This window comes from Terrapene carolina, unplaced genomic scaffold (assembly GCF_002925995.2).
Source record: "Terrapene carolina triunguis isolate 2854851 unplaced genomic scaffold, T_m_triunguis-2.0 Scaffold57, whole genome shotgun sequence".
In the NCBI taxonomy this organism is placed as follows: Eukaryota; Metazoa; Chordata; order Testudines; family Emydidae; genus Terrapene; species Terrapene triunguis.
In genome coordinates this window covers 1173931-1302314 of record NW_020664408.1, presented here as the reverse complement: position 1 = coordinate 1302314, position 128384 = coordinate 1173931, and the positions used below count along the sequence as shown (strand labels likewise).

Sequence of the window (128384 nt, the reverse complement as noted above, 5' to 3'; positions counted from 1 at the left end):
GAGCCGGCCCTGTGCATAGCACATAACTAATAATTTGTACATAGGGCCCTACCAAATGCACGGTCCATTTTGGTCAATTTCACCATCATAGGATTTTCAAAATTGTAAATTTCATGATTTCAGCTATTTAAATCTGAAATTTCACAGTGTTCTAGTTTTAGGAGTCCTGACCCAAAAAGGAGGTGATGGGGAGGGGAGTCGCAAGGTTATTGTAGGCGAGGTTGCGGTATTGCTGCCTTTACTTCTGCACTGCTGCTGGGGGCAGTGCTGCCTTCAGAGCTGCACAGCTGGAGAGAGGGTGGTGATGGCCAGGAGCCCAACTCTGAAGGCTGCGCTGCTGCCTGCAGAGCTGGGTCCTCAGTCAGCAGCCACCACTCTCTGGCCATCCAGCTCTAAAGGCAGCAGCACAGAAGTAAGGGTGACAATACCACACCTACTTCTGCACTGCTGCTGATAGGCCACTGCCTTCAGAGTTGGGCGACTGGCCAATAGCTGCTGCTCTCCAGCCACCCAGCTCTAAAGGCAGTGCAGAAGTAAGGGTGGCAATACTGTGACTCCCCTAAAATAACCTTGTTACCCTCCCCACCCCCCCCCATGGTCCCCTTTTGGGTCAGGATTCCCAATTTGAGAAACGTTGGGCTCTCCCTTGAAATCTGTATAGTATAGGGCAGTGGTTTCCAACCTTTTTACGCCCAAGATCACTTTTTGAATTTAAGGGCAACCCAGGATCTACCCTGCCCCTTCCCCAAGGCCCCGCCCCTTCCCCAAAGTCCTGCCCTGCTCACTCCATTCCCCCCTCTCTCTATTGCTTGCTCTCCCCCACCCTCACTCATTTTCACCAGGCTGGGGGAAAGGGTTGGGGTTCGGGACGGGGGACGGGATCTGGGCTGGGACTGGAGGTTCACAGTGTAGGAGGGGACTTTGGGCTGAGCCTGGGGCAGGGGATTGGGGTGCAGGAGGGGCTCAGGGTTGGGTGCTGCCTCCCACTGGGCAGCACTTAGCTTGGTCAGCAGCGCAGCAAAGTTAAGGCAGGCTCCCTGCCTGCCGGGGCCCCATGCTGTTCCCGGAAGGGATCAACACACCCCTGCAGCCTCTGGGAGGGGCGGGGGGCATGTGGCTATACAGTTCCCCCTTCCCAGCCAATGGGAGCTGCGGGGGTGATGCTTGCAAGCAAGAGCAGCACACGGAAACCTCTCCCCGGGGCCACAGGGGCGTGCTGGCCGCTTCCGGGAGCAGCGTGGGGCCGCAGAAGGCAGCCCCCGCTTCGCTGCCGTGGCCAGAGATCACGATCAACTGGGAGAGTCCCAAGGATCGACAAGTCGATCATGATCGACGGGTTGGTGACCACAGGTATAGAGTAAAAGCACACAAAAGACCAGATTTCACTGGGGGAGACCAGATTTCACGGTCCATGACACGGTTTTCATGGCCATTAATTTGGTAGGGCCCTAGTCATGCTACATAGTTTATTCTAAAGTAGTAGGTAAGTGGTAGAGGACTTATTGATCATCCTTAACATGGTATATGACAATAATACTGTACATGTAACCAAGGTGCTTGCATTGCAGCATTTATTGGTGTAAATAAGGGAGGATACATAGTTTCTTGTTTTGGGAATAGTCTCTGTGCCTGTAGACTTACCTAAGCTAGGCAAGGTGACTCCACTGGATGGGCAAGAGTCATTCAGAAATTGAATGTGGCAGGCACTAGGCATGCATCATTAGCTGTTTGAAATTACTTGGGTGACTTCCATTCCAGGCAAATAGCCTTGTAGGACACCATGAAGAGTCACCCTGCGTGGAGAATCATAGAATTGTAGGCCTGGAAGGGACCTCAGGAAAGTCATCAAGTCCAGCCCCCTGTGCTCTGGCAAGACCAAGTATTTGTCCAACTTGTTTTTAAACGCTTCCTATGATGGAAGCCTATTCCAGAGTTTAACTACCCTTATAATTAGAAAGTTTTCCCTAATAGCTAACCTAAATCTCCTTTGCTGCAGATTAAGCTCCTTGCTTTTTGTCCTACCTTCGGTGGACAGGGAGAACAATTGATCACCATCCTCTTTATAACAGCCTTTAACATATTGGAAGACTTATGAGGTTGCAGCTCAGTTTTCTTTTCTCAAAACTAAACATGCCCAATTTTTTTAACCTGTCCTAAAAAGGTTTAGAAAACCTCGCCTTTGATCATTTTTGTCAATCTCCTCTGAATTCTTTTCAAGTTGTCCAATCCTTCCTAAATTGTGGTGCCCAGAATTAGACACAGTACTCCAGCTGGGGCCTCACCAGTGCTAAGTAGAGTGGGACAGTTACCTCTTGTCTTGTATAATATACCCCAGAATCATATTAGCCATTTTTTATTTATTTATTTTGCAGCTGCATCACATTAACTCCTCATATTCAGTTTGTGGTCCATTATAACCCCCAGATCCTTTTCAGCAGTATTACTACTTAGACGGTTACTCCAAATTTTGTAGTTGTGCATTTGATTTTTTCCTTCCTATGTGAAGTACTTTTCACTTGTCTTTATTGAATTTCATCTTGTTAAATTCAGACCAATTTTCCGATTTGTCAAGGTCATTTTGAATTTTAAACTCGTCCTCCAAAGTGCTCGCAATCCCTCCCAGTTTGGTGTCATCTGCATATTTTATAATCATCCTTCATACTCCATTATCCAAGTCATTAATGAAAATATTGATTAGTACTGGACCAAGGACTGACTCCTGTGGGACCACACTAGATAAACCCTCCCAATTTGACAGCAAACCACTGATAACTACTTTTTGAGTACAGTCTTTCAACCAGTTGTGCACCCAACTTATAGTAATTTCATGTAGACCACATATTTAATGTTTCTGAGCAAATGGCCAGCCTGCTTTAAAAAACAAACAAACAAAAAAACCAAACAAAAAACCCCAGAAAGCTAACATCTAAATATTTTATTAATGTTTTAGTTTTTAAACATCTAAAAATTCTTTACACCAATGTTAAGCTAGTTTTACATCATAATGGGAGGCTATTATTTTAAACAGCCTTCTACGGGGGGAGGGAAGGGCCTGCCATGCTGTTAGTGTGACAAATAGTGTCAGTCATCAGCTAAATCAGGGGTCTCAAACTCAAATGACCACGAGGGCCACATGAGGACTAGTGCATTGGCCCAAGGGCCGCATCACTGACACCCCCCCTCACTGCCCCTGGTCCTACCCCCACTCCACCCCTTCCATGAGGCTCCTCCCCTCCCCTGCCCTGTCTCTTCTCCATCTCCTCCTCCAAGTGGTTTTAATAAAATATATACACTCAGTAAATCCCCCCCCCCACACACACACACTGCACTGGGCTGCACCACCACTCCACCCCTGCTCTGCCTCTTCCAGGGGTGGCAAGTTTGTAGAAATTTTGGTGGTGCCCAGAACCTGCCCCCTCAAAACTCCGCCCCCACCTGCCTAAGGCTCTGGGAGGGGGTCTGGGGTGCAGACTCTGGGAGGGAGTTTGGATGCTGGGTGCAGGCTCCGGGCAGGGGGTGGGGGTGCAGGCTCTGGGATGAAGTTTGGGGATAGGAGGGGGTGCAGGGGTGAGGGCTGTGGGGCTGGGGATGAGGGGTTTGGGGCATTGGAGAGGCTCAGGGCATTGGAGAGACTCAGGACTAGGGCAGAAGGGCAGGGGAAGGGCAGCCTGCCCTGGCCCTAGTGGAGGGGAGCACTAGGACCCTGCGGCAGCAGGTGATGCTGGAAGCTGGCAGAGCCAAGCGGAGTCAGCATGAGCTGCAGGCTCCAGGCGGTGAGGGGGCAGCAAGTGAGGCCGGGGGACACTCGGGGGAGGTGCGTGGGGGCGGCAGGCGGGGCCAGGGGAGAGACCCGGCCCCAAACATTAGGGAGCAGCGCGTGGGAAGCTTAGCTGCCACATAAAATAACTCGGGGCGGGGGGGGGAGTTTGGTTGCGATAGGCAGTAACTGTGGGGGGCACGAGGAGCTTAGCGGGCTGCAGGGAAGAGCTCTGCGGGCCGCATGCGGCCCGTGGGCTGCGTGTTTGAGACCCCTGAGCTAAATAGACCGATGCTGCTAGCTGTAGAACTGATGTGAGCCCAATTAGAGGCTTTATGTTCAAATGTTTTCCAAGATAGACGGCATTTGACAGAGATAGGTCAAAGTGGGTGGGAAGATGGATAGTTTATAAGAGATCGAGAGTGAGTACGAGGACTTCAGGTCTGAGACAAGGTACTATAGTTGAAGTGATTGTCAGCATGGCTATTAAAGTTTCTCGTGTTGATGCCCAAAGACAGTGATCTTTCATGTGGAGAAAATACAACTGGCCAAATGCAAATTGTATTTTGCAGTAGTGCCAGTGAAAAATTACAGCTTTGTCTAGGTTGGGGAGTTCAGATCCTAAACTACTACTCTTCTCTGCCTCATCCCACTTTGTTTCTACTGACTGGGCAGCCTCCATGGTAACTTATCTGCTTATTCAGCTGTGCTGAGATGTTGAGTCCATTGCTGCTGCACAAGAAAGTGAACTGTAATTGGGGGGAAATGACTACCAGCAGGCGAAGCACAGTAAAGGCTGAAAACTTTAAACAAACAACACAGTTTTCTATATGCTATAGTGGTGTTAAAAGATAAGAAGGAAGAGCAGAGGCAAGCGCTTTCTCTCCCTCCCTTAGGGCTCACATTTACTCCATTCAGAGTAGCAGCCATGTTAGTCTGTATCCGCAAAAAGAACAGGAGTACTTGTGGCACCTTAGAGACTAACAAATTTATTAGAGCATAAGCTTTCATGGGCTACAGCCACTTCTCCTGTTCTATTTACTCCATTGTGAGCAGGATTGAATTTTGCCATTGATTTCTACAGGTCACATGATACTTCTATTCATCTTGAGTAGTATCTTGCTGACTTCAGTAGGGTGAGAAAAGGTGTATATAAGATCTGGCCTGATGTTTCTGATTAGGTTCATTATTAGGTCTGCATATATGCTTCAGATATTTTTATAACTAATTTTTTGTCTTCATTTGCATCTTTTAAAAATATCGTATTTTACTGAAATCCTATAAAATACAGTAGCATTCAGATCTTGAGAATTGATTGTGGCCATTGTAACAGGGCCAGCCACCTCATGACCACCCCTTAGTGGCCAGAGAACACTCTGGAGTGTCCTGCTACCAATTTCTCCCTTCTTCAGGGCCCCTTCAACTCCGCCTACCAGTAATTAAAACATTCCCCTCCCGGGGTCCCATTTATAGAGTCCTTGCATACTGACTGTCCTTTCTGAAGTTCATTCATGCTCTCCCTTCAGGTAGGGAGTCCCCAGCCCTTTTTCCTAGAGCAATTCTAAGTCTGTTAGGCTTAACCTGGATAGAACTCAGCCTTTGGCTTCCAGGCCCCCAAACCCATCTCCCAATCAGGGTCTGTAGTAGGAGCTGGGGGCCCAGTACTCCCAGACTTTACCTGGCTGAAGCTCAGCCTCTCAGCGCTCTGGTTCTGGTTTCCAGGCCCAAACCCTTCTGTCAGTTAGGGTCTGTCACAGTTCAATTGCCCTCAAGGTCTTCCCTGCAGGAGCCTTTCCCACAATCTCTCTACCATTTTCCCAAGTTTCTCCCCTCGTCATTGTAGCCTCCTGCTGCTGTCTATAGGGCAATCACCCTGATCTCTCCCCAGTGTCTCTCATTCTGAGCAGGATTGGCTACCCCGGCAGTCCAACCCTTATGGGTGAGCTACCCTGTTACAACCACTTCTTCATGGGAAAATTCCCTCAAGAAACGTGGGGAGAGTAGGCACATAGTAGGGACCAAATCACAAATGGTCTACAGAAAATTGAGATACAAGTGGGGGTGGGGAGGAGATTTTAAAAAGTATAATGAAGGAGTGGCACAAGGGGAAGGGAAGGAAAACAAAAGGAAGGATAGAAAATGGCATAATAGTAATACAAGTCATCTGTCTACCTAGTAACTTTGAAGTGTTTGGGTAAGATAGGACTCAATGTAACACTTGGGTGCCAGTGACTGTAGCTCTGAGTCTAGACCTATTGGAAGGAATCCTCCTGCTGTTCTTCAGTTATTTCTTTGCCATCCAACTGCCTTTTTCATACTTACTAAAGATGAACATTTCTAACTTGACAAACCCAAAAGCTTATTTGATGCTGAATACATGTGTGGTACCTTGCAACAGAATCTCAAATACTCTTTTTTTTTTTTTTTTTTTTTTTTTTTTCCCCCCCCCTACCTGAAAGACTACATGACACACAGTTTAACAAATGCTGTACTGTTGGTTAGCTTGTATAAAAGGCTTGATTCTTTTTGCTTCCTGTGACATGGTGGTGGTTCTGATGTCAAATTGCATGACTTATTGGTGCTTTTTTTTTAAACTCAGGCTTTTGGAGCCAATTCTGAGTTACATCAATTTGTAATAACAGGCAAAGCTGAGTGTCACCATTTTCCCCATGTAACTGATGAAGGGTATGTTGCTCCACCTACACACAAACTCAGTGGCCCAAAAAAGGAAGAAATACTGGAAATTTACAATTCAACAATGCCAACATTAATGATAGTGTCCCAGAAGTGCTGTAGCTAGAAATTCTGACAGCCCTTATAAATTTTAGTACAAGATGACTCTGGAGCTTTATAACTGCATCTCATGGGGCACTATAGCCAATGTTTTAATAGTATTCTTTGCATGCTTTGCCTGTAATTTTTTTCTGTCATGCTTAAAAACATAAAATATCTTTTATATAAGATGGATATAGCAATCAAGGGAGTTGGATATTGCATTATGCAACATCCTGGAAAGGCATTATTTCTAGATTTCTTTAAGATTCTGACTGTGTATAGGAAAAAAGGGTGAGTTACTTGATATGGATCTGATCTGCAAAAGAATGTTTTTTGTAATGTAAGTACTAACAGAATGAATAAGAATGATATTAAATTAAGACCTGGAAAATATTTCCCTGTTAATGTCCCAACTGGAGCTGGTTAGAAAATGGAATGCCCATTCTGTGGGAAATACTGACATTTCAAAATTTGTTTCCTTCTTTAATTGGAACAAAAAGCCATTTCCCCCCCACATAGAACAGAAATGCAGAAAATTTTTTATTCAGAAACCTTGAAACACTTTTGATAATATTACAATAGATAAAATATCAGCTGTATACAGTGTGAAAATTATTAGAATGTAGAAGTGAAAACAAAAGTGAAATGAGTCAAAATGATTAGTTTCAACACTTTTCCACAGAAAAGATTTAATTGAAATCGATACATTCCTGCAAAACATTTTTCAATTGTGACCAAAAAAATGCATTTTCTGATGGAAAACTTCAGTCCGATATTTTGACCAGGTCTAGTCCCAAATGTCAACAGAACATTTTGGGTCTGATTGTTCTCTTACACCAATGTAGAAGAGTGGTGCAACTCAACCACCCGCACTGGAATTACTCTTGATTCCCGCTCGTCTTACAGGAGAATCAGACCAATAGACTCCAGTATTTGATGTTACATATATTTGGACTTGAGGAATTTATAAAAAATGACACTGACTACAAGAGATTTTTTTAGACTTGCGTAGCTTGTAAACTAAATACAGTAAAACCTCAGTTACAAATTGACTGGCCAACCACACACCTTATTTGGAACTGGAAGTACACGCAATCAGGCAGCAACAGAGACCCCCTGCACCGCGCACCCCCTCTTCCCCCCCTCCCCCAAAAAGCATGTACAGGGGTAAATGTAAACTACTAAAAAAATAAAGGGAAAGTTTTAAAAAAATTGACAAGATAAGGAAACTGTTTCTATGTGTGTTTCATTTAAAATAACATGGTTAAAAGCAGCAGTTTTCTTCTGCAAAGTAAAGTTTCAAAGCTGTATTAAGTCAGTGTTTAGTTGTAAACTTTTGAAAGAACGGCCATAATGTTTTGTTCAGGGTTACCAACATTTCAGAGTTACAAACAACCTCCATTCCTCAGGTGTTCGTAACTGAGGTTCTACTGTAAACACAGCATTGAACACATTAACAATATATTTTTTCCATTGTGTTCTCCAGTACAGCCAGAATAGATGGAATCAGTGGAGTTATGGATTTATAGGTAAAAACAAACATTTATTTGCCACCAGTGCAACTGATCCGTGTTTTGCAGCTTGACTGGCACCTGATCACATAACTTTCTCCCTCTGTCCCCTTTCTCTTTTGGCAGCGTCCTGGTTGACTCCTATCTCTGGCACTCTAGTTTATGTACAGGAAAGGATTAGGTACTAGTTGTTCAAAGGCTAATTATGCTATGAGTTGCATCAAATTTCTACAGTGACTCTTTGTAATTTTTTTTTGTATTTATTTACCAAGTTGTTGTTTTTTGAACATGTAGTTGTGACCCTGTGAATGTTTTTTTTTTTTTTAAAGGCAAACATTAAACATCTTGAAAAACAACATTTATAGTTACAGCAGACTAAACAGCTAGCTATAAATGGGTATTTGTTTTCCTTATAGTAAGACAGTGTATGCTGTCTGTTTTCCGGTAATTCAGCTGCATACGACTGGAGCTACCATGCGAGTCAGTCAGGAAGTTTTTGAAAAGGCTAAAGATCAGCTGAAGCTTTTGAAGGAGGACCCTGGTAATGAAGTAAAGTTGAAGCTCTACGCATTGTTTAAACAGGTAGGTCAGACAATTTTTGTTTAAATTGTGGCTATAGTCTGAAAAGTGACCTGTAAAAGAATTCTTCTTAAAAGGCAATATAGGGTTGTACATTTTGTGTCTGAGCAACTTCATTGCATTTCAGAAATGCTTTTTAATTGTTTTTTAATAAATGACAGCTCTGCCAACTCCACCTGAGCTCTGAGAGTCAAGCTGAGTTCTTCTCACCTCATGAATAATCACCAGTAACTGGTTTGAGAGTCATATTATGCCATCAGTGACACCTGTACTATTCCATTACCTTCAGTGTAGTGTGAGGTATGCCTGATTTGGACTGGGAGTATGTGTGGAATTGTCAATGCACAAGAAGAAATAGAACTCAATTCACTCCCTTTTAGCAGTGTGTACAGGTCCTATATTCCTACAGAATTTATTTCTGAGGTAAAAAATTAATCCACCACTTAGTTTGTGTAAAATGATTATAGTTTCAACCAATGTGCCCTCTAATTTTTCCCATGCATGTGTGGAATGAATTTTGTTATGTGCACCGATATGGAGGTGATGTGCAGTGGGGGTGGGGCTGACGGGTTCGGAGTGTGGGAGTGGGCTCAGGGCTGGGGTATGGGGAGTGAGGACTCCAGCTGGGGGGTGCGGGCTCAAGGGTGGGGCCGGGGATGAGGGGTTCAGGGTACGGGAGGGGGTTCAGGGCTGGGGCAGAGGGTTGGGTTGCAGGTGAGTGAGGGCTCCAGCTGGGGGTGCAGGCTCTGGGCTGAGGCCAGGGATGAGGGGCTTGGGGTACAGGCTGCTCCGGGGTCGCAATGGGGAGAGAAGACTCCCCCCAGTCCTCTCTCATCGCAGCGGCACCTGGAATAGGTGGGAGAAGCGCCTCTCCCTGGCTGCAGCAGCTCCGGGACTGAAGCCGTGGGAGAGCGTCTCTCCCCGGCCACAGCAGATCCGGGGCTGGAGCTGCAGGAGAGGCTACTTTGCCCCTCCCCACCGCAGCCCTGAGTGCCTGCCCGGTACTTGATAGGCTGCTGCACAGTCTAGCAGCTTAGAGGGAACTTGGGTTTCAACCCATTGTATTATTTATTACTAAGGCTTAAAGTGGACAACGTGACAGAGGGCATTATGCAAGCCCTCTATAGTGGGGTGGGTCTTACTACCCTAAAGGAATCTCTTTGTAATGGTATGAAGCAGTGGTTTTCAACCTCATTTTCCCCTTCATTTGTGGACCCCTAAAAAAAATTCAAATAGAGATGCGGATCCTGTGGTCCATGGACCCCTCCCATAGAAGTCTTAGACTGAAAACTGGCTGAACAGAATTCAACTATAAATGGCATTTGATGCTGTGTGAGAAAGGGTGTTAAACTGGGCTTCTATGGTAACAACAACACTTCCAGGTTTTGATCTGCAGATGGAGGTATTCACATCCTTTTGATCAGAAAAATGGAATGCCTTTTCTGGGATCTGAAACTTTGTCTAAGGGGTCCGTGAAAGGTGACTGAAAATAGAACCACAGGTTGAAAACCACTGGTATGAAGTGTATGTGGGGAGAGATTAATCTGGGGGGGGGGGTTAGTCTGGGCCATATCTTGTTGTATTGAAGGAACTAATTGTTCTTTTAATAAAATTCAAAATTCAAGAACACACACTTTTTAAAGATAGACCCTTACATGTTCTTGTCAGTAACAGCTGACATTGGTAAGCTGGGGTCTAAATATTTCTCTCCCTGTATATGTAATGTGCCTTTCTTAAAGAAAGATTGATCTCATGCAATGATATTTTTGTAAACTGAATACACAAATACACCTTTTAAAAACATGGTTTTTTAATTTAATTAAAATGGTTGGAGTGTCTGTACAATATTGAGATTGGGTTCCTGAGAAGTTGCGTGCTTATCTTAAATACTTAAAAGACTTAATATAGACATAGTGATTTTACAGTACTCCTTTCTTTGGAGCATACTCGTTTGTTTTCAGAGCTTCTGTGCCATGATCATGTAATGATTGATAGTGGTTGTGTTCTTTGCCCCCAGCCTACTGGTTGAGAAATTTGAACTTACTGGAAAGCTTACATGAGTTTATTCCATCTTTTATACAGGCTACCGAGGGTCCCTGCAGTTCTCCGAAGCCTGGCATGCTTGACTTTGTCAAGAAGGCCAAATGGGATGCATGGAGTTCACTTGGCAGTTTGTCTAAGGTGAATATAGCACTGCTTTCAATTCATCACTTCATTTACCAACCAGCTATTTGATACTGATTAGTGAAGGGTTAGTGTGTTGTTGTGTGTTAGCTGAAAGTCTGTTTCAGACATCAGCATATTCTGCACTGTCTTACAAACTTCTAAAATATTTTGGTTTTATATTTTTGCTTTGTAAACTTGGTGTAAAGTGTTACCAACAGTTGATGGAAATGTTTGTCTACAAAAGTTTTAGGTGTAATTACTTATTCAAGGAAGGTTTGTTTGCTTGCTTGCTTTTAAAAGTGCCATTCTGATTGTGTCGTGTTTTTAAAGAAATGCTAAAATGTAAAAAATGAATTGGGCTTTATAGCACTTTTCATTGCCATACAGATTAATACCCTGAATGTGTGTATGTGGGGGAGAACAAGGGTGTCTGCCTCCCTGTGTCTCTCTTAGTTGTTGAATAGATATAAAAAAGAGAGAGAGAGCACGTGCGCTTCTGGTATTCCAGGAAGAGATAAAAAGCCTTAGTTCTATAGAATAGTCTATCAGCTGATCAAGGACGGAAAATGACTTGTTCCAAATGCTAGTCTTACCCAGGCCTCCTGGCTAACGTATATGTGGATGAATTGGGTGTTGTCATAAGGAAGTTAAAGGCGAGGATCCTTAGACTAATGTCTAATTTGGTTTTAGCTGATAAACAACACTACCCCAGCAACAAATTTGTGCCTACTTTGTGGACTTTACAAGTGGAATTGAGCTAGTTTCTATCTCTTTCTTTAAAAGAGGAAGAAATCTTCCATTGTGAATGCTCATTTCATGGATGTTGGTAACTTGTCACATGAAATAGGGAACTTATCAGCTAAAAGACTGTGAAAAGTGACTTGGAAGTGGGAGGAGAAAAGGGAAGAGAGAAGTTTGTTTGTTTTATTTGTTTTGTTTGTTTGTGCTAGCTGACCAGTCTTATGCCCTGATCATTGTTATTGGTAAATCTTTCTGTTTGGAAGGTTACCACTTGTAATTAAATGTTTATTCTCAAGACACCTGTTAGAGTGAGAGAAGAGCAAGTCTGGGTCGTTCTTGCACCCTAGAATGAACAGACTTTTATCTCTCCATAAAAGAACTCAGATTACCAAGTGTAAAGATTTGAGATATCAGATTTTACATATGGATGTTAAAAAAAATTTGTTGGGCAATCTTATCAAAATAAAAGACTGATGCATATAGAAAAGCAGTTCTCTGATGAAACTATAAGAGCTACAAAATGTGTGTGTGTGGGTGTTTGTAGATGGTTGTTTTAAAATGGGCTCTCTACACCCTGTAGAATGAGCTGAACAACTCATATTACTAGAGAATAATCCATTCTTGAAGTTCAAATATAGAGAAATGGAGATTCTCTAGCAGTTATGCTAATGTTCAAAGGCAGCATTTCATTCAGGATAATAATTTGTGAGACACCCAAGAATTTACAGTATTCTTATTCATCTTTACACTGTTTTTTATGTTTCAGCTAAATATTTAGTTTTCTTTCATGTCTGTAGCTTACTGTTTAAAATGTCTTAGCCTCCTTTTCTGGCATTTTATTTTCCATCAGTACTTGCATTCTGAAATAAAATTTTTGTTTTGCTGAAGGACTGTCCCAATGTGTGTCTCAGTATAGAATACCTTGAGAGCCCTCTTCTCCCAAATCTGGAAAACCAAGTGACAATCCTTGCCTTTAGCATATTCTACCATAAGGATTTTCAAAACAGATATTTTCCCCCTCAAACTGGCAATGCTCAACACCATCAAAACCTCTGCCATTGCTCTCATAAGACACAAAACATACAAAGTGTTCATTCAGTAAACGTCCTTATTTGCAGCTTGGTCACCTTGATGAACATAACTTCCATTTAAACAGATTTTTCTAGTTTGATTTACACTGAGAAGGAAATCCTATTTTCAGTTCATCATTGCACTAAGCAGAGGAGACTGAGCTGGACTCCAGCATTGTTTAATAATATTTTTGCGTTTTCCTCACCACAGGACAATGCCAGACAGAAATATGTTGACCTTGTGTCAAGTTTGGTCTCTTCTGAGTCTTCTAGCCAGGTGAAAGATACTACTCCTGACAGCAAACATGGATATGAAACCCTACAGGTTACCACCACAGACAACATCACTAAGATAATGCTAAACCGCCCTGAGAAGAAAAATGCTATCACCACACAGGTAAAGACATTGACATTAGGGTTAAATATTCTCTTACATCAGGTTAAAAGCCTGGTTTTGCTGACATGTTGTTGTGAAGTTTTATAACAACTTTTTGGAGTGTCTTTCAAATATTGTGGGCCCAATCCTATGAGATGCTGACTTCCTCTACTCCCATTGAAGCCAATGGGAGTCGAAATCTTCAGCACCGAGCAGATGAGACCCACAGTTCGCTATAGTGATGCACGTGGACAAACGCTGAGCAGCTACATTTTTGTGAAGTAACTTCGAAGAATATACTTTGCTAATGCCCAATCATAGCCTAAAGCAGCAGCTGCTCTTCTTCTTGGTATTTGTCTCCTCAGCATAATGCCTTAGTGGTGTGTTTTCAAAAGCAGAGCGCTGACTTTTATTTTCCCTCCAGTTCTGGCATGTCCTCCATTTCCCTGCTCTTTCAAACAATTTATGTAATTCTTCTGCTGCTATTCATTGTCTCATTTGTTTTCCATTTCAATCTGTTCTTTAGCTTTGAGTTGATGTACAAAAACTAACCACCTTGCTAGCATGAACAGCTTTTTAAGGTTTTGATTTTTTCAAAAGCTCTTAGTGTTGACCTAAATCCTACCCTAAACTGAGACTGTAAACTGCAGAAAGACTCTACTGTGGTTAATTTTAAAGACTGTGAAATGGGTTTTCTTTTGTGACATCACGTTTTTTTTTTTCTTATGTTCTTTTTTTAATCCTTCTTTTACATAGATGTATAGAGAAATTATTCAAGCACTTGAAGAAGCTGCCAAAGATGACTCAGTCATAACTGTAATAACAGGTATCACGTTTCACGGGCTTCTCAACAAAATTTATTTTTCTTTTTTTGAAGAGATGAATTTTACCTTATGCCTAAATATAATGTTGACAGATCACTGGTGTGCTGCCGCCACCAGCAGCACAGAAGTAAGGGTGGCAATGGGGTGCTAGTAAGTCTGCTGTGAAAAGTGATATTTGTATATTTTACTGAAAGAGCGAAAGGCTGAAGTTTCTTCACACCTCCTCCCCCCCTCCTCCTCCCCCCAAGAACTCCCAGTTTGTGCACCATTGAACTAGATAACCATTAGCAGACTAAGGCAGAACTGTGTGTAAACAAGGAAACTAAAATAAGAACACTTCCTTCCTCTTTTTTCCTAGGGCTGTTGATTAATCGCAGCTAATTCACGCGATTAACTCAAAAAAATTAATTAATCGTGATTAATCACAGTTGTAGTCACACTGTTAAACAATAGAATGCCAACTGAAATTTATTAAATATTTTTGGATGTTTTTGAATGTTTTCCTACATTTTCAAATATATTGATTTCAATTACAACACAGTATACAAAGTAGACAGTGCTCACTTTATATTATTTTTTATTACAAATATTTGCACTGTAAAAATGGCAAACAAAAGAAATAATATTTTTGAATTCACCTCATACAAGTACTATAGTGCAATCTCTTTATGGTGAAAGTGCAACTCACAAATATAGTTTGTTTTTGTTACGTAACTGCATTAAAAAACAAAACAGTGTAAAACTTTAGAGCCTATAAGTCCACTCAGTCCTATTCTTGTTCAGCCAGTCGCTAGTTTGTTTACATTTATGGGAGATAATGCTGCCCATTCCTATTTACAACATCACCTGAAAATGATGAACAGGCATGAGAACAGGCATTCGCATGGCACTTTTGTAGCTGGCATTGCAAGGTATTTACGTGTCAGATATGCTAAACATTTGTATGCCCCTGCATGCTTCGGCCACCATTCCAGAGGACATGCTTCCATGCTGATGACGCTCCTTAAAAAAATAATGTTTTAATTAAATTTGTGACTGAACTCCTTGGGGGAGAATTGTATGTCCCCTGCTCTGTTTTACCGGCTTTCTGCCATATATTTCATGTTATAGCAATCTCGGATGAGGACCCAGCACATGTTCATTTTAAGAACACTTTCACTGCAGATTTGACAAAATGCAAAGAAGGTACCAATGTGAGATTTCTAAAGATAGCTACAGCACTTGACCCAAGGTTTAAGAATGTGAAGTACCGTCCAAAATCTGAGAGGGACGAGGTGGGGAATATGCTTTCAGAAGTCTTAAAAGAGCAACACTCCGATGCGGAAACTACAGAACCCAAACCACCAAAAAAGAAAATCTACCTTCTGCTCAGGGCCAGCGCAACCCATTAGGTGACCTACCTTCTGCTGGTGGCATCTGACTCAGATGATGAAACATGCATCAGTCCGCACTGTTTTGGATGGTTATTGGGCAAAACCTGTTATCAGCATGGATGTGTGTCCTCTGGAATGGTGGTTGAAGCATGAAGGGATATATGAATCTTTAGTGCATCTGGCACATAAATATCTTGTGACGCCGGCTACAACAGTGCCATGCGAACGCCCGTTCTTACTTTCAGGTGATATTGTAAGCAAGAAGCGGGCAGCATTATCTCCTGCAAACCGGTTTGAGCAATTGGCTGAACAAGAAGTAGGACTGAGTGTACTTACAGGCTCCAAAGTTTTGCATTGTTTAATTTTTGAATGCAGTTATTTTTTGTACATAATTCTACATTTGTAAGTTCAACTTTCATGATAAAGAGATTGCACTACAGTACTTTTAATAGTATTTTTTAATTCACCAAATACTTTTGTTTTTTACAGTGGAAATATTTGTAATAAAAAATAAATATTAAGTGAGCACTGTACACTTTGTATTCTGTGTTGTAATTGAAATCAGTATATTTAAAAATGTAGAAAATATCCAAAACTATTTAAATAAATGGTATTCTATTATTGTTTAACAGTGTGATTAATTGCATGATGAATTTTTTTCCAAAGTGTCTCAGCAGAATCCTTTCAAGATAATGTTATAAGATTTGCACTTCCTTCTGCCTCTAAATATCCTTCTGAGATGCTAAGTTGTGAAAGATACTGGAAAATATCAATTTTGATATATTTGTACAATTTGCATACCGCATCTCCAGCATGGGGGTGTTGCTCTTGGGGTTTGGGTTTTTTTTTTTTTTGTTTTGTTTTTTTTAAATTCTCTGTGGTAGTCACAGTTTGGTTATGTATCAACAGATTAGAAATAACTGTTCTTGATAAGCTAAGAGAAAAACGACACTTGTATGTTTTCTAGTGATCAGTTAAAAAATCTTAAGTTCTCTTATATAGTCTGTGAGCCCTGAGTGTGTCATGTCCATCTTTAAAATTTGCTTTTTCAACACACATTCAAGATACTGGGTTTTGTACCAATACTAGTAACTTTGCTCGTACTACCCTTAAAGCAGGAAGAAAGGTAGTTCTTGTTGGCATTTATAGGCCACCCATCACTGTGGAATCTGGGTGGTATTCTCGGAGAACCATAACAACTGGTGGGGGCTCAATCCTGCAAATACTTACGTACATACCTTTATGCCACTGATTAATTAAAAGGACTACTTGGGCACAGAGTTATGAATGTGTTTAAATGTTTACAGGATTGGAGCCTTCAGCCACCATGATAGAATATAGTATGTTCTAGAAACAGGAAAGAATCATCCAGTCAATGTGTTGTAACTTTTAACCACACCCTTCCTGTGTGAAAATTGTGTCCTCAATAGCCTTGTATTGTAAGATGCTAGTCTTTGTAGTCTTCACTGTAGATTACTGTCTTGTTTTGTTTGTTTGTTTGTTTTAAAGGGACACAACATGAAACTTAGGGTTTTGTTTTTTAGTTAAGTAATTTAGATTCCCCTGTCACTTATGAGGGGAGAGGAAAAATCTGTAATATTTTCCTATTTGTTTTTAAATGTATTTTCTCTCCTTTGTTGCTGTGTGAAAGACCCATACAGACAGGGGAAGCTGACTTACTATGCAGTGGAAACAGTGAAACTGGCTATTCACAAAGCGTGATCAGATGCAGAAAGTAAACTGAATATTTTTACCCCTAACTTTCATTTTCACTGCTCCTAGGCATTACTGGTAACAATAATAGGTTAAAAATATCAGAACTAATATTTTTAGGTTGAAGATATCCTTTAACAAGGAATTGTTTATGCTTTGAAGCGACTTCTTAATTACTTAACCTAAATGTCTAAAGTTAAGTTTTCTCTTCTAAACATGAGAAGAAAGCTTCAGTTTCTTTATTTTGCCTATTCAGAATTTTTTGTCTTTATATTGTCTGCAGGAAATGGGGATTATTACTGTAGTGGAAATGACCTGAATAACTTTACCAATATCCCATCCGGTGGAATAGAGAAGATGGCAAAAGATGGTGCAGTATTACTCGAGTAAGAATTTTTTTTATATTGTATGTGCATACACTACTGTAAAGGGTAGGATATTATTTACTTGATTTAACTCAGGCTTACAGGCTCCACCCAAGAGTAGGGCTGTGTAGTACATACACATAGTAAGAGAGATCTGTCTCAAAGAGTTTACAATGTACATAGACAAGAGTGGGAGAAAGGAAGTATTAACCACATTTTACAGATTAGGAAATGAGGCAGGTCTACATTAGAAACCTTTGCCAGTATAGTAATGTCAGTTAGGGATGACTGTGGGATTTTTATTTTTTTAAAATGACATTTCTGTACTGGCAAAAGCCCTAGTGTAGATGCAGTTTTACAATATAGCTTATTTTGTTGAGGAGACCGGTAGAAGCTATATCAGCAAGAGCACTCTTTTGCTGATATAAGCTACATCTCTATGAGGAGGGTTTGCTCATGTAGCTATACCAGCAAACTTTTTCTAGTGTAGACTAGGCCTGGAACTGAACACATCTCTTGAGTCCCAGTCTTGTGCCTTCACTACAAGATCATACTTTTTCCCTATACGTTGAACAGTAAAAAATTACAGTTTACAGTCTTAAGGTAGATTGGGAGATAATACAGTGCAGTAAGATGCAGGACAAATATAGGGCAGGTATGTGGGATGACACTGTGGCTGGAATATATCTTGGAACAGGCAGAAACTGATATATATTTTAAGCAAAAAGAGGATTAGGAGATCTTTTACCTTCACCATTGCTTCTGTGTGCTTATAAATTTGAGACGGAAACAGGGCCGGCTCCAGGGTTTTTGCTGCCCCAAGCGGCGGGGGGGGGGGGAGCCGCGATCGGCGGCAGCTCCACCACGCCGCTTTCTTCTTCAGCGGCAATTCGGCGGCAGGTCCTTCCCTCCGAGAGGGACCGAGGGACCCGCCGCTGGATTGCGGCCGAAAAGCCCGACGTGCCGCCCCTTCCCCTTGGCCTCCCCAAGCACCTGCTTGCTGAGCTGGTGCCTGGAGCTGGCCCTGGATGGAAACTTGGGAAATACTCTTGCTTTGGATTCCTGACTGAAGCATCAGATACTACAGTAATGCACACTAGAAAACCTTAAAGTAGGTAGGTACCTGCTGCTTTCTATCCAATATTTAAAGATAAACCGCAAGTGAAGGGCTGCAGGACTGTGTCCTCACTTAGGCAAGTGGCCTGTGGACCTCAGTTTTCCCCCCAAGAGATAACAAGACCCAGATCTATTTTGTAAACTTCTTTTACCTCAGTATGTGGTAAATGCCCCCCATTAATCATGCTAAGTAGGGGATTCAGCACAATACCTAAAATTTCACCTGTTTTTTTTTCTTTCAAGTTCTGTCAGGCCTTCTCCCTCTTACTCTTGTGGTGCCCTTGTATTCATTATGCTGCTGATATCCCAAAACGAACATGTGTTGTACCCTTCAGGATATAAAATAATTGTGTAGAATACAATAGAACACCCTTACATGACCCTGTATCGACAAGTGGAAGTGAGGCTCCTGGAGCATGCTGGGTCATCATGGCAGAATAGAAGCTAAACAGCTGAAGAAGGGATGAATATCTCAAGAATGGAAATGGGGTGTATGGGGAGAAATGTGAGTTATTAAACAATGATGTGCTTCCTGTCTGTCTTAGCTTGTCTATTACCTGTTTTTTGTCTATTACCTGTTTCTGAAGGGAATGGATGGCATTTTCATAATTTGATTTGCAGTTCACCTTTTAATAAACTAGCACTGAACATGTCCTGTGAATCCTAGCTGGAGAGGCAGTGTAGGTATTTAACATAGATTTTGTGTTCTTTTTTAATGGACATTGGGAAAGATGGAAACCATACATTTCATAGTACAGCATTACACAAACATAGACTATGTAACTAGTCTTAAGTTTTGCAAAAGACTGGTCTTCCCCATCAAAAGTTAATGTGTCATCCTGACAAATTCTGCTCCTTCCCCTCTCCAGGAACTTTGTCAAGCATTTTATTGATTTCCCTAAGCCATTGATTGCAGTGGTGAATGGTCCAGCTGTTGGAATCTCTGTAACTCTTCTTGGACTCTTTGACATTGTGTATGCTACCGACAGGGTACGTAAATTGCATGGCTGATTTCAATCAGTGTTTGTAAATCCCTGTCTACATTAGACATTTGTGGGAATGAAATTTACCAAGGTAAGCTTTGCATCAGTGCAGCCCATCTACAGTAGGGGTTTGCGCTAGTGTAACTAAACTGATGTTCTTACACCCATGATATTTCTCTCCTGTAGATATGGCCTGTAATTTGAACACAGCCACCAAGAACAATGAGACTTGATATGAGCTCTATTGAAGAAAAAAGTCATTACATGTTGGCACAGTAAAGGGTAGATGATGTGAAATTATGCTTTTAATGAGTTTGTTAACAATTAGACTATTTTTAACCCACTATAACCAATGCCATTAGAGAATCGGAATACAATAAACTAACTTTACCAAATGTATAATTTAAAACCTCATGACAGCTTTTCTTTAGTCAGAGCAGAGATGGCTGAGATTACCAAATTTACTATACAAAGAGCTATGCTAAAGCTTGACATAAAATCCAAATACATACGCAATATAGATTGTTACTTCACAAAATAGGAAGCATCTGTCATTCATTTGTTGTAAATTATTCTTTACCGCTTCTACAGAATTAATATTCTCTCTGGTCTTGAGGCCCATTTTCTCATTCCTCAAACAAGAGATATTATTTCTGTGCTATACCCTTAAACATCTTTTGTGGAACGGAGAATTTTATGGTTTTGTCTTGTTTATTTGGGTTACTGTTCTCTGTGCCAAGGAAGCTGTGGCAGCAAACCCTGAATTGCCAGATTCCTTTGCTGAACTTCCCCAACAAAAATCTGGTAAACATTAAATAGAACAAATGATGTATTGTTACCATCTCACATTTGATATTGTACAAAAACTGAGTCCTATAATGGTGCTCGAAGTTGTGTCCAGGTTTGGTGTGAGTAGAAGATAAATTTTAAACTGAATGTGATACCCCATGCTAATAAAATGAGAGAGATGTTCTCTCAAATTTACATGGCTGGCATATTTATTGCCATTATCTAATGGTACAGAAGGTCCATACTCAGATAGAAAAGAAGTTTTGGAAGAGAAATGAATCCACATCGTATTTGAGGCAAACCTAAGATATAAAAACTCTACGTTTTGTTTTGTTTTTGTTTTGTTTTAAGACAACCTATTACCTCCTGAGCTAAAAAAGTAATTCTTAATGGGTACCAGTCTCAGATTGTTTCTTCAGCATTTATATCAATCAAACTTTTTCTGCCAATCTGTTGGATAGTAGTTCATCATTCTAAGATTCGATATATTACATGCACAAATTAGTATACAGTACGTCTTTTTTAAATGAAACCTTATTTAATTGTCTCACCGTATAACTGTTTGTAATAGAGTAGAGGTGCCCAGCCTTTTATTACAATGAGGGCGGTATTGGAAACTTGGCAGAAACTTGAGATTCATACTCAATTTGCATGTACATTTATGTTTTTAAAATAGGAGATACTCAGTGAAATCCAGCAGTTCAATTTTTTTTACCCTGTAAATGAGTTTTAACTTGGAGCTAGTTTAGGGTACTGTGTGACATCACATTGTGCACTTTTGCCATAACTTCTTTATTAAAATGTTCAAGGTTTCAGCTCTGAAGCAAGTGTGTAATAGAATTTAAGTGGGGAGAAAAGTCTTACAATGTTTAAAAAAAAAAAAAAAAGCCATGATCCTTTACAGACAACTTATCTGTATTGCTATAAATTAAGAACTGTTGTGTTCAGAAGTGATATTTTTGCATGTCTTTATGCTATTTACACTATTGAACTTCTGGGGGAAATGTATGTAAATATTCTGTATGGAAAAGTGTTGCACATACGTATTAGTTAGGGGTGGTTTTTTCCAAAAGGCTTTCAGTAGTCAAATTTAGGGTCCAGTCCTGCAAGCACTCTGTGCATAAAATTCACTGCCAGAATTGGGCCCTTTGTAACTCTTGGTTCCTGCCTTGGGTCTCCTGTAAATGAGCTTGTTATACCATTATTGATTCCTTATTAGGTGGTGTCACTTTAGTTCTCCCCTTGCAGAGGTCTGTCTGTGTCTCTCTGAACAAGCTGTGTCTCTGCAGTTCCAGGCAGTCCCCTGTTCTATGTCCAAGACTGTGCCTCTTTCCCAGTGGCTGATGGGGAACCCGGGCCTGCCCTCTACTGCAGGCGGGGGTGCTGGCACAATTTGTATAGTGGGGGTGCTGAGAGCCACTGAACCAAACTATAAACCCTGTATGTAATGGAAACCACTTCAAGCCAGGGGTTGCAGTAGCACCCCTAGTTCCAGCACCTATGACTCCAGGTGCCAGCCCAGGGACCCTGTGCTCTGCACTATGATCTACTTGCTCCCAGCCCTGGTTACTACTTCCCTAGGCTCTGTCCTACTCCCTCATTTTATCCTCTGGTACCTCTGAGTTTGCCCCCATCTAAGCTTCCTCTTCTCCCTATGACTGCTTCCCCCTTTGGCTTCTTGCTGGACTCTGTAATCTGACAAACCTCCCTTCTGTCAGAAAGTGATTGATTACATGCAGTTTCCCCTTGTCCCCTCTCCCCCTTCTGTTCTCAGCTTCTTAGCTTTATAAGCGCCCCCACCTGTTCCTGCCCAGGTGAGCTTCATCCTTAATTAAACTTTATTGATCCCTAGTTTCCCTTTAGGTGCAGCCTATGTGTTTAGTTGGCCCATCTAACCTACCTTTAACCCCTTCAGGATTGGTGTGGGTGAACACCCATGTTACTAAATTGTGTTTTAAAGCCTGTAAAAGTAATGGATCAAATTAATCTCTGGTGCAACTCCATTGTAGTCAAGACTTTAACATAAAAACTAGACTCTAGTATTTTTCTTCTATTTAAAATGACAAATTTAATGTTTGATTCCTCACTTTAAAGTTGGATTTACTCTTTAATAGGCCACGTTTCACACCCCATTTAGTGAACTCGGCCAGAGTCCAGAAGGATGTTCTTCTTACATGTTCCCAAAGATAATGGGCTTATCCAAGGTAAGAGAACACAAGTCTGTACTTTAACTCAGTGCTTTCTGCCTAGGTTAACTGAACTCCAGTTTTCCTCAGTAGTGCCATCCAGCTACATGAGTGAGAAGGGTGACTGTGGGAGAGTCGTTTAAATGGAGCCCACTCCCATTGTGGTTTGCACTCTGCTTAATAAAACTTTCATTTTTTTAAACATGAGGAAAGTAGTCAAATAGTAGCATCATGGGCACTGAAATAAAGAGAACTGAATATCAAAACTAAAGAAAAAAAATCCACAGCCAAAGGTATGCAACCTTTCTCTCTCTTCCCTTTCCCCCCAAATCATGTGTCTCAGCTTTCACTGAGGGCTTGCATCTTTCCTCCAGCAGTGCCAGGGCAGTTGTAAAGTTGTCAGGAAGGATATTGCACTAAAAAGCACCCCTCAGCTGAGCAGCTCTGTCAGGCAGGGAGCAGTAGTTGTAGGTACTCCTGCTGAACCTTTGGGAAAACTATATATTCAGTCTTTCCTCAGTTTTGTTAGGAAGCTTTTTCACAAATTCCAGAACCTTTCTCTACTACCTGTTAATGGCTGAGTTATTTGTTAGTCTCCTATCCACAGACTCATGCATTTCTCTCTTCTGAGCCTGCAGTAGGAATAAAAAAAATCCAATAAAAAGGCTTAAATGCACACAATCAAAATAGAGCAGCTCTTATCTTCCTATTATAGTTGCATAATTCCCAATAGCTGTTATTTAGGTATGCCACAGTGATAGTTCTGGCAGTTTTAAATAGCTATATCAGGTATATATTGCGCCTTTATGTTAACAACATTTCTCAATATAAATTATGACGATTTTGTACAGTACATAGGGAAATGGGTGCTTTATAGTCACTAGGAAGACAAGGATTATCTCTTTAGCAATTTACAGAGTGCCAGTCCCTGTTCTGGAGAATTTAGAATAGCTGAGTAAGTAACAATTAGTTTTGACATTAGCTAACCTGGGGTGATCTTAGAGGGGACGGCCCTTCCTGTGCCAGATTCTCTGACAGCTGTACAGCTACCCACAATGCTCTAGGATGCAATCCCTCAGTGCATACCTGTGGCCAAACCCTTTTCAGAGAACAGAAATTAACGGGCAACATTTAAGTTTCCTTTTCTACTATGAAAAGGAGCATTGTAAAATGGAGGTTTATGTTTCTCTATTTTTCTTTCTAGTTTCTTAATTCTTGTGTTTTATTAGATTGACAGCCTTTTGTTTTCTTTCATGTAGGCAAACGAGATGCTTCTTTTTAACAAGAAGTTGACTGCAGGGGAAGCATATGCCCAGGGACTTGTGACTGAGGTTTTCCCTGACTGGACTTTTGAAAAGGAAGTTTGGATAAGACTTAAAGCTTATGCAAATCTCCCCAAAAACGTTAGTATTTTAAAATTGTGTATATACAGCCTGTAACAAGAGAGAGTTCCCGCTCTCTTATGAGCAGACATTATAACAGGGTACTATATAGAGTCCAAACTTACCATTTTGGGGTTTGGCTTTATTGGTAATTGAAAAAATAACAAACCTCAACCTAAGTGGTGTTCTCAAGCTTGGTTGTTCCTATGGTTTTCCCTCCAGGAATAAATGTCACAGTTGCCTCAGTCCCAGAGGCTATCCTGGTTGAAGTTGGCAAGATGCACTTGCATTTATGGCTCATCACTTTTCATTCAAGTACCTTTAAGAAATGAGCTGTTAAATGAGCTTGAAAATTATGTGCATTTGCCTTGGATGCTAACTCCTGCAGGGTTTACAGAGATACTGGTTTCAACAGCTTTTTTTATTTATTTAATAGTTACAAGTTTGCTACAACTGGTGTCATGCGGGATATTCATTTTACTGACTTACCTAGGAGTGGTACCTTCAGCACCTTCAAAAGTGGATTACTACACAAACCAACAAACTACCTACAGAAAAAAAATCCTGAATCTCTGCACACACATTTCTCTCCCGAAAAGAAAATAACCTACATCCATAGTCCATCTCTTTTCTGACTGCTTGGAAATGTGTAGAAAAACATAATGAGCTGGTCTCATAATAGACACACTCATACCAGCAGTTTATAAAAACTCAATTTATATTTGGAGCTGCAGGTAGTCTAACAAATTCCCAATTCACACTTGTCTGTCCACACACATTCTGGGCATTGACTGGATGGATGTATTGTTCCTCCTGAAACCACACCCTACTAAGTAGTCTTAGCAGCAGTTAAAGCAGAGGCCCCTGTGTAAAATGCCAAATTAAATTAAAAATCTAACTGGACTACAGTTCAGTTTAGATACTGCATATTGAGTGCTTCTCACATGCTACTTTTCAGAATGCTGAGCTGAGGGAATGTGTAGAATAACATAACTTGTACTATGTATGCATCCCAAATTGTGAGCTTTTGTTTTGTTTTGTTTTTTCTTCTCCCAGTCCTTGGCTCTGTCAAAGCAGTTAATACGAGGTGTGGAAAAGGAGAAGCTGCATGCAGTTAACTGTCAAGAGTGTGAACTCCTCAGGGAAAGGTGGTTATCTGACGAATGCATGAATGCTATTATGAGCTTCTTTGGGAAGAAATCAAAACTGTAATTTTTATTGTTGGTGAAGATCAAACTCCTGGAGCTCATCTGTTTATCCTCATTGAAAGGATTTTAATAAGTGAATACTCATTTGGGGGGGTAAATCCTAGTTGTGCCTTTTTATTGATGTTGATTATTACTGTATTAATTATTATATAGAAACAATTTAATAAAAATGTTGTTAACTTGTAAGTTTTATCTTTCTGTGGCCTGACATTCTGTATTCAGACATGAATTTGTGATGCCAAACACATTGGATCCTTCTGCCTGGGTCATTGGCTGGGAAAGCGTTCATTGCTTTACATGCTGAAATGATGTCTTTGAATATAACTACAGCTGTTTGTCTTCCAGAAGGTGTCACGGATTCAATAGCACCGAATCTTGATAGTTCTTGGATAACTGAGTGATAGTCATATGATGCTAATATGTTTCTTTTTATCCATCTAATACAAAAAATGAAATATTGTATAAGTATAAAATAAATATTAATTGCAGCTCATTATTGCTTTGGTAGAGTGACATGAAGGGAAAAGGTCCTATTACTTTAAATAATTCCCTGAGGTTTTGTTGATGTTACCTTATTTCTTGGCCTTCCAAGTGAATACTGTTGTTTAAAAGATGTTCACCTGGCAGGCATTATAGAGATCTTCTCGTTTTATATTTATTTCCAATGTTAGAAATAACCTCTTGCCTAAGGCTGGAGCACTAAAAAGCTTGAAACTGCAGGAGATTTTTTAAAATGCTGTAAAGCTCAAATCTGGTATTTTCAAAAGAGAATAGGAAAAAGTGGTTGCATATCTGCATATTATCAGGGCAGCACATCCTGCATTGCAAGCTGCTGCTCTGGCAGATCTCAGCATGTGACCTACAGGCAATGTTTCCATGCCTATTTGTGACCAGTATGGCCACTGTTGAATCCACACTTTAGATGAAACCATTATACAGTCAACCACATGCCTCATTCTGACTGTCCAGGCTAGCACAAGCTCCCTAGCCATTTGCTTATCAGTAGCTGTTAGTAATGCTATGTGAGAATAACTTTGTCAACTGCAGGCACAAACCGGCTCATTCAACTTGATTGTGTTCAGGAAAGATATAATTATAAAAATGTCTGATGGCATTTTGAGGAGTCTTAATTCCTTCTATTCAAGACTTGTATCTTAAAAGGACACATTTCATAGAGGGTGAAATGCACTTAATTTAGGCCCAATATGTAGTTGTTTTTTAAAGGGAATTACGAATCCTAACTACAACAGAAAATGATGTCATGGATTTAAAAATGTGGCCAGGATTTTGTCCATTAACTTCTTTTAAGTTAACTGACTGAAGTGGGAACAGGATTTTACCCAGTGTATTTTGAACAAATCCTGTTTCCTGAGGGGTTTGAAACCATATACAACAGCATTGAGCTGTCTCGTGAGATTCAAAGAAACTGCTGTGTAGTTTTAGCACATAAGATGAACAAAGTGCAAAAAGTAAATGGCATTAAAGGTGGAAAGTAATTTGTTTTAATAATCAAAGGTTTCAGCAACAAAGGTAGATTGAAAAAAATTCTTCTTGTGTCTGTTCTAGAAAACATCAACAAGCCTTAAATTATATGATTGTGACATGCCAACAAAATGTAGCCTGACATACCTGCTCTAAATTCTTGTGCATCTCTGCCTCGATACTTGGTAAAAGCACATGAGACAGGCGCACTGGCCTTCACTTAATTTCCAGCCTCTTGTTTATCATAACCGTAACACTATAAATATACCGAGCCAAATTCATCCCTGATGTATCTCCACTGAAGGCAATGGAGTTACAACGGGATGAATTTGGTCCATTTTAGTGGTACTGAAATACGTGGAAAGGAACAGGGAGAAGGGAGTGAACTAGAGAGGTCCTGCTAATTTATCATAAATTTCACTTTAAAAAAACAAAAACAAAAAACATTGCAGACAAGGGAATTCAACAGACAAGAAAGTTGCCTTCATGCATAACTATAATTAACAGTATTTAAAAATAATAAAGTTGATGTACTTAGTCTCTTTGACAAGCAACTGCAGATTTTCTTATTATGTCAAAATCTTGACCACATGTATGAAGTCATAATGACTAATGGGTGTTATGTTAATAAGTTATTGTGATATAAAAGACTCAATTTAACAGAACTGAAGCAAAAGAGTGCCCTTTCTCTTTTTGTCTGATCCTCCTTCCCCAGCTGAGCAAGCCAGAGCCAAATTCTTCACCACCCTAGCAATAGTTTCTGTAGGGAAAGCAAAATTGATTGGTAGAGCAAGAGTGCGTTAGAGCTGCTAACCTTTTTGCAAATAAGCGTAACTGATAGCTAATTGCATATTATATCCACTGGAGCGCTCTGCTATTATAAAACCGGTCACTTGGCGGGTCTTCATATTCTCTAACAGGAAACCATCTGTAGCATTATATGCCCCAGAAAATCTGTTGGCTGCAGGAGTCCTGGCTCATCACAATTCCATTGACTTGTTCAAGGATCATACGATTTAAAAGGATCTTGTGAAGACTGGTAGGTCAAACACTTGAACTGCTTTGGAGCGCAGGGATGTAATTGCAGATATCTGCATGTGACCACCCCAGCTTTTTTGTAATATGAAGTGGTCAGTTTTCTGATATGCTTAGGGCTCCCCCACCCCCGCTTTTTGCAAATTTCACTGTTGCCTCTATACTAGAATGAGACAGAATGGCACAGTTGGGGAAAACTTTGTACATTTGTGCCAGCAATCGTGTTGGGGAAACAGGGCACAGACTGGCTAGTGTAAAGTCAAAACTAATGCAAGGGATTATGTTTTTATTAAGTCATCCAAGCCAAAGGCAGCAGGAAGCTGTAACTGAACTACTGATGCACCTTTTTAGAGGGTAGATAATTGTTCTTCTCAGCCTGTTTATTGTTATAAAAAAAACACAAGCCAATTGTGTTTAAAATAGTCCTGTACCTATAGCACCATGTGCTGATTGTTACCTGATAGCTAGGCGAAGAGGTGCATCAATCACATGAATTGGGAGCCTTTCAGCTTACTGGATTCTGAGCTTGGGGCTTTGCAGCAAGGTTGCTGGAAAACACCTTTTCTAATGATGAGCAAGCTGGTTGCAGCAGCTTCCAGCACAGCATGTCTGTTGAGACCACCATGGCATCTAAACCTCTCAAATGAGAGGAATCAGGAAGTCTGCAGGAAAGGATGTAGAAATTTTCATGTACCAAATGCTGAGTAATAACATGAAGGGACACCATGTTTCTAAAACTAAACTGACTCTCTTTATTCAGAGATACTGCAGCTAGCGTTCTAGCCCACATGCATAAGAAGTGTGTTCATGGTGCCTCCACCACATTTTCCTTCTGCAACCTGTGCTCTTCCCTCCAAGTTCCATGCTGGTTGCTATTAGGGCTGTCAAGCAATTAAAAAAATTAATCGTGATTAATCGCACTGTTAATAATGGAATACCATTTATTTAAATATTTTGGATGTTTTCTACATTTTCAAATATATTCAATTACAACACAGAATACAAAGTGTACAGTGCTCACTTTATATTTATTTTGATTACAAATATTTGCATTGTAAAAAAGAAAAAATACTATTTTTCAAGTCACCTAATACAAGTACTGTAGTGCGATCTCTATCATGAAAGTTGTCTTACAAATGTAGAATTATGTACAAAAAAACCCATTCAAAAATAAAACAATGTAAAATTTTAGAGCCTGCAAGTCCACTCAGTCCTACTTTTTGTTCAGCCAATCACTCAGACACAAGTTTATTTACATTTGCAGGAGATAATGCTACCCGCTTCTTCTTTACAATGTCACCTGAAAGTGAGAACAGGCGTTTGCATAGCACTGTTGTAGCCAGCGTCGCAAGATATTTATGTGCCAGATGCACTAAAGATCACATGTTCCTTCATGCTTCAACCACCATTGATTGAGGACGTGTGTCCATGCTAATAAGGGGTTTTGCTCAATAACCATCCAAAGCAGTGCGGACTGATGCACGTTTCATCATCTGAGTCAGATGCCACCAGCAGAAGCAGGAGCGCCGCCAGCTTTTCTGCCGCCCTAGGCGGCGGAAGGTCCCGCCCCGAAATGCCACCCCCCACAGAAGCGGCAGAAGGTCCTGCCGCCGAAATACTGCCGTGGTCGCCGCCCCCCAAATTGTAGCGCCCTAGGCGACCGCCTAGGTCGCCTAATGGGTTGCGCCAGCCCTGAACAGAAGGTAGATTTTTCTTTTTTGGTGGCTTGGGTTCTGTAGTTTCCGCATCGGAGTGTTGCTCTTTTAAGACTTCTGAAAGCATATTCCACACCTCGTCCCTCTCAGATTTTGGATGGTACTTCACATTCTTAAACCTTGGGTCAAGTGCTGTAGCTATCTTTAGAAATCTCACATTGGTACCTTCTTTGCATTTTGTCAAATCTGCAGTGAAAGTGTTCTTAAAATGAACATATGCTGGGTCCTCATCCGAGATTGCTATAACATGAAATATATGGCAGAAAGCCGGTAAAACAGAGCAGGGGACATACAATTCTCCCCCAAGGAGTTCAGTCACAAATTTAATTAACATTTTTTTTAAGAAGCATCATCAGCATGGAAGCATGTCCTCTGGAATGATGGCCGAAGCGTGCAGGGGCATACAAATGTTTAGCATATCTGGCACATAAATACTTTGCAATGCCAGCTACAAAAGTGCTATGCTAATGCCTGTTCTCACTTTCTGGTGACACTGTAAATAAGAAGAGGGCAACATTATCTCCTGTAAATGTAAACAAACTTGTTTGTCTTAGTAATTGGATGAACAAGAAGTAGGACTGAGTGGACTTGTAGGCTCTGAAGTTTTACATTGTTTTGGTTTTGAGTGCAGTTATGTAACAAAAAAAAATTTACAATTGTAAGTTGCACTTTCATGACGAATTGCACTACAGTACTTGTCTGAGGTGAATTGAAAAATACTATTTCTTTACAAATATTTGCACTGTACAAATGATAAACTAATCAAAAATAATATACACGTTGATTTCAATTACAACACAGGATACAATATATATGAAAATGTAAAAAAAAATCCAAATTTAATAAATTTCAATTGGTATTCTATTGTTTAACAGTGCGATTAAAACTGCGATTAATCACGATTAATTTTTTTTAATAGCGATTAATTTGTTTTAGTTAATCACGTGAGTTAACTGTGATTAATCAACAGCCTTAGTTGCTACATCTTTCCTTCTTAACAATTTTTGTTGTTGTCTCTTTCGTGCAAGCCAGCGTTTGCTGGGGCCAGAGGATACTAGTACGTAAGCCTCAGTCCTTCAAGTGTGCTGGTCTTCGACTCTATCTCCCACTCTTGTCTGTGTTATGACTTTTGCAGGGAACTTGCTTCCACCCTATTGATGCCTTCATTCAGTTCACTGGCATACTATAGTGCTGTGTATTGCTCATATATCTTGTTTCTTCTGACCCTCCTTCCTCAGGCCAGCTGATGTCTGAGGCTCTTTGTACATCCCACTAGTCCTGGCCTTTGGCCCCTGCTGTCTGCCACTATTTAGCAGTTGTCTTCAGTTTCATCTCCGCTATTGTTCTGAGTCTGTAGCTACCTCCTATGACCTGTATCCCACTGCAGCTTGGACTGTTGCCTGTGGCCTTTGCTTTGTGTGACTATTTGATGGTTAGACCCAGAGCTGCTGACGTGTGCATAGTGGCTCAAGTCTCTGGCTCTTTTGTAGTGGAGGGCTGCCTGCTTAGCTTGGCATTCTCATAAGTGCTGTTGTGTGCTGCCTGTTGTTACTCTGCTGTGCTGCAGCAAACTATCCTTCATGGGAAGCAGGGTCTTAGTTCTCCAACCCATAAGTCTCTGTTATTGGGCTACTAGCTAGTTCCTGGGAGGGTTTATTTCAATGGTCCAACATTCCCAGGTATGGATCCCTTTCTATCTGTTTTGCCTCTGCCATCAGTCTCTTGGCTGTTTTTAAAGCCAACTCTGCCTTTCTGTTGCTTTGTGGGTACTCGGGGGGCGGGGGGGAAGCTATCTTGTGCTCAGATTCTCATTTGGTGCTGAATCATTTGAATTCTGCTCCAGTAGCCCATTGTCTGAGAACAGTGTGTCAGATATGCCACATCTTGTAAAATGTACCTTCAATTTCTGGATCATAGTTCTTGCCGGAGTCCTCTAGATAGTCCACCTCTCAGAAATTGGAGTTAAAATCTCCTATGACCATGTCGTTCCTGTCATTAAAAGGAAACCAATCTATTCCGACCTTTTCCTAGGGTTGGGTTGGGATTTAATGAGGCTGTAGCATCTCCGTCTATTGATCACTACACTCTTTGCACACCTCGCACTGCTCCATGTATGCTCTCAATTCATACTTGGTCAATGTGTATACACATTTCCTGACGTGTCTCAGGCATGTCTATACCCCAGGTGTGAAGTGTGTATCCATCCGAAGATGTCAGCTCTTAAAACTGTTAGGATTACTGCTTGGTTCCCTTTGAACAAAATCCTGTCTTGCTCATCCCTCACCTGAGAGTCAGGAGTAACCTCTGGCCAACCCTGAAGTCTGAACAGTTTTGTTGCCTGTAAAACCTCATCCTGTTCAGTACTTTGCTGGATTGCCTGGGAGCTCCCATCAGAGATTTGACAGTATTGTACGTTGTAGCATGATGGCAGACTATCTTCTGTTCCACCGAGCTGAGAAATGACTTGCAGGTGGAAATGAAATCTCTTTTGGAGCAGGAACTACAAAGTGTCTCAATAGATTGGGAAGTCCACTTGCAGAGCTCCTCGTCTGGAATGGCAAGATGGCTTGATGAAGTGACCAGCAACCTGACTGCCATGGACCAGAAGGTTTGGACTTCATTATAGCTTAATAACAATGTAATAAATGCCAAGAATGGGGTCTTACAAGGTTAGGGTTACAAAATCAGTCTGGAAATTCCCTTTACAGATGTGGCTCAGGTGAGGCAAATGATATGTAGGCAATTGGTTTGCCGTGAACAAGTTGTCCTGCTTCCAGGATCAGAAACAGTAATAACAGCTATATGCTGTGGTAACTTTACATCAAGAGAAAGATGAGGAGTGGTTGTGACCTGCTTTGAGATCCAGATTCTCAGGGAAATCTTAGCGGCTAAAGCTCTTGTGAATCAGGAATACATTTCTGTTTGTTTGCTGAATGTTTCTGAAAAACAGTAAAAACAGGAACCATGGTTGCAAAATGTGAACCAGTGGATCTGGAAATGCTGGTATAGAAGGAAAGCTACAAAGGGGAAGGGATGCAGTTTTTGTTGGTCTTGTTTCAGCATTCTGCCGGAACATTTCAATGAGGAGCAGCAGAACAGTCTAAGGGACTTTCTGTTAGGAACCAGGAGTCCTCCTAGTCCAACAAAGAGAAAAGTAGTACTGTTCTGGGCCAGCGTAAGATTGATACTGAGGGGAAATGACCCGTTACGCAGCCACTTCATCATTTCCCAATAGCAAAGAGAAAAGAGTGGTTACATTTCCTCAATGGCCTATATCAGGAAAGCATAGCTGAGCCTTCAACCAGTCCTTGGGCCATACCCAAAGTTCTGGTTAAGACAAAGATGATAGCACCAGATTGTGTGTGGACAACAGAAAATTAATTTAAGTCACTTTAAAGGACACTTATCCATTACCATGAATAGGTGATACTCTGGATGCTCTAGTGGGTTCTATATAGTTTTCCACACTAGGTCTTAAAAGTGGTATAGGCAAGTGGAAGTGGATCCAAAAAATGGGGGAAAACTGCTTTCCCTGTGGCAATTGATGACTTTTAGCTTGTGCAATGCATCACCCTTTTGAGAAGTGAATGGACAGAGTATTCTATGGCATGCCATTCTCCATCAGTTTGCCATACCTAGATGATATCCTGCTGCTAAAATCTTTGAACAGGAACGGATATATTTGCAAGTGATCTGTGAGAAGATTAAAGCTGCCAATCTAAAATTGAATCAAAAGAAATGCAAGTTGTTCCAAAAAGAGGTAATTTACCTTGGGTGTACAGGTAGTTTGGGGTGTGCGAGATTTCCATAGAAACCAAAGAAAATTGAGATTATGCAGAACTGGCTAACTCCTCAGACAATCGCACATCTGCAGTTTTGTAGGGCCCTTCTCCTAATACAGAAGGTTCATTTGTGGATTTGCTTATATTGCAAAATCACTACATAGAGTGGATGAGAAAGGGAAAACATTTCAGTGGTCAGCAGAATGTACTTTTCAGGGTGATAAGGGTGTTCGTGACAGCTCCTGTCTTGGCCTATCCATATTTCAAAACCCTTTTCATATTGGATGCAGATAGCAGTGCTTACTGATTGGGGTTAATATTGACCCAAGAAAACAAAGGACTTGAGAGGGTGGTGGCTTATCTTTCTCCAGAGAGAAATTATTTCCCCACCTGAAATAAACTCTTGGCAGCGGTTAAATCTATAGAACATTTTCACCATTTGTACTGAAGGAAATCTGTGGTCTGGTCAGGGCAGACCTCGCATCTCTGCAATGATGCTTTAGATTTAGGATCCTGAGGGGCAACTTGCCAGGTGGCTGGAAAAACTGCAGTGTTAAGATTTCACAGTCATGCCCTTTAGTCATGCTAATGCCTTGTCCAGTGGTCCTTGTTGGGAGGCTAATTGAAAACACTGCCCTTACTCAAGAGAGCAAGGAATTAGTTGCTCAAGGAAATGAGTGTGCTTGGAAAGACATGGCTGTCTCCTCTCTTCCATAACTCGCAGAAGTGCAAAAGTTCCTGGTTCACACACTGGACAGTGGATATGGGTGTCCAAGAGTAGACTTCAGAACAAATAAAAGCTTCCTAGAAAGAGGATCCTGATATCAGAATAGTGTGTGATTGGAAAATCATTTGGAAAACACAGCCAACTTGAAAGGTAACATGCCCCTCAAAATACTACAGTAAAAGCTTTCTGGTCAGAGTTGCAAAGCTTGGAGTTCAAAAATAAAATATTGTATAGGTGCAAAAGGAAGATAAAACTGCCACAATGAGGCCAAATTTTGCTCGTCTAAAACTGGAGTAACTCCACTGACTTATTTCTGTTTTACATTAGTATAAGTGAGAGCAAAATTTGGCCCATAACACCTCCTAAAATAGCTTTCCTAGCTATATCCCCACATATAATCACACTGTTAAAGTGGTATCTCTGTCTACAGTATCCTGAAAGGATAAGACTGATGAGTTTTACCTTACAATTACTGCTGACATCGGGGTGTCCTTTATGTTCAATCTGAATTGCCTGTATTTCTCAGCAAGCCTGTTGGAAATATTTCTTTTCCAGAGTGGTACGTGGTCTGGCTCTGGTGAAAGATAAAGCTCACGGTGTAGCCCCTTACCAGTTAAAAGATTTTCAAAGCTGAAGCTGTGGAAACCTGAACTCAAGCAAGAGAGAAATTAAAAATATAGAACCTTCAGTTCTCTTGGCCAAGATTTTTTGTCACCAACAGTGATTTTAGCTGCCTCAGTGTTTGGGGGACTAACTTGTGACACCTTAAAGAGAGCCCAGTTTTCAGAAAGCACTGTGCACCAGCTCCTTGGAAAGCAGGACCGCTTAAAGTGTCACAAATTGGGCACCAAAAATCACTAGTCATTTTTGAAAATCTTGGCCCTCAAACATATTTAAAATAATCTATTGCAGCACAGAATCTGCTTCTTTATATGGAGTGGCTGTGTTGGCAGAGACTCTTAAATCTATCCAGGACTGATGCCTGTCATGAAAAGTGCCATCTTACAATTTTTAATAACCAGAAGTAGTTGGAAACTTTTTCTTCTATTTTATGTTGAAGACAGCACCTCTAGTAGCTGAGAGCCCCTCTATACCAGACTAATGTATTGTACTGTACTGACAACAGGGGAAGCTTTACACTGAGTGAGCAACACCACTTTCAGCAGCATCTAGGTTAGTATTAACCTGGCTTGACCCTGTTTAGTTTGTAAGAACTAAGGAGATCACAGACCTAAGTGCCAAGTATCAGGGGGTAGCCGTGTTAGTCTGTATCTACAAAAACAACAAGGAGTCTGGTGGCACCTTAAAGACTAACAGATTTATTTGGGCATAAGCTTTCGTGGGTAAAAACCTCACTTCTTCGGCTGCATCTGAAGAAGTGAGGTTTTTACCCACGAAAGCTTATGCCCAAATAAATCTGTTAGTCTTTAAGGTGCCACCAGACTCCTTGTTGTTTTTACAGACCTAAGTGGTATGGCTGCAAGCAAATGAAATGAAATCCGAATATAAGTTTGGGATTTTTTGGCTTGTAGCAATGATACTTTAAGCAGCAGTATTAAACGTCACTTGTCCTGTTTGAAGTCTGCTTTCTGGACCTGTCCTAATAAGTATTTCCCTCAGCAACCATCTTTGCATTATTAATAACTAACTCAATTTGGCTTGCTAGAGTAAGAGCTTTCCTTAATATGTCCGACTAGGTTCAAGTAACAGTCTTCCATGAATTCATGTAAGGTTTTCCCACTAATTTGGTTTCTAAGCATGTCATCAATCTTATCACTAAATTCACATGGTTAGATGCTTGTTCCCTAATGCAGAGACTAAGGCACAGCTGTAGAGATGAAAGACCAAAAAAGTGGAGCAGAAATAAAACTACGCATGAAGATGAATATCAATAGTCCACAGCACAAGGAGTGAGAATGAAGAGAGAGACATTTATCTGTTGCATTTAGAAGAATTTAGACAGGGGATTTACAGGAATAGTGGAAGTTTGAGTTTGCTGGAGCTCCATGACTGAGGTAACAAAATAATGACTATGGGTGAAATACTATAATTCCTGATTGGTCTTTGCTCAGGCAAAGATACCATTAAAGTCAACCACTGTCATCAGATCATGCAATGGGCCAGCACTGTTACCAACTCCTGTGATTTTTATTGTGAGTCCTGTGATATATGGATTTTTTTTTTAAAGCCCTAGTTCCTGAAGTCATGCCATTACATGAGAATCACAGCTATCATTCTTTTTTTTTTTTAATAGTAGTATGTTCCTAGCCCTCATGGTTGTGGAGAGAAGTTGGAAAATGTGACCCCTAAATCAGAATGCAAATACAAAGACCCCAAAATGTATTATTTTTAAAAATCATATGATTTTTTTGTGTGGGTGCTGACTCATTGTTGAATCGAGCCTGGCAGTACAGCAAAAGGGGGAAATTATTTGAGAATCATTCACTTATCAATGTGTAGTAATACAATATTTCTGCTCTAACCACACTATTTAATCATGTCCATAGGATAATAGTTAAAGCTTTAAAAGGTTTTTTTTAGTAAACATATACTTTAATAAAGGGAAATTTGTTTTATATTATCTGTGATGGAGGGAATAGAATACAGAAGAGCTTTGCAATACTCTGCTAAACAGCTGCTGCATTCTGCTCTAGAGTTGGCTGCATTTTAGTAGTGGGTGATGTGATCCTTCTATATAGACCTGATCCCATACGCTGATCTAAACAGGTAGGGATCTCTCTATTTGTTTAGAGCCCCACTTACTTCAGTAAGGTTCCATGCAGGCATAAGCATTAGCCAGCACCGAGCAGCTTGCAGAATCAGGTCCACAATTTGTGATTCTGGATCCCTTTGGATGAACTGTGTAGAGCACTTTAAGGACCTGATTTTTGGAGGTATTGCACATCCACAACTCCCATTAAAGCTAAACATTGCTGTGAGTGCTCAGCATGTTTGAAAGTCATGCCATAAATTTATATTATTTTTTGTAGAAGGTGTGGCTCTGTAATAATAGCATCAACCATGGTTACCTGAATGTCTACGATATTTTGATCTAACTTTATGGTTAGCACCATTAATATTTAATTTCTTTCAGGAGCTGAATATTGTTGGGGTCTTCACCACCCCCAAGACATTTTTCTACTGAACATTCAAAGATCGTAAACCACAATCATTTTACTATAGTATCATATATATTAATTTATCTTAGGGTAAATGTAAAGTTGATAAATATATTAAGGTAGTGGTTTTCAAACTGGGGTACATATATCCTTAGGGGTACGCAAACTCTGTAATGGTGGACACCGCATTTTATTTAGTAAGAGTTGGCAATCTAATCATAGGTATATTCTGACCCTATCTCAGATGGGGGTACGTGGTAGACTACATTATTTGGAAAGGGGTATGCAGCCTAAAAAGTTTGAAAACCACAGTATTAACTGGTGCTTCTTTTTAATGGATGTGTTGTCATGTTTTTACACGTTCCAGGGTAAGAAAAATGAAATATATATTGAACAGCAATGTAAAAAACAAATGATATTTAGAACACCTTTAGTCAGTGAACTTCTTGTTCCTTGTTTAGAATAGGAATAGGATCCTTTTGAGATATACTCAGATCAGCCCATGTTGAATTGAGAAATTGTTACAGTATTTTAGGAGAAGGGGCAACTTGTATTCTGCAGCCAGGAAGAGACTAAAATTAGAAATTAGCAAATTTGGTGTTAAGGTCACTTGACCTGGAAAAAGCTATAGGATTGCATCTCTGCTTTTCCCTAGATAGTAGTGAAAGCAGCCAACTCATTCTGCCATTGGATATTATGGACTGACATAAATGTTGCCTTTGTGGGAGCTGAGTATGGAGTACTTGTTTTATGTAGGTGTTTTTTTCTTTTTTTAAATGGTTAGGCCGCAATTCTGCCTTCTGTATATCTTAGTGACACTTTCAGTAAATTATTCCTTTAGTTAGGGATAAGGAGGTTAGTAAATGTCTGGTTAGTTAAACTACTTTATTGGGTGTGTCTGATATTCTAATTAGGATCTGTTCTGATCCCATGGTTCTTTGGTACTGACCAGAGATGGGCCTAAGCCACACAACCTGAATCTGGATAGGATTCAGATTTCAACCCAGAGGTAATGGGATGTTTAAATTTGGTGTTCCTGTTGAGACCCATCTCTACTACTGATTTAGGAACTCAAGCAATTCTCCTGATCTCCATGTTTGAGGAAGAGGAGAACAAGTTGAGCTCTCCATTCCCTACAAAGAACATTCATATAATCATTCAAATAAGAAACTCTGAAGACTTCAGAAAAATGAGTTCCATCTGTACATGTATTTTACAGGTACCTTGAATACAGCCTTACTTTCTCCTTCCTTGGGAAGAGACAAAATTCCTTATACTTGGACTTTTGTGCTACTTTAAAAATCAAAACACTATTTCCCTATTTGATATTGATTCTGAAGCCCAAGGATAATGTTTTAGTGACTGCATCTAGAACTGCCCGTTCAGATCAGAGCGTTTTCATCTTTGATAGTGAAAGGGCAGAATCAATAAGATCTGGGCTCTTTATCAGCCGCCTCAATCAGTGGTGTGAGGTAACTTGTGTTCTGCCATTAACATAGACTTTTTTCCTTTGTAAGGTGTAGTTGAGAAGGATGTCCATTCTCCCCATTCCAACCCACCTGCCTCCTGAAACTCATTTGAAATTTCTGGCAGTAATCTCTCAGGATTTAAAATCTCTTTTAGCAAGTCAGAGGTATTTTGTTAGTTGCACCCTCCAAAGTCCTTGATTCACAGGTCCTTTCCTTTCACACATTCTCACAAGTGTTTTGTGGATTGGAGTGTCAAGTTTAATGTTGCTGCTTAGAAAAGTACAATTGGATTTGTCCAGATGGACACTCACAGGTCTCCTTTTATAGGCAGGATTAATTTTATTAAAATATAATCCTTCCATTCTTACATTAGTCCCTTCCGGCATTCTCTTTTAATCTTTTGCAAAGTAGCATTAAAACAATCACTGACATTGATTAAGAATTACATTAAAATGCAGACACACCTTTTTAGGCTACAGCTGCTGAGAAAAAATGAACCTGGGATTTCCTTTTCTTAGATTCAATCTCCAAGCCAATCAGATATGATAAGATGTGGCTACACTAGTCATTTGAACATTATCATTAAAGGGGAATATAGTCATCTCTTAATGCCCAAAGAATTGCTTCTATTCTGTAAGGAAGTCTCTGCCCCCCAACCTTAAAACTAGTTGTTTGTTGTTCCGTAGTCTTGCTTTGGAGGAAGATCTACAGAAATTTCTGATTTGCCAATTCATATAGGGTGAAATTCACCCCCATGAAACAGAAGAGCAATGCACCACTTAAATCCCACTCAAACTACAGCTCAAGTAGTGCCTAAGCTTTGGGCAGGCTCTTGGCAGAGGAGTGAGTTTCACCCACATTCCTTTTAGCTTGTCGAGATACTTCTTTCTTTTTCTACTTTTTAGGAAGTATTTGATACATACCTATTTGGGATTTCTTTCTGACCAAGATTTCGGTGACAATGTTACTCTGTCTCTATCTCTTTTATAATTTTTTACATTATGAGTTGCAAGAAAATTAGAAATCTTTGTTCATCTTATATTAGGTTTAAGTGTCTAGACATCTCTATTACACTATTCATCTCAAAATAGAGATTCTCAAGTTTCCAAAATAGTCAGGCAGTTAAAAGAAATGCCCATTCACTGCAAAAAAAATCTTTTGAGTTGGTCCTGACGTCTTGGAGAATATTTCAGAATAAATAGTTTCCCATTACACCATCATGTGAAAGTCCACATGTAGGTGGAAGATGTGTGAAAGTTAAATATGCCCATGTCCTATTGCAGAAGGAAGACCAAAAGATTTTGGCTGCTTTGTTTGTTACAACTGTCTTGTCATTGCTATTTGTTTGCTTGTAAGTTGAGGATATTAAATAAACAGGCTGAGCTCAGTGCTGAAGAACATGAGAATGTCTCTTTTCTTTCTTCTGAAGGTGGAAGACACACCTCTTTCAGGGGCTTGGCTGGATTCGGATATCAGCATCTGTCACTTTTCATAGGCTCAGCACCTTCATGGGATGGTTTTGGTAGCATCCTCAGCTCACTTAATATGCAACCTGCTAATGCATATGTAGCAGGATTGTAATTAAACATTATAGTTATACTGCTTTTGTCCTTGTGGCAAGAAATTCTCATTTTTTCAAGTTGGAGTTTTAACTTTTTATTCAATTCATTTACTGAGTTATCCCCTTGGTTCCATCCAGACTTAATAACAATTTAACGTCTGTTTCAAATGGGTCCAAATGCTCCTATTTTCTAAAAAAGTCTTTCAGCTTTAAGTGCTTTTAAACTTAAATGATTCTTAGAATCTTTGAACTTAAATCGTCATCGAAGGTATTGTCTTTTCTTCTTAACAATCTTTTGAGAGGTTCTTCTTGTCTTCCTGAGTTTAGTAAGGAGGTTGCTTAAGCATTGCCAGATTGCGAATTCCTCAATTAATATAAACATGCTAATACTCAAATGGCTTCTTATAGTAGTAACCAGTTATAGGAAAGTTCATTTGATTACATATTGGTACATAAATCATCTCACTATTCATGTCACAAGGATATCAGGAAATTGTTACATTAAATGCTTACATTCAGATCCTAGCCAATTGCAAAAGAACATAACAAAAAGAAGCTTACAACATCGTAAGCATTTAAGGAATAAATGAAGGATTCTTACTGGTGCCTGGAGTTCTTAGAAATGGCTCAGCATATTCACACTTACGGGTACTGCACTGCCTTGTGGTGCCTTATGGTAGAACCTTCTCCCAGCAGTGTCTGTTAGCATGCTTTTGCACCCCCAGCCTTTCCCCTCAGCATCTCGGAAGGTCCTGAGAGCAAGGCTATATAAGGGGTGCAGCACCCGCTATCACCTCAATTCCTTCCACTGCAATGGCAGAGAACAAAAAGTGACTATGACTCTGACAAAGAGGGGGAGGTGGGTGGGAAGTGTGAATATGCAGCGCCATCTCAAAGAACTCCAGTTACAAGTGAGTAACCTTCATTTCTTCTTTGAATGGCTCTGCATATTCCCACTTATGGGATAGACTGATAAGCAGTGCTGAAAATAACATGGAGCTAGGCACAGAGTTGTAAATGAATAGAGACTGCAGCACCGCTCTAACAAATTCAACATCTGCATTAGCAGCCAAGTCCAAAGCATAATGCCTAGTGAAAGTTGTGAACAGAACTCCAGGTAGCAGCTCTGCAAATCCCCAGAGCAGAGACTTGTTTAATACAAACAAAAATGGTTGCCACAGCTCTATTGGAATATGGATGTATTGTCCCAGGTATAGGAGTCTCTGCCAACAAATAACATTCAACAATAAATAGCTTAATTCATCTAGAAATGGTCTGGGAAAAAACTGTATATCCCATGTGATTTTTAGAACAACAAAAACAATCTGGATGATTTATGAAAACTTTTAGTTCTGTCTAAATAAGAAGCAAGGACCAGCCTTACATCCAAAGTATGTAAAGTCAATTCAACCTTATTAGAATGTGGCTTGGGTGAAAAAACAGCGAATTAATGAACAGATTGACATGAAAATCTGAAACTACCTTTGGCAAAAACCTGGGATCAGGCTAAAGAACCACTATCACATGGAAAATAGTGAATGATGGATCAGCCATAAGAGCATTTAGCTCACTCACCCTTCTGGCAGATGTTATAACAACAATAAAAGCCATTTTAATAGATAAACAATGTAAAGAACACTCAGCAAAAGGTTCAACGGGTGGTTTCATCAGCCTGGCTACAACCAAATTGAGATCCCAAGGAAGGAAAGTATGTCTCAAAGGAGGATGCACAGATAAGCCCTTCATACATTTCTTAATGGCATTATGTACAAACAATGATCTACTATCAAATAAAGTATCTACTATCAAACAAAGGCAGAAATGGCTGCCAAGTGAACCCTTAACGATGAATTAATCCTTCATCTTTAAAAACATAAAATATTCTAGTACACAATGTATGGATGCTGAAGCAGAAGAACCACCCTTTCCAGTCATCCAAGTCACAAATCTGGTCCATTTTGACTTGTAACCATGTCGGGTTGACTGCTTCCTAACATTAAGCAGCACATTGCAAACAGCCAACATGTAACTCACAAGCCAAATGCAGCTACAGCCACCTTCATCTTTAACATGGAGGGTGGCCTGTGGAGATGACGGTTCCCAGCATATGGTGTTACACCTTGATCCAAGTGGTATCACATGATAGGACTAGTCATTACCAAAGGCCGTGCTTCATCGGTAAAGAGGAGGGCACCTGTAATCTCCACTCCATTTCATACATTTTAGGTGCTGTTATTCCTGTGCTATTGGCAACTGACATCTCTCCCTCAGAAGCAAGGCAAAGTTTTTGGCGCCTGCCTGCCCCATAACTATAGATTATATACAAATGTATATACATACATTCTCCTTCCTCCTCACTAGCGCACTGATAAAGCAGCTCCTTCAGCGGATCCTGCAGTTTGCAGTGAAGTCTGGATAGTTTTGTAAACATTTTGTAGATATCCTCCTCCTTGTTACAGGAGTTAACTTTCTGACACCTTCCTAGTGGGGGCAGTTTCAGGAAAGCTCGCTCCCCAGACATCCTTCTTGAAGCGAGATGGCCCTTTATTTCATGGGACAAGGTAAGTAAACACTCTTGCAAGGTAGGCTGAACTCTCCTCTCTCCTTTATAGACAGGCTGAACAAAGTGCCCAGCTGGTGGGAATCAGGCTCTCACATCCTTGGCCTTGCTGCTTTGGATCACAGAAGTCACAATAGTTCTGTGACATCACAAAAAGACAGTGGAAGGAGGAGAATGTATGCTCCAACACACTAGATAGTGGGCTCAGGAGCTGAGTGGTTACATTCTATTGCTTCATGTTCTAGGACTAATACTGGGTCCGTAACATCAAGTGGACTCTGACAGTTGACATTGCTATCTCCTCCTTCTAGACTATGAGCTCCAAGATCTTTTAATTTCCTGTGTTATAAGATGAATAGTTATAGGTAGTAGTAATTTGGATTATTAGTAGGATTTGATTATTAGACAGTTTGGTTTTGTGATGACCGGGAAACCCGCATGGTTAATTGCCTACTGGGCCCAAAGGTTGTGGATCTCATGAGACTGCTAGATAGATGTACGTGCATTGCTTGGGAGGAGCCAGTGGTCATGATGCATGTGGGTACCAGTGACATAGGGAAAGGTAGGTGAGAGGCTTTGGAGGCCAAATTTAAGCTGCTTGGTAAGAGATTAAAGTCCAGGACCTACCTCCATGGTAGCATTCTCTAGACTGCTTCCAGTTCCACACGCAGGGCCAGAAAGACAGGCAAAACTGCAGGGCCTCAATGCATGGACGACACGATGGTGAAGGGAGGAGGGGTTTAGGTTTATTAAGAACTAAGAAACCTTATGGGTAAGGAGGAGCGTATGCAGGAATGATAGGCACCACTTAAACCAAAATGGAACCAGATTGCTGGCATGTGACATTTAAAAAGGTCATAGAGGATTTTTTAAACTAAGGGCTGAGGGTAAGCTGACAGGTATGCAGCAGTACACAGTTCAGGGGCAGAAATCCCTTAGCAGAGGCCCGACTTTCTAATGTGCCTGGGTGGTACTCCCCCTGGCTCTGCCCCCACTCCACCCTTTCTTCCAAGGCCCCGCCCCACCTCTTCCTGCCCCTGCTCCTCCCCTTTTCTCACCAGCACTTCCTGCATGCCATGGAACAGCTGATCGTGATGGGTGGGAGGCGCTGGGAGGGACGGGGAGGCACTGATCGGTGGGGCTGCCGGCGGACGGGAGATGCTGGGGGGAAGAGAGGGAGGAGGAGCTGATGAGTATTTTAAAAAAAATAGTATAGTAGTAGGAATATACCACCTGACCAGGATGGCGAGAGTGATTGTGAAATGCTCCAGGGGCTAAGAGAGGCTACAAAGGCAGAAAATGAAGTAATAATGGGGGATTTTGACATCCTCATATTAACGGGGGATTTTGGCTATCCTTATATAGACTAGGTATATGTCACCTCAAAAATTTCTAGACAGAAATGAATGCCTGTAGGAGCAGCTCATCCTGCAACCCATAAGGGGAGAGGCAATTCTTGATTTAGTCCAAAATGGAGCACAGGTTCTGGTCCAAGAGGTGAATATAGCTGAACCACTCAATAACAGTAACCACATGCATCCGACGAAGTGGGTATTCACCCACGAAAGCTCATGCTCCAATACGTCTGTTAGACTATAAGGTGCCACAGGACTCTTTGCTGCTTTTACAGATCCAGACTAACACGGCTCTCTCTCTGATACTAGTAACCATAATGTAATTACATTTAACATTCTTGCAGGGGGGAAATGCCAAAGGCACCCCCCCATAGTAGCATTTAACTTCAAAAAGGGAAGCTACGCAAAAATGAGGAAGCTAGTAAGTGGAAATTAAAAGAAAAAGCCACAAGGGTGAAATGCCTGCACTCTGTATGGAGACTTTTAAAAAAAAACACCATAATAGAGGCTCAAACTAGACATATTCCCCAAATAAATGTTAACATAAAAACAGTAAGAGGGCCAAAAAAAATGCCACCATGGCTAAACGGCAGAGTAAAAGAGGCAATTAGAGGCAAAAAGGCATATTTTAAAAATTGGAAGTCAAATCCTAATGAAGAAAATAGAAAACGGTATTAACTCTGGGAAGTCAAGTGTAAAAATAGAAGAAGGTGAGCCAAAAAAGAATCTGAAGAGTAATTTGCTAAAGACACAAAAACTATCAACAAAAAAATCATTTGCATTAGAAGCAGGAAGCCTGCCAAACAGTCATTGGGGCCCCTGGACGATTGAGGTGCTAAGAGAGCACACTAGGAAGGCAATGCCATTGCAGAGAAGCAAAATGAATTCTTTACAACGGTTTTCTCTGCCGAGGATGTGGGAGAGATCTCTACATCTGAGCCATTCTTTTTAGGTGATAAATCTCAGGAACTGTCCCAAACTAAGGTGCCAATAGAGGAGGTTTGGAACAAATTGACATACTAAACAGTAATAAGTCACTGGGACCAGATGGTATTCACCCAAGAATTTTGAAGGAACTCAAATATGAAATTGCAGAACTACTATCTGTGCTATGTAACCTATCACTTAAACCAGCCTCTGTACCAGATGACTGAAGGGTAGCTAATGTAATGCTAATTTAAAAAAAAAAAAAAAAAAAAAGGGCTCTAGAGGTGATCCTGGAAATTACAGGCCAGAAAGCCTAACTTCAGTATGAAGCCAATTAACTGAAACTATAGTAAAGGACAGAAATATCAGACACAAATAAAACATGATATGTTGGAGAAGAGTCAACACAGCTTTTGTAAAAGGAAATCAGGCTTCACCAACCTATTAGAATTCTTAGAGGGGGTCAATAAGCATGTGGACAAGGGTGATCCAGTCCATATAGTATACTTGGACTTTCAAAATGCCTTTGACAAGGTCCCTCACCAGTGGCTCTGAAGCAATGTAAGCAGTCATGGGATGAGAGGAAACATCCCCTCATGAATCAGTAACTGCTTAAAAGATCAGAAACAAAGGGTAGGAATAAATGGTCACTTTTCACAATGGGGATAGGTAAATAGTGGGGTCCCCCAACGATCCCTACTGGGACCTGTGCTGTTCAACATCTTCATAAATGATCTGAAAAAGGGGAGTGAACAGTGATGTGGCAAAATTTGCAGATACAAAATTACTCAACATAGTTATTTTATCTCCCTGTGGAAAAGCATAAGAGCAACTTGTTAACAGCAGAAACAAATTATTTTTTCATTCTCTTAACTCAGAAGTGACTGACACAATTTTTCCTCAGCTTTTCAGGAGAAATAATTTTTAAGTAGAGGAGAAACTTGGAAAAATTCATCCCCAAAGAGAGAAATTGTGGATAGTTAAAAGTACATGAAAACAAGGTTATAATGGAAATGATTATGAAACCTTAATTAGGCTGGTCAGTATTAGTGACTGCTTTGTTAATAACTGAAGGAAAAAAATTGGGCAAACATGCAAGTTATTACAACCTAATAAATCTTGTGAGAAAGAAACTGGGGTGTTTTTTCCTTGCATATGTATTGGACCAATTCTACCATGCCAGCTTTTATATGACAGCCTCTGGGCAGGTCTACACTTAAAACACTGCAGTGGCACAGCTTCAGTGAAGATGATACTACGCTGATGGGAGAGCTTCTCCCATCGTCATAGTTAATCCACTTCCACGAGAGGTGGTAGCTATGTTGGTAGGTCAAGCCCTCCCGTTGACATAGTTCTGTCTACACCGGTGAGGTTAGGTCGGTATAACTGTGTCATTCAGGGGTGTGGATTTTTCATACCCCCTGAACAATGTTGTTTTACCAATATAAGTTTGTAGTGTAGACCTGGCCGCTCTGTGGTCATTGTCAGTTTCTTCCAATTCTGAAGACCCTGATCAAGTGTGAAACATAAAGATTGATTTGTTTTATATTTAGGGTTGTTTATCTCACAAAGTAACTGTGGAGTGGGGCTAAGAGCTGGGGAACATTTATTGGTTTAAGGAGTAGTCGTGGGATAATGGAGCCTTTTCATTGAACATTTTAATTCCACTCACTGACCATTTAAAAAAAAAAAAGTGTTTAGTAACCATGAGAACACACCTAGCTCTTTAAAACTCAAAATATAACTATTACTACCTATGAAAACAACAATTTTCAGATGTGTGCATGCTAAACATATAGCCCAGCCAAAATGGCTTGCCCACAATCTAAAAATAATGTAGACCATAATATATTCTTCAGGTGTTCATTTACCTATTTAGTGTAAATTCAGTCTGAACAGTGTGTACTATCAGTCTAATGTAACATTGCTGCAATCCACATATTAATTGAAACCCTAAGCTGTAAGTCCTCCTTAGACCTTTTGATTGGTTCATAATGTCTTGGTGATTAATGACAGAGTAAAGGTCTGAAGAACAGAGTTCTGATAAACTTGTACTTATAAAAAAGTATACAGCAGCACATTGAGATTATTCAATTGTAATCATGATTTGTTATGCTGTCAGGAAACAAATGTTCAGACTCAGCTTTTATGTTATCATTCATCAATTTTATTATACTTTCAGGGTCTTAACTTGATTTATTATTGATATTTTTAGGATGTGAAAGTGGTGTTTTAAGCGAACATATATTCCACCCTCCCCAACAGATAGCAATAAACTCTGAACTGCTACATATTTTGTTTCTGTGATTTGATGGCAATATTCCATGTATTTAAACTTAAGATATATCATTAACTTAATTGATCCCATATGCATAGTCCTTGTCGAATTTTCTCTGCTCTTCTAGTCAGGCTCTTCTAATCATGCCATTATGGCAGATACTATTTTTTGTACTAAAGGCAACTGTTGTATTCTCTCTCAACACTGAACCTTCCATTTATCCTGCTCCTTATTATAAAGCAGTGGGGTCTCAGCCACAAAGAGATTCAGCAATGTGCAAAGAGAGAAGATGATCTCAAGAATATTTGATCACGCTGCTTGGAGGACAACATTTTATTCCAGGACAATAGAGTTGATAGATTTCACTACGAGGAAGAGGATTCCAGACAGTGTTTTAGTGCCAATGAGCATTAGTTTCAATTTAACTGAAACTGTGGGCTTTAAAATAAAGCATAAAATATTATTGACTAAAAAAAGTAGAGATTGATATTAGTAAGTATCTGAAGAACAGGGAATACATTTACATGGAGCTTAGTAGGGATTTTAATAGCATTTCAGATACAACATTAATATGAAAAGTCAAGGAAATTTGTAGGGAGCAACACTACAAATATAAATCTAGTTGAGTAGAAGAATGCAGACAAATAGTAAATGGAAACAATTAGACATGGAGAAAGGTAACAAGTATTGTCTTCCACTACTTGTTGTTGGGACTAATTCTATTTACATAATTCTCTTGGAGTGAGAACAAATTGCGTAGTATTGAAATTCACTAATAGAAGGAACAGTGGACTCAGATGAGAGAAGTACACAACTGCAAGAGGTTCTGAAGATTTAGTTGTGGTGTGGCAGTGGATTTATTTTGTGCAGAAACATGTTTAGTCTCAGCTAAGCCCTCACACCCACTTCATTTATCACTCCTCAAAAAAAAAAAAAAAAAAAAAAGAAGGGGGTGGGGAATAAGCATGTTGCATCACAAAACAAACATTTTTTTCAAAAGATTATAAAGGAGTACAAAAAACTGGCAGTTAGCAAAAGGGAAATATATTCCCAACCTTCTCTATCATCATTTCCAGCAATAAATACTACTACAGTATAGGAGAATCCCAATTTCCTTACTATGTAAAAGAATAAGCACAACTGCTACAAATGATTTAACTTCTTCTGAAACTGTTTGCAACTCCAAACACTTGATTTTTTTTACAAGTGCCATCCACACAAATTGTATCCCAAAACACTTTGTGCAGACTACAGAATACAGTAATAGAATTAAAATAAAAAGTAGCATCTGTGGCAAAGAGAAGAGACATAGGCAAAGGAAGAAAGTATGTTTGAAATGGAATGTGAAGTTAGATTTGGTGTAAATTCCTAGACAGACCTACAGTTTAGTCAATGAAGAGATCTGTTACTTACTTTACAGTACCTGTTGTTCTTCTAGATGATTTCTCCATGTGGATCCCATTCTAGGTACGAATATGCTCCCACTGCCCAAGATTGGATTTTTTTTTGGCCAGTAGTGTCTGTTGGGGCCATACATGCACTCTACATATCCATGCACCCTCCACTCAAAGGCATAAAGGGCATAGCAGCCCCAAATGCCAATACAGAAGAGAATTCCAAAGCTAAAGGACTTTGCATTAGTGTGGAAGAAGGATGGCTCATGGGATCTGTGTGGACAAAATAATTGAAGAACCACCATTACTTACATTACAGTAACTGTTCGAGTATTTGTTCATATGGATCCAACTCTAGGTGACTGTCTAGCAGTTGTCTCCTTAACGAGGTGAGTGCCAGGAATCCTATTTAAATAAGGACTGTAGGATTATCCTGCCAAATTGAATGTCAGGTGTAGAATCTACCACTAGGGAATAATGATTGGTAAAGGTATGTATCAAGCGCCAAATAGCTGCCCTATAGATTTCAGATCTAGAGATGCTCCTCAAATAAGCTAAGGAGGCTGCCTGAGCTCTAGGAGTGTGCTTTGATCTGAGAAGGAGAAGCTAATTTATTAAATTAATGTGAAATCCTGATAGTCTGAAAGTCACTTTGAGAATCTCAGAGGCAAAATAGCCTGCCCTCTAGACCGTCTCCAAAAGTTACAGACTGGGTGACTTGCAGAAAGACTTTATCCTAGGGAGATAATAGGAAAGGGCACTCAATGCACCATGTATGGAGTTTTGCTTCTGCAGGAGATGAGTGAGGACCTAGGTCAGTGGTTCCCAAACTTGTTCCGCTGCTTGTGCAGGGAAAGCCCCTGGCGGGCCGGGTTGTTTACCTGCCGCGTCCGCAGGTTTGGCCGATCATGGCTCCCAGTGGCCGCGGTTCGCTGCTCCAGGCCAATGGGAGCTGCTGGAAGCAGCGCGGGCCGAGGGACGTAATGGCCACCACTTCCAGCAGCTCCCATTGGCCTGGAGCAGCGAACCGCGGCCACTGGGAGCCGTGATCGGCCGAACCTGCGGACGCGGCAGGTAAACAACCCGGCCCGGCCCGGCCCACCAGGGGTTTTCCCTGCACAAGCAGCAGAACAAGTTTGGGAACCACTGCCCTAGGTAAAAATACTGGTAATAATATGTATGTACTAGTTCAAGTGAAAGTCTGAAACTACTTTGAATAAAAGTTTTTGGAGAGGTCAAAGAGTTACTCTGTCTTGTGAAAAGAAGTCCTGCCATTAATGCCTGAATCTTGTTCACTCAAGCAGATGTAAAAGCCAGCAAGAATGCCATTTTAATAGAAAAGGTGGTATAAAATACATGATGACATAAGCTCAAATAGGTGTTCCATCAAAGATAGAAGTGCTACATTTAAGTCCTAGGGAGGGGGAATTTCCTTAACTGGTGGAAACACATGAACCAGCCCCTTCAGAAATTTAGACCCAGTCAAGTGTGAAAATACTGTGAGACCCTGAACGGGAGGGTGACATTGCTGCAAAATGAACCTTAATGGAGCTGACTGAAAGTCCTGAGAGTTTCAGGGATAACAAATGATCCAGAGTGATAGGAATGGAAGTCTCCAAGGATTGAAGAGGATGTTAAGTAGCCCATAATGAAAAATGTTTCCAGTTGGCTTTATATGTAAACCTCCACAAAACTTTCCTGCTATGAATTGGAATGTCCTGCATTGTAGAAGAACAACATATGTCTACCAAACTTAGCCAGCTATCCCATACTATCAGATGTAGAAATGATGTAGATGGGTCCAGATGTAGAATAGGCTCTGCAAAATGTTTTCTGGAAGAACTGGGAGTATGAAGATGGACAAACTTCTAGATACATTGGCTCCAAGTACCAAAACTGGTGCACCCACGATTGTGCTGTCAGAATTAATTTGGCCTTGCTCTGGCTTATTTTTCTGAGGACTCTGGGAACTAATGGAATCAGAGGGAAAATTTATATTAGATTTGTGTTCCACCAAATCAGAAATGCATCCAAAGGAAGCCTGGGCGCATTCCTCCTTGGGAGCAAAATAATGTAATACTTCTTCTTTGAGTTGGTTGCAAAAAAGTCTGTGGGGGAAACGTCCCATAAATTTTTTGTAACTGTGGGGACTGAACCTTTCAGGGTTCATTTATGAATGGAAGAGCACTTCCGGCTGACTTGGCCTACGAAACTATTCTGAACCCCAGTCAAGCGCAGGGCTATCAAACTGACAATGCCGAACTCACCACACCGATAGATGAATAATCTCCTGACACAGAGGGGATGATCTTGTTCCTCCTTGTCTGTTTACATAGTGCATCACTGCAATATTGTCTATCAGGATTTGGATGGTGGTCCCTTGATGAAAAGTAAAAATGCTTCACAAGCCAAATTAATGACCCTGAGTTCTAGCACTAGCGGATGGTGATGTGAACATCACACCTTGGCAGACATTTTTCAGATTCTTGCACCATAGCAGAAATGATAAAACCCCAGGGGGAAGGACTTGTACATTCATGATGTGTCTGCTTCGCAGATGGATCCATGTTAACCAACCCTGAAGAAGACACGGATGAAGTCTGGCATGCAGCATTGCATAAATGCAAAAGAATCTATGACCCAATAAACTGAGATTGATGGGTTTTTTTGAGTGTAAAGAGCTAATATGAGATGCCCTATGATGCAGAATCTGTTGTGAGGAAGGTAAGCTTGCTGATCTTGAGTTGAGAAGTGTTCCTATGAACTCTATTGACAGAATAGGAGTGAGAGCAGATTTGACTAATCCAGAGGCCTACCAAGGAGAATACATGGAGAACCACCTACACAGTCTTGGTGACCTGCTGTGGCCATTTCCCCTGAATCAATAAGTCATTGAGATAAGGATAGATGTGAAGACCTTGTCTTCACAGATGCGTTACTACCACCACTAGTTGATGAACATCCTTCGTGCCACAGAAAAACCAAATGATAGCACTCGGAACTGGTAATGAATTTCCTTCACCATTACATGTACTTCCTGTGGGGTGGAGAGGAGATTGGGAAGTATGCATCCTGTAAGCTGAGAGTCGTGAACCAATCCAGTAGATCTAGGGAGGAGATTGTAGAGGCTAAGGTGACCATCCTGAACTGAAGACTATGGATGAACTTTTTGAGTCACCTGAGGTCCAATATGGGATGCTACTCTCCTTTCTTCTTCAGAATAAGTAAGTAATGGGAATAAAATCCTCTGCCCCAAAACTCAGTTGCTCTCCTTTGAATGAGTAAAAAAATCCTCTGCCCCAAACCCTCTCTATTGCACTCAGATGTAGAGGAGAGTCTTGCTCTTGCTGTCGCAGGCTGTCATGAGAGGTGTCCCTGAGAATGGAGAAAGCTGGGAGGTGAAAAATTGGTTATGACTAGAATTGAACTGAATAGCCTTTCTGGATAACTTTGAGGACCCAGCAGTCAATAGCGATTCCAGTCCATGCATCCAAAAAGAAAGAAAGATGGTTGCCAACAACAAGAGACAAGTGTTTGCCAAATGGAAGGAGGAGGAGTTATAGATCCTTTTAAATTAGTTCAAGACTGTTGACTGTGGCCACAAACTTGTGCCTTCAGGCCAGATGTTATGTGTCAAACTGCTCTTCCTCTGAAAATGAGGTCTTTTCTTAGAGGGTTCTGAGGACTTCTCGTGGTAAAATTATAATAAAGGTGATCTCTGTCTTTTAGAAAAAGACTGAGACCTAATCTGCTTTCTCCTCTGGGCTGGAGTGTATGAGTCCAGGGATCAAAATGTCACTCTAGAATCTTTTAATTAGTGAAATCCCTCATTGGTCTTTGAATTAAAAAATTCATGACCTTCAAAAGGTCCTCAATTGTAGACTGGACCCCTTTTGGAATGCCTGATGACTGCAGCCATGATGTCCTCTGCAAGGTGACAGCAATGGCCATTATTCTTGTGTCTTTGTCAGATGCATCCAGTGCTGCTAGTAGAGCCACCTTATCAATCAGCTGATCTAAGGACATGGAATTTAGCTCTACCCTTGAGTCCTCTGAAAGTTTTCCTATAAACTAGGAAATCTTGTCTCATTGAAGGTAGTCATATTTGGCTAGCTAAGCATGGTAATTGGCAATCTGAAAGCTAGTGCAGGAATACACCTTCTCCTGAATAGGTCTATTTTTTTCAAATGTTTACCCCTTGGTGTTGACTTTGGCTAACTGTATTGCTTAGCTTTCTCATGAACAGCAGCCACTGTTAAAGAGCTGGAACATGAGGAGTATAACAATACTCAAAACCTTTTGGAAGGACTCAGTATAGATGCTCTTTTTGTTTGGGAAATAGCTAAGATGGAGGCTGGGTCTGCCATAGATCCCTGACTGGTTCAAGGATACCTTTGTGTATGGGCATTGCCAATCGACCTTGAATTGCACGGTGTAATGCATCAAACTATTTATGTTACTATTCTTGTACAACTTCCAAAGGATTTCTAAGGTGTCAGCCATCCTCTTTAGGAGACCTTGAAAAGTCTTTAAATGGTCCATCTTAGATAGATTGACCACTTAATCCAGCAAAGATGAAGAAATTGTCAAAGGAATGGAAGGATACATATGATCATCATCCTCACTTTGGATTTCCTCTCCCAAATCACGAGGGTCACTCTGCCAAGATAGTTGCACTAATCTTGAAGGCTGCACAGTAGGACATGACCTATTCCTGGACAAAGGGACTCTCAAAGAATATGCAGCAGATTAATCAAGTTGAGGGTTCCAGTAAGGCCAGGACTGGTTACCATAAGGATAGGCCATATGATGCCAAAGTGGAGGAATCCATGGAACTTGTAATCTGCCAGAACTCCTGCAGTGAGAGAAAGAATGCCCTGACATCCCTTTCGCTGGTTCTTCCTCATGAACTGACCCAAAAAAAGAGGAGGCAATCCTTGGAGGACTTCTGCTGTATCTAAAGAGGAAGACTCAGAATAACAGAACAGAATACATCTTCTCTGTAGGATGTACTGATCTCTGCAGAATCTGAGGAAGTTGAAGAGAGTGGTTGAGAGATGGATATCTGTGAAGATGATGAGTGTAGAAAAATCGTCAGGGAGGAAGCTGCTGATAATAGTGAGACATGAAGATGGGGAGATTCTGGCATAGCTATTAAGTCCCCACATGTAGTAAAGGTAGCTGGACAGAAGCTAACTGCACCACACTGGTGATGGAAGCAGTACCAACTAAGTTGGTACTGGAGTGGGATGCAATGGAGAAATACATGAAGAACAGAGCTATACAGAAAGGCTGTTTTAGCTGGTCAAAGCCACAGCGATGACTCTCCATCTGGAAGAGGTGAGATTGTGTGAAGAAATGGAGTGGAGAGCTTGGTGCTTAATGAGCAGGACAGGGAGCAGAAGAAAACCTAGAGCAAGTTCTGGGCGGATATATACAAACTGGATCCTAAACAAATAAGGACCCAACTGAGTTATTTGAGAAGGAGTTATACAGTTGCTCTCCTTTTGTATGACTAAAAAATCTGGCCTTGCATTCTGTATATGCTGCAGTCAGGAGAACTGGAACGTGGAGAGGCCACAGACAAAGGACCTGCACTAGCCAAGGGGAGAGGAGATGAAGGCCTAGGTTGAGGATTTCATCCTCAGTGGTGGAACTGAGGCACTGTTGTAGCGGTGGAGCCAGGCAAACATGCAGATGTGAGACAAGGCGCACTGAGGATGAAGATGTGAAGGTGGAGAGTGGAGGAGGGAAATACTCCAGGGGGGAGGAGAAACGAAGGGAGATGGGGCGCCCCCCCCTTTGGGTGACAGGCCTCTGTGGGGCCGGGGCAGCGGCTGGGCCCTGGCCCGTTCCCATAGTGATTCCCTGTGACGCGGGGCGGGGCCAGGGACGCTGCAGCGCGGGGGTGGCCGAAGCGGAGGCGGCGGTGGCGGCGGGAGGGTCCGATGCACCGGGCCGGGAGCGGGGCCGGAGCCGCCGCGATACAGACACCCGGGAGCTTCCGAGGGTAGGTGGGGGGGAGCGGGCCGCTCCAGCCCCAGGCCAGTACACCGGCCGGCGGCTGCCCCCCTCTCACGCCCCTGCGCTCTCTCCCCCCAGGTTTGGCAGGAGGAGCCGGCGCTGCAGCGCTGTGGACAGAGGGGACTTCACAGGCGGCATCTATGGCACCAGCCTCCCGCTCACCAGCCTCTCCGACTCCCGCCAGGTACAGGCGCCCCGCCTCGCTGCTGCAGGAGCAGAGCGGAGCCATCGCCCCCACGTGTGCTTGGTCTGGGCGGGTCCGGGGGTGGGGGGTAGCAGCTGGTTGTTTGTCTTTGTAAATACAACTTAAACCACTGCCCTCGAGGGCACCAAACATGAGTCTACGTGCCTTAAAGCTGGGAGTCCGGGACTGTGGTGCCAGTTCCCTACTTGCTCGCTCCCTTTCCGTGGTGGTTACTGCTTGTGATCCCCCTCTTCACCTCGCTGCTTCTGCTCCGGCTCCTGAGTCTGCAGACGTGACAGCCGCCAGCTTTGACCCCCACTCAAGGTTAAAACGTGCCCCTACGAAACGGAAAGCATGAGTGGCTACAGGCTGTCACAACGAGGGTCAGGCTCTGCAGCTGGGGTTGTAAGACACTCAGCGCTTCTGTGGATCAGGTGCAGAGGAGGACACACACATTACCAAACAGTGGGTTCCACAAGGACATAACTTCATGCACACAAGTAGTCTTACTGAAAAAGCCAGTGGTAATTCTCATGCCTGCAGTTACTTATGCACAACCCTAAAGCCCCAATCCCGTAATGAACCCTATACAGACAGACTCACCCTTTCATCTGGAGCCCCAGTCAAATTAATAGGACTTTGCAAAGGAAAAAAGGTCTGCCCACATGAAGCCCTGTGCAGGATCAGGACTGTGATTTGTAAATTGCTTTGGGATACTTTGATATTAAAGGCATGATATGAATGCACAATATTATCTTTTCAATTTATTTCTTATTCTGGCACACACAATAATAATACCTAGATCTTATATATCATTTTTCATCAGTAGATCACACAGCACTTTATTTCAGAGGTCAATATTATCCCATTTTATAGATGGGGAAAGTGAGGCACAGAGAGGTGAATTGACTTGCCCAAGGTCTCCCAGCAGGCCAAGTGGCAATGTACCTTTACTTCATATAATTTCTCTATCCCACAGCTATTCCTGTTAACATCTCTCTCCATTCTCCATTTCCTCGCTACAGTTCATAAAGTTATTAAACCTAAATTGTCATAGTTACCATATATTTTTAGTTTCTGTGTTTTTGCACTCACTAAAACTCAAATATTGTTATAGAATATACATACTAGTGATTTGGAACATGATGTCCACCTTCCTGAAAATAAATACTGTCTGTCAGGAGACGAGACTGGCACAGGAGGTAAGGAATCCCAGCCATTCACAATTCTGTATGGAGAAAATTTTTCTAGTGGACTTTTGTAAGCAAAACCAACTGTTGATCTTTTACAGGTGTTCTTTCAAGCAAGTTGCACAAGGTAAGAGCAGAATAAATATCAGTCTTTTGACAGTAATTGAAATCAAATTTATCTGGAATTAACTTCCTAGGTTTTGGACCTAAATGCTGGTTTTTAAAATCCATCAAACTAATTAGACACTTACGTTGAAAAGGACTAACCCACTATTGTACGACTTAAAAAGCCATAAATGAAATTATGGCTCCGCTAGGAAAAAATTGTTTCTTTTAAAATAATTTTCAAATAAAGATATGGATAGGAAACTGCATTTGTGAACAGCTTTCTCATAGTAATTGGCCAATCACTTATTCATATTCCAAGTTTTCCTTAAGAGTTATAGTTGCCCTCTTTGATTTGCATGAGGTTAAACTGTAAGATGTACAGTACTTAGTTTTAAAAAGTGAAAACTCATTTCAGTGCACTTTATACTTGACCAACTAGGAAGACTGTTTTGATTGCAGAATCTAAACCTGCAAAATATAGATTTTTGAGCAAATATAGCAATCTATGCTATCTTTGTTACGTATTTGTATCTTCTATTCCATTCAAGGGGAGTTACATTATGCAGGCGAGAACAGACCCCTTTTTTATTGTTGAACAGTATTTTCCTTTCTATTAGATACAATGATGAAATATCTATTTGGTGGCTGTTCAGCACCCTATGTGAAATTAATTTGGCAAGTTCCCATGTTGTGTATGTGTGCTCTTAATTAAACACACATGCACACAGACATACACAAACACAAAAAAACTCATTACCATAATTAGCAACTATAATGGCAGCAAGGATAGTTGAAGCAAACCTGGAAGGCCCTGGGAAGCATTCCAGTTGGGTCCCTTAATACAGCAAAAGTTATAGTCACATTCATAGAATATCAGGGTTGGAAGGGACCTCAGGAGGTCATCTAGTCCAACCCCCTACTCAGAGCAGGATCAATCCCCAGACACATTTTTGCCCCAGAACCCTAAATGGCCCCCTCAAGGATTGAGCTCACAACCCTGGGTTTAGCAGGCCAATGTTCAAACCACTGAGCTATCCCTCACCCCAATATTCTGTTACTTTGTTCTGAATTAGAGCAATAAATTAGTATTAGCCTCAGAGTTCTGCAGAATTCAGCAGTAAGGTCTCAGGGAGTGAATTCTTCCGTCTGAATAAAGCCTTTCCTATCTTCTTGTTTGTCCCAGTATGACAGAAAGCAACAGGACCCACTCTGCTCTTGCTCTCATCTCCATCTTGGGGCCACGTTCACAGATGATGGGACACTGGGTTAGGACATCATCTCTGTATCATCAGCCCAACCTGGTAGCAGAATGAGGCTCTCAATAGAAAGTTAACTAACTCATTCATTCTCATGGATTGAGTTCAGCAGCACTGCTGATTTACTGCCTAAGGGTATGTCTACACTACGAGGGTAATTCGATTTTACTTAAATCGAATATGTGGAATCGATATTGCAAAGTCGAACGTGTGTGTCCACACTAAGGACACACTAAGGACAGTAATTCGACTTTGTGAGTCCACACTAACGGGGCGAGCGTCGATATTGGAAGCGGTGCACTGTGGGCAGCTATCCCACAGTTCCCGCAGTCCCCGCTGCCCATCGGAATTCTGGGTCGAGCCGCCAATGCCTTCTGGGTAAAAAAAATTTGTCGTCATCCGTCTGTCACTAACGCCCTCCCTCCCTCCATGAAAGCGCCGGCGGGAAATCAGTTCGCGCACTTTTCTGGTCAGTGACAGCGCGGACGCCACAGCACTGCGATCATGGATCACGCTGCGACCATCGCTGCACTTGTGGCCGTTCTCAACACCTCGCAGCTTATCATACACCTTTCCCTGAGGCAGATGCAGAGAAATCGGGCGAGGAGGCTACGGCACCGCCGTGAGAGCCTGAAGTCGGAGAGTGGCACAGAGCTGTCAGAAACCACGAGCCCCAGCGCCCAGGACATCACGGTGGCAATGGGGCATGTGGATTTTGTTGAACGGCGATTCTGGGCCCGGGAAACAAGCACGGACTGGTGGGACCGTATAGTGCTTCAGGTCTGGGATGAATCCCAGTGGCTGCGAAACTTTCGCATGCGGAAGGGGACTTTCCTCGAACTTTGTGAGTTGCTGTCCCCTGCCCTGAAGCGCAAGGACACCCGCATGCGAGCAGCCCTCACTGTCCAGAAGCGAGTGGCCATAGCCCTCTGGAAGCTTGCAACGCCGGACAGCTACCGGTCAGTCGCGAACCACTTTGGTGTGGGCAAATCTACCGTGGGGGTTGTTGTCATGCAAGTAGCCAAGGCAATCGTGAAGGTACTGCTCCCAAAGGTAGTGACCCTGGGAAACGCGCAGGTCATCATAGATGGCTTTGCCGCGATGGGATTCCCAAACTGCGGTGGGGCTATCGATGGGACTCACATCCCTATCCTGGGACCGGACCACCAGGCCAGCCAGTACATCAATAGAAAGGGCTACTTTTCAATGGTGCTGCAAGCACTGGTGGACCATCGGGGACGGTTTACAAACATCTACGTCGGATGGCCGGGCAAGGTTCATGACGCTCGCGTGTTCAGGAACTCTGGTCTGTTTAGACGGCTGCAGGAAGGTATTTACTTCCCAGACCACAAAATAACTCTTGGGGATGTGGAGATGCCTACAGTCATCCTCGGGGACCCAGCCTACCCGCTAATGCCCTGGCTCATGAAGCCCTATACTGGCGCCCTGGACACAGAAAAAGAACTGTTCAACTACCGGCTGAGCAAGTGCAGAATGGTAGTGGAGTGTGCTTTTGGCCGTCTCAAAGGGAGATGGAGAAGCTTACTGACTCGCTGTGATCTCAGTGAAACCAATATCCCCATCGTTATTGCAGCTTGCTGTGTGCTCCACAATCTGTGTGAGAGCAAGGGGGAGACCTTTATGGCGGGGTGGGAGGTTGAGGCAAATAGCCTGGCTGCTGATTACGTCCAGCCAGACAGCCGGGCCATTAGAAGATCCCAGCGGGACGCCCTGTGCATCCGGGAGGCTTTGAAAGCTAGGTTCCTGAGTGAGCAGGGCAACCAGTGACTTTTCAGTTTGTGGACAGAAAAGCTGAACCTGCCCCCGTTTCTTTACCCAGTTCATTTTGACTATCCTCTCCAGTTACATACCCCCTTCACCCCCTTCCCCTTCCCAAAAAATAAAATCATTTCGATTTTGTTAATGAACACCGTTGTCTGTGTTGCTGTTTTCGCGGGAATATTTTAAACCGGGGACGCAGACTGTGGCGGGGGGCGGGTTCAGTGTTCTGATGCAAATGATGCTTCTAAACTCCCGGAATGCCAGGCTCCGCACTGGTGGACTGGTTATTTCAATGGAGAACATGAAAAACACCTCCCAGACTGACCAGGGTAACCAGTGACTGCACTGTGTATGTGTCCTGATGCTGGACCTGACACCGCCTCTGTACCCTGCTAAAGGTCACTGTCCTGCCCAATTACCAAGCCCCTTCCCCCCCTCCAGACAGACTCTCCCTCAAAAGAACCTGACTGAAACAGTAATGGAGAGAAACAAACATTTTATTGCGAACCAGACATGAAACGTGGGGGGTGAAACTTGGACGGGGGCTTGTGTGAGGTGGGTAGGAAAGGACTTATGAAATTTTGGGGAATGTCAGCCTTCTAGTGCTAGAGCAGTCTGCAGGGGTTGACTGAAAGTTTTAACGGCCCTTGCCGCCCCTCCTTCTTTGGAGTTTGGGTGAGGGTGGTGTGGGACTTGGTGGCGGGTGAGGGCGGTTACAGATAGACTGCAGCGGGGCTCTGTCCTCCTGCCTCCGGTCTTGCAGAACATCCACAAGGCGCCGGAGCGTGTCCGTTTGCTCCCTCATTAGTCCAAGCAGCTTTTCAGTAGCCTGTTGGTCCTCCTGACGCCACCTCTCCTCCCGTTCCATGACTGCTCGGTGCATTTGTGACAAGTTCTCCCTCCACTGTGTCTGCTGGGCTGCCTGGGCTCGGGAGCATCCCATTAGTTCTGAGAACATGTCTTCACGCGTCTTCTTCTTCCTCCGCCTAATCTGCGCTAGCCTCTGGGAGTGTGCTGACAGGCTGGGTTGGGAGACAGTCGCAGATGTGTCTGTGTGAATTGTGAAAAGGGAGTGAATTCCTGAGACAGATAAATGAAATTGTATACAAAGAACCTAGTCTTTCTCTGTGAACAAGACCATGCACTGCACCTCTCACATGCGCACTCAGGACAAGGTCGAATTTTCGGCCGTCGCCTTCAGTGCCTGTGGACTTGCGGAGGTCTTGGAGTGATCTGAGAAGCGTGGCTGGAGACCTGAACTTCTGGAGCGGGCAATAATGGTAAGCCGCAGACTTGTGGCTGCTTAAAACTCCAGCAGTAGCACTGGCCTCCTTTCACATTGAAAGCAATGCCAGTCTCTGCTGCCAGCAATCAGGACAGCATCAACTCTGCCCCTGTCCCACCCCCTCGCGGCTGTCCCAGGGAAAGATCCCTGTATGCTGCCCCTCTCCCTCCACCGCGTGGCTGTAAAGCAGTCCCAATACTAACATTCCCCTCCCTAATTCAAAGCAGGGCGTCATGAGCGACATCACCCTTCTGAGGATCCCGGACACCCAGAGAGAACGCATGCTGCGGGAAAGCATGCAGAAACCGGGGCCGTATGCCGCCATGCTATGTCGGGCCATGATCCCGGAGTACTTGATTGTGGCGTGGAGGGGGCATGTCTGCTACCACGGAGGGCCCACTAAGATCGCCCTACCCCGGAACCTGATCAACAGGCTTGAGCTCTACCTCCACGAGACCTACGAGGAGTTCTCCTACGAGGATTTCTCGTCGATCCCCGGCCACATTGACCGGATTTTCGCGTAGGTGCACTGGGACTATGGAGTGGAGCGTCTTGGGCCTGGGAATCATGGAGTAACGGACATTGTGAAAATTTTTTAAAACACTTGGGACTAAATTGAGAAGAGCCTAAGACAGAGAAATCATGAAAACCCATTTGTTACCTTTGTAAATATTCCTGTTTTGTACCTGATTATTTTTTTACTAGTTTACAGAACTTTTATAAATGTACATTGTTAATAGTATAAATATTACCGTTCTGTTTTAAATAAATGTTTACATGTTTACAGCACTTACTGCTTGATCCTTCCCCTGATTCTGTGTCCGGGGTAAGGGATGGGGACGGTTGGTACGGGATCTCGGTAAGGGTGATGAAGAGCTCCTGGCTGTCGGGGAAATCAGCGGTGCCAGCGCTGTCGACTGCCTCGTCCTCCTCATCTCCTTCTTCATCTTCCCCGTCCGCTGTCATGTCCGACGAGGAACCGGCCGCGGACATGATCCCATCCTTGGAGTCCACGGTCAGGGGTGGGGTAGTGGTGGCGGCCGCTCCCAGGATGGAATGCAGTGCCTCGTAGAAACGGGATGTGTGGGGCTGGGATCCGGAGCGTCCGTTAGCCTCTTTGGTTTTTTGGTAGCCTTGTCTCAGCTCCTTGATTTTCACGCGGCACTGCGTTGCATCCCGGCTGTAGCCTCTCTCTGCCATGGCTTTGGAGATCTTCTCGTAGATCTTAGCATTCCTTCTTTTGGAGCGCAGCTCTGAAAGCACGGACTCATCGCCCCACACTGCGATGAGATCCAAGACTTCCCGATCAGTCCATGCTGGGGCCCTCTTTCTATTAGATTGCACGGCCATCTCTGCTGGAGAGCTCTGCATAGTTGCCACTGCTGCTGAGCTCCCCTCGATGTCCAAAGAGGAACTGAGATTCAAACTGCCCAGACAGGAAAATGAAAATGAATTCAAATTTTCCCGGGGGTGTGGCTGGTCAGAGCATCCGAGCTCGGACTGCTGTCCAGAGCGTCAACAGAGTGGTGCACTGTGGGATAGCTCCCGGAGCTATTACCGTCGATTTCCATCCACACCTAGCCTAATTCGATATGGCCATGTCGAATTTAGCGCTAATCCTCTCGTTGGGGAGGATTACAGAAATCGATTTAAAGAGAGTTTTATGTCGAACTAAATGGCTTCCTGGTGTGGACGGGTGCAGGGTTAATTCGATATAACGGCGCTAAAGTCGACATAAAAGCCTAGTGTAGACCAGGCCTAAGGAGGGTAGCCTGGCGCATCTAAAACAGGCTTGAGGAGTTACAGCTCAGTAGGCCATGTTTACCACAGCAGAAATCTTTCTGCTGCTCCAGGTGCACATGTTGCTGCTCCTCCATGTGCTCTAACAGTACATTCTAATAAGAATTGAGTGTCTGACAAATCAGATTAACCCAGGGACACAGCCAATCCATGACTCTCTCTGTCTGCAGGTTTCACAACTTGTCTGAACTGGTAGTCTCAACAGAGAGGTCAAAAATTAAATGAGCATGGAGACTACTAATATGGAGTAATATTAGCCCTGCCACCTATAGAGAAGTGATTCCTCCTGGACAACGTTACTATGTAAAGAAGCCCTGCCCATGTGCTGTACTTTTTCTGTGAGATTCCAGGCCTCTCAAGTCATCACTTTTTATGAGCACTAAATTCACACCGCAATTTAAATGTTTTATTGAAAGCTAAATTCAGCCCTTAATTACACACTTGGAACTTCACTGAAGCGAATGGGGTTGCATGGTTTTAACTGAGGACAATTTTTGGACAAAAGATCCAAGATAAATAAGTGATCATGCCTGAAAAGTGTCTTCACACATAGTAAATATTGTAGTTGCTCTTCTGTTTTACAGGATGCTTACACAACAGCATTGGAACAACTGGCAGATCTTAGGTTGTCAAAAAATAGGACTAGAAGAACACAGGTGGGATTTGTTTGTCAAATAACTTTAATTATGCCATTTATTTCATTTTGCATTCTTGGTGCTTATTCTAAAATATATCAATAGTATTTTTATAGATATTCTTTCTGCTTATTGCAGCTCAGTCAAAATAATAGCAAGGAAGGGATGTTTTGTTCCTGGAGATATACACACGATCAAAGCAATACTACTGTGAACAGGTAAAAAAATAAAATTATTTTTAACATCTTTAAATCCAGTTAAACTGAAGAGTTTTGTTAAAAGGTTTCCAATCATTCTGAACAAGCAAGAGAATTGCACCTAAAACATGCATTTAACACTCCGTGAAGTTATATACTGATGGTTTATTGTCAGCTTATATATTTTCTAACAGAGTAGAGTTCAAAGGAGTTTAATGAATTAATGCATAGGTATTTTAATTAAAAGTGAGGTAACGGAGTTATGAATTCTGATGTTCTGGTAAATGCCTTTATTCTCTTCTGGAGCACAACTATTTTGCACTATGGTTAAACCCAAAGGATATTAATTTGCCATCTTGGTATGCAATTGATTGACTCTTTTTTCCAATAAATCCTTCATACACTCTGTCAGTCTTCAGTTTTCACTGTTAATGGAATAGCGCCAAATATATATAGCAGTAGTTCAGCCTTTTTCATACTGGAGCCCCCCCCCCCGCCTTCTTGTCTAGCTGATGAGGGCCCTTCATTCTCCTCTTTTAGCAATCAGGGAAGAGCAGGGAGAACAGCACACATGCTGAGCTTCAGCCAATCACTGTTCAAGCTTTCTGATTGGCTGAGCCCAGGGCAGGGAGCCAATCAAAAGCAAGCAGCGACCCTACCCGGCAACAAGCTACCCTGCTGCCTTGAAGCCAATCAGAAGTGACTACTTCCTTCTCCATACCAGTATAATGCAACCAGGAAGTGATTTCAAGCGAATTTTATGCAAATCAAATGTCATAAGGGCAAAACAAGTGTAGGGGCAAAATGGGCAGTCAATTGAAAAGCGTTGTAAGTGGCATCCGACGACTCCCTATATATTTACCTTTACGTTTGGGGTTCCATTGAACTTTTAATTGTTAAACCATGCAAACTCTTGTGGCCTTTTTAATTAATTATAAAAAGTAAGTAAGTTCTGCAACACTAAATAAACCAGACACCATAACACCAATAAAACAGACAGCTTTTCTTCAAGTAGTGTCCCTATGGGTGCTCCACTTCAGGTGCGCATGCGCCCCATGCACCTTTGATCAGAGATTTTAGGTAGCAGTGCCAGTTTGGCCCAGGCATGCTCTCTACTCTGCCTTGTGCTCTGTGCTGTGGCTATATAGAGCTGTGGTGGTGAACAACCCTCAGTTCCTTCTCAACCGCTTTGGCCTGAGATGGAGTCCAAGTTGAGCTTAGTTCAATTGCAGTTTTTCCCATAGTTTTACTTATCTTAGTTATTGTTAGTTCTAGTTAAAAAAATGGTTGTAAGGACCATTGTCCTTTCAATTTTTCCCTGAGGGGAACTTTAGATTGCTGAGTGGATATGCCTGGCTCTCCAAGTTTTAAACATCTGCCAGGAGGCTATCCTAGTGAGCAACAGGCAGTCCTGGTATGGTCCGTTACACTTTAGGGGGTGGGGAATAGCGGCGTGCATGTGATTCCCCAAGGAAATTTTTGCCTGGTCTTAAAATCGACACCCAGAAAGAACCAGGAAATTAAATTGTATTTCCTTGTGATGGGAGAGCTCCCTCCATCCAGCTTCTCACTCAGGCTATGGACTGTCTTCCCTCCCTGTACATCGGTCTCCTGAGTAAGTTAACTGCCTCTATCACTTCGGTGCAACACTCCCCTAGAACTTCTAAGCGGAAGACTCAAAGAATCCTCTCAATAGGACTCTAGGAAAGGGAGCTTGAGTTCCTCCACCTACACCATGTGGACCCCCTTCATTGGCCATACTGGGATCCATACCGCCAACAATTCTCTAGGACCCTTAGCATAACTTGTTGCCATGATAAGGGTAGACAGTCCCTCCCCTCCTCTCTCTCAAAAAGGTCTGATCCAGAAGAAGATATCTTTGAGAAATTGGAGATGAGAGTGGACAAAGAAGTCATCCTGCCAACCAACCTCTCTTCTTCATCCCCAATGAAGCAGTTATGCCTGCCTCACCATCCCTGGCTGATGACTTCAAACAGTTCCAGGGCTTCATTGAAAGGACAGCGAACTCCTTACAAATTCCACTTGAGACTAAGGAGTCACAACATAAACTGCTTGATATATTGCACGCAGCGTCATCTGCCTGACTTGCACTATCTATTAATGAGGTTCTTCTGTATCCTGCAAAAGTAATCTGGCATACCCTAGAATCAATATTGCCCACCTGTAAACGGGCTGATAGGAAATATTATGTTCCATCTAAAGATTCAGAGGTTCTGTTTTCTCATCCCTCTCCCAACTCCCTCATTGTCAAGGCTGTACATGAGTGTGTAAGGCAGCACTATGCTAAATCATTACCATACAACAAAATTCAGAAGTATCTCAAATTTATTTGGTTGCAAATCATATTTTTTTTACATCTCTGCAGTTTAGTATTGTTAACTATCAGGTGTGGATGGTGAAATATAGTTCACTTTGTTTATTGAGCATCTACTACCACAGCAGAGGGGCTAGTTCCAGGCAATCATTACAGAGGGTCAGCTTCTTGCCAGAACATCTGTGCAGACCTCTCTGGATGCCACTGACACAGCTACTCGCTCTGTTTCTATGGCGGTGGTCATCAGAAGGGCCTTCTGGCTTCAGCTCTCAGGATTTCTGAGGAAGGTCCAGAATACAGTTAAAGACCTTCCCTTCAATGGCTTAAACTTGTTTGTGGAGAATACAGACAAGTCTCTGCATACATTAAAAGATTCCTGGGCCACTTTGTGGTCTCTGGGAATTTACACACCTGACCATAAATTTAATAAGTCCCAGACAGCACAGAAATCTTGTCCTGCTCAATTCCCCAGCCCCCAGAGATCTTATGAATCCATACAAAAGATGCAGAGGTTCCAGATAAAGAGACTGTCTGCTACATGAGCATTGATCTCACAAGCCTCATCTTCGAAACAGCAATTTTGGTGGGTGGTCGAGGTTCTGAGTTACCTTCACCCTTCTCCTTACCAGCTGCAACTGTTCGCATGCCTTCCTCCCTTTCTCTCTACAGACAAGTGATTTGTGGAGATCGTGTGAGCAGGATGTTCCATCCACTTTACTTCCCTCACTCCTTCCCACCCCTTTTCCCTATCCTTCTTCAGGGACCCATTTCATAAGTACCTATCGCTTCTCGGCTCTCTGTGAGCTGAGGGGTGAAAACATTATCTAAAGCAGGAAATAGACTCCCTCCTGAACATAGGTGCTACAGAAGCAGTTATGTAAAACACAGAGGAAAGGGGTTTTATTCTAGGTACTTCCCGGTTCTGAAAAAGAACGGCAGGTGGGGACCCATTCTAAGTCTAAGGCTCCTCCACAGGTTTGTGAAGATATAGAAGTTCATATTGGTAACACTTGCAGCAATACCACCATCATTGGCCCTAAAGGACTGGTTCTTGGCCCTCAACTTACATGATGCATATTTTCATATAGTGATTCGCCCTTTCCACAGAAGTTTCTTATGTTGCAGTCTAGGCAAAAAACACTTTCAATACAGAGTGCTTCCATTTGGTCTCTCTCTTCTGCTCCCAGAGTGTTTTTGAAGGTTCTGTCAGTGGTAGTGGCTTACCTTCGCAGAGAAGGAATCCTACTATTCCAATAACTTGACGATTGGCTGCAAAAGGGACGTTCCTACGGCAAGACCTCAGTGGCTACTCAGAAGACCATAGATTTCAGGCCATGTCTAAACTACCACTTTTGTTGGCAAAACTTATGTTGCTCAGGGGTGTGAAAAAAACACCCCCCATAGCGACATAAATTATGCTAGCATAAGTCTTACTGTGCACAGCACTATATTGGCGGGAGAGCTTCTCCCATCAACATAGCTACCGCCGCTCATTGGGGTTGGTTTAATTACGTTGACAGGAGAGCTCTCTCCTGTTGGCATAAAGTGGCTACACGGGAGATCTTACAATGGTGCAGCTGCATCGGTACAGCTGTGCCACTGTAAGCTCTCTAGTGTAGACATAGCTTCAGCCTGAGACTGCAATTAAAAATTCAGAAGTCCACGTTGGCCTCAATGCAAAGATGGAAGTTCATAGGAATTTGCTTCAACACAGTAGCTGCCAAAACGTACTTCCCAATGCACAGGTTTACAACCCTATCAAATTTAGTCACTACTGTCCAAATCAGCCCCCAGACATAAGTCAAAAACTGTCTCCAGTTGTTGGGGCATTTGGCAGCTGGGACTTTTGTGGTAAACCATGTCAGGTTGCACGTGTGCTGCCTCCACAGGTGGCTCAGAAATAGTTATCTGCCAAGCAAACGCAGCTTGAACAAACTACTCTGGGTTCCTACTGTCGTGAAGAAGTCCCTCAACTCAGAGGCAACACATGGGGTGGGGCACGTGGGGTCACATCCCCCCCCAGATTTCTGCGAGTGCCGAGCAGCCCTTGCAGGGCTTGCTCTGGTTTGCCTGTTGGGGGGAGGGAGGACTCAGTCCTTCTCATGCTGCACCTCCTGCGCAGCACGTTTCTGGCTCACTTGGCCCCTCTCCCCGGCAGCTGAGCCTGGGTAGGGAGCGGAGGGGGCAGGACGGAGCCACTTCTCCTGCTGGGTGAGAGTGGTAGCTCTGAATCAATGCTTCTGTGCAGTGTGGTGGCTGTCTACCAGAGCCCAGCTGGGGAAGTGGCAGAGGCCTGCCCTCTCTGCTCCCTGCCAGGCTGCCTGGTAGAAGGGGGGCTCTGGCTGTGCCCCTCCCCCCCCAGCACGGTTCTGGCTCACTCAGCCCCATTCCCCAGCCACCAGGCCTGGGCAGGGAGCAGAGGAGGCAGGCCGCCACCACCTCCCCAGCCCGGCTCTCACAGGCAGCCACAGGAGCTGATGAGATTGGCTGCCCTGGACCAGAAAGTCCCTCCCAGAGGCAACATGTGGGGGCTGTCACATGCCCTGCCCCCAACCTTTAAATTGTGGCCCCCCCCCAGTATCATCAGGTACAGATAGTCTCTGCCTAAACTGCTGGAAAGAACATTTGCACAGGAGTCCCCTTCACTCAACCATCTCTAACAACAGTAATAACAGATACCTCCCTGTTGGGATGAGGAGCACATCTCTACACTCACGTTGCTCAAGGCAGGTGATTGTCTCACAAGAACACTCTACACATGAACTTGCTGGAACTCATGGTGGTCAGGAATGCATGTCTCCGTTTTATGCCATTGATTGGGGCAAATATGCAAAGATCATGACATGATAGGTCACGCATGTTTTATATCACTTGTCAAGGAGGAGTGAGATCACTCTCCCTCTGCAGCAAAGCAATGAGACTCTGGAGTTGGTGATACGAAATCATATCAGCATCTCAGCAAGCTTACCTTCTGGGCATTCAGAACATTACCGCAGATACCCTCAGCAGATGTTTCTCTGAGGATCACAAGTGGGAGATAGATCCCATTATATACCACTGCATATTTCAGTGTTGGGGAGTCCTGCAGATAGACCTCTGTCACGGCCAGATACAAGAGTGCCCCTGGTTCTGCTCGAGATGCACCACTCCTTGGGAAATACTTTTTTCCTTCATTGGACGTCGGGTCTGTTATATGCATTTCCTCCAACTCCTCCGATATCCAGGGTGCTGATCAAGATAAGGAAAGACAAGGCCAGGGTTATTCTGGTGGTTCTGATGTGCCAAGACAGATGTGGTTTCCTTACCTCATCCAGTTAGTGCTTCTTTTGTAAACCCCACCTGAATTAGGTGGATGTGGTATTACATACACTTGATGTCAGAATGGCATTAACCTTTACTTGGGCAGGAATAAACCATTTAGAAAATCTCTCGGATAGTTTCTCTATTGCAGACAGATCTAATGGATCTTCAGTTCCCAAGGAAAGACTCTCTCCATGAATATCTGGCTGTATTACCTTTTGTTATCAATCTCATAATGTCCAGCATTCTTCTGTACTAGTCCATTCAGCAAGAGTTCTTTCTACTTTAGTGGCCTTTCTAAAGAATGTTCCCATTGCTGAAATATGTAGAGCCATACACACCTTTTCTGAATATCATGTCTCAGCTTCTGGTGCTGTGTCTGGCACTACTGTACTGTCTTCAGTTTTGGATTAGATTCTGAAGGCCCCTCCCCTTCCTGAGAGGATACTACTCAGTACTCACCTGAAGTGGAGCACCGCTAGGGACGCTACTTGAAGAAGGAGAGGGTGGTTTGCCTACATAGTTCTATGTAGCCACAGTGCACAGCATGAGGTGGAGTAGAGCACTTGCACAGGCTGAATGGGTACTGCTACCTAAAATATCCGATTGCAGTGCACCTGAGGTGGAGCACTGATAGGGTGACCCATCTCAAAGAACTACAGTTACTGCACAGGGTGAGTAACCCCTCTTTATACCTTTTAATTTACTTGGGCCAAATTCAGCGATGCTTTAAATTTGTACAACTTGCATTGACTTCAGAGGTAATTTTGGCTTCTTACACCCAGAATTAATATGGCTCGTTTTCCTTTTGGCCTTTAAGAACTCTGCTTTCCTATTTTCCCTGTTTTTTAGCATAAGTTTGTTGTGATTCTCCTGAGACCTCTTCTACCTCATTCCCCAAGAACTCAGTCTCTGGTCTTGGTACTCAGGTTTCTTTATCTTGCGTACAGCAAAACTACACTGAGTTGATCAGACTCAGCACAGGGGGCAGGTATAGGGTGTACCACACATCCAAAGTTACACAGAAAACTTTACCTTATGAGCATTTTTACTAACACTAATAACACATGCATTCTTAACTATACACTGCATCATACACTTCATGATTGGCTTGGTTATTTTTCAGGAACCAATCCCTATCCAGCATGCTCTGTACATGTGCTGGTCATATATAACCTGATCTTTACATTCCAAGTTTTATCTTGTCCGTTGTCCCTAGTACCAGGGTGTTCCTGCTTGTGTTAGCTAGCACAGATATCCTGACTCCAGTATACTGCTTGCTAAGCCCCTATTTATAGCTTAATCTTCCATTCACCTGCTCACTAAGAACATAAGAACGGCCATAGTGGGTCAGACCAATGGTCCATCTAGCCCAGTATCCTGTCCTCCGACAGTGGCCAATGCCAGGTGCTTCAGAGAGAATGAACAGAACAAGCAATCATCGAGTGATCCGTCCCCTGTTGTCGACTCTCAGCTTCTGGCAGTCAGAGGCTATGGACATCCAGAGCATGGAGTTGCATCCCCGACCGTATTTACTAATAGCCATTGATGGACCTATCCTCCATGAACTTATCTAATTCTTTTTTGAACCCTATTATAGTTTTGACCTTCACAATCTCCCCTGACAAGAAGTTCTACAGATTGACTGTATTGTGTGAAGAAGTACTTTCTTATGTTTGTTGAAAGAATGGTAGTAATAACCAGAGGTGGATTTTTTTTTTTTGTAACACAGGTTCAGTAATAGTGCAGACAGGACATAACATCTCTGAATCCACCTTTTTCAAAAGGATTTTTTCCCACCTGGTGCATAGTTGACCAGATGTATTCTGGGACTTTCCCTCCCTCCCCCTTCTTCTGAAGCAGAGATCGGCAACCTTTGGCACACGGCACACCAGGGTAAGCGCCCTGGTGGGCCGGGCAGGTTTGTTTACTTGCCGCGTCTGCAGGTTTGGCTGATCGCGGCTCCCACTGGCCGCGGTTTGCCGTCCCAGGCCAGTGGGGGATGCAGGAAGTGGCGCAGGCCGAGGGATGTGCTGGCCGCTGCTTCCCGCAGTCCCCATTGGCCTGGGATGACGAACCATGGCCAGTGGGAGCCGCGATCGGCCGAACCTGCAGACGTGGCAAGTAAACAAACCGGCCCTGCCCGCCAGGGGGCTTACTCTGGCGGGCCGCGTGCCAAAGGTTGCCAATCCCTGTTCTGAAGCATTGATGGTTGCCATAGCTGGAGCCAGAACAGTGGATAGGGTGGACCAGTGCGCTAAAGTGGTACAGATAATCCTCTCTCAGATGCTTTGTTGGTGTGTCTAGCTCAGATGCACAGGATCAAACTGATCACTAGATCTGAGGTGAAGAAGAAATTTTCCTCAAGGCCTCATTGGCAAGGTCCTTGGGGGTTTTTCACCTTCCTCTGCAGAATGAGGCATGGTTCACCTGCTGGGGTCATCTGGGCATATCATATAATCAATACTCTGCCATTGCAGGAGCATTGAGCATTGGTGGCACCTTGATTCCACCTGGTCTCTGCCTATGTAACACAACTGTTTAGTCTCAAGAATTGAAATGTTTTAGTCTAACAAATTACTGAGCCCAATAAATGGGTATCTGGGTGAAATTTAAAGGTCTGTGGTATACAGGAGGTCAGACAAGAATCTGATCTAATGGTCCCTTCTTACCTTAAACTCTATGCTCATGGTAAATTCCTACTAGAGTATATGGTGAAAGCTTCTCAGCTCTTCTCAGTGTATTGTTATTAGACTGATCTATTCCCCAATTTCTGGGGCAGGGAATGAGGCTTCAGTAATCTGACATCATGAAGAGCTGGAAGAGTAAAGAGAACGAGACAAAGCTCCTGATATGTTTCTCAGTAGGTTCCATAATTAACCAGCATTGCTCTGTCATCACAGTCTAGTGTGTAGCAAATAAACTGTCTGCTGAATTACTGGCAGATCTTTATTTTTCTCTTCTGCAGTACTAATGAGGGCTAAAAGAATATTTTCTTTTAGTAATTTTCCAGTAATGCTTTTGCTGACCTCAGGTCCCCCAACAAGTACTGTAATTGCTATTCAAATATTTGCTGTATTTGCACAATTACCTAGAAAATATTTTAACAGCCATTATCTTCATTTGGTAAAATCTAATAGAGCATGCATGGCCTTTAGCAAGTTAGTGTGAAATTTTATTCACACTAATCCACCCACAAGCAGGAAAGAAGGAATGCTGCTGTGTATAGGAAGAACCTGAAAGCTCTGTTGCTACTGTATGAGCCTTTTCTCTTTTTCATTTGCCTCTTTTAGCTGCAGAAAATGCCTTTGCCACTTATTTCCCTCTCCTTGTTCCTCCACTTCCTTCCCATTTAATAAATCCTGAGAATCCCTCCCCCCCCCCCTTCTGGGCTCCATGGAAAGCTTTAGATCAAGGACACAGAGAGATGTTGTCCCCTGGGCAGTGCTGCTCTGTACTCTGCCAATGAATAGATGGCACCTAGTAATGAGTATTGTCAGGTCTTCTCAAAGATCACATATTAATAGAGAGAGAATTTCACTAACACTTTTCTTTGCAGATCATTCCAGGAACAGCTACTGCAATTGCTTCCATAAAAAGTAATATGAGGGAGGTATTTAATTTGAATGTAACTGTCTAATGAAATGTAGTAGCTGCAAACAAGGAGAGCCATCACCAGTTGCTTCACAGACAAACTGCAGTTCACGGAACAGAATGTGAGGCACACTGGCTTACACAGTGCATTACAAAAGGGAAGTAATATTCTGTTTCCATTGCAGCTAGTGAGCCAAATTCTGAGACAACTTACACTCTTGTCCAACTCCCTTGAATTGCATTGGGTGTAAAAAGAACGAGGAGTACTTGTGGCACATTAGAGACTAATACATTTATTTGGGCATAAGCTTTCGTGGGCTAAAACCCACTTCATCAGGTGTAAATCAGCTTAAAATTTGCCTTAAAATCTCTTGCTGCTTTTAGAATTCTTTCCAATTGAATACCAGTATATTTACCCTAGCTGGTATGTACCTTCATTCTTAACTTGCCAAGCTTTCCTCATAGGTATTTTGTAGCTCCTCTCCAAATATATAGGCTCTTCCTGAACATTTGAATTAAGGAGCTTGAGGCTAAAACTAGTCATAAACCCAGGCCAGACTTCTATTTCCTTAATGCCTGATACACCTTATACAGTAAATTTCTCATGGTTACTGACTTTTCAAGTGTCTCAAGCTTCTTTTCTTGGAGCACTTTGTTTTGAGGAGTTTGTGTCACTAATAAGGATAAACTTATTTTTCATCTTTTCCTCCATTTACTTTTAGCTCTGCTGTGTAGCAGATTCAGTTTCTGAGACATAGTTCCCACTCATTCATCTGAGTTAGCAAGAGACACAGTAATCACGTACCAAAGTGTTTCTTCCAGAATATATATCAGCTGTTTTGGGCAAAAGGCTTCAATGCACCCTTTAATGCTCCCCAGAATTATGGTCTGCACTGTTAACTTTTAGACTTTTTACCTATGAGTTAGTTAGGGTGATGGGTCCTATATAATGGTAGTACAGTCTAGATGTACATTTTTTTTTCTTGTTTGTCATCTTCCCCTTTCTACTTCCCCCTCCCAGTGCAGTGTGTTTGACTAGAGCTAGGGTGACCAGACAGCAAGTGTGAAAAATCAGGACAGGGGGTGGGGGTGGGGGGGGGTAATAGAAGCCTATATAAGAAAAAGACCCAAAAATCAGGACTGTCCCTATAAAATCGGGACATCTGGTCACCCTAACTAGAGCAAATCTGAGTGGTTTTCCATGCTGGTATCAAACTATGTGCCCCTTCCACTTAAAGTGACATTGTACTTTTCCCTTTACATTTTAATGAAAACGGAGCAGTTTCAATACTCAGATAATCCTTTTGTCTATAAACAGGGTCCTCTGGTTCATCCTACTCATAACTTCTTTATTGTGAGTCTTACACTCGCATGACTGCATGTGTAATTAGACAGGCTTGTGAGATGTGGAAATAGGTACGGTATAACACTTTGAAAACAGATAATTTCTCTCTCATGAGTTCTCCATTGAGTCTTGACTGATCCAATTAACAAAACATAACACATTACTTCCAGTTCTTTGCATTATAAAGCACTTAAATATCTCACCCCTCAGAATACTGAAATATCATTTGCTAAACCAATTTTTTCTAAAATATATGATCACCGTCTAGCAGTGATATGCTAGAAAAGACTTGTAGGAACCCTTTAAATTCTGTTGCAAAATTATGAGGAAGATTAGGGATGGTTTCTGTGCTAGAGTTGATTTCATTCCCTCTTTGAATAATGGTAAACATTTCTCTCCCAGAGAAGACTTGGGCTGAAACTCAGAAACATTTGTTTGCCTTTAGAATGGACCTGACTTGCACTGTGTCTCATGTACTTAATTAAAAAAAAAATATATCCAGGAGAGGAAACCCCAGATGCTAAAAAGTCACTCACACCATTGCAATTTACATAAATGAAAGACTGCTGTATTATCAGTAGGCTCAGGGTGTGTATATATGAACAGTTAAAACCAGTGCACTTAATTGACATTTGATTTGTCCATTGGTAGTGCCTTTCTCCTTGCTTATAGTTACAAGATCACATTTTTGTTTAAATAAGAAAACATCCGCATCTGAATCTGAACTTGCTGGAATGTTAGAACATTCCCAAAGGGATTCAGCCGCATTAGCAATAGGTCTAAGCTGCAGATCAGCATCATATTTTTTTCTAAAGTTTCATATGAAGGAGTTTCATGTTTAGGTACCTTGTGTCCAACACTTGGAATTTTTCACAGCTCAAAAGAGCACTGTATAATTTTTGAGATACCCTTAAGAAAGCTGTGGTAAGTATATATTGGTGGGTATTGTTATCTTGCAATAACCATACAACCAATGTTGCAGTTAAACTAATATAGAAAAAATGTGCCACCTCAAGGCCAGGGATAGATATGAGTGTTTTACACTATTATATATGTCTAATGGCTATTCTATTTTCCTACATAGTTATTACAGTATAATTTTCACTCCCTAGTTATGATTGGCACTCTAAATATCTTAGATCATATTTAACTCATCTTGTAAACTGTTTTGAGATAGATACATTAAATAAAAAAGGTGCTCTATGACATTAGATTTTCTGTATAGCTGACATTTGTTGAAACAGAACTAAAGACCACTAATTGTGACGATAAACATAATTTTTTGCATGTGTTCTGATGAGAACCTTACTATATTTTTGTTAGTGTATAGCTTTTTCAGTTTTACAGCTGATCTGAAAAACAAACTGTGCACTAAGTTGTAATTCTACACTAACAATAGTAGTGCAAAGTTTCTCCCCCTCACACTCCTAGGAACACAAGCTGGTAACCCTTCCCTTTAATGCATGTTTGCTTGGGTCTTGAAAAATTTAGAAGAGAGCTGTTCTTTTGAGGTCAGTTTCAATACTTGGATCTGAATGTATGATGCTGGTAGGGCTTTTGGGTCAAACATTCCCCTTAGATGTACACACTAAAGAATCCGAAGTAAGAGTCTTGTAAAATTAATATTAAATTTCCATAACAATACAGCAGAGCGACAGGTGACTGGTTGAATATTTGGCCTTAAAGTCCATCTGGAAGAAGAAGAGTAGAAGGGCTGCGACTCAGGAAGGGAGAACAACATGAAGATGCACTTTTGATATTTTAATGAATGGAGAATAGCTTTATGCCAAGAACAGTAGGACTATTTACATGAGCAAGGCAAGCAGGAGTTGGCCCTTGGTATGCAGAAAGCATTAAGTCCCATCTGAATGAGTATTTCCCTAAAAAGTGGTTGCTGTATGATTGAGCCAAAGCTATAATTTAGCTTTTCAATATAAATTGAACAGAGTCATTATTCTCCTTGTAATATGTAACATGAACAGCTGCCCTCCTTAAAATATAGGGTAAATCCTGGCCTCATTGCAGTCAATCAGTATGCCCATTGACTTCAGTAGGGTCAGAATGGCTCCCATAAATGCATTTTATCCTACCAACTCCCCGAGTAAAACTACACTATATTTTCTTTTTTTTTCCCCCTCCAGAGACTCCAATAAGCCTCTAGTGGAAACTCTTTCCAGCTCACAGGGTAATTCTTTAAACGTCTTTACTGTTAATCCCACATTGATGGGGGCCCGTCTGAACAGCTATCACACAGTGTCTTACCGGGGACCTCAGCAGCTGCCATTAGGAATCTACTGGACAAATGGAGATGGGGATTTTTTCAAGGCCAGAAATGAAACCACAGCTTCTGACTCCTATCCTGCTACAGAAAGTAGTAGTGATGACACACTCTGTGTGTCCAAATGGAATTTGAAGTTGCGAAACAGTAGTGTTGAGAACAGTATTTTAACAGAGGAAGGTGATGTATCTGAGAGTGAAAAAGTGAATGATGTTTTGCTTAGTTATTTCAAATATATGGATCTGAACTTAAGACCAGAAACTATAGAAAACATTGAAAAAGCTTCCTCCAAGCACCAAAATGAAGTGTTTCCATACCCTGATTTTCTCCCGCCACCTTTCAATAACCTGGACTTACAAAAGTTGGCCTTATCAAAATGGGATGACTGGAAGGAAGTCTTTAATTCACCACCGGAAAGCTCTGTTGTGAAATTAATATCTCGTCTGTTGGAAATTGAACGGATGCAGCACCTGACTATATTAAAAGAGAAGACAAGAGTCCTGACAGTATCTTCCAATATGATGCTTGGCAATCGACCCAGTTCCACAAAATCCATGCATCAGTTGAAGCAGTCAAGACTATCTGACCCTTTATGTCTTCAGACACCTTTTAATCGAGACTGTCAAGAGAAAAATAAATCCAACCAGTCAGGCTGCTGCACGCATGAGTGGAACTGCTCAAAATGCACTTGGGAGTACTGTCATAATTGCAAACGGAATGCTGGAACATCCTCCATTAGAAGTTCATCCACAAAGCAGCTTAGAGCATCTTGTGATGCCTTTAAAAGCTCTAAAACCCCCATCATTTTAAACTCTAACATGCTCTTGCGGAGGTCTTCCTCATGCTGTGTGGCGGCACCAAGAACTCAATCAACTGTTAAATTGACTTCCCCAAAGCTACTGCCACCAAGTACAGCTATATCCAGTCCTTTCCCTGATAAGGACAGTTTAAAATATAAACAGCCAAGGACCAAAAAGAAACTCTACAGAAAAAACGTAGTAACGAGTAAGACTTTTCATTGCCAGAAGTTAAAATCTGTATCTGCTATGCCAAAGCAGAAGTACACTCACACTGACAAACAGTAATTTCTTGAATTCATACTTCTCATTATGAGTGAGTCCTGCTAAGCAATCTTATTTTAGCTTGATTTTTGTCAAGTTAAAGTATTTTTAATGGTATGAGACAGAAGTGATATGAAATAGCACTTGTGACAATTGAACCCACTTGTATTGTAGAAAAATCAAGTTTCATCCCTCTGCCTGCTGACATCCTTTACAGACCATTTGTGTAACTTTTAAAAGAATTGGATCAATATAAGCATACCAGTAGATCATCCCGTTCCAGCGTGAAACTATGTTTTTTTTAAATGTTTACAAAAGTAACATCAATAAATATAGTTATATTACACTAGAACCCAGAAAATCCCACTCAGCATCAGTGCTCCCCCATGCGCTAGGTGCTGTACTAATACATGGGAAGATACGGTGTCAGCCATAGAGAATTCACAATCTAAGTGCAATATGAAAGGTGGGAAGGGAGATAGAAAAATACAATTTCCATACATGTCATTTTTTTCTGATGCATAGATTAAAGACCAATGGTCTGATTAGACACATGGGAAAATACTGAAGCAAAATGAATGTAGTGCATTTCTATCAATATGTAATCCCTATTTTCCTCAAACAAGGAAATTAAATGGAACAGCTAAATTGATGAAGTTTGCTGTACATGCCTAGAAATCAAGAAATTCAGAATTATGGTTCCTATTGCAACCATAGTTGTCCTTGTGTATGAGACACCTCCCCCCTCACACAAAACCTATGTTATCTGATACTCTGGTGGCGCAGACTGGAAATTCTGTAGCAGTTCCATTTAAAATTCTATTTTAATTGAAGTCCATACACTATTCCCAATGTTACTTATTCAAATATTAAATTTGATGTTATACTACCTTAACATGTTCATTATGTGTCACAGATTTTGGTACTGACAAGTAATTGAACTATAGAAGTTGTCAGAGGGGTAAACTGGAGATTTTTGGCACATGAAAAGGTGGAGGGGTTGTTACTGTATTGCTAAAATGATCAGCAGTGAAATAGTTATCAATGCTGACATTTCAAATAGCTTTAGGTTTCAGGGTTACCAGTCCTCAGCACCTCTCAGCATTAACTGAGGAAGATGGCAGGACATCAGTTTACAGTCTTCTTCACATATTCAAGGATAATTTTCTTGATGCAAGCCAGAAACAATTGTTTTAAAAACCCTGAAATTTTAGCTACTGGAGCTCATTTGTACAAGGGCTGGATATTACACTCATAGAATACAATGTAGCATGGCCTGTAATGCAATACATTCCTATAAGTGCTTCTCGTCAGAGCAACTTACACACAATTACATCTCAACATCCTGGAGTTTAAGGTAAACAGTAGTACAGGAGGGGAAGGAAGGCGGCGATTGCCACTTTAACACCCTGATTTTAGTTGCTTATCACTTTTCAACTCTTTCATCTTTGGGGCTGAAAGAGGAAGGGGCAGAGCACTGAGTTGGAGTCATGCATCAGCAGTCTCTGCTGGCAGGGCTCTTGTGGAACCCTGGGGAGAAACGAAAGCTTCTCCCCACCCTGTAGAAATATGAAGGGAGTGCGTTATCAAGGGAGCATAGCTTGAGTGAATCTGGCTTATGATCTTAACCAATTCTTATTCTGATGAGAGTTCTTGGGAGCAATTGGCTGTTCCCCCACACACTGATTGCTAGATCTCATGGTTGTGAGAGGGCCTGTGTAAATCACCCACAGTGACTGGAGCGCTGTGCATTTATCAGATCAGCTGCTTTCTGTATCACTTGGAGTTTCCTTAGGTCCCAATTCAAGGAAACATCCTTAGTAAAGGACAGCATTTAAGGTGTGTTTAAGATGCAATGAAGTCACTATATGCTTAAATGTTATCCTGAACAACAGTGGTAATAATCACATGCTTAAGAGCTCTAATGAATTGGGGCCCTAGAATCTAGAACCGCCAAATGGTCCTAAACCTTCTTTTCCATACTTTCCACGCTGGATTTCTCAAAGCAGCTGTGGACCTACACATATGACTAATTGTATCTTGAATCAGAGTTTTGGATTGCATGGGGATAAAAACACAAAACACCTCCTGAACTCAAAACTGACACCAGAACCCTTCCACTCTCTAAACAAGAAATTGCACTCATATTGCTCATGATGAGCAGCTCACTGCTGCTGGAACTGGTTTATTATTACACCTGGAGAAAATATAATTCATATTTAGGCGCAACCTGCATTTGTTACATTTTAAAAATTTATTAGCTCAGCTCTTGTAAGCAGCAATTGATAAGTAATGTATCTTACAGATCAATGCAAACTGTGAGCCAGAACTCATTTACAAAATTGTTCGATTTAGCAGGAGAAAATGTAACAAAGATTTATCCCAGAGGGTTTCAAATGAAATCTATTTAACAATTTTTCAGGATAAATGTTTTGCGAGTTGAAGTATCTGCATAATTGCATTTTATTTATAAGCTCTTGAAAATGCAGCCATAAATTTTAAATAAACATGACATGTTTCTCTGAACAAATGCTGCCAGCTGTGACAGCTGGCTGGTGGTGAATAACAGTCATCTCAGAACTCACTTAACCATTGTACCATGATTGGGTTATCAGTGACTAAGACGGAGTGATTAGAATCAGCATCTTTGAAAGGTGCGAAGCTACCAACCAGCACACCACCCGATTCAGGTCGGCTGATATTCACCCCATGCACTGAGTCAGCACAAGATGTACTCATCTGCTTACGTTCCATTTAAAACTATTGGCTAGGACCAATCTGGCTTATATTGGTAACATTTTCATTAATACCTCTACCTATATATGAAATGGCATATCACTCACAACTGCACTTGAAAACAATGAATCACTTCATATGTGAAGTTGGAAAGTCTTCAGATTGAGGGGTTCAAAAATAGTTTATAAAAGATCATTCTAATTATGAAAAAATGTTAACAGTCTGTCATAATATATTAGTAATGTCAGAATTATTCTAACAAGTGCAAAACTATATGCATGATGAGGGGAGGGGGGAGAAAGAAGCATTTATATTCACTGTCCATAGCAGCATACAACAGGAAATAGAAATGGGAAAATCTCACATGTTAGTTGCTGTAAGTTACTGGTATGGATAGTAAAAAATGTTACACTTGAGACTTAAAAAATAATCACTTTACATAAAAATTTGACCAACTTACAATCTGGTGAGTGCCTCTTTCTTTGAAAAATTGACATGAACTAAAAAACAAAACAAGATGTGGATTTGGGCCCTATTTTTGTTCTTTCTGATGTATAAAGGCAGCCTGACAGGGTTTTTTTCTTCTTGCTCTTTTCTTTTTTTAAACAGTTTGGAAACATCAAGAACATGATGATCTCTATTCTGTGTTCCCTGTTTTGCTGGAGGTCTCCTTTGGAAGACTAAGATATGGATTGGAAGCTCTCAGTCCTTCATTAAAGGGCTATTGAACCTTTAGCAAAAGAGCTCTTCTGATTGTCAAGCATTTGAGTTTAATAGGGATTTACAAAAATGAACACAAAGCTAAAGTTTTAAATAGTCAATAAAAAAATTACTTCTCTCTTCAATCAAATTGCACTTGTTTGGTTAATATCATAAACCTGCTAGTTGTCCAATTGTTCACAGAGTCTCCCAGGAAAGACCCATAATGTAAGTAGTAGGGGAAAAAAATTGGGGGGGAGGGGAGACAGCAATTTTTCTTTTCACTTGCAGATCATTTTTCATTACACTCGTCTGTTGACAGGAAATTAGAGCCATCATTCCAAATTTCAGTGTGTGCAATAGTCTTGTAGGGTATTTCCTATAATTCCACAGTAGTCAAGTATTTTATTCATTAGCATACACAGCATCTGTTAAAGGTATCTGTGAAGCTACACAAGTTTTTCAGAGAATAATTATAATAAAACTGGACCAAATGGGTCAAAATAGGTCACTAGCAAGGCCTCAAATTGGACCCTTTTGATTAATAGATTTTCGAGGGGACTGTCCCCATCATGTTGATTGGACCTGTCTTTGCATGTGACAGTACGAAATCAGACTGAAAGATGTAAAATAAAAAAATCCAATCAGTCCAGATGGAATTGGAGCATCTCACCCATTCTCTTCTCAAAATTGGAGATAATTAAAACTGTGCTTTTATATACAGAGGAGGAGAGCTATAAATAGCATGTCTACAGCAGCACACTAGTGCTTGACTAGATTTTTCAGAGCTGCACACAGTAGTGGTGATAAATGATATGCTAGTGCACAAGCAGACAAGTAAACAACACAGCAGCAAGTGTGGCTGCCTTTTGTTTTAAAGCTCCCACACTCAGTACAATGGAAACTTGACAAAAAAAGGATTAAAAAAGGATGACCAAGAAAAGAAAACAGAGACATGCTGTCAACTACCAGTATTGGAGAATTTAAAAAAACCCCAAAATCACTACTTGGGAATGTCACTTTAACTATACTCCTACTACATTCCGCATCGATCAGCTTGCTTTTGAACTAGAAATTCCCATGAAATCTTGATGCTTAGTTTAGTGTAAATCCTTTTCAGATTCATTTCTAACACTGGCAAAATAATTGGTAGCTTGCTGTGGACATGCCTTTATGAGACAACTGTAAATACCATCTTTCCTCCTTCAGAAGTTTGAACAAGAATGACGCTTACTGAGTCATCCCAGCAGTTTAAGAAACTGATTCAGGCTATGCTGCTGCATAGAATGCTTTGGCCATGACCCTGGCTACAGTTAAATAGGATCTAGCCATTTGATTTTTTTTTTTTTTTTAAAACATAGGAAACAAAGATTTTGTGGGTCAACAAAGTTAAGACTTCTGTATTAACTTATTGGAGAGAAAAGCAGGGCAAGGATGGTCAGGTCACAGTGTCATAAGGAGAGAAGGAAGTAGCTAGTAAGATGTGTATCTTACATTGCCTTCAATATTAGTTGTCTGTTGTCTAGCTATTAAGGACCTGATCCAGCAAATATGCATGCAGCTTTACACACATGTAGTCACATTGAATTAAAATAGGACAGCTCATACAAAGTATGTAAGTTTCCAGAATTGGGACCTTATATTGTAAGCTCTTCTGAGCAGAAACTGTGTGTGTGTACACTAACGTAATGCATTTTGGGCACTACTGCTGCAATAGAAATAAGTGCTAGTTCACCCCTACTCCCTAGGAACATCTGAGCTATCAGTATTCATGTCTAAACTACATGAAACACTCAAGAATTTAGTGGAGAGGAAGATTCTGTGCCATTGTGAGTAGAAACAAGTGATACTGTGTTCTTTTTCAGTTATATCTTTGTGTGTGATGTGCAATAGTTTCCATTTAAAGAAAATTCAAGACAATGTTTGAGATAAATGTCAAAGCGTGTGGGTTTTGGGTGCAGTATGTTGGACTTCTCGGTCACTTTTTTCCCCTTCTATCTTTTAAAGTTTTTAGTTTAAGACAATGCTGGCTGGTCAATTTCTTAATATTTGGGTGCCCAGAACTACAGAGAAGCAGGAAACCCCAAAGTTCTAGGAGGAGCATCTAGCATTGCTATGAACCCCACATGGAACATTTTTTATTGAAAAGCTTGTTTGATGGCAGGGAAAGATTGTAGAATTTAGCAGTGGAGGGAGAAAAGTTTAAATTTGGGAGTTGAAGAGTTCAGCTAAGAAGCAGATTTGCATGACAATGGTTGCTAAGTGCCTCTGGGTTTTGACCATCTTTTTTGTTAATTATGTTTTCTGAGGAGGTTGGTCTTAATTCTTGCCTATGTGATAGGCTCTAGCAGATATACACATAGTTTTGTTATTTACTTCGTTTCTTCTGTAGTATTATAGTCTTGTTTTTCCTTTATGTAATCTGTAAATATTATTATAAATAAACCCTTTATTCTATTTATAACTACAATGTCTTCATTGCTGCTTTTAGGGAAAGTGGTTACTTGTGGTTGGTAAGATCTGCCTTGGAGGCACGCTAACTCTAAATTTAATATAAAAAAAGAAAGCTAAGTACGAGTGGAAAAGTAGCCTCCAGGGAACAGTTTCTGGCAGCCATGGGTTATGCAACATATATTCTTGTTCCCGTCAAACCATAACTTGCAAATTTTATAAAGTGCCTATTTAGAAAAGCACAAAAATTGCAGGAAGTATCACAATGCTAAAATTTCCAAACATCTAACATTCCGTAGAATACATCTAAAATCTCAGTTGATTACTCTTTAAAGAGGAATGGGCCCACTGGTGGGATGCAGGACATACAGCCTGCACAGCAGAAAGTCTTCCTGGGTACAGGTGAAGTGGGCAAACCAGACACACCTATAAATTAGCTGTCCCATTACACCTGCTCCTGCTGCGGGCCGTAGAGCTATTGCTCAATGTAGGTGGGGCCAGGGCACTTGCATCTCCCTCGTCACCTGTCAGTGAGGAAGTCCCAACAAAACTCCAAGTGTTTCATGAAATGGTGTTGGTGATTCAGGCAGTAGAATTCTTTCTTGTAAGTATGTACTAAACTGCCCAGCACAGCTGTGATACTGGAAATGTTTGGATGAGACAGAGCAGATCCTGACTACTTGCAATCATGAGTAAGCACATAGCACTTTTCACAAGTAGTAGTAGTATTAAATCTGGGGTGTCCTGACAAGTCTAATTTTGCTAATTTTTTCTGCCTGTCTAAACTCACCTTATAATAGTTTTCAATTATTTTAAAAAAAATCATTTAAAAAAAAAGATTTTTTTGATAAAATGCTTTTTGAGGAAAAAACCTCTCTAAAGATAGTTTTAATTAAGATACATTATAGCTCAAAGATATCTTATCATGGAATAGGGATTATAAATTCTAATTCTATAGTATGAGACAATATATTCATGTAATGTTTAAGAAAAGTTTTGTAAATGAGTTCCAATAGTTCATGGATTAGGGACCCAGTTTTATGGGGTTACAGGGGCTTCTGTATAGATTATTTAGGTTAATCGTTCTATCTACCCAATGGGATTCAGTGCTCAGTCTAGAAAATACCATCAGAGATGCTTAGTTTTGCAGTTCTCAAACTGTAGATTTGTGTCTCCAGAGATAACATGCTTGTTAACAGAAAAAATGTTTTAAAATAAGTAATATATAGAGGTGAGAAATATCAGAACTCAACCCTATTGTCCCTCTGTAAATTTGTGTACACAGTCAATCACTTACCTCTCTCTAAAGGTGCAAAGTTTCAAAAAGTTCAATGAATAGAAGATTGTTGGGGGCGGACTAGTTCTGGAAAAGGAGAAGAAGTCTGGAGATAAATGTGAGAAGGGAAGGACAGGTAGTAGAAACAAAAGTGAAACTGTTTGAGCAGCATATTCCAGAAGTCTTCAGGTCTTTCTGAGTGTAGCCTTCACTGATTTGAGATCTACCATACCATTCTCTCACTAGAAGGGAAAACCTATAATGGCAGCAAGCCGTAAAAGAGACCCAGTTTGGGAATATTTTAATGAAGTTCCTCTACTTGTGAGTAAGACAGGCATGCATGCAAAATGCAAACAGGGCAACAAAGAAATGCAAGACTTGGTTGCCCAAATGAAACATCATCATGAGAAGTGTTCCTTCTCAGGAGGAAGCTGCATTGAAGATGATGAAAGGAACATGTAGGATCTTCAGGTTGGTAAACTTTTTTTATTTCATACTTCTTTCTTAAGGACTGCCTGTCTTCCTTCTGGACTATTCTTGAATTCTCATGTTTGAGGAAAAAATATAGTTGTTACTCTATGGTACTATCATTTTAGATGCAGTTGTGATAAAAAATAAATAGCTGAAATAGGCAGATCTTCCTTTTACAATTTCTCCTTTAAAAGTAGTACTGAGTGTCAGTGAATGCAATGAGTAATACTAAATGAGCAGTATGGTAATAATTATTAAATAACTGCATTGACTTATTTTGTTTAGGAGAATCCGTCCTCAACATACAGGATTCTGAAGACTATCCACCTTCAAGTTCACCATCATTTTCTATAGTTTCAGAGTTATCTGCCAATGATAGTGTTTCAGTCACATCATGTACGTCACATAGCCACAGTATTATCACCTATAGCAAAAAGAAAAAAAACTCCATCATCCAGAAACAACCATAGATAAGTTTGTGATAAGAATCAGCAGATTACAAAAAGAGGTAATTGATGAAAAAATTGCCCAGTTTGTTTATGCAACAAACTCTCCTTTCCGTATGATTGAGAACCCAAACTTCATTAACATGGTTCAGTCATTAAAACCAGGATACAGTCAACCCAACAGAGCAGATGTCACAGGCAAATTGCTGGATAAAGTGTATGAAAGAGAAATTGAGCAGTGTGCAAAAGGTCTAGAGGGTGAAATTGTTAACCTGAGTCTTGATGGATGGAGCAATGTCCACAATGATCCTGTTGTATGTGCTTGTGTGACAACAGAAGAAGGGAATGTCTTCCTTACAGAAACTTACAGGTAATGCACACACAGCAGAATACTTACAAGAAGTAGCAGTAAAAGCTATAACAAACTGTGAAAAAAAATTCAAATGTCTAGTACGCAGCTTGATCACAGACAATGCTACAAATGGATCCAAGATGAGAAGAAATTTAGAAGAGAGTCGCGAGCTAATGACATATGGATTGCAGTGCTCATTTGATGCACCTCCTAGCCAAAGACTTCAGTGTTCCAGAAATAAAGGCTAATGTTGTTGAAGTTGCAAAATACTCCCGTAACATCCACTTTGCAGCAGCTGCTCTGAAAAAAGTGGGAGGAACCAAGCTAACTCTCCCACAAGACGTGCAATGGAACTCAGTAGTGGACTGTTTTGAGCACTATATCAAGAACTGGTCTAATCTGATGACGGTTTGTGAACAAAATTGAGAAAAAATAGATGGCACTGTCACAGCCAAAGTTCTCAACATTGGGCTTAAGAGAAATGTTGAACACATGCTGAGTACCCTGAAGTCTATTTCTGTAGCCTTGAACAAAATGCAAGGAAATAGCTGTTTTATTGCTAACACTGTTAAAATTTGGAAGGAACTGAGTGAGATCTTAAAAAGAGAAATATGCAATGACAGAGTTAAATTACAAGCATTAAAAACACAAATGGGACAAGCACTATCTCCAGCTCATATTCTTGCAAATATTTTCAATACTCGGTACCAGGGTCAAACCTTAACTGCTGAAGAAGAGGAGTTGGCTATGATATAGACATCCAGCAATCATCCCTCCATAATGCCAACTATAATAAACTTCAGAGCTAATGGTGAACCATTCAAGAAATATATGTTTGCTGATGTTTTAAAGAAAGTCACACCCGTGAACTGGTGGAAATCACTTAAGCACTTGGATTCAGAGACTGCTGAAGTGATAATCTCACTTTTAACAGCAGTAGCTTCTTCTGCTGGTAGAAAAGAATAATTTCTTCCTTTGAACTAATTCATTCCAAATTGAGAAATTGTTTGGGACCTGAAAAAGCAGGAAAGCTTGTTTTTCTTTTCCAGATTATGAACAAACAGGAAAATGAAGGTGAAGACAACTGAGTTAGCTGCAGAAGCCAATATTTTAAGTTTCTCATGTTGATCTGGTTGACATAGTTGATTTTTTTAAAAATATTTCATTTAACTATTTGTTAAAAACAAACCTGATTTTAAAAAACTTGAATGTTTAACTAAATTCAAAAATTCATATGCTTGTTTTGTTAAAATATTACATGTTTGCTGTTGATGAAAAAAATCCAGAATATATAACATTGTTGTTTTATAAATAAAACAATTTAAATGTCTGTCTAGTGATCTCCTCCTAATACAGCATGGCAAGAAAATCCTCCAAATATTAATGATTAACCTGTTGAACTGGAGATAGTTCACCTCCTAATGACTTCATAAATATTTGCTTCAATTACCTTTGGTAAATGAAATAATAAATGTTTAACAAAACATTTTCTGATATAGCTGTAAAACTAATCTGAAAAGTTTTCAAAATAAATCACTTTAAAATGTAGTGTGTACCATCTAAAATGAAACCTACATCTATCTCTGAGTTGTGAAGAATATGTATTAAGGTTATAACAACCAAGAAGAATGCACTTTTATGTAGAAATCTATGATTAAATAATCAAATCCACCCTGCTTTATAGTTTCAAAAGGATTAATTATTCTTCATTTCCTGCCCACACTTGCATAGTATTGCTGTTTAATGTTAAGCTGTTGGAGCACATTTCAGTGTGGGTGAAGTGACTTGTATGTTTGTAAGATAGATAACACTCCATTTTTCAAGTACCTTTGGGGTATTTGGTGAAAGGTGCTCTATAAATGCTATCAAGCCTTTCCTTTAAAAATCTAATACACATCTACTACAACCTTTTTTTGTTTCACTTTTCAGATCCAAGAATCACGGTCTTCAGATTCATGATTTACTGTACACGAAATGTCCAGATACCTCTCCACATGCATGCAATATTTATTTCTTAAACATATGTGACTGCATGAATCAAGGTATTAGTGTAATGAAGCAGTTTCTCAAATTTTAAGGCCTCGCAAACCACATCTAAAACTCAAAATACTTGGCATACCACCTGTGTAATTTTAATCAGTGTAGTTATAATGGATTCTTTATTCGAATACACTTTCAACCAACCTGCATAACATCTGATTGTGGCTCACCTACCATCAGGCGTAAATGTAATAGATTGAGAACTACTGAAGTGGTAAGATATGGAACCTTTCATCTTTAGTTTATAATTAAAATCTACCCTGGGTCAGTAGTAACCAGTTAGTTGATGGTGTTCGTTCAGTTTCTAGTGGACAGGTAATTCACATCACAACATGTATTAACTCTCATGAAAATGTGAGACAAAGTGAAAAACAGATTGCTATTTAGATGTCTCTAGTATATCATAAAGTACCTATTATTTGTATTACTGTCGTGCCTCAGAGCCCCAGTCAAGTATCCAGGACCCCACTGTGTTAAGTGCTGTACAACACAGAATAAAAAGATGGACCCTGCCTTAACGAGCTTACAATCTAAGTAGAAGAAGAGATAACAGCCGGTTACAGATAGAAGAGGTAATGCAAGGAAACAATGAAAATATTGGTCAGTATTACAGGCAGTGGTCTCAGCATACCAGCAGCCTAACCGTTATGAAGATTTTTGTAGGAATCATAGCCGAGGAGTTTTAAGGAGGGTGAGTTAGTTTGCAGGTGTTTATGGGGAGCTTCTCCCAAGCATGAGGGGCAGCATGGGACAAAGCAAACTGCTTGTTTGGAAATAGAGGCTGGCATCACAGGCTGATCAGAGGTGGGAGTCAGCACTTCCACGGTGAATGAGATGTGATAGGTAAGATGGGAATAGGCAGTGAAGGTAAATCTTATGTTTGATATTAAAGAGAACGGAGAGCCAGTGGAGGGATGCAAACAAATGGGTTATACAATCAAAGCGATGGGCTAGGAAAGCGATCTTTGCAGCAGCATTCGGAATGGTTATGAGCAGAACAAGACTGCATTTTTAAGACCAAAAAGAGGGATGTGGCAATAACAGATTTGAGAGAGCCTGAGAGTTTTAGCTGTGTGACTGGATAGGAATGGGCATCTCTTGGAGATACCATGCGGAAAGAAATTGCAAGAGTTGAACATAGCCTGGATGTGATAATCTAGAGACAGGTTCAGATAGATGATGATGATGATCAGGTTATTAGCCTGAGAGACAGGTGGGATGGTGGTGGTGTCCAGTGATCAAGAAAGAGGTAGTGGGAAGGTGTTGGGGGTGAGGGTTAGGAGATTTAACAGCTCTGGTTTAGTCATATTGAGCTTGAGCTGATGCCTGAACATCAACAAGGCACTGTTAGAGGGACAGGCCAAGATTTTATTTTGGACAAGAGACCAGTCCAGAATAGAGATAAATCTGAAGTTGTTGGCATAGACATGGTATTGAATTTGTGTTTGCAGATGATATTACAGAGAGAGAAAGTTAGAGGGAGAAAAGAGGACTAAGGACAGAGCTACATGGAACCCCCCCAGGGCCAGCAGATGAGGATCTTTCAACGGACAGACTGAAAGAGCATTTAGAGCAGTGGTCCCAAACTTTTCAAAGTCATGCCCCCCCCCTTACCTTTGCGCATGCGCGCACACACACACACCCCGGGGCTGGGAGCGAGGCCATGGCTCGGGGGAGGAGGATGCAGACGGGGTAAGGGGGCTGAGGCTGGCGCTGCAGCTGGGGACCGGTCTGGGGCCAGAAACAGAGCCGCAGCCAGGGGCTGAGATTGGGGGTAGAGGCAGGTGTGGAGCTGCAGCCAGGGTGTGATTGGAGGCTGGGGGCAGGGTGGAGCTTCCTCCCCATCCCCCGCCGAACGTTCCTCTGCACCCCCTAGGGGATACACCCCACGTTTGGGGATCTCTGAATTAGAGAAACAGAGGAACCAGCACAGGGCAGAGTTATGGAAGCCAAGGGAGGACAAGATTTTAAGAAAAGCATGGTCAACGCTATCTAAGGCAGCTGACAGGTCAAGGAGGACAAGGATGAAGTGATGGCTAGGAAAAGGTCATTAGAGATTTTGGTAGTGGTTTCAGTGGAGTGCAAGCGACAGACACTGGATTGGAGAGAGTCAAGGATGAAACTGGAGGAAAAATGCCAGAAAAAGATTGTAAAGAGCACATTCAATGAGCTTAGAGATGAAAGAGAGAATGGGTGGCAGTTGGAGAGGCAAGTGGGGTTAAGTGTGGGATTTTTTTTAAGATGGGAGAGACTACAGCATGCTTGTGTTCAGACGGGAAAGAGCCAGAGTTGAGTGTGAGATTAAGGGGTAAGGGAGGATATGAGAGTAAGTGCAAGGAAGATGGAGCTTACTGGGGTAAGTGGAGATGTTAAGAGGAGGGAAGGCAAGCTGGGGGAAGGTCATGTCGTATTTTGTCAATTCAGGGCTCCAGACCATATATTAGAGATATAAACATTCTAGTACAGTAACTCCTCACTTAATGTTGTAGTTATGTTCCTGAAAAATGCGACTTTAAGTGAAACGATGTTAAGCGAATCCAATTTCCTCATAAGAATTAATGTAAATGGGGGTGGGGTTAGGTTCCAGGGAAAAAATTTTCACCAGACAAAAAACTATATATTATATAGATATACACACAGTATACGTTTTAAACAAACAATTTAATACTGTTCACAGCTATGATGATTGTGAAGCTTGGTTGAGGTGGTGAAGTTAGAGGGTGGAAGAAGGTGGGATATTTCCCATGGAATGCCTTGCTGCTAAATCAGTGGTTCTCAAACTTTTGTACAGGTGACCCCTTTCACATAGCAAGCCTCTGAGTGCGACCCCCCCCATATAATAATATAAAAAAGTATTTTTAATTTAACACCATTATAAATGCTGGAGGCAAAGTGGGGTTTGGGGTGGAGGCTGACAGCTCGCGACCCCCTATGTAATAACCTCGTGACCTCCTGAGGGGTCCTGACCCCCAGTTTGAGAACCCGTGCTAAATGATGAACTAGCACTCGGCTGAGCCCACAAGGGTTAACACGTTAATGTAGCCTTTCACTCTACAAGACAGCAGGAATGGAGGGGAGGGGAGATAGCATAGCAGACAGAAACCCACCTTGTGTGTGGGAGAGAGAGAAATGCACACTGCCCCTTTAAGTAAGCTGACCCACTCTTAAATGCATTGCCTTTTTAAGTGGATCAGGAAGTTGAGACAGCAGCTGCTGCCCTGCTGCAGGCGCTCTCTGTCTCTCTCCCTCCGTGTCCCCTCCCTGCTCTATATGGAGAAGAAGGGGTAAGCAGAGTATAGGAGCAGGGAGGAGGGGGACACCCTGACATTAGCTCCCCTCCCTTCCCCCCGCCCCCCGCACAGCAAGCAGGAGGCTCCAAGGCAGAGGGCAGGAGCAGCACATGGCAGTGGGGGGAGGGATAGCTGCAATTGATAGCCTGCTGGGCGGCTGCAGCACAGGGAACTTAGGGGAGCGGGGAGCTGATGGGGGGCTGCCGGTCCACCCTGGTTCCAAGCCCCCACCAGCTAGCTGCAACAGGCTGCTCTTCCTGCAAGCAGTGGACAAAGCAGGCGGCTGCCAAACAACATTAGAAGGGAGCATTGCACAACTTTAAATGAGCATGCTCCCTAATTGATCAGCAACATAACAACGTTAACCAGGACGACTTTAAGTGAGGACTTACTGTACAGTCAAAAATAAATACAGACTCATCAAAATTAGGAAGTGGGGAAAAAGTCCATCCTAGCTGCAAACACCATCCATTTGCACGTAGATCCCAGTCCAGACTGCACACTTCCTCCTCAAAAGCCTCAAAAAGTTTTTTTGCAGCATGCCCTGAAGATCATCAGATTTGGGTGATTTTTGACCCAAGGTCAAGGCTGGAATAAATTCTGAAGTTCAAGGCCCTTCACAGACAATGCCCTTCCAACAGCTCCCGCCTCTTTTAAACAGAGGGGGCTTCAGCTCAACTACTTCTAATCAAAACTGCACCATTGGTATCACCTAGGGAGAGAGATGGTCTCAAGTAGGCAGCTCCGACCCATTTAAAAACTGACCGGTCAATATCAAGACCTTAAATTCCACCTGGCAATTACAGGCAGCCAATACAGAGCACCAATTTAATGTGTTCAAGTGAGAAAGGACAGTTACCTGTTCCATAACTGGCATTCTTCGAGATGTGTTGCTCCTGTCTATTCCACTATCGGTGTGCGTGCTCGCCATGTGCACCGGTGCCGGAAGTTTTTCCCTTAGCAGTACCCGTACTGGGGGAGCACCGCGGCGACCCCTGGAGTGGCGCCTGTATATCGCGCTATACAACTCCGACAGAGGGGAAGGAGGGCGGGGTGTGGAATAGACAGGAGCAACACATCTTGAAGAACGCCAGTTACGGAACAGGTAACTGTCCTTTCTTCTTCGAGTGATTGCTCCTGTGTATTCCACAGTAGGTGATTCCAAGCAATATCTGTTGAAGGTGGGTAGGAGTTCACAATGGTTTGGGACGAAGTACCGCCCTGCCGAACCCGGCGTCATCCCTAGACTGGGAGACGATCGCATAATGCGAAGTAAATGTGTGAACTGAGGCCCATGTGGCCGCCCTACAGATGTCCTGGATGGAGACATGGGCGACGTAGGCAGCTGGTGAGGCCTGAGCCCTCGTGGAGTGTGCCCTGATGATCGGTGGCGGGGGAATCCCCGCCAGTTCATAGCACATACGTACTCATGAAGTGGTCCAGCGGGAGAGCCGCTGGGTGGAGATAGGCTGCCCCTTTGCCCGCTCGGCTGAGGCAATAAAGAGTTGAGAGGATTTCCAGAACGGCTTAGTTCGGTCCAGATAAAAAGCCAGCGCCCTACACACATCGAGCATGTGAAGGCGGCGTTCCTCATTAGAGGAGTGGGGCTTAGGACAGAGCACGGGGAGAAAGATGCTCTGCTCCGAGATCACCTTCGGGAGAAACGCCAGCTGTGGGCGGAGCTGGGACTTTATCCCTATGGAAAACTGTATAGGGGGGTTCTGAGGTTAAGGCCCTGAGCTCCGAGACACGTCGGGCCAACATGATCTCCACGAGAGGTGCGACCAGGAACACGTGGCCAGGGGTTCAAAGGGGGGCCCCGTGAGATGGGACAAGACCAGGTTGAGGTCCCATTGCGGCATGGGGGGCCTAGCGTACGGGAACGAACGCTCAAGGCCCTTCAGGAAACGGGAGGTCATCGGGTGGGAGAAGACCGAGTTTTCCCTGCACCAGCGGGTGAAAAGCCGATATGGCCGCAAGGTGCATCCTAACTGAGGCAGGTGCCAGACTGAAGACGATCCACGAATGATACCACTAAGGTCAAGAAGGGCTGCAGCAGAGCTGGAGCACAAAGTTCCGACTACCTTCACTGGCGGCAAGAAGGAACTGAGGGTGGGGGGAGCCCGTGGCTCCCCTTATAGCGCGATATACAGGCGCCACTCCAGGGGTCACCGCGGTGCTCCCCCAGTACGGGTACTGCCAAGGGAAAAACTTCCGGCACCGGTGCACGTAGCGAGCACGCACACCTACTGTGGAATACAAAGGAGCAATCACTCGAAGAAGAAACTCCAATTAACAAGTAATCCACCACATTCTTCACCAGCTTTACTTTTAAATTGATTTAAGGTATTGTCCCATCTAGATTACATTGCTACAGTGTAACCTCAAAGTGACACAGTGACATGGTGAATAAGGTCTGCACCCAGGAGAGTTCAAACTTCTTGGCTAGATGAAGACAGCCAGCCATCCTGTCCAAGAAGCTAGTGAATCAACAATACACTTAAAAACAAATGGCAAGCACAACCCCTGAATTAAAGAGGCAACATAATCCTCACTATTTCATCAGGCTGCTTTTCCCATCGTACCATCTTCACACTCTTATCCCGATTAAGCTATAGCCATCTATGTTAGTCACTAACATGGCCCCCATGAGTGTAATATAAATTTTAATGTGTTTATCCTCACAAAATCCTGTGCACTATTACCCTATTTTACAGATGGGGAACTGAGGCACAAAGAGACTAAATGACTCTTGCCCAAGGTCACAAAGAAAGTGTGTGATGGAGCAGGTACCTCAGTTATTGATGCTGGCCTAAACTCGAGCAGAGAAAACGGAATCTGAAGAACGACATTGGCATGTTATGATTTAGTGCAGAGGTGAGCAAACTATGGTCCGCGGGCCATATTCGGCCCGCGGGACCCTCCTGCCCGGCCCCTGAGCTCCTGGCCCGGTAGGCTAGCCCCCAGCCCCTGCCCTGCTGTTCCCCCTCCCCCACAGCCTCCGCTTGCCCCGCTGCCGATGTGATGCTCTGGGCGGCGGGACTGCGAGCTCCTGGGGCAACGCAGCTGCAGAGCCCGGCCTGACCCGGTGCTCTGTGCTGCGCGGTGGCATGGCTGTTGCGCCACCAGCCACCGGTGCTCCAGGAAGCGCAGTAAGGGGGCAGGGAGGGTTGGATAGAGGGCAGGGGAGTTCGAGGTGGTGGTCAGTGGTGTGGATAGGGGTTGGGGCAGTCAGAGGGCAGGGAACGGGGGGGTTGAATGGGGGCAGGGGTCCCGGGGGGGGGCAGTCAGGAATGAGGGGGGGGTTGGATGGGGCAGCAGGGGGCAGGAGTTCTGGGGGCAGTCAGGAATGAGGGGAGCGGTTGGATGGGGGTGGCGGGGGGCAGTCAGGGGCGGGGGTTCCAGGGGCTGTCAGCGGACAGGGAACGGGGGGTTGGATGGGGCAGGCGTCCTGGGGGGGGGGTGTCAGGGGGCGAGAAGCAGGAGGGGTCGGATAGGGGCTGGGGCCGAGCCACGCCTGGCTGTTTGGGGAGGCACAGCCTCCGCTAACCAGCCCTCCATAAAATTTTGGAAACCCGATGTGGCCCTCAGGCCTAAAAGTTTGCCCGCCCCTGATTTAGTGTATGCAAATATTTGAAAAAAGTATTTAAAAGCTTTATATTATCAACTTTATAAACAGAGCAAAAGTAAAAAACACAAAATGCAGATAAGTTCCAAAATCTTATTTTATTAACTTGAAGCAATTGCCAGTTTGAACATTTGCTGCTATAACTATGAGTTACAGTCGATGACTTAATACACTGTAGAAGATTAAGTTATATCTCCTGTATTCTCACAGAATGATCAGCCTTCTGTGTATGGATCAATATATTCAAAGGTTCTTCAGAGGTTTACTGCCACTTACCCTATATTTGGACGGAAAAACATTATTAAAAAATGTAATGATTCAAAATCAAAATTCATTTAACAAATTTATTTTAAAACGGTTTTCAATTTGGTCAACCTATACGTATTCACCTAAGCAACATACATAACAAAATGTAAGTAGTAAAGGGATTTTTTAGTATACATCTCCAGTGCATTTATTTCTCATCTGCGGGCCCAGATTCAAAAGCACTTTTAGTTTGTTTTTTGTTGATTTTCAGTCACCATGAGACACAGATCATGGGTTAAACGCTTGGGTTCAGCCGAGTTTCACTTGGCACCAGACCTGAGGTGTGGAGGCAGCAAAAACAGCTGTATACCACCCTCAGCCAAAAGCCAACTGCCAATGGCAGCTTCAGGGATTCTTCTATTTTGTACCAGTTTGCCACAGCTGGGAATCAGCAGAGTTCAGCACCACTCCAGTCACACATCCAACTCTCCCCTACACCAAGGGCTGAGAGGGAGAGGAGAGGCAAATAGGTAACTATGTTTCTACACCACTCAGGAATCTTCCATGCTGGGGAAACTATTTAGGTGGATGTTCAAGTCAGAATTACAACTCCTTTGTTCTGCCAGAAAAGCACAAAGGGAGCTGGAGGAGGGTCAAGGACCAGGACCCACTTGTTTTTCAACAATTTCTCATAACCCACCTCCCTAGTTACAATGTTTGCTCTGTTGGCTAAGGGTAAGTAAGAGACAGTATTAGCATTTATAATGCACTTGCTACAATAAAATATGGGAACAAAATTTTGTATCCTCTGCTAGTAAAATCTTAAAAACATCAGTGATGCTAAAATATATATATTTTACCGACAAATTTGGTTGACTCCTTCCTAAAGGAAAAGTATCATACCCAATATTTCTCTTATAAGAAGAAAGTTAAACAGATACAGTATTGTGTATCTTCCTACATTTGATCACAACAAAATCACATCGACCAGAAATGAAACAAGCACATCATACATATAAATACCATCACAACAGGACTATTCTTAGAATTACCAATAGTGCTAATGAATGCTGTAAACAGAAAGATTAGACAGATAACATGAAAAATATTTTCATATCTTTTATAGGACAGAAACCTTTGTTCATGTCTTCTGGTGGTCATCATCTTCTTTTGAGCGGCACCTACAACACAAAGAACAAGTAAACGAGCAACTTTATTCTTCTTTAGAATAGTTTTTAAAAGTTCTGTAGGTATAATGTACATTGTTTCTATTGGAGTTGACAACTCATTTCATGAGTCTTAAATAGGGATACAAAATAATGGTCAAAATCAACAGAAACAATAGGATTTCACTACATCTGTGTAAAATTGCCACCAGAAGTGCTGGATATGTTATAGGCGTCACCAAAACAGTGCAAATTTCTTTGTGTGGAATTAACTAACAAGTATCTAGTTCTTCATTTCAGTAAGAGTGAAATCTGCATTCTATTTCCTGTATGAACAAGAAACTTAACATGTTGAAGTAGGAACAGATTTACTTTTAATTAAAAATTAAAATAAAAACTGAGAAAAGACAGGTAGAAGGTTCAAAATAGGTATGTAACATCACCCATCACCTGCCTGCTTTGTAGTTCATTACATCTCCTTGGTGGGGAACACCCCACCAGCAGAATGACTGCTTAGTCTCATTTTCCATCCTTGATTGCACTAAGTGTGCATGTTTGTGCCTAGATGGATAAAGAAGTCCTATTTACAATTTGAAAAGGGTATTACAAAAAAAACCCTAAATCCCTGTTTTTTCTATACCTTTTATGCAAATAATAAACGGAAATAAAAAGATGCATTTTTTTTGTCTCAAACTATATTTAAAACATCAGTATGGATTGGGAAAGTTTGATTCTGGATTCTTCATGTCGCATAACTAACTCAAATGTTTCAAACTATTTTTAACTTGTTGCTAAATGTTTATCTACACATGCTGTCAGAAATAACCTTGTTAGGAAGGTGAAGTTGGTGTCTCATCAAATCAGACCCATGGAGTAGGCGTAGAGTGGCCTGTGCCTCGCTTTCCTTTCTCTCTTTCAGCACCATCAAAAGGAAAAGTGAGAAAAATAGCACAAACATTAGTTAAAGCCTGAATTGAATCATATATCCTACAGGAATAATTTCATAACAATGAAAGCAGATAGACAGTATCTGTAGGTTTTTGGTTTGTTTTCTTTCTTTTACAATGATGATAATTAGAGATCTAATTAATGTAGTCTAATATCGCCTTCCAAAGATCATAACTTTTAATAATCCCTTTAATTAAAGGATTTACAGAAAAATGAAGGGTTTCTTCTTACGTATTACCTGATTTACCAGCACTGAAGACAAAATCTTTTAAAAATGGCTACAAATGCCTTGTTCACAAAAGACTTTATTATCTAATGATGCATACTGAAAACATACAGAAATCTGCATGGTCCACTTTACATGCAGCAGAACAATCTTCACTTTACAATAAGTGAGTGTCAACTGTTTTATGCAAGAGACAACACTGTCACATTTCTTAAAAGAAAAGCTTCATTTACAAAAGAAATAAAAGGTAAAGAAGCAATTACCGCTTTTAAAAAGCAGCTGCTTTGTTCAAGAGTGGAAGGTTTATGCCTGTATTGAAAGACAACATGATCACAAATAATGAAAACAATGAACAAATGAAACACTTTTAGCATAAAGCAGTACACTTTCAAAATGACATACAAATAGTTAAAAATTTCATTATGTTGTCTATCTATCCTTTAGATATAAGGTCTTTCAGAATCAGATCCCAACATATGTAATTAGTAAATGAAAACTCTTCTGTAAGTATTGGTTCTATGTCATAGTGAACTATATTTAACAAAATGTATACAAAGTCTATAGCAAGTTGATTAAAAAAATTAAAGTAATAAGAACAGTACACTGAAGGCGCTCTATCCATCAAGTGCGCATTCTCCAAATTTTAAATGTGATGAACAGAACAGAAGTCGTAACTATGCCACAGTTGCAATGCCAGAAAATAAAACAACATCATTTATCAAACATGCAGGGAATTCTGCCATAAAGCTATTGTCTCTCATTTGTCAGTTGTTCCAGTAAAATAACATCTTAAACACCGGTGATGTTGATGGTTTAGCTTACCTTCAGTGTACTGAAAGTTGTACACAACCTGCTTTAAAAGAGGAGACCATCCCTGCAGGCAGGCTCAAGAAGGAACAGACCCCCTTCGGCACTGACTACACCAAGGGCATGCTGCTGTGGCCTGCACACACACACCTAGGAAAATGTGAATATAAACAGCATTTATGCTGGCCATTTTTTAAAGACAAAAAATGAAGCCAAGTCTGCTAAGAACAAATCAACCACCCAGTATTACTGTTCTTTTATAACAAGCTTTTTTTTTTTTTTTTTTTTTTTTATAATATATGAACTGCAACCATATACATTAGCATTGTACTTGTGTGCAGTCTTGGCAATTAAAACAGTTCTACAGTGAAAATTTTCACATAAGACACAAACAGAATTACTCTAACATTTCTAAAAGAAATATCAGCCTTGGTGTTAATTCAAATATATCATTCTTCCTCAACTTTGCAGGGGAAATATTTATGTTTATATACATTAATAAACTGCTGTGAAATTTCTTCAGTCTTTGTATCTTAACTACTCAAACCCTTTGGACTTCTTCATCTGATTTAAATTTTTTCCTGGATGAAGGCGTGTTGCAGAGCCTGGTTGATGCTAATCCGTTTGGCTGGGTCTAACATTAGGATCTGGTCCAACAAGTCCTTTAGCTGATGTACTTTTTTCCGCTGGTCTTCAGGGAGTCGTTGGCACCCAATCAAGTCTGCTAACAGGTCCTTGGTTGGATTAATGGTGCTCATGACAGTAACTTTTTCCTAATATAAAAAGTGCAACCAACATTTACTTCTATATAAATTAGCACTGTTACTAAAACCACTATGAGCACAATAACAAGCACATATTCCAGTTAAAGAACTCTCTCTCCACTGTTATTCCTCCTAAATTTACTGCAGTCCAACACATATTTAGTGTTGTAACTCTTATGACTGTAAATGTTATTTAAAGAAATACTGAAAACTGAACATAAGACTAATAAATGTGCTTTATGCCAATTGCATTCATTTCCTTGCACATCTCATTTAAGATCTGCTTCTCTACATTTGAGACTCAGTGGATTAGTATACTGAGAATTCTAAATGAGAAAGCATGTTCTATACTTGCCAATTTGATGCATTCTTAGGGTGCACTCTAACATTCAATGGTACACATTATAATCCCTAAGGGCATATCTACTCTACAAAATTATGTTGGCCTAAATTGCGTCGGCATACAGCCACCAGAGTCATTGAATTGTTTTTGCGGTCCACACTATGCTCGTGTTGGTGGTGCATGTCCTCACCACAAACGCTTGTACTGACTGTACTGTCAGTATGGGGCATTGTGGAATGGCTTCTGAAAGCCAGTAACAGTCGATGTAAGCAACACAGTGTTTATACTGACACTGCATCGACCTAACTACATCAATACTGACTCTATGCCTCTTGTGGAGGTGGAATTTTTAAGTCGGCATAGTGGGGCAGTTATGTTGATGGGAGCGAAATTTTAGCATAGACACTTACATAGTTAGATTGACGTAAGCTGCCTTGCATCGACCTAACTCTGTAGTGTAGATCAGGCTTAAGGGAGTATTCTATAACAAATATTTCACATAAAAGTTGCACATTTTCTAATTTTAACAAAACAAAGGAAGGCAGTACCATTAAGATTTATTCATAATTTCAAGTTAAATTTATACAAGGTTAAATTATATCAAGGAGTGTACTCGGTTTATGATTGAGAATAACCAGATTTTTTTTAAAACAAATGCAAAACCATAGGGAAATTCCCTGTTGCTAGAACATAAATTAACCTATCACAAACTGTCTGCATTCTGCAGGGGAAAAAAATATTTTAAACAGCCTTTACAACGTATCTTGGTACTAATTAGGACATTAATTAATAGTTCATTAATTACTGAATTTCATAACTGAAATATTATTACAGTTAAAAAACTTTTAAAAAATTACAGTTCAGTTAGTTCATTTAAAACTTACCCTTTCTGTTACTTTGTCTACTTCTATATACATGAAGTTGAGATTTTGATCAAAGTGTTGATCTTTGAATACACCTTTTCGGATCATCTGAAAATAAAACAGAGGCAGAAGTTTTGTAAAGTTCTTTGTCTTGAAAACTTCAGATTTTAGACTCATCATAACAGAAGATTACATCTACTGACTTACAGTAATATGAATTACTTAACACTTTTAACAGTCTTTCAGAGAACAGTGAGAAATGACTAGAACATAAGAACAGCCATACTGAAGCAGACCGATGGTCCATCCAGCCCAGTATCCTGTCTTCTGACAGTGGCCAATGTCAGGTGTTTCAGAGGGTCTGAACAGAATAGGTAATCATCAAGTGATCCATCCCCTGTCGCCCATTCCCAGTTTCTGGCAAGACTAGACTGAATAAAATGTCACTCAAACCAGCTGGATAACACACACAGTTATCTTCCATTTACTTACGTGTTTTATTTTTTCAGCTCAGTGTATAAAAGAAGTTTCTGTTTTCACTTAACACTTAGTCTATGAAAAAGAAGTCATGTACTTTCACGTCATAAAATTTATAATCAATAATTCTACAGTCAAAATGCTGTTATATGCTCGCTGTTAAGACATCAGACCGAATTCAGTGTTTACTATGATGCCCATTACTGCAATTTCATATGAGATTTTAAACAGTTTACATATTTCTTACCTTGTTTGGCATCTTTCCTTTGAGGTCCATGGCAAGTTTCAACATATGGTTATTGGTTTTGCCAGGAAACAGTATTTTTCCTGTATAAAGTTCATATAACGTGCAGCCTACTGACCACATATCTATACCATAATCATAGATTTTGCCTATAACTGAAACAGAAGAGTTTTCTGATTACATCAGTTAATACCACAAAAGCAGGCATAAACATAACATACAACAAGAGTAAACAGATCCTGTAAACCCTGATTTAGGAGCTACCTTAAAACTCATATTCCTAAGAGGAGGAAAGTGCCAAAGGAAGAGAATGAAAGTCTTTCCATTTTCCCATGACAGTGGGCTTTAACTGTAACCTGCCCTAGCTTCCACAAATAAAAAACAGTGAAAACTGTGAACCGAAATTGCCCATCCCCCCCCCACCCCCCTGGAAAGGTCATGTGAGCTTCTACTCACCAAAGTCTGTCTGTTCTGCCTCTGCAACATCCCAAATCCCTGCCCGACTAGGACCAAACAATGAGCATCTCAAGCTCTCTTTCACCAGATGCTAGTGTGTTCTGCTACTGACAGATCGTGGGACTGGCTACATTAAGATTATTGTTTTAACTTTGGTTTTAGTTTTTAGATTATCTATGAAGCATCAATGTTCCGAATACATATGGCCATGAATGATAATTACCAGTCAAGTATTCACATAATTTAAATACAGAGAGAAATACGTCAGATAAACTTACTAATTTCAGGAGCTCGATAAAATCTACTGACAAGATATGGTGTGATGTCATTATCTGCAACATGTGAAGCTGATCCAAAATCACAAAGCTTTAATATGGTTTTAGATTCATTCACCTGCAAATTAAATAAAAACTTTACTGGCACAGTGACAGTACATAGATTGTCACTGATGCTGTGATAGTACATAAAGTGTCATACACCAGTAACAAGACAATATCAAATCATCCAATAATCCCCTCAACTAACTTTAATATTTGTTCCCCCCACTCTATCTTGGTTCCTTGTATTCTAATAAAACTATAATACCTTCTTAAACTGGAAATGACAATGAATGGCACAACGTCATAAAAACTACTGAATTTAAAGTTCATTTTTACTGATCAATTTGACTAAGTTTACAGTTGTTTGTCCATAAAAGAGGACCATTAAATAACATTTCCAAATTTATATGGTCTCTCTACTTATATCAAATGCACGCGCTACTAGCCCATAAAAAATAATGAGTTAATATGATTGACAAAAAAAATTAAAACCATGGACAAATATGTCGAAGAACTGTGTGTTCATTTTTTTTTTTTAAAGATTTCTTCTATGTACACACTAAGAATGACACCTGGTGAGAAAGGCTGGAATCTGCTCCCCAGGCTGCCATTCATGAGCCCGAACAATGTGCAGGATTAATAAGTGAAGATTATTTACATTCCAGTGTGTCTTTCCCCTTCAAAAGAAACACACACACAAATTCTGAACTGAGGCAAACTCAGCATGCGACTCCCCCAAATACAGAACCAATACACATTTCAAATAGTAGCAGAGTCCTTGTCACTCTTCCCCCAGTCATCAAAGAAATGGCTCTTCCTTGCCATATTTGGCTTGATCAAAAGTTGGTCATATAAAAGGTCCCGAGGATCCCCTAAATCTTCCCCAATCTACTTCTCTAAAGCAGAGTTTCTCAAACTGGGGGTCCCGACCAAAAAGGAGGTCGCAAGGCTTTTGGGGAAGGGGGTCACAAGATCACCTTTTCCCTTGCCTCACAGCTAGGCAGCCGAAGAGCAGTGGCTGCTGGCTGGCTGCCCAGCTCAAAAGGCAGTGCTGCTGCCAGCAGCAGCGCAGAAGTAAGGGGGGATGGTATGGTTACTTAGCTCTATAGGGATCTGCGCTGATGCAGTGAAAATTATATCCAGTACCAGAGTGGGGTGGGGAGGGTCATCACAGCCTGAAATATTTTCAAAGGGAGGCCCAGCAAAAAAATGTTTGAGAATCCCTGCTCCAGCGAATTAAGACAGGGTAGTAGCCTGCACAGAACTAGACAACATTCCCTGTCTGAAGATCAGTCCAGAATGTGCTCATGTAATGAAGGCACATAATTTTCCACTCAGAGCCCAAGTGAGTCACCTCTGCAATGCAATCCAATGATCACAAGGAAAGAGCAACCAAAAGTCACTTCCATACCTGGATAGCATGAACTGCAGCACTCAGCTCTGTTGCCAAACCAGAGAGCTGGCTAAAATTCTCACTCTCTAAATCTGGTATTCATACATCAACTTACTGTGTCAGTAATAACAATGCACATCGGAATTAGTAGTTATTAGCTAATTAATATTACATAGTTCATGTCATTTTTCGGGTAAATATTCTTATAGCTGGAAACATACAGCCTCTATTAGATTACCACACCACCAGTAAGTCTTAAATACCTCATATGCAAATGAAATGAATCAACTATAAGGACTGGCCAAAAAAAAAAAAAAAAAAATTCTAGAAAGTTTTACACTGTTTGGGATAGAATTCATGCCTCCAATACAAAGTTAGAACATTTGTTGAAGTCGTTTACGAACATAAATATTCATTTTGTATGTACTGTAATAAAATTTAGAATCTTTAATATGAAAAAATATTCCAGTAGGACATATATATTCAAGTAGTCAGAAAACATATTATTTTATTATGTTATATTATTCAGCTTTCACAAGTTGAACAGGCATTTGCTAAGATTAAAGCAATGCACTTCGGTACTTTTCACACAAGTTTAAGTGTGAGACCTCACTGCACTCCAGACCTTAACTTTACAGTCACTTGCCTCTGGAATTTTTTGATGGCTGGATTTTCTCTAAGAAAAAAGGGGTAGGGTTGCATGTGCATGTAGTTTTTTGTTTCTGTTTGTAAAATGAATGGAAAAGTGAAAACTAACTTATACACTGAAAAAAGTAAAATTCTAAATTGAGCCAGAACTTCTAGTATGACTAATACAAAAAACACCAAAGGGGAAAAGCATACAAGAATTTTTCAACTTGTATTCAGAAATATTTGCAAAAGCTGGAGATGACCCTGAATAAACTGAAGATAACATCATAAAGGTGAGAACTTTATTTTTCTATTAGAACATATTGTCCTGTATGTGTGTAGATGCCATAGAGAATTCCTTTATCAAAATGAGGATCACATTGATAGCTTGGATCACTGTAGTTATAGGAAAGCTGTAATTTCTAGGGGTTGCTGACAACTCATAAAAGGACATTACTTTTTTTTTTTTTTTTTTAAATGATACTTGGATGTGAATTGAGGCCTTAACATCTTTCACAGTTTGATTTCTTTTTTTAAAAGGGTGCACTTAAGGCTTCTTGGGCAGAAGAACTGAAAGACAGAATGCTTATTTTAGGATTCCTTACGTAAAGCCTTTGCTTTTCACAAAGAGGTCTAAAGATTAGCTTTAAAATATTTGGACAGTAGAATTTTTACTCATGTGGGCACATTTTTAAAACTCAATATTTTAACTATGTTATAGGTGGAAACCTCTTTCAGTCATTGAGTAAATAGGAAATTTTAGAAATAGAAAAAGCCTTATGTTCTTGCCTGCTCACTTTTTTCAGACACATCTATTTGGTTAAAATGATTATACTACATTGTCTATTAAATTTATTACAGATTATTTCAACTATGCTAATAAGAAAAGACACAATCATCTTGGGGGAAAAAATGTATTCTCATTCTGTGGCTGGACAGACCACGAATTAGTTAAGCCAAGCTCAAACTTTGTCATAGAAGAAAGGGAACATAGAAGAAAGTTCTGATTGAACCTTAAAATGTATAATATAACCTGCCAATCTGAGCACTTAAATTGGTTTCTGGATACTTGGATGGAAAGCTAGAGTAGGAGTTTTTGGACCTATTCCATTTAACTTAATCCTCTTCATTATTTCAAGTCTTTATGATCCTTTATAATACTATTATAAGTCATGCTTCTAAACACTGAAATTATTTCTTAGTTGATCCTTTCAAGAGAACAGAGGGAAGGCATCCATCAGTTCAAATTAGTCAGACTTCTCACCTTAGATAACATTAAGGGAACAATTCAGATTTCCTTCAGGGGAGTCTAACTCAATATATTTGATTTTTAAAAATGTATTTAAGAAAAGCTAAGTTATTTTAACACAGTTCAGACAGAGAGAGAGAGATATCTATAATATAGTCAGGTTAAAAAGATTAATCTCTTTGAACAGTCAAATTAAACAAGATAATTAGGCAAACTGGATTTTTCATTCATGCAAGCTTCAGAATTGGGAGGGGAGAACCAAGTTAACCCCAGCTGTGCCTTAAGGCTTGTCTACACTTATAGCGCTGCTCTAGCGTTAGAGACGACGCTACCTACGCTGACGGGAGAGAGCTTCTCCCATCAGCATAGGTACTCCACCTCCCTAAGTGGCTGTAGATATGTCGACCAGAAAAGCCCTCCCATCGACACTGTGCTGTCCACTCGGGGCTAGTTTGGTATAACTACATCACTCGGGTGTGGATTTTCCACAGCTCTGAATGACATAGTAATATCAACAAAAGTCTGTCGTGTAGACCAGTGGTTTTTAACCTGTGGTCCATGGACCCTGTGAAGGGATTCTCACAGAATACGTCTAAGGTTTCCAAAGGGGTCTGGCACCTCCATTTGAAATTTTTGAGGGGTCTGCAAATGAAAAGAGGTTGAAAACCACTGGTGCAGACCAAGCCTAAGTTAACTTGACCATTAAAAACAGCTTTTAACATGTGTTTTTATAGAAGCAGAGCCAAATTTGTTATTAGAGGCTTCAAAGGAGTTATACACTACATATAAATTTGGCGCCCTCTCTTTTTTTTTTTTTTTTTTTTTTTAAAAGGGGCCAGGGTATAAATTTAAAACTATATATGGCCCTCAAGCCAGTGATTTGCATAAAGCTCAAGGGTAGAATATGGTTTTTACTTATTAAACTTTCAGGTATTCTCTATTATTTGTTCAGTATCTTATTGTTCTACTCAGCATCCCTCCATGAAAAAATAAGCTCACATTTAAACCTACTTATTTCTGCCCTTTGTTGCTTGCTTAATTTTGTTTCTCTATCTTCCCATTCTTTTATTCTCCTTCTTTCTACTCCCTGCATTTCTTTCCCTACAGCAATTCCAAATTCCTCCTTTGTGAGTTTCACTTCCACCACCTTCCATCCATTAAAGTAACCAGTACTTAAATAGTTAATGTTAATATTTAAAATACCATGATTATGCTTTAGAGCAGCAGACTCTCAAACTGTGAGTCAGGACCCCAAAGTGGGTCACGACCCCGTTTGCGTTAGACTTGCTGGGGCCCAGAGCCGAAGCCCCAGCCCAAAGCCTGTGCCCAAGGGCTTCAGCCCTGGGTGGCAGGGCTCAGGTTACAGACCCTGCTGCCTGGGGTTGAAGTCATGGGGCTTCTGCTTTGGCCCCCACACTCAGTGCAGTGGGGCTCGGATGAGCTCAGGGTTTGGTCCTCCCTCCTGGGGTCGTGTAGTAATTTTTGTTGTCAGAAGGGGGTCGTGGTGCAATGAAGTTTGAGAACCTCTGCTTTAGAGTTAACACCCCAATACAATTAATGAAGGATAACAGAGGGAGTTAATGGATCTCAGATATTGTTTCAAATTGATGCACACTCAAAAGACAGTTAATTGCTTACACTAGATTCATATTCAGGTTATTTTCACAACCAGGAAGACTAGAAACTTACATTTTTAAGTAACTGAAAGCTCAGATTCTGTAGTATTTGAATCTGTCATGTGGCCCACAAATACATCAAGTGAACCAGAAGCAACCTGTGTTCTGGTGTTTAACTCCGATGACGCTTTGCCTATCCTCTGCTTCAAGGGTATGGGGAAGAGAGTTTAAGGAGTCTTTCCCACTCCCCTCATACAAACAAAAGGAATCATCTCAATTTAGAGCCAGCTAGCATGTTTGGCTCTTGCAGCAGACATGTCTTTGCTAGCACCCTCACAAAAAGGGAGCATTTGCTACCATTATCTCAAAAGAAATCAAAATCTTTCTTCTCAGAAAGAGTGCTTCCTTACTTTGCAATACTGAAGCCCTCTTTTTAAAGAAGTATGAGTGGAACATGAAGGGGTATCTGGGCAGTTGCTGTGTTGGTTTAAAGGATAAAATCACAGGTTACGTTTAGTGTTAAAAGTTTTTTAATTGGAAGCAGAAAATATTTGATTGAATTACATTTATTTTCTTATTTACTATTTGTACCATGACAATTAGATTTGTCCTAATGCAAAATCAAAAACTTTTTTCGGAGTAAAGGATGACAAAATTTGGACTTTATAATTCAGATAACACCCTTTTCAAACATACATGTATTTTGTACAGGCTGTCTTTTAGTGTTAAATATTACTTACCAAAATATTGTCTGGTTTAATATCAGCATGTAGGATGTTACATCTTTTAAGTAGTTTTAATGCCAGGAACAATTGCTGGCTGTAGGACCGTACAGCTTTAATGTGGAGACCGACATCCTTTCCATACTTTTTCAGTACCTCTCGTAAATTCATACTATTTATGTATATAAAAATTATAGGAAAAATATTAAACAAAGAATAGCATATTCATATTTTAAACATAAATTTTAATGTACAGAAACTAATTCTCTTTTAGGCAGTAGGAAAAAATCACTTAAACCAGACCAACTTGAAATAGATTCCTTGTCATCAGGCCATATACTGAAATAAAAATCTCAGCCAATCAGAGCAAGAGATTCTATACAGTTACTGACATGACTGCTTATCTAACAGTTATGCAACTTCATTAGGATTCACTGAGTGTCTCGTGTGTAAAAACTATGATAGTTTCTCAACAGTTGTATGGTCTTTGTGTAAATTTTCTCAAGGGGCAAAATAGGGCAGGAAAACATTGACAAGACTGGGACTTGGGGAGGAGAAACACAGAAGCTGAGGTGGCCATATTGGTTGTTGGCATAGGCAAATAGATTGGCTAATGTTTATAAAACTAGCAGAGCAAAGGGACTTAACAGCCAAATACAGCACAGAATTTGAGAACAAAAACATTTCTGCATGCTGATAACTTGTGGGTGCTCCATAAAAAACAACATCCTTTGGTCTCAGTTTATTAGTCTAGTTGCGACACGCTGTACCTCAAAGTAGCATCCTGCAACCTCCATATTCATCATTCACATATGGTTGTAATATTTAAAACAAAGTATGCCATGTAAGATATCATATGAAAGGTCACGATCCACTGAAACCCACTGTTCTGTCAGAATATGTATATCATTAGTGGGTATGAAGTTATGAGATTTTGCTGCATGCTTGTTATTGAAATATGTTGTAAGTTTGGAAGTTGTCCACTGCTAGTTCTCCAGTGACAACAAAGGAGGTGACCAACACCTGGGCGGGCACTGAAAGATCACCACAACCATTAATGAGCAGGGGAGTTGTAATCAAGGGATTTACAGTGCTGTAAGGGGCCTGCGCAAGCATCACACAATGGGAGACGGCTCAACTTGGTGACTCAGCAAAGCCCACCAGGACATGTCTCAGCAAGTGTCTTCCAGGCACATAGACTGAGGATATAAAATAGAGGACAGTGGCGTCATGCTTTTACCCTTCTCCTCCCACACCTACACCGGAAGCAACAAGAATGCTGGGAAAACCAAGATTTGAACTGAGAGGACTGGTCCCAGGGGAAGCCTGCATATTAAGATCTGTGGCCTGCCTGCAATATCCAGTGGGTGAGAAAAACTGCTTGATCCAAATAGTGCCTAGTCTAACAAGGTTTAACATTCAGACTACGCACTTACCTTTTTTCCCTTTGGTAACGATCTCTGACCTTTTGTGCCTACCACTTATAATCACTTCAATTCTATCTTTCTGTAGATAAATCTGTTTTATATTTTACCTAAAACAGTGTGTTTTGGTTAAAGTGCTTGGGAAATCTCAGCTGAGTTTACAAAGGCTAGTTTGTGTCCTCTCCACATTGAGGGAGTGGCAGACTGGGTAATGAACTTACACTGGTCAGTCTTCTGACCAGGGCAAGATGGTATAATTCTGGGGTGCAAGGCTGGGGGTTTGGGAGATTTTCTGGTGGCATTCTCTGTGTGATTTGAGAGTGACTCAGGGAGCATTCATGCAACTTAGCTAGGTGTGGGGCTCCACATGCTGTTATACTGAGTGATAACAGTGCCTGGGGGGGTTTGCTGCTTGTCACTAGAAAAGCAGTGTGAGAGACAGCCCAGACTGGAGAGTTAAGAGGGCACAGCAGTACCCCAGTTCCAGGTTATACCCCAGGGATCCCATCACAGCATACAATTATTACTTCATAAACCTCAGAATCACTTTCCCCGGGATACATGGAAAATTACTTGACTGTACACATACAAAACTTAGGATTCATAGTACTCTGATCGTCTTGGTGTAGAAATGTAACCCCAAAAGAGTTTTTTTGACATTTTTGAGTCCACTGTCATAAAATACAAAGTAGAGAATCTAGTCTGTCACAAGAAACCTAAACATTTATACCATTTTAGAGGAAAAATTAAAGGTCGAATCACTCTATTGATTTTCTCTGAATGTATCCTACGTGGTTGTATACACACAAGTAACATGTTCCCAAACATACTTAGCAAATGATATGAATGCATTCTGAACCTCTGAAACCATTCCAGATGAAGAAGGAACTATGAATATTAGGAAAGAAAAATACAGAGGTAAAAAGAATTGCCAATTGTCAGGACAACTCAGGGCAGGAATACTAACTGATACTATTTTTAATTCATTTTATTGTAATGGACCAGATGTCACCCTGACATTGTCATTTTAAGTAGATTAAAATAGTGTGGTACTCCTCTGTATATCTGTGAAGTGGTTTTTGAACTGACTGCCTTAAGTAAGTTTACGACATATTAAGAGCAGAATCTAAAAAGTCCAAATGTAAAGAAATTTTTCAAGTTAAGAGTAAAAAAGATTAAAATGCACTTAAATCTACTTTCATTTTTATACACAATTCAGTACATATTCATTTTACCTGAGTGGTTCAAATACCAGACAGAGGTGCTGTTTGTGATAAAAATGTCTGAACAATCGCAGACAATGAAATTTGTCATCAGGATCTGCATCATTGAGCTTCTTCAAAAATTCCAGTTCTTTGAGACCAGTTTTTTGCCTAAAAACAAAGAAATACATTTTTGGCCCAGAACTTATTGAAATTCTACACATCACATCTAACATGAGCATTAAGTTGGCTGGCTCTCAAAATGTTAGGAAGGCAGTAACAGTCTTATGTTTAACACAGCCCTAATAGTCAAAAGATCTAGGTTTTAGTCTCAACATCTATTGTCTTTGGCAAATAACTTGACCTTTTTGTGTTTCATATGTCCATATAAAACCTCTCTTTGCCTTTTTCTATATGTAAAATGGGGGTAGGACTTCGCCCTACCACACAGGGTTGTGAGGTTTGACTCAATACTGGGTTTTGAGAGAGTTGCTGTTTAAAAAAAATAAAATAAAAATCAATCCAATATCTATTTAACAAACTGTACTATACTTGTTAGCAAATCTTTTGCTGAATGGGTTGCACATGATAGAGAGTTCACTTAATATTATTTAAATTCACATCCAGATTCACATTTAAATATAATCTGTGAGCTAATCAAAGTACCACGGTCACTATTTTATTTTAGAGCATTTTTAAGAGTCTTGATTCAGTACAATAACTTATTTTAATTAATGGAATAACAAAATAAGACATTTTAAAATCCCTAGTTAAAATAGATAGGGGAGGTTTACATTGGAAATCCTCTTCATGGAGAAAGGAAAGGAAATTACAAAAGCAGTGAACTTTAAATTCACAGTATTGCAACTATACTGGATAATACCGTTTACTGTAACATTTACATTACTCAACAAGGGACTCTAGGTCTCAAAAGAGCTGTAAATAATTTACTTTCCACGTAGGCAGAGTCTTACTCCTCTGCTACCAAATATTCATTAAAATGTATAATTATGTATAGTAATCAATTGGATATTGATTGCTATTGACTATGATACACCTAAGATTATTTCACTTGAAACATCAAGTGGGAATAAAACCAAGTACTGGAAGATTTTCTAGAAAAAAATTTCAATACAGATAATTAATAAGATTATTATTAGCCCCACCTTTATGACTAGATTATTAGTGCGGTAAATCTCATTATTTTACTATTTAACAAAACATGACTTACATAAGTTCATTGTTCCTGATTATTTTGACTGCCACTTCTTGGTTTGCTCTGGCCATATCTCTGGCTCGCACTACGTTACTGAAAACTCCCTGGCCAGTGTAACCATAAACATTGTAACGTTTATCTAGAACTTCACCTATGTTAACACCTAGGAAAGAAAATGAAGAGGGAAATAAGATAAATTCTGAGCTAAGTACACACAAGTAGAATAACTGACAAAAAGAAACTTTTCTGTATAGTTCTGAAAGAAACAAAGATACACAGTGCAGTCACTTAATTATTGTGTCAGGTCTACAGTGCTTTGTAGCTAGGTTTGTGGAAATTGTGGGGAACTGAAACCGTGCTTCCTTTGGTCAGGAGTCTTTTCATAAACAATGTTAGAAGTTGCATGCCCATTTCACCCCATTACAAGAAACGTTTCTGTTGGTCTTTATTAACTGCTGCTGAGTTTAACATTGAGTAGTGAAGAAATGTGCTCACTGAAGCGCTTCCATTCTGAGTCCTGGGTGACAACTACAGCACGATGGGCATCAAGGTTCTTTGCATGCTGTTTTTCTTGGTTTCAGATCATGGCAAGCGTGCTGACGTAACCCTTCCTTCTGGAGGGAGATCTCATGGCTGTAAATAACTTTGGATAGGTTTTAATTTTACTTTGACTGTTAGATTCTGTGACACACCTGTGAGCAGTTTGACAGAGCACTATAGTGCAGGAACATGCAGCTGCTTTGGGTGAGCCACACTTTAAGTGATGGCACTGTGGTATGCAATTTCAAAATAATTTTGCAAATCTTTTTAATAAGGTGCTTTTACATTTAGCAACCCTATTTTAGACAATATAAAGTTAGCAAAAAATACTTACGATAATAGCCTTCTGCATCAGTCCAGTTATCCCTGAGATTGGGGTTTTCTTTGAAGTCTTTTCCAAAGCCAGCAGCCCTAAGACGAGCACTCTGAAATAAAGCGGACAATTAGCTTTTCTATTATATTCAAAATACATTTTTGTATATAACTGTGATTTTTCATTACACTTGCTTATGAAAACTAGAAATCCATTCAGTTATTTATCATCTCATTCCTAACCAATAGTCTTCTATTTCTACAGTTCAAATAATAAATTGACCTTTTAGGAAAGGAAGTATCAAAACACAAAATATCCCTTAAGCACCAACGTATGAGAATTATGAGAGAAAAATCAACAGAACTACTACTAAATAGTACAGATATGTAAAGCTTTCGTTGCTACCATAAGTAAAATTTAGTAAATCATTAATGTACACTCCTAGTAACACACAAGATTTGTGGTCTCTCTCCCCCAGCTTCTAGTTTTCCTTTGTTGTTAATGGAGTGGCACTACAATGGCTTTTTGTTATCCCTTTGTTTGTGGTGACACCACTTATAATTAAAGAATGACATCTGGTATGAATCATTAATTCCATGATTTTTATATTTTGTTTCCTTAAAAGAAAAATCCATCCTTGACACAGCCATTCCCAGTCTCTATTCAAGCCTAAGTTAATGGTATCTAGTTTGCATATTAATTCAAGTTCAGCAGTTTCTCGTTGGAGTCTGTTTTTGAAGCTTTTCTGTTGCAAAATGACTGAGTCATTACACAGATGGAATCTATTTCCCCATGTTAAGTATCCTCACACCTCTTGTCAACTGTCTGGAATGGGCCATCTTGATTATCACTACAAAAGTTTTTTTTCTCCTGCTGATAATTGCTCATATTAATTAATTAGCCTCTTAGAGTTGATATGGCTACTTCTACCTTTTCATGTTCTGTATGTATATATATCTCCTTACTCTATGTTCCATTCTATGCATCTGAAGAAGTGGGCTGTAGCCCACGAAAGCTTATGCTCAAATACATTTGTTTGTCTCAAGGTGCCACAAGTACTCCTGTTTTTTTAGTGGTGCTAAAGAACAGAAAGCATCAAACATTGTGGGGGATCTCAGGTTAGGAGAGGAGCCTGCCCTGTTACAGAGGCACACCTCCCCCCTTTCAAATACTAAACCACCAGGGTAGTCCAAGACAACAGTATACATGAAAGGAGGTAGGATGCTAAGTGCCACCTAAAATATGTCATGAAGATTATGAGAAAATAAAGCATCCTGAACCTTTATGGAGAACCAAGTAATTGTAGATTAACTAAATCCTACAGCATCTTTCCAAAGGCAATGTTGTAACTACAAAACCGGTCTGTGACTAACAATCCTGTCACCCTTTTTCTGAGGTGTGACACTTACCATGATGCCCACTGCATTTCCCAATTATGATGACAAACTTACAGTCCTATTTCTGACATTTTTGTACAAATTCTGGGAGTAGCTTTTTTGTTTTTTCTTATATTACTTTGTGCTTCCTCTGCAAAGACAATGCACAAAAGCCATTGCAGGTCCTGCATGAACAATAGGCAAAATCCCCCAGTATTTATCCAGGGAAAACTCCCATTGACTTCAGTGAGATTTCCTGGATGGTACTTATAAGAATTTCCAGATCTGGCTCAATGGACTTTTATTAAAGTTTTCAGAAGATATTATCCACCCGATTTTACAAATTTTAGTGAGTCAAAATTCAGGCATAAACGACTTGACAGTGTCCTTTTAACAACACAGCAACGAGCAAATAACGTGTATAAATTATCTTTCTAAAATTACCTACATCAAAGTATGCAGCAAACATATCATCCGATTCTGTGAACATGTCAGGAGCTAATAGCTTCTTCTGAGCTGAGCCTTAAAAGGAAATTTACATTACTCAACTTGAAAATGAAGAAAAACTAAAATCACTGATTACCAATAAATAGAGGTATTCTGGTGTGTTAGCAGTTATCTTCTCTATATTAAGAATCTACATTATACAGCATTAAACTTATTTACTAGTTATATGAGACTGCAACCAGGCACTTCTGTTACCATTTCTCCTAGATTATGTTGGTTTATGGTATATTCTTTTACATAATTAACCTGTTTAAAAATGCAACACAGAGCTTTAAATCTTTCATTTGCTTTAAAAAAAAGCAAATATCTCAATTGAAGATTAACTGTAATGGCTTTCCAACAATTCACATAACAGGAAAAAATTCTGTATTCTACACATTCCTATGGATAACCTGTAGACTGAGTACATAACTTAGAATTATATTTTTGCCAATAATATGAGGTACTTTATTAAAAATTTTAAACCCCCAAAACTCTTTTCCTGGAAGTTTCTCTCACACAGTCAGAAAAAAAAATCTTGACAAGATAGATAAAATAGCGGATGGTATTTTTAATTGTTCTATTTAAAAGAAACATTTTAAAATGCAGGCAAGATTACCCCTTTCTCGCCATTTAATCATCTTTAATGTTCCAAAGACATTTTATAGGGTTGATAACGTAAAAGAAGCGTAAATTAAGGGTACATTTTAATGAAGAGAGAACTGGAATTATTTCATAACATATTAAAGTAGAATAATTTTAATATTTTGGAGTAAGTTACATGCATCCCAGAGTATTGAGGAACCCACTTCCCCCAGCATTACAGCCCCAAATCCTGCACTTTCAAGGCCTACATGACAGCCACCAGCCTCCTTATGATAGATGATTGGACTGGAATCATCTGAATCAAGGAGAGAGCACCGTTAAGAGAAAGAGGGCACTTCACCATACTTCTCAAATGTCTTTCATTTTAGTCCCCAAAGTTACCTACATTCCACAGAATTTGGTGTTCCCCTACACTTCTACTCTTGAACAATATTTACATCAGAAATAAAGGAGAATGAAACTGAGATTATACAAAAGCTGTTTATGCAAAATGACGAAACCAAAATATTAAGTTTTCTTCATATATCATTTTTTGTGCCCCTTCTCATTTGGTCTCCCTCCCATCCCTTGCCCCATGCACATATCGCATTCTACATTTGAACTCTGGCCAGTTGCTAGTCCCCTGATGGCAGATCATACTGCCTTCACAGGAGGTCAAAACACAGATCAAACTTGGCTCTGACAAGCAGCAGGGCAATCTTTTAAAATTGGCTTTCCTTTTATGTTTCTATTTATTGTAATATCCACCCTTAAAATCCTAGAACAAAATTATTTATCGCTTTTTAATTTAAAGTACTACTACTTTGACTTTCTCTAACTGTATTTTCTTTAGTTATCATATTGTGTATTTCGTATTTTAATTATTTAGTATTTTAATTGTTTGTGTAGCACACAAAAGTGCGCCTTGGCAGGGTGCCTTCTAGATACTATTATTTTATATATATATATAACAAACTGACAATTTGGTGTATTTTTCAGAGTTGAGACAAAATTATTCTTTCTGTATAATCCTACCACAATCAGCAATATTTGACAGAATTGCACACAGCTCTAGAAAAAAATATTTCGTTAATCAACTGTTATAAAACCAGCAAGGAAGCACTATTTAAAATGCTACACTCTGGAAATGACTGAGCTAAATTCTGCCATCTAGTCCCTCTGTTAGACTGATATAAAAGAGGAGGAAGCCAGTTTGTTGGGGGGGGGGGTGGAGGGGGGGTGCTCCCTAAACACAGTAACAATAGGACAAGATCTTTTCAGAATATTCAGTGGAGCGCTAGGCTAGACTACCAACCCCAATGAGGTGCATCCCTAAGAGGTATGCGGTCTGTGAGGCAGAGGGTGCACCTAGCCTCTAAACCAGCTAGTACAATTGCTCAAAAGAACGAAGTGTGCTCCACAGCCCTAGTTAACACGCTACTCCTGAGGGAATTCTGTGCCAAAAAAATTAAAATTTTGCAAAATTCCACATATTTTATTTGCCAATAAATAAATGTGGAGGCTCCAGCATGGCTGTGGGGAGCACAGGCCACTGGCTGCAGGGAGATGGGAGATCACCGTGCATCCCTCCCCCACAGGACACGGACTCAATGTTGAGGCTGGACCTGATCCTGACACCGTGCAAGGGCTGGGCCTGCCCCACAAACACCATGAGCCCATGCCCCTCTATGCCAGGCGCACCAAGGTAGCAAGCGAGAGGGACAGAGTCTTGCATGCACGCCCAACCCTGGCCACCAATCCAGGTGTGGAGCAGGCAGACTAAGCCTGGAAGGATCCAAGTGTGGAGGGGCTTAGTGTGGGAGGATCCAGGTGTGGGATGAGAGGGTTCTGCGTGGGGCAATCTGGGAGCAGGTAGCTCGATGGAGCGTTTGGGTGTGGGGTGGATCTGAATGCACAGGGGCTCGTTGGGGGGTTCCAGGTGCAGGGGGAATGGGACTCAGCAGGGGGTACAGGTGAAGATGGTTGGGGCTCAGCAGGGAGGGTCCAGGTACTGGACGGAGGAGCTCATTGGGGTGGGGGTTTGAGTGCAGGAGGCTCAGCAGGGGACGGTCTGTGTCCAGAGGTGGGGGTCTGGAAGCAGGGGAGAGGTGCCTGGCGGGGGTCTGGCTGCAGGGAGGGTGAGGCTTGGTGGTGGGGGTCTGGGCGCAAGGGGGCTCTGGATGCAGGGGATGAAGTTCAGTGGGGGGGTCTGGGTGCAGGGGGGCTCTGGATGCACGGGGTTGGGCAGATGCGGGAGCAGCTCCCCATACAGTGACCCCTCCCCCAGGGCTGATGAGTGATGGGGGCAGGAAGGGGGGAGGGGCACTGGCATGGTGCGGAGCTTCCTGGGGATGGGTCTGAGAGCCTCACCCAGCCACTCCTTGCAGGGGAAGAGGAAATCCCATCCTCCCCCACGCCCAGACGGGACTAGCAGCTGAGCCTGGTGTGCAGGGTAGGAGCCACCAGCCAGGATGTCACCAGCCAAGCCCTGCCTCCCCCTCCTCCGCCGCCCCCCCCCCCGCAGTGATTTACCTTTCTACCAGCTGCTCCAGGCGCCCGAAATGATGCGCCCGTGCTGCTGATGAGGGGCATGTGACCGCTCTTGCAGTTTCCCTTTGCTTCCCCATCAGAAGTAATTTTTCTGTGGTGAAGCAAAGAAATCTGCGGAGGACATGAATTCTGCGTGTGCGCAGTGGTGCAGAATTCTCCCAGGAGTAACACACTTTCAATAGCACAGGATGCACCGGACAGGTGTTCGTTTCTCTTGCTGAAGCAGCCAGGGCAAGCTTTGGTCCTATATTTATAAAATATATATACACTATATTTATAAAATATATTTCTTCACACAACGCACAGTCAACCTGTGGAACTCCTTGCCAGAGGATGTTGTGAAGGCCAAGACCATAACAAGGTTCAAAAAAGAACTAGATAAATTCATGGAGGATAGGTCCATCAATGGCTATTAGCCAGGATGGGCAGGAATGGTTTCCCTAGCCTATGTTTGCCAGAAGCTGGGAATGAGCAACAGGGGATGGATCACTTGATGATTACCTGTTTTGTTCATTCCCCCTGGGGCACCTGGCACAGGCCGCTGTTGGAAGCCAGGATACTGGGCTAGATGGACCTTTGGTCTTACCCAGTAGGGCCATTCTTATGTTCTTATGTTATTTTAAAGCCAACATTACTTTGCTATGAATTTTTTTCGGGAACAAAACAAATCCTTCCACCCATAAAAGCCATTTTTTGTGTAGCAAAGCACAACCCTGGTACAAATTTCTTCTTGCTTTGTGGCAGCAATTAAAACATTCACAGATCTGTGCACATTCCTCAGTGACAATAACTAAGATGAAAATAAGTCAAGGTTTACCAAACAGAAAAGGAAAAAATACAATCAGCAGAAAAACAATTTGCGATCTTCCAAGAAAGTGTCAAATATCATGGAGATTTAAAAATATATTAAACTAAAATAAATTGACAGTTCCTTCTTAAATATAAAGGAAGGCATTAATGTCTGTTCTTCCTAATTTGCTGCACTGACTGCTTAACTGATAATTAGGAACCCTGAAAACAAACTCTCACATTCACACCACCATCCCTGAGAAAGTGTTTTATTTTAACAGTTCAGTTCTATAACTTTCTGGTGGGAAATTTTCAACACTGTCTAAGAATTAACTTTCTTCACAAGTCTGAAATTATGATATTAAGAAATCTGAACAAAATATGCCCGCAAAGCAGATTAGGCATTTCATTTCAAATTGCATAATGAAATTTCAGATTCTTACCATTATTTTGTTCAACTGTCATGAGGTTGTGTTTGGCTTTTACAGAGGCCTCAAATGTATCAACATTTTCCCGTTCATACTCTTTAACATCAGCAGCTACACGTTCTAGAATGTCATCTGGCGAATTTGAACGACTACGTGTGCTGCTCTGAGGACTGCTTGGTTCAGATGGCACAGACATGTTACTGTCTTCAGTCAGGTACTTGTATTTCTGCAAAGAAACTTTATAAAGTTATTCTCATCATCATGACTTGTCCCAATCTAATTCTATTGTGTATGTTGGGGCATACTTTTTCCTGAATCTAACTAGCTCATTCTAGAGCTTAATCTGTATCTTTTCTTTATACATTATCTGAAACACTAATCAAATTATGCAGCATGCTAGTTGTGGGATACAGAAAGAAACATGTCTTGTCAAAATATACCCTGAGACAAGACTTTATAGTCCAAATCTTCAGGTTTGATTTAAAATACTTCAAAAATACCTTTTTAGACATTCAGATTTATTGATAAAACCTTTGTAACAACTGATTTACTGGTGAAGAAAGCAAGGCAAGAAGGATAGCACTTGACCATGTGTGGCAAAACGGCAGCATTGAGAAGTCCATTACTAATATTCTGGTGTATAAGAAGTGAACTCATGCTTCAAAGAAAAAACAAGAGCTTTGAGTCTTGCAACCTAAACATTTACTATTCTATATTAGTTTGAAAGTGTAGAAATCTCAAGTGTTATTTGAAATTTTAGTATTTGAATTGGAGGATCTCAGTTAGTTCCCTATATTCATCTTAAGTTATTCAGTGCTTGTATAAAAATGTATCACAATGATAAAATTTTGTAAATTATTTTTGCTGCCCTGAATAATATGGAGCCCAATTATTTGACTGATGCCCTTTTATTCTATGCCCTGTCCCAGACGTTACAAACAATTTAGGAGGATCTTGGTGTCAGATCCTGAGGTTATACTCTCCAGGATTAGCAGCAGGGCTCTTTCAGTTAAGGGCACTGACCTTTGGAATTTGCTTCCCTTGGTGGAGCCATGAGAGTGAGCTGAGTGATCCTTTGAGTATGGTGGAAGGTATTTTTACTCCATTGTGTCTGATTTGGGGGGTTTGGCCAGTAACATTTCTCAAGGTAGCACCAGCACATCTTTACGTGTAACCACACAGAAAGGTAACATTATTATTATTAAGCACCTGTTGTCATCATCGCTTATTTTACGGGTTTAAAATATAAACAACAGTATGCTAAGAATATCAGATAACGGCATTCATGGTACCTAACAGTTTCATAACAGGCAAAAATCACACCAATTCTGCTCAGCTTTTTGAATGCTTACATAGAAGACAAACCTTTCATTTCAAATGAAACTGACTAATCAAATTATAATCAATATTTCTGAGCCTTAACCTCCACTCTACTGTCATTTGTGGTATCAGCAATATACCAGTGAAGACAATAAATGTATGATTTATCCTTTGATGCAATCATTACATAATTTTATAGTCATTTAAGTTATAAAGCCAACTGTCACAAAAGTGACTCATTTGGTGTAGGTTGCTTATGTTTTTTAAAAAAGGTTGTGCACCAAAAATGTAAGTTTTAACCCAGACAATATTTTTACAACCACATTGAAAAATGAGTGACAGATTGTGACAGCCTTAGCTTTATTAATGTAAGTGTCCACTTGAAAAATGTCACTGTCTCCAATCTTATTTTAAAAGAAATAGTAAGACAAAAAAGGTTTTTACTGTACATGTATAGACAACTTCAGTAGTCTGAGGGTTTTAATACAGTCGCATACCTGAACAATTGCTTGTCTCTGTAATCTTCTCTGCTCTATCAGTGCTTCTTCATCTTCTTCTTCTACATCAAAGTCTTCAAGGCTGTGAATTATTAATTATTAATATTTGCATAGCACCATAAAAATATATGGTTCTTTACAGAACTTAGAAAAGATGTAGTCCCTGTCCCAGAGAGTTTACAATCTGAAATTAAGAGTAATTATACAACTCTTTGCCTCAAAATACTTGAAAGCAAGAACCCAGATTCTTTTGAAGCATAGGAATAACTATAAACGTCACTCCTTTTTAGTCTTACTACAGGTTCAACTGTCTGAGGCAAAGCAAAGGAAATCCCAAAATTAGTTTTCTGAACCTCCTTTATGAGAAAACATATGCTCTTCGGTGTGCGGCAATTCTCCAAAAACAGCCATATTTTTGGAGTTTAATGTACCCTCTTTACATATACCCACATCATATATCATTTGAAAGCTTATTGTATGCATGCTTAGATGAGGTACAATGTGGAGGTGTCAAGTGGTGCCGTAAACTTGTAGGTGAGGTGAAACAATGGTATTCAAAACGAAAGCCATTTTTTGCTCAATTCCAGAAACACAACATGACTAGGACTACAATTTTTAATGTTTACGTTAATTATAATATCTTAATGGGGTTCCTTTTAATCACAGCTACCAAACAACAATGTATTAAAAGATTTTTATTGGTTTTGCCTGGGGAAGCATTATTTTTTTCAGAAATGATTAAGGTGGTGCACTCGTAGCAATAGATTGCATGTCCCTAATTTGTACTGCATAGTGAGTAGATATAAATGTATGCAAATTCCTAATGTAATTCTTCTCCATTTGTATGCTTTTTTACATATGATGAAGCATCTAGTGTGTCTGGTAGAAGGTTTTAATTTGTACTGCCTATGCATGCAGTACTAGTCTTTGAAATATTCCAGAAACTAGTTTTTTAATTCAGTGACACTTCTGCACAGGTCAGATTAGTGTTATAGATGACAATATACAGTTTCATATTATGAATATGCAAAAGCTATGAGAGAAAGAAGGGGCCTAACAAGAAGTAGGTAAGACAAAGACTGAAAAGGGACGAAGAGCACGTTACAGCTCTTACCAACCATGTCATCAACAATATGACAAACTATTTGACCCTGACTCACATCCAGAGGCACTTATCAACTTATCTACTGGACTGCATGTAACATGAGATGTACAAGAGTCTCCACTGAGAATAGCAAAGGGTGGTGAAGAACAAATGGAGAGATCTGTGATTCTGATGGGACATGCAGCTTTTTCAGACTGGTCAAGAAATCTGGCATCAAAACATTTGCTGACATGGACAAGCAGGCAAAGTTTAAATCTGGCAAGGGAGGGACGATAACAGCCGCGATCAGTCCAGAAATTGTTTTCTGAAGAGCCCTCTCCTTAGCAAGATGCACAGATGATATTTCAATACCAACTCTTCTTCACCCAATAAGAACCTGGGCCTATGTCCCTCTTCCATGCTGATGGAAACACAAAAACAGACAAAGCTGAATTAGGGTAGCAGCTGGAAGCTCAGCCTGAAAGAATCCATCAGCTAACAGCATCCAACAAAGAAACCATAGTGTACATCAGAGATGCTCTGGCTGTGAAACAAATAATGGCTGGAGACAAATTCCACACATCTGATTAATTGGATGCTGAGTACTTGAGGCAGGTCCTAAAAAGATTTGACAAAGCTAATTCTATAATCAAAGTCTTTGAGAGAGATGACAATAACTCTGTGAAAACTACAGAAAGACAGTGTCAGAGAGGATCTAAGGTTGGATGCCAAGAAATACCAGGTGATTGGTGAGCATCCTGTACCTCCATGGAAAAAGTTTCTAAATACGGGATCCAACAGCAAGTCACCTGTAAAATTCCTCTATGAATATCGTTCAAAATGCTCATGAGCGTGTAGGATATACTCCCTGTTGGGGGCTTTTCCAAAGGTGAAGTAGCAAAGTCCCCACCAGTAGAGGTGTTGAAAAAAGCCCGAGACTTGTACAGTACTCACAAGGAAGCAGACACAAGGATGCTTCTGCATCCTGTACGTGGCAATGTGGCTTTGGGGCTTCTTGGAATATGTATACATTGCAATATAAGCCCAGGGTTAGTAGAACTCAAGTTAGCAGACTCTGGATTTGTTAACCTAGAGCTTGAGCATCTAACACTCATTTGCAACCCCAGGTTAGGAATTGCTGGACCCTGCACCCCAACCTGGAGCTCCAGCATCTACACTGCATTATTGGGGCCCAAAGTCCAACCACACATATTCCAGACTTCCTAGCACCCTCCCAAAATGTGGCCGCTCTAGCCTTTTATTCATGGTGAAGTGTGGGAAAACTTGACTGTCCAGAAGACAAAAAGTTGGCCCATGAGATTCTTTTGGCAGACTTCCAGAGCATGAGTCCAGTGGGGCCATGTCTGCACTACAAAGCAATAGGGCTTGAACCCTAGGTCCCAGCTTGACTCAGGCTTGGACTCTCCACTCCCCTGGGGTCTGGGACCAGGCCATGGGTTAGCGCAATTTGTGTGTAGACGGAAATGGGGTTAGGTTTGCGCCTCAGTTCAAACCCTGGGCTAACACTGCAGTGTGGATATATTTTTGGTGTCAAAGGAACCACAGTAATTAGGTCACCTGATACAGATGTTTTAGTCCTTGCTGTACACTACTTTCCAAAAATAGAACACAGCTAACATGTGGATTGAAACAGGGACCATTACCAGCACAACTGACAAATGTTGCTTCATATGTGTGCATTCCTGTCCTGACTTCTGCAACATAATTGCTGCTGTAGACACATTAACAGGATGTGACAGTCATCCCTATTTAAATGTTGTCAAAACAAAAGGTGCTTACTGCTTCAGAGATCTTTCCAAAATTGGGAGAGAGACAGATAACCTCCAATTTCTGTGGCAAGGAAACTGGCAGCAGTGCTAGATGACCAAAGCAAGAAAGAAACAGAGACCCAAATTGCTTGCACCTCAATCTAGCCACCAAAAATGGCAAGTCACTTGGCAAACTCTCACCATGTGAGGACAGTCTGGAAGAGCATGTAAAAAGAGCATCTTAGCAAACAAAAATTTAGATGTTTTCACACACAGATAAACCAGATATTGGCTCACCATTGCAACGTGGATGGAAAAATGTGGATGATGAACTACTTCCTGTATTCTTCAAGGGTCCAATGGTATCAGAGCTCCTACAAGTCCTTATCTGCATCTGTACCAATAGGGGTTGCTGCTCTATCAACTGTGTCTGTAGCCAGAACAATCTTCCCTGCACAGAACTGTGTACATGCCGAGGGCCAGGCAATAAAGATGGTGATAACCCATGCACTCTCAATAGAGATCATAATGATGAACAAGATGCTAATGATGTTGACTAGAAATGCAAGTAATGCTACTACATTTCAATGATACCTGTACAAATGTATTATTAGAATCTGATTTACCCTTTAGACTGTGGTTGTGATACTTTGAGCTCACAAAAAAATCCAGCATTATGTCTTGAAATAATACCCAGTCATTAAACTAACAGAAATGAATATAAATATTTCAAAGTGGTCATTTTAACCTATTTATGAAGCTTTTGTTTATCTCTCCTCTTCCCCCCCCCCCGCCCCCATTTCTATGGTAACAACAATTCTGGACCATTCCACATCATCTCTCATTTTAAAACTAGACATAATAAGCTTTCAAGTGATGTATGATGTGCACGTGTGTAGAGAGGGTACATTAAGTTGACTAAATTGGTGGTGTCTGCTGCCCACCTATCTGCTATCATGTTATACATAGGGCTGGAAGGGACTCCCTGCATCACTGAGTACAATGCCCTGCTCTCAGAGGCAATCACATCACATAATCCCATTAATCCCAAATTTATCAAGCTCCACCTTAAAACTAGTTAGGTTGTTTGCCCCCACTATTATTGGAAGGCTGTCCAGAACGTGACTCCTCTGATGGTTAGAAACCTTCCTCTAATTTCCAGCCTAAATTCATTCATGATCAATTTACACCTATTTGTATTTGCATCAATATTGTCATTTAGCATAAATAGCTCTTCTCCCTCTGTGACATTTACCTCCAATATATTTACATAGAGCAATCATATCCCTGCTAAATCTTCATTTTCTAGGCTAAACAAACCAAGCTCTTTTAGTCTCCTCTTGTAAAATTAGTTCTCCATTTCCCTGATCACACTACTAGCCCTTCTCTCCACCTGTTCCAGTTTGAATTCATCTTTCTTAATAACATAAGACCAGCCATAATGGCTCAGACCAACCATCCATCTAGCCCAGCATCCTGTCTTCTGACAGTGGCCAGTGCCAGGTACTTCAGAGGGAATGAACAGGGAGTCATTGAGTGATCCATCCCATCATTCTCTCTGAGCTTTTTGCAGTCAGAAGGTAGGGACACCCAGAGCATGGGTTTGCATCCCTGACCATCGTGGCTAACAGCCATTGATGGACCTATCCTCCATGAACTTATCTAACTCTTTTTTGAACCCTTAGCTCCACTTCTCCTTGAAGATGTGAATGTTAAATATAAATATATCTTTTTAAGAGGGTCTCCAAACAATTTATGATGATTTATTGAGCCTTACATCTGTGGTATACTATTCTAAACTCTTTCCACCCCCAATGAATAAACTGAGGTACAGCAAGACTAAGGGCTTGGCTACACTTGCGAGTTACAGTGCAATAAAGGAGCCCCCGGCGCACTAGCTCACTACCCGTCCACACTGGCAAGGGATGTAGAGTGCTCTGATTCTGCGGCTACAGCACTGCTGGTACTCCACCTCGGCGAGAGGAATAACGTTTGCTGCGCCTTGGCTACAACGCCTGGGCGTCAGCATGAATGAGGTGTTGCGTTACTGATCAGCCTCCGGAAACATCCCATAATACCCTTAAAGTCAAGTGGCCACTCTTGTCATTGTTTTGAACTCCTGTAGGAATGCGGAAATGCCCTTTCAAAGCTCCGTTTCTGACAGCCGGCATGCAAGCCGTTACTGTGCAATACTGTGTGTGTGAGAGAGAGAGAGGTGGGGGGTGGGGGGAGAGAGAGAGGGAAGTCTGCTGCTGTCTGAACTTACAAGCCAGCATGCTGACATGCTCTCAGCCCCCAAAAAACTCACTCCCTCCACCCCCCACATACACACAACACACGTCCTGTCACACTCCACTCCACCCCACCCCTCCCATTTTAAAAGCAAGTTGCAGTCACTTGCATCCTGGGATAGCTGCCCATAATGCACCACTCCCAATGCCGCTGCAAGTACTGCAAAGGTGGCCACACCAGTGCACTTGAAGCTGTCAGTGTGGACAGACTGCAGTGCTTTCCCTACTGCGCTCTACGAAGGCTGGTTTAACTCAAGGCGCTCTACATCTGCAAGTGTAGCCATGCCCTAAAGCCATGTCTACACTAGCACTTTTGTTGGTCAGGTGTGTGAAAAAACACACCCTGACTGACATAAGTTTCACCAACAAAAGTGCCAGCGTGGACAGCACTATGTTGACAGGAGATGCTCTCCGTCTGACATAGCTACTGCCACTTGTTGGGGGTGGTTTAATTATGCCAACGGGAGAGCTCTCCCCCATCACAGAGTGGCTACATGGGAGCTGTGCCGCTGTAAGGTCTCTACTGTAGACATAGCCTAAAGTGATTTGCCCAAGATACACAGCAACTCAGGATTGGGAACACAGCCCTCTCCTGCCCACTAGACAATACTCCCAGGTAGTTTTCAAGTTCTCTATAAATTATGCAAAAAGATTTTGATCACCACAAAACCGGTTTACCACACAGATTAGTACTGAAATGATGTAAGAGTCAGGGCCCTTGGCTAACATGCAAGAATAGGTCATTACACTGGTTTTGTTAAATGGACACAATACAAAGCTTTCAATAATTAATTCTCCCAAATGGAACCAAATCTTTACTTGTTAGGAAATATTAGAAATTCATTCTTACTTCTCATCTGATGAGGAATCCTGCTCAGCTTTCATGCCTTCAGAAAGACTTCCTTTAAATTTATCTTCCTTAACTTTGCTTCTACTCCTACGTCTACGGCCACCCCGTGACCTAGACCTCCTCCTAAGCCGTGATCTACTCCTCCGACCTCTATCCCTGTTGAACAGAAGAAAAATACAGGAAGGAAGGGAAAAAATAGTATATGATTTAATTTGCTTATGATTAGTTTAGTATTGATTTATGTCCAAATAATATTTAGTTGACACTGAAATATATAAATAGGCACATCAAACAACCCTTTAAAATAGTAAGCTTTAACAATTAAACTAACATTAATATTCTGAAAGAGGCTAAGGTGAGTGAAAGAATGTGCTAATGTATAACTTTTTGGGGCAGGGAGGATATATGCATGATAGAGCTGTTTTGAATGAGCTAATAAAATATTTAATTTTTATTCTATCCAATTTGAATAATGGGCCTGTATTTAGACAACACTGAAAAGAAAAGTTTCACTGCAAGACGTTTTTACCTTCTCCGAGGAGACCTGCTTCTCCTTCTTGGAGACCGGCTACGTCTGAGTGGTGAACGAGATCTCCTTCGGATCGGAGACCTAGATCTTCTTCTGGATGGTGACCATCTGAGTGGGCTGGCTTCTTTTGATCTCTCCCGTCTAGAGAGAATATCATCTCTAGGTCGGGTTCTTGAAATTAAGAGAAAGAAAGACACTGGTATCAGGGGCAAACTGAAAACAAAAATCACAATTCCCTCTTAAAGCTCACTTCAAAAGCTGCAACTGAGACTCCACCAGAGGGGTAAGTATACTTCAGTGCTGCCAGTCTGTTTTGCATGTCTCCCATCCCTGGAAATATCTGCCCAAACACAGACCTAATTCAGCACAACTCTCGCAATAAAATTTGTTAATTACCATCACAGAGCTAGAAGAAGTAAAAGAATGGCCTATTTTAAGTTAATGTGCAACAGTGTTGAAATGAATATATACATAAAATAAAAACTGAATCCAAAGGATCTTCTCCACAACATTACAAGTAATAGCTCAAATTTGGGCTTAAACTACTTAGCTGTAATCACTGTAGAGTCAATTTTAATTTAGAAAACAGATGTGGCCAGCCGTGATTTAATTAACATTATGTGAATACTATTGTAACAAGAGTGTTGGTGATTCTGTGGAAGGCATCTTTTCACTTGGGACATTACTGAACCAATTCCGTACTGTTGGTAAGGGCCACAGTTTTGTAAGTAAATATTTCAAATAAGCTTTAGTATTTTTACAATATATACCAACAATTCTACATGAATGGCAAGTGAATAGCTATGCAGTGTTTGCATGACAGCTGCAACATAATGAAGGCATGAGATCTCTATTGAAACTGAATAGTTTTCTAATGAGATTGTGACAGATGATTCAAATGTAATTGTAAACAACTCTATATTTAAAGTAAACAAATTAATATAGTTCAATATTATTTTAAAATTATTTTTAACCATTGTTTCTTGGAGGTCTCCCTTTCAATTATTAATCCAGCCCAAATCTGTTTACCCTGGTGTAACTGAATCATAGCATAAGGTACCATAATAACAAAGAAAGCTATAGTCCTAACGCTATAATGGTTAAAAATAATTTTAAAATAATATTGAAATATATTCTTTTTTTACTTTAAATATAGAGTTGTTTAAAATTATATTTGAATCATGTGTCACAATCTCATTAGAAAACTATTCACAGTTTTGATAGAGATCTCATGCCTTCATTATGTTGCATCTGTCATGCAAACACTGCATAACTATTCACTTGCCATTCATGTAGAATTGTTGGTATATATTGTAAAAATACTAAAGCTTATTTGAAATATTTACTTACAAAACTAATTTCAGTCTGAGCAATTACATGAACTGAAAACCTGCTGAAGAAGCAAAGGGCAAAGCATTGAGTGGAGGAGCTGTTAATGATGCACTGTTGTCTTCCTGAGTCCTCAAGCTGGTAGCTCCAGAGTTATCACAAGCAAAGGCAGAGTGAGATTAATAAGGTCTTGTCCACAATGGGGATTTACCCAGTTACCACCATCAGTGACTAGTCACCAACGCACCCCCACTAGTGCAAATCCAGAGTGCAGGCAAACAAAGCCACTATTTCTGCTGGTAGAGCTTTCCCTCTACCTGAAACTAGAGTGAGCGCCACTGGTGCAAACAGCTTAGCCTGCCTACACTAGGCACTTGTAGCAGGTGGAGCTACACAGGAGGCTGGCCACCAGCTACTGAAGCAAATCTCCAGCACAGATAAGACTTAAGACTCATCATTCTGCGGCTGCTTGGGAACACTATGAGCAGCAAAAAATTTAAGAGGGAGGAGGATTCTGAAAAATCCAGAAGCTTATGGAGGCACTGAGCAAGGGAGTCAATCCCACCACTGCAGCCAAGAAGCAATGGGAGGACAATGCAACAGAGATCCCCACTCCATTGCTACAGCCAAGAGAGTAGCGAGAAGCACAGAGCAGTACAGACATCTCCCCACTAGTCTGCAGGCTTGCAAGTAGGGTGCTTAGTGCGGAAAAAAATCTCTCTCCATTCAAGCAGCTAGAGGGGCTTTAAAATTTCAGACACCTAGATTTATCAGCCTAGATTTTAGCCTCAGCATAGGGTGCCTGCAAAACACGGCTTTTAAATCAATTTTTTTACATCTTCAATCCTGGGCCAGCTGTCTGCTGAGCTGGACCCGTTGGTATAAATTAAAAGTTACTTACTGATGTTTTTAAAATGTGCTGCTTTATACTGCAGCAGCTGCAGCTCCCAGGTGACCTGTAAGCACTCTTAAGAAAAAGACAGATCTATAAACCAAACGTTAAAATCTTTTTCCTCAAGTTTTTGTTCTTGTTTAAAATGTTTTAGTTTCAAACAAATGAATATATATTTTTAAAGAAGAAGATTTCTTCTATTAGGATGGCTACTGTCCCAGCTTTATCTGTTTCAGAGAAACAAAAACCACCAGGAAACAGATTTTCTATGGATTTAAATTTAAAACTATACTTAACCATTTTTCCTACTGTTATCATCAAAAATAAAGCATAAAATTCAGAATGCACTTAGTAAGAGATTTA

The 128384-nt window shown here is 41.1% G+C and overlaps 4 protein-coding genes and 1 long non-coding RNA gene across 5 annotated transcripts in view; 2 read left to right on the top strand and 3 right to left on the bottom strand.

Annotated features, from left to right (window-relative positions):
- Window positions 1-8429: 8429 nt before the first annotated feature.
- Window positions 8430-25106, top strand: LOC113407945 (enoyl-CoA delta isomerase 2, mitochondrial-like). Its single transcript, XM_026658981.2, has 9 exons — window positions 8430-8625; window positions 10705-10803; window positions 12811-12996; window positions 13732-13801; window positions 17169-17271; window positions 19236-19356; window positions 22253-22342; window positions 23584-23727; window positions 24763-25106. Exons 1-9 carry the CDS (start codon window positions 8437-8439, stop codon window positions 24916-24918), a joined length of 1158 nt encoding a protein of 385 aa, XP_026514766.1. The 5' UTR covers window positions 8430-8436; the 3' UTR covers window positions 24919-25106.
- LOC113407950 (uncharacterized protein C6orf201 homolog) lies at window positions 25074-52344 on the bottom strand. The gene is made up of 4 exons (XM_026658993.1): window positions 52177-52344; window positions 42145-42346; window positions 34118-34301; window positions 25074-25351 (listed from the first exon to the last, which is right to left on the bottom strand). The coding sequence occupies exons 1-4, from the start codon at window positions 52342-52344 to the stop codon at window positions 25090-25092; spliced, it is 816 nt and encodes a 271-aa protein (XP_026514778.1). The 3' UTR covers window positions 25074-25089.
- A 1915-nt stretch (window positions 52345-54259) lies between these two features.
- LOC112118947 (protein FAM217A) lies at window positions 54260-76813 on the top strand. The gene is made up of 7 exons (XM_024217454.1): window positions 54260-54328; window positions 54421-54526; window positions 55644-55728; window positions 55818-55843; window positions 62532-62603; window positions 62721-62800; window positions 75495-76813. The coding sequence occupies exons 1-7, from the start codon at window positions 54267-54269 to the stop codon at window positions 76714-76716; spliced, it is 1653 nt and encodes a 550-aa protein (XP_024073222.1). The 5' UTR covers window positions 54260-54266; the 3' UTR covers window positions 76717-76813.
- Window positions 76814-94172: 17359 nt separating this feature from the next.
- On the bottom strand, window positions 94173-96873 carry LOC113407944. The gene is made up of 3 exons (XR_003370150.1): window positions 96320-96873; window positions 95463-96054; window positions 94173-94358 (listed from the first exon to the last, which is right to left on the bottom strand). It is a non-coding gene; the product is annotated as an uncharacterized LOC113407944 (long non-coding RNA).
- Window positions 96874-97735: 862 nt separating this feature from the next.
- The window catches only part of LOC113407941 (serine/threonine-protein kinase PRP4 homolog), a 52226-nt gene continuing 21577 nt past the window's right edge, over window positions 97736-128384 (bottom strand). The window contains exons 3-15 of the mRNA XM_026658970.2: window positions 125801-125971; window positions 125272-125427; window positions 119278-119359; window positions 117476-117686; window positions 113071-113144; window positions 111268-111358; window positions 110409-110556; window positions 109211-109348; window positions 106570-106723; window positions 100900-101014; window positions 100169-100320; window positions 99466-99552; window positions 97736-98247 (exon numbers count right to left, since the gene is read on the bottom strand). Coding sequence (XP_026514755.1) covers window positions 98044-98247; window positions 99466-99552; window positions 100169-100320; window positions 100900-101014; window positions 106570-106723; window positions 109211-109348; window positions 110409-110556; window positions 111268-111358; window positions 113071-113144; window positions 117476-117686; window positions 119278-119359; window positions 125272-125427; window positions 125801-125971 — 1783 coding nt within the window. The 3' untranslated portion in view covers window positions 97736-98043. The remainder of the gene's footprint in view (window positions 98248-99465; window positions 99553-100168; window positions 100321-100899; window positions 101015-106569; window positions 106724-109210; window positions 109349-110408; window positions 110557-111267; window positions 111359-113070; window positions 113145-117475; window positions 117687-119277; window positions 119360-125271; window positions 125428-125800; window positions 125972-128384) is intronic.

Bases quoted from the DNA above. Each gene is read 5' to 3' on its own strand.
- LOC112118947 (XM_024217454.1), top strand. From the start codon at position 54,267: ATGCACCGGGCCGGGAGCGGGGCCGGAGCCGCCGCGATACAGACACCC. The intron at 55,729-55,817 runs GTAAGGAATCCC...GATCTTTTACAG, and splicing joins AGACGAGACTGGCACAGGAG to GTGTTCTTTCAAGCAAGTTG. The intron at 62,604-62,720 runs GTGGGATTTGTT...TGCTTATTGCAG, and splicing joins ATAGGACTAGAAGAACACAG to CTCAGTCAAAATAATAGCAA.
- LOC113407945 (XM_026658981.2), top strand. From the start codon at position 8,437: ATGGGTATTTGTTTTCCTTATAGTAAGACAGTGTATGCTGTCTGTTTT. The intron at 13,802-17,168 runs GTATCACGTTTC...TATTGTCTGCAG, and splicing joins AGTCATAACTGTAATAACAG to GAAATGGGGATTATTACTGT. The intron at 17,272-19,235 runs GTAAGAATTTTT...TCCCCTCTCCAG, and splicing joins GATGGTGCAGTATTACTCGA to GAACTTTGTCAAGCATTTTA.
- LOC113407950 (XM_026658993.1), bottom strand. From the start codon at position 52,344: ATGTCCTTAGATCAGCTGATTGATAAGGTGGCTCTACTAGCAGCACTG. The intron at 42,347-52,176 runs GTCATGAATTTT...CATGAAATAAAG, and splicing joins CAATTGAGGACCTTTTGAAG to GGCCATCTCGCTTCAAGAAG. The intron at 25,352-34,117 runs GTAAAACTCATC...TTTTTGTATTAG, and splicing joins ATGTCAGCAGTAATTGTAAG to ATGGATAAAAAGAAACATAT.